The following is a 144,179-nucleotide window of genomic DNA, read 5'->3' on the forward strand; positions in this document are numbered from 1 at the left end:
TGTAGGTCAACGTTTGTTCTGATGAAATGTCTTTACTTGAAAGGCTTTGCTGGGTAAGTGATGTTGAGACAGTTGTAATTCTTCCAAACCAGACTATGAAAAGGTCTAGCAGAAAAGAATATTAACCGCGAGATTACAGTACATGCAGTCCTTACATTTCTCTGCTTTAGCTTTCCCACTATTATTCTTTTGGGCAATGTGGTACTGTGAACTTCCATTGCTGCCATTGATTTCAATAGCATAGTAATGTAGGTGATATGGTTAAAGCAGTTAAACCACTTAATATGAGAGAACAATTGCAATTTCAGAACAAAGCATTTTACAACACATATTTCAAGCATGATTTAGACCTCACCTCCAGCTGCTGTTTAATTACACCAAGATAACAATCAGAATTTCCCAACTTGCAAAGATAATTTGACAAAAATTAAGACATGGAGCGTTAATAGTTGTATTCCATTCTTCATTTTGTTGTGATCAGAGGGGATGCACGTAACAATAGAGAAATACATGGAAAAACGAATCATAATTACATAAAAAGCCAACAGATTTAATCACAATGATTCTTCGCAGTTTTTTTTAACATAACCTACAGACCTGCAAATGCAACATATGTTAAATTGCAGTTACAGAAAAATAATATTAACTACACAAATATTCCAGTATTCTGTACTCTGGCATCTGAAATTATACACATATTAGAAAGAGGGAAACAATATAAAATTACAATCCTGTTTATAATAACAAATGCTAGGTTCATACTGTCCATTAATATAATTGAAGTATTATATGTTTTTGTATTGGAACATTTGAGTGCAAATGCGCTTAAATAAATAAATCCATCAACACCACTTAAAAGCAGAGCTGATGTGGAGCATGCATTATACCTATTTATATTTTGATTTATGCACACTAGAATAATAATTGCAAATACGGTGCTTAAAAGTGAGAAGTGGTTAGCCAATCAGAACTAAATAAGGAACAAGATTAGGCTGGTGTTCTTGTGATCCAATTTAAGAGCAATTATTTTTGTATATTGATTGTGGCACCATGTTATCTGAATCTGAAGACAACATTTCAGAGCAAGTATTACAACCTATTATATATTTAAGCAGAGCATACACATTTATTGGAAATAGGGACTCCTTTCCCCCTTAAATCAAATTAATAAAGTAGCAAAGTTCCTTCTAATCCACATATGAAATCAGCTATTTTATCTCTCCCCCAATTACACCTCCACTGGCAAGATAAGTGCATCTGCTTAGGGAAAAATATACTTTTATATATACAGATAAATAAGGAGTAAGTAGTAAATTATTTTCACCCTCATGGGCTTTTATGTATCATCCAGCTACCAAATGTTCATTAAAAACAATAGAGCTAATCTTTGTTTTAATGCAATTATAATAAACCAGACTTTTGCTAGGGTTTAGTTGTCATTTTAAAATTGTGTTCATGTACCGTAATGTTGTAAAATAAACACTCTATATTTAACTGAATATGTCAGATAGTTTTAATTGCTTTTCAAACACATTTCTGTATTACTAGCCCACCACACTTAAGTTTGCATACCAAATAAAGAATAGATAACATATTTATTCTATATAACAAAGACATTTCAATGTGTAACTGTATAAAACGGGTCAGTATTTAGGGGCCCTATTTTTACTGTGAGGGCAATTAAGAAAGGCATTCTAGTTAGTATATCATGTTCAAGCAGACTATGTTACTGCACCAGAATAGTATAAGTATGGGACCTGTTATCCAGAATGCTTGGGACCTGGGGTATTTCGAATAAGTGATCTTTCTGTATTTTGGATACCTTAAGTCTACTATTATATCATTTAAACTTTATATAAACCCAATAGGATTGTTTTGCCTCCAATAACGATTCATTTTATTTTAGTTGGGATCAAGTACAAGGTACTGTTTTATTATTACAGAGAAAAAAGAAATATTTTTTAAAAATATTATTAAGAATATTTTCTTATAATGGAGTCTATGGCAGATGGCCTTCCTGTAATGTGAAAATTTCTGCATAATGGGTTTCTGAATAACGGATCCAATACCTGTATATTAAGCCTTGACCTGTCAGTTTAGATGTTTAACCATAAGCATTTGGCTAGCTATACATTGAGCATGTGGATCTAAAAAGGACACTGGCTTACAGAAAATACAATGTGGGTTACAGTTCAATTAAAATAGTACAGCTAAAATGTCTCAAAGACACACTGCCTCCAACATAGATTAACCTACTGAGAAATAGTCCTTCCCAGGACTTCTGACTTTCACCAACTAAAACTTACCAAGTCATGTAGAAATCAATGACAGATGTCCCTTCCCTTCCCTTGAGGATTGTTCTTTTGCTTCAAAACTGTAGAGGTTTTAGATTTTTGACGCTGTTTTTTGTGCAAAAATTAGAAAAAGTAGAAGTTTCAAAGCGACAAGTCAAGCAATATGGAGTTTTGCGTCTTTTCTGTGACTTTTTCTCACGCGGACTTTTCAAGTTTCGACTTTCATGGAAGTGGGTTTATTTCAAATAAAAATCTGCCCCTATGTGTGCTTTTTTCATGGACTTTTTCTTGGACATTATTATTCAAATGTTTTTGTGTATTCAATTATTTATGGTAATCCCAGGGGGCTTTAAATGTTCTTGGCGCCACTGATTCTGTATGATTGACAAAGGTTACTTTACCCTGAAACGTTGCACTTCCACATTAAATTAATTAAATTAAAGGGAATACCCTGCTGAAAAACAGCAGCCTGTGTCCATTATTTGACTAAATGGCATCATCATAACCACAGCATCATCATTGTGCAGGGAAGTAGTAACATGATGATGATACATCAGTACTTGACATCATCACATCATAAGTCGGCACCAAATTGGAATTAAAAAGAACCCATGAAACTTTGTTAGTTCACTCCTAGTTTCTGAGTATGCTATGTATTCCTGATTATCCTAAATCTTAGCTTTTTACTTTTCTGTTTGCTGTCTACTCTTACTATTGCTAATATTCTGATTATTGAATTTTTTCGGCAGGCATGGATTTGCAGCGAATTTCCGGATGTCGGCATTGCCAAATTGTGTTGCGAAACTTCCTTGAAAATTTGGTGCGGAAAATGTGTCTCGTGGAATTTTTCTTGTCATGCGTCAAATTGCGTGCGCCCGCATCAAAAAGGGAGCTGTCACGGCAAAAACAGGCGTGGCTGCGTAAAAGAGGGCGTGGCCATTGCAAAAAAAGAGCGGTCGTGGCAAAATTGGGCGCAGTCGCGTCAAAAAGCGCGGACGACAAAAAAATAGATGTAGACGACAAAAAAGATTCGGGTGACAAAAAAAAATTGTGAGGCAAATGCGTTTCGCAAATTTTTCGCCGTTTCACAAATTTTCTTGCCGTTTCGTGAATTTTATGGTGAAACGGGACAGATTCGCTCATCACTGATTCTGATTACAAGATTGGTTAACCCTTCGGATACCTTGGTATTAGACTTTGGCTTGTTCTTCAGTGTCAATCTTCTTACTAATTCCAAACTTCCAACAGCTGTGTGGCCCTGACTCGAATTAAAATTATCGCATAGCATCTGCTTCATAGTTAAATGCAATAGATATTTAAAAAGACACATCGAACAAGTCTAACATTTTTTTCAAATAAATTCGGCCTATGTCCTAGTACTGCTCTGTAGTAAAAACTCCAAGGAATGCTTTAGACAATGAATTTTAAAATTTTCATTCCTAGTCTCTAATTAATGCAGCACTGTTTAAATGCTACTGATTTATAAATATGCTCTGTTAATAAATAATATGTTTATAGTAGGGAATCTGATATTGCATTAATTAACAACTTAATTTCAATGCCATTATTTTTATATATTTGCTCTTCATAATGTTTATCATTTACTGTTATTTGTACAAAGTTGTTCCTGCATCGTTAAAATGTTTTTGCCAGTTTTATAAAGATTTTTTTGTAATGTGTTAAGGTTATTTTCTCATCTCAACCCTTCTGCAGTCAGCACAGTAGGGATACTAAATAAATCAGGTATCTGGCATAAAGCACAGTTTAATGTGAAATATGAAAAAAAAAAAATGAAAAGATTTCTCAGCTACATATAAACATGTTAACATAGATGCAGAAAGGCGCTTTCCTCAGAGAGAAAGAAAAAAAGGTAGACTGTAACAGTTTCAGATTCAGAGATTAAATGAGGTCTCCAAAGACATCTGAATCTTTAAATTGCAGCCTTGAGCATAGCCTGCAAGTCCCCATTGAATTTAATAAATTGTTTGTTTTAAACAGGAAACTAGAATAATGCATGTTCATTCTTAATCTTACTTCAGCTAATGTGACAGTATAAAACACAGAACTATAATTAGTGTTGTTTAAACTTTCAATGATTCTGCATTCATTAGTGCACTCAAACAAGCCGTTTCAAGGAATGGCAATGGCTTAAAATACAAAAAAAAGACAGTTCAGAAGTAACCGTCAAATATTTCTGTTGAATATGTTTTCTTGTTGTTTAACTAAAACTATGGATCTTGAATAATAAAACTGGAGATGTCTAAACTGATTAAATGGTTAGGCACTAGTGATGAGCATTTCGTCATTGGCGAATTGTTTTGCGAAAATTCGCACCGGAAAAATCTGTTGCATGTCAAAAAAAAGTTATGGTCTCGTCAAAATAGTCGCCGTTGTGTTAAAATGGGTGTACCCGCATCAAAGTGGATGAGGTTGCGGCAAAATAGGCACGGGCGCATAAAGAAAAAGACTTGCGTGACAAAAAAGCTGCTCAACAAATGCGTTTCACAGATTTTTCATCATTTCATGAATTTTCCTATGGTTTCATGCATTTTTCAACAAAGCGAAATGGGACAAATTCGCTCATCATTATTAGGCACATTTATGATAATTCATAAGACAGAGTTAAGCCACATAATTTCCAATGATGAAGACTGACTTTACATTTTAAAAAAGATAAAAAAGGATGTAAACGATTACATTTGGCACTGCTGTGCCCAGCTTTCCTTTTCTTGTGAATCACAGTGAAATGTGCATTGCATACAAATATTCGCAAATCGCTCACAAATGGGATTGAGGTCTGTGTGAGCATGGCCACCGTTCGCGAATATTGCATCAATCTTTACAATGCGAATAGAACTTCACAATTTGTAAAATCTGTTTAGCAAATATTTTTTCCACCACCAAAGTTGTGGCATAACTCAGGCACAGAGTGTGCACATAAATATTCACAATTTGCGTTTATGCCATATTTAAAAAGGGCAATTGCACTGAGAATAAAACTTGCAACTAAGTTTGCATTAAACCATTGAACCAATCTTGTCCAGCTTTATAAATATTAACATGGGCAGGGCAAATATGCTCACTGTGTGAATAATTCTGCGATGCACAAAGTTTATAAATGAAATTTTTCCGCACTTAGCATTGATTTAAATAATCTTTTGGCAGCATTGAGAGAAGTTCTTTATGTAGAATTTTGTACTGCATTTTATTGCAGAGCACAATATATGGAGTTATTTAATGGTTAAGGGCATACTATGATGTATAAATATGGCTAGTAAGCACTTTAAACATCAGCATAGCAGCAATTTTTATTTAACAGGCTAATCAAAAGAGATATAGCAGATGCAAATATAAACAATAATAATGAATAATAACAGGCTTTGGGGCTGATTTTTTATCTTACTTGCTTTTTTATCTTTTTTTACATGATAATATTGACCGGGTTTTTTTTTTCTTCCAAAAATTAAGAGCTTGTCGAGCACTGATCTTTTCATTTTTTTATTTCTGTGGAAAAGAGTTTGACTTTGGACAGAAAAGACCAAGGCCTAAATAATACGACAACGCAATGCCAGATCTCATTTGGCCAAACTAAGTTCACAGAGTAACTGGAGGTAATCAAAATTAACCAGATTCTGTTGTGAGTTATATACCGTAGTTTGGCTTGGTGGTCACTCCCTTCTTGTCTATCATGGTGACTGAATGAACTACTCAGACTCCCTATACTGCTAGGTTTGTGTTTTTAGCCTTCCAGATGTGGACTAATCACTATTAAGATATTATACTACAGTGTGAGAAGTACTGTAAATAATTTAATTTTTTGCATTGAATCCATTTGAAATTTCACCTAAATATGATTTAATTCTACTGTGTCTAATTTCTGTGTATTAAGTATACACATCCGTATTGTACTTTTAGCCTTTTACAGCCAAAACACAATTATAAACAGAGCACAATGTTCTTCAAGATACAACGGCAGTCAGTTCCTGTTGACTATTCTGACCTTTATTAATTCAAAGTTGTCCAGTGGTGAACACTGATCTGTCAAAGCTGACACTTTGTCACAGTAGGTATTTTAAGGAAGAATTCTGAAAGAGTCACTAGGAACCACACTGAGTCTGCTTAAGACCAGCAGGGTGCTTAAGAACTTGGAACTTTACTCTGGAAACTGAGTTTTTATCCCACAGTTTGTGTGCAAGTAAAATAACTGTCACCAGATATTCACAGCATGAACAAAAAGTTCTGTCTTTTCATTGTCAAGAAAAACATTGTTTCTTACCAAACATCCTTTTACAATGTACATACATGTAAACAGTATAATTAACAAAAGGGTTTTGTGCTATAAAAATAGATCAGCAGGTATCTAGAAGTGGAAAATATTATGGTATTTTCTTTAAAGACATTATGTTTCCTTGTGATATATATCATGGTGTGTAAGAATTCTAAGAAATGCCTTTAAACTATTTATACAATATTTTGATCTGTGTTCACAACATTTTTTAAAGTTTCTGTTTAATTTCCACCAGAAATGGAAACATGAGCTAGCTAATTTGTATTTTAATATGCTGATGTCTGTAATGACATAGTAAAAAAATAGTTCCTTCTTTTACTGCTAGGAGTAGAGATACCAAAGCTACATATTTGAATTATTTTGAATGTTAGTGGTTGTTTGCTTTTGAAATAGTGAATTTGAGCCACAGAACAATTTTTGGTGCTGATGTTTATTGAGACCTTACTACGAAAGGAGCAAGAGCAGGCTGGGGCAAACCAGGAAATCAGGAGATAAAGGACAAGGCAAGAACTCAGGAGCTAGATCACAGAATAAATGCAAATTGGTCCAGCAATGAGCAGGAGAATGAAGGTGGCTTAAATAGCCACTTGGTGCTGCTGGAGGACATTGATTGGACAATTGCCTTCAGCAGCACCTAATGCGCCTAAAGCTTTATCTTTCTCTATACAGCTTTACTACAAGGCCACAACCCTAATACTACACACTCGCAATCCCTATAATCCCTATCTGCTGTACAAAATGACCACTGGGCTCTACCTCAAATAATGAATCCTCATGGGGACTCAAGCTCTCCTTGCTAAATCCTGTCTAGCTCTCACTCCTAGAGCAAGCTAGTTATCACCTTCTACCTCTCTACTCTAGCAAGGAAGAGGTGCCCACCTGGTTTAACTCAATGGTGTCTGTCTTGCTGCAGATGTTATCAGGCTGAAAGAGGAGGTGCACTTATGCCTTATATAGGCTCTTGCAAGGGACTTTCCTGCTACAAGCCAATCTTATTGGTTAGTGTCATCTAGTGGCCAAGCAAAAAAATAGATTGACATTTTAAATACTCATTAAATGCATTTTAAAAACTAGGGTATATTAAGCTTTTTGATTTTATTTTTAAAAATATTGCAGTTTATGGTATGCTTAGTTTTGTGTAATTCATAAGTAATAACCTTTAGTACCGCTCCACTATGATTGTGGTAAAGAAACATAAGCTCTGACCATGACCAAGAATGGCTTGACCATTTGTAGTTTTTTTTTTCATTCCATAGATAAAGAGCTGCAGGACATCAGTGGTTTTCTACATTTTTGGATGTCTGTCCCCAAATATCTTATGCCCAGGCTATAGAAGGTATTAAATGCATGGAAACATTGCTGCAAAACATGCAAAGTAGTTTGTTTATCTCCCTGTGGTCAACAATGCATCCAAAACTACTATTTTAATAGCACATATACAGCTTAAGATTCAGAGCCATACAGCCAACCAGCCTGTTTTAATCTTGAAATCATAACCACAGTGTCATATGAGAGTGACTTGTATGTCCCCTCCCATGATGCTGTAAGAGTTAAGAGTCTATTTATCATGCTATATAAAAAAGCTGTGATTAAATACATTTCAAATCACCATCAGATCACCAGGTATTCCTACATTAAAAAGAGATGTAAATCAAACTGTTTATTGATTTTAGTAGATTGAGTAAAATTCCAGCTTAAAAAGCAGCAGCTTCTTGAAAATGCTGTATAATAACACCATATTCACACCAGAATTTACTTGGCCACTCATTTATAAGACATTAATGGCTTACAAAAGGTCTGCAGTAGTGTAAAATATGGCACAAGGGTGGCATAAAAAAAATACACAGCTTTACAAATGTATTTTATGCCACTTTTTCCACAGTTTTTTCCACTTAAATCATTTTATACAGTCTCTTACCTTTAAAGGAGAAGGAAAGGTAAAAAACTAGTACAAGTTGATCCAGGGGCTGGTCCGATTGCCATCTTGGAATCAGGAAGGAATTTTTTCCCCTCTGAGGCTTCAGATGGGGTGTTTTGCCTTCCTCTGGATCAACTAGCAGTTAGGCAGCTTATTTACTGTATAGGCATTATGGTTGAACGTGATGGACGTATGTCTTTTTTCAACCTAACTTACTATGTTACTATGTTACTAAGTAAGCTTTATCAGAAAGGTCTATGTAAATATACAAATAAACACTCACAGTAATGATGTTCTAAGTCCTCTGTGAAAAGACCACATTTGTTTCCTTCTATTCTGTACACATGGGTTTCGGTATCAGACATCTTTTTTTCAGTTCAAACCATCAGAGCATGGCACGAGCCTGTGCAGCTCCCTCTCTCCAAATCCATGGAAAAGGCATAGACTCTTCCTAGGACTGACACTGCTTTTGTCCATTTGTCAGGTTCTTCATTGGGAAATTTGGCCAATGGACTGGGGGGGGGGGGGGGATTTTGGTTGTAAATTAAGATTACTGGCCGGCATGTCAGTCTGAGTTATGTTAATTCTTAATAAAAACACATAAAAACCCTTCTCCCATCTCCCTCTCCCCCTCAAAAGTGAGAGAAATAGGCAGCAGGAGAGATTCAAGCAGGGAAGTGATATCAGACCAAGCTAAAATGGCAGCTGAGTGACACAGAGCAAGTTTCAATGGCTTTTTAGTTAAGTATGATAAATATAGCATTCTAGCTCGTACTATTGTGTAATCTATTGACAATAAACTGCCTCAGTAGCTTTCCTTCTCCTTTAAGCCTCGTAATACTGCAGTATATATGTAGCATGGCTATGTGAATATGTTATATATAGTATATTACTATTAGGATTATTATAACCCTTCATAAAGGATTTGGCCGAATACCGAATGAGGTTTTGGAAGGGTTAAATCTGGGAAAAATGGAAAAAAGTCAACTTCCGTGTTTACGTGACAAAAAGTCACATGATTTTTAGGATTCGAATTTGGTTCTGCCAGACGCATGGATTCGGCCAGATCCTGCCGAAAAAGGCCGAATCTTGGCTGAATCCTGAAACGTATGCTGGATTCAGTGCATCCTTATTATTGTTATTATTGGTTTCAGGATGGCTTGTAAAGAGTAAGAACTCATCAAAATTCTCTTTGTTCTAAAGCTAACTAACTAAAAGGTTATAAGCTACCTTAAGTATAGCCTTTTCTCATAGGTGTATCATTTGCTGCAGTACATGAAAGTTGCCCAGCAAACTTGTCACAGTTCTGCCAAAATCCTCTAGATAAATATTTAAAGTGAAAGTGTCACCTTTCAAAGCAGCTCATATCATTAGAGCAATCATCACTGTGTATATATTATGCTGATGAATTTTAGCTGAAAGCAACAGAAATTTTGCTTTTAAGTTAAAGCCTCAGGCAGTCATCACTTATTTCCCTGCTGGTTCAGCCAGCACAGAAGCTTTGATCCACTGTATTTTGTATCTTGGGCAAATTTCAAACCAGACATATATTTCTATTCACAGAGATATGTCACAGAGAAATAATACATGTCTAAGAGTTTTTATGCCTGGGTTTATATACATAGAACGGGATGCATATGGACACCAAACTCATACATTAATGGTTAATGGTACATAGCATGGTTAAAACTCTTGTATTTATACAGTATTTACATTTGCTGATCACTTTTATGGTAATCATGCATGTTGTGGTTCATTATGATATAATGTTATGTTACTACCTCTCTGAAGTAAGAAAACTTATAGGAATGCTAAAAGGTATTGAAGGGTACCTGCGCAAGATTATGAAGAGACTTGATAGTTGCATAATTGTTGTGGTTCTATAACATAGGACAGGGTTGTGGAAATGGAGGTTTGTGGGCTGGATGTTGCCCTCTTATGTGGCCCATCATATAATCTGGCCCTCTAACACAATGTATGAAAAATAATGGGCCCATTACATGTAATAAGTTGGACAGCATTGACATAGAAGGTTGCTGGATCATTATAGAACACAAAGGGTGGGAAGCCTAAATTGGTAAAGTTCATTTGCAAAAATTGTATTTGTTGTCTATGATTTGATTAAACAACTTTTTTGTACTCTGATAAAAAAAAGTTATCTCCTCTTCTATAATGAAACTGTAGGGCAAATAGTGCAGCCTTTGTTTATTTATGTTTAACGTTAGGTGTAGATAGCCTGAATTCCTGTCCTTCCATTCCAATTCCTTCCCTTCCCCTGCTGTAAGGGCAAATAATGCCAAGACCCTTTCTAATCCAATGAACATAGTTTGCCCAAAGTCCCCCTAGATCCTAGATGCAGACTAAACTGGCCATGCTCACCAAATGGCACCCTGTTGCCCCAGCAGTATTAGCTGTGATTGGTGCAATCACAATTTAGGGCCAGATAGGTTCCTATAATGGCCCTCCTGGAAAGGCATGTGATTGGCCCCCTCTGGCTGCTGCCTTTGTGATGCATTTACAACAGGGGCTAATCCCTTTTTCGCTTACACAGGGGGCTGCCAAGAATTCCAGTTTGTCATTCTTTATATACACATGGAAGATCAGAAACTGCCCAGCTGTAACCATCACAGCTGAAGTTACAATAAAGAGCCTTGTTCCCTAAAGGAGTCATTTGTGTGAGTCCTACACTATGGGGCTGATTTACTTACCCACGAACGGGTCGAATGGAGTCCGATTGCGTTTTTTTCGTAATGATCGGTACTTTGCGATTTTTTCGTATGTTTTGCGATTTTTTCGGATTCTTTACGAATTTTTCGGATCCAATACGATTTTTGCGTAAAAACGCGAGTTTTCCTATCCATTACGAAAGTTGCGTAAAAAGTTGCGCATTTTGCGTAGCGTTAAAACTTACGCGAAAAGTTGCGCATTTTTCGTAGCGTTAAGTTTTAACGCTACGAAAAATGCGCAACTTTTCGCGTAAGTTTTAACGCTACGAAAAATGCGCAACTTTTTACGCAACTTTCGTAATGGATACGAAAAACTCGCGTTTTTACGCAAAAATCGTATTGGTAACGAAAAATTCGTACAGAATCCGAAAAAATCGCAAAACATACGAAAAAGTCGCAAAATGTTCGTTTTCAAGTCGGAACTTTTCCAATTCGGGTCGGATTCGTGGGTTAGTAAATCAGCCCCTTAGTCTAATTACTCATGGGGCCTGGCACCTTTACAAATGACATATAAGAAAATCTTGATGAACTAATAAACATTGTGCCCCAGAAGGAACAAATAAAAGCTAGTAATTTTTTGGAACGGCAGAATCCACATACTAAGGTGCCTAAATAAAAAAATAAATAAACTTTTTTACACAGACATTATGGGGCCCATTTACTTACTCACGAACCGGCCGAATGCGTCCGATTGCGTTTTTTTCATAATGATCGGTATTTGGCGATTTTTTCAGAAAATTATCGTGACTTTTTCGTTGCCATCCGAATGTTGCGCAAAATCTGGCGATTTTTTCGTAGCGTTAAAACTTGCGTGAAAAGTCGCGCCTTTTTCATAGCCATTCCGAAAGTTGCGCAAAATGTTGCGATTTTTTTCGTAGCGTTCGGATTCATTCAGTATGGTGACTTTTCTTGGGCCAGGTTGGAGCTGCAGGGTGCCATTGAGTCCTATGGGAGGCTTCCAAAATCATGCTAAGTCTGAAAGTTTCGTCCGCCGCTTACGAGCGCTCAATACGAAAAAGTCGCGACAAGATACGAGCGAATCGTAATGGCTACGAAAAAGTCGCGTTTTTTCGCGAAAATCGTATTGGCAGCGAAAAACTCGCGACAATTTCCGAAAAGTCGTAAAGGCGCCGAAAAAATCGCAAAAAATACGAAAAAGACGCAAAATGTTTGTTTTCCAATCGGAATTTTTCCAATTCGGATTCGAATTCGTGTCTTAGTAAATCAGCCCCTATGTGTCAAAAAAGTAATAACCAAAATAAACTGAAGGTAATTATATCCTATGCAGTACACTGAACAAAATTAGGCTTCTAAATATTATAGCATGCATTTTTAGTTACACAACACCAGTTTTAACGTCAGAAGGGTATAACAAAGCAATAGAAATCAGGCAAACTGTAGCCTGTTCTTCATGTACACAACTTCATTATTATGTATTCTACAGTTATCTCAAGGTTGTAGGATGATAGTTTACCCTTGCTTCAAACAATCTGGAACAGCTCTGCTCTTTTTATTTTTAAAAAATAAAATGCCGTTATTGCACATTCTTAGGGCATTACAGCTGTAATGTTACAATGATAAGGCAAGCCCTAAGTCACCCAAAGATTAGGAAGAATTTAAAAGCATTACAAAATAAAACTGAATAAGAACAAATAGTTTTTCAATGGAGTCAACAGTATACCAGTTGTATGCTTTCGAGACAACATGCCGAGCATTGTGGATAAAAAATGAAAGCTGAAATCTAGAATCTACAAGAGCCAGGTACTTACTTTGAAGATTCTATGATATACAGCCATGCTACTGGAGAGCCCTAATATTTTCACTTTATCAATATCTATTATACTTGAGCTAATTCCCATGGATATTTCTACCTGACTAATTTTTGTTAGTTCTTTCTTCTTGGCAATTATGTTGACATTTATTTTTGAGATTTCTTTCATTTCTGTTATTGTTCTAGAAGGAGCAGTCAACAATCTCACTTCTTTTACTTCTTCTGATTAAATCTTCTGAACATTTCTGATATTTTAATTGCATTAAATATCTCATGATGAATTTTGCATGTCCTACTAATCTTTTCATTTGATATTCTTATACATATTTGTAACACTATATCCATTTATCCATGTTGCCAACTTCCCCTCCTGTTGCACTTGGAAGCTGCTAGTGGCATCCTTCTGATTTGGCCAACAATAGGTTTGTTACATTATCTGTCCACTTATTTGAGTTGGACAATGCCTAATATCATAGACACAACTTGTGACTCTTGGCCAAAAACAAGACACAGGAAATCTATTTCCCTCTCATCTCAGTTGAGATTAATGAGATGAGAGGGATGATGTCAAGTGCAACATGATTTGAAACCTTCCACACCCTGGGTTCAATTTGCAAAGAAACCTATTAACAAATATGTATACACACAAATATACACACCTTCAACCTTTGCTGGCCAGGTAATAACATAACATTACATACTAGCCACTGCTCATTCATGAGCCTAGTTAAATTACTGCAATCTACTCATGTCCAACATGTCATTGTGCTTTTCAAAGTAGTAGATGCAGACATAAAGGGCCTGATTCACTAAAGTTTATCGCACGCTTTTTTGCGGTAAAAAAGATGCGACAATTAGCGCGCGATTCACTACAGCATTACCGCATGCGATAAGTCGCATTTTCGCATGCGGTATTTCTCGCGCTAGTTTTACCGCATACGTTCATTTCCGTGCTGAAAAGAATATGATCGCATGATTCACTATAACTTTTGCGCGCTAAATATCGCATTCGGCTATGCGAAAATTAACACCTACTACAGGCAGGCGAAAAATTATACAAAAGTACAGTAAAAGATTTTTTGCAATAAAATATGGACTTACAGTGTTATTTATTCAAGTATGTGTTTCCCCTAGAGTGACGCAGCCGCCAGTTTGCAGGGAAATGGTCATTTTTAATACAGTAATTTTCTGCAGGTATTGGCGTGTATGGCTAACATGGCGTGCGTTCATTTGCGCGACTATTTATATTTGGCTACAAGTGATGAAATGTTTCGCCAGGCATGGATTCGCAGCGAATTTTTGGACGTGCGTTGAATTTTTTTGCGGCGGATTTTTTCATGTGCTTCGCAAAACAATCCGCCAATGGCAAAACGCCTGAAAAAATTTGCCACGCAAAAATTCACCGCACATACAAAAATTTATACAAGCGTCAAAAAATAATAGTCACAGCAACAATTTTTTTGCCATTTCGTGGATCTTTCGAAAGATTTGCTAATTTTCACTAAAGATAACCAGAACACATTTGCTCATCGCTAGTGGCTACTATTTATAAGCATCTACTATTTATATGATACCATTTATATGTGGCTAATATTTATATACACCGTTTATATGCGGCGACAATTTTTATACACTATTTCTAAGCTACCATTCATATGCGGTGACTATTCGCGGGCGTAATTTAGCACATGTACCAGCAAATACCGCATTGAAATAGTCTTCACGAGTTAAATAACGCATGCAATATCGCGCGTAAAAAAGCGTTAAAAAAACGTTAAATCGCACTTTAGTGAATCAGGCCCAAAGTAATGCTTACCCCAATGTCTGAGCCCATGTAATTAGTCTACAAGACATAACATCTGAAAAGAAATGCTGCACATTAATTCATTGAAAACATGAAACACTTAATGCATCATTCATGCCATAATGAATACATTTTTTCCTCTTCTCAACTTCTTTATAACTTGCCATCTGAGGCTAGCAGGGCCATGTTTTGCTTTACAAAAATGGGAAACTGGGGTTATGCAATAAAAGACACTAAGGGACCCATTCATTAAACCATGATTTTTTATTTTTTAGTTATAGAACTTTTCATAATGTTCCCAATAATTTCCACACCTTTTTCGTGGTTTTCGTTAACTTCCACGAAAAAGTCGTATTTTTCGCAAAGACTACGACCATTTTGGAATTCATTCAAGCTTTGGTATCTTTTCACCAGCTTGGATCTGTAGAGTGCTATTGAGTCCTATGGAAGGCTTCCAAAATCATACATTGAAGGTTTCAAAGCCAGAAAGGTTTTTGTGCCATTTACGAATGTTCGGATTCGAAAATATAGTGAATATAGTGATTTACGTACTACCGATAAAATAATTTTCGTGACATTTTCAAACATCAGAAATTATCGTTGTTACTCCGAATTTTTTCCAATCGTGATTTTAAACACCAAAAAAATTGTGGTTTAATGAATGGGCCCCTAAGTTTGCCCAGGAGCAGTAACCCATAGCAGCCAATCAGTAGAAAGAATTTACTGGTAAACCAAACATCTTATTGGTTGCTATGGGTTACTGCTCCTGAACAAACTTATTGCCTTTTACTACATATGGGGGGAAGTGTATCTTATTTGTGTGGTTAAATGCACTAATGGAGCATTTGTGTTCCCTAATCCTTACCCATAGCAGCATAGGCGGATTTTCAATAAGGCTTGGGGAGGCTAAGCCTCCCCAAACCTGCTCTGGCACCCTAAAAATAAAAAAATAAAATAAAAAAATAAAAAAACCTGGCTCCGTTTCTGTGCTGTCCTGCAAATCTTCTCCTGTCCCTGCAAGCTCCGGGTTCTGCTCTAATCAGCTGTGCTCTGATTGGATCTTTCTTCTTGTATATTCTCCAATCAGAGCACAGCTTTCTTGACAGACAGTAAAATTGACCAATCAAGACACAGATGCAGACAGGAATCGGGAAATTTTGCAAACTGCAGAAATGAAGACTTAAAAAAGAAGAATCTGCAGACTGTAAGTTTACCCATGAACCAGCTTTGAACTTTGCTGCAGTTTTCATCCCACAGGTACTATACACAGGTACTATACTGTATATGTTCTAAAGGCTGACCCACTAGCTGAAATTAAATTGTTTTTTGTCATCTGACATTTATAATATCCCCTACCCTAACAGATGGAGGGTAAGTTAATTTTTCCCCCGTGACAAAGCTCATTGTGTTTTTATATATTTGTTATGGTTTTTTGCACATTCTATTTTTTTTTTTTTTACTTTTGTCATTGTTTTTTTCATTTATAGTAAGTTACAGTGGGGCCAATGCTGTGTATCAGTGCCAGTGTTATAGTGCCAGGGCCTGAATATCTGCCATCTGTACCCACTGCTCCTCATGGCATATAATGTGCTGGTTTTGTATATAAAGACTGTGTCTCGCTGTATATAACATGCCTGGGATGTCAGTACCTGCTGCCTCACTTTCTATAAAGCTAACTTAAACACATCTAATGGGGAGGTTCACTTTTAAGTTAACTTGTAGTATATTATAGAATGGCCTATTCCTAGCAACTTTGCAATTGGTCTTCCTAGTTAATTTTATATAGTTTTTGAATAATTTGCCTTTTGCTTCTGCGTCTTTCCAGCTTTCAAATGAGGGTCACTGACCAAAAAGTATTGCTCTGTGAAGCTAAAGTTTTATTTTTCCATGCAGGCCCCTTAACTATTCATATTCCCATCTCTTGTGTAAACCACTACCTGGTATATAAGACCCTAGCAACCAGATAGCTGCTGAAATACCAAATGGAGAGCTGCTGAACAAAAAGCTAAATAACCGAAAAACCATTAAAAATAAAAGAGGACCAATTGCAAATTGTCTCAGAATATCAGTGTCTACATCATATTAAAAGTTAATTTAAAGGTGAACTACCCCTTTAACCTAACTGAACACAAATGTATAGAGAACCCCTAACAGAAGTGCACGTATGAATGCTTTTACATCCTAAGCATTTTAGGGTTAAAAAAATCCCCCCCACCCGCACTTTTGCACAGTATCCCTGGGAGTCAGTGGGAACTGCCAGAGGTAGTTGGGAGGTTAATTTTTTACACCAGCAGTGAATCCACTAAGTGTCACATTAGGCTGATGCCACATGCGGCGTAGGGCTGATTTTTTCGGCAAGCGGAAAAACGCTTGCTGAAAATTCAGCCCTACGCCTGCTACTTGTGCCTGCACCCGAATGAATGGGATACGCTCGGGTGCAGGCACATGTAGCCGATATACGCACGAAAACGAGAGAGAATGCAAAGTCTTGCGTTTTCATGCGTATATCGGCTACATGTGCCTGCACCCGAGCGTATCCCATTCATTCGGGTGCAGGCACAAGTAGCAGGCGTAGGGCTGAATTTTCGGCAAGCTTTTTTCCGCTTGCCGAAAAAATCAGCCCTACGCTGCATGTGGCATCAGCCTTAGCTGTAGGTCAGTCTGTGTATGGGCCATCTTTAGCCTCCCCAAACAAAAAAGTCATCCTCCGCCTATGCATAGCAGTCCCACATAGCACTTGCCACAGGGCCATTTTATAAGGGAAACAACAGACTTCATATTGCATGTGATGTAACGCTTTCTTTTCACAGCATAATATTTAATTGTCTAGTTCATGTTGAAAAAGAATGTATACTACCCATTTAATATAAATAACACAAGCAGTGACACCTGCCATTGACCAGTTATAAATATCATGACTCACTCCAAAAATTGCACTGGGAGCAATTATCTGGTTATTGGGTTTCCATATAAGAGACTGCATACCTGTGCAACAGCACTGAAAGCATATTGTTAACTTAACTAACCAGTTTACACACCAAGGAATAAATGACATAGGTTTCTAATATAAAGACATCTATAAAGACATTCCTACAGGAGCTTTCGTCTCTAGATAGTGTTATTGTGTAGAAACCTTTTAATGCTAAAAATAACACTTCCTATGAGAACTTAAATCCTAGCACTTATTAAAGTTTACTATGCAGATACTTAGCACTGTGAACAAGAATATTCCCGCTTCTGTCCTGCTAATGACTATCTTTTGCAGAGAAAGTGGAAACAGTTGAGCTTTTGACCTTTCAAGGGTCATTTGTAAATACAACTTACTTGTGGTAAATGGGATTGCCATCTATGGGATAACTTTGATTTGCTGACAGTAATGAGACAACTATTAACTTCATGCCTGAAAAACTGTAATGCCCCTGGTGAATCCCTGACATTCTAAACCTGTTTGCAACAATTTCCCTTGGCACTCAGAGGAGTTAAATTAAAAATAAGTCAGAAAAAGTTTGTAGGAAAGGTAGGAATTCATAAATGTACTGAAATACGATTCTCACAAAACCACTATTTTTACATAGGGGAGAGAGATATAGATAGATGACTTTGTTTTAATAAGACAAATTATTGGGGAGTCTCATTTATAGGTTATCAAATTGGAATCTGTTTCTGAAAAAAATCACAATTTAACAAAATCAAGTTTTTCTATGAAAAATATCACAGTACATTACGGAAAGCTACGATTGCAATAAAAATCACATTATTCCATTAAATATAACCTTACCCTCCAACATTCAGACAGCTTATATGTAAAACCCTGCTTCATCTAAATAAACCATTTTCATAAAAATTTACTTGTTTGGTAGTCACCACTGATCCTGCACACCCCCTCTAACTGTTTCTCTTATCCAATCAGCAATGTCGGGCTTAGTTGTCATAGTAGCCCGCTCCCAGTATGGGCTGCCTGCTCGCTTCTTGCTGGCTTTGTGTGAGTGAGTGGGGAACATTTCATGAGTGATCTCAACGCGAGTGATATGTCTGGGGGTCTGTATTTCTCAAAAATGTATTTTGTAAACATTAAAGAAGAAGGAAAGGTAAAAAGTAAGTAAGCTTTATTAGAAAGGTCTATGTAAATACAGCCATAAGCACTCACAGAAAGCTGCCCAGAGTCCTCTATCAAAAGAAACACAGGATTTCTTGTCTCCTTTTGTGTAAACATGTTCTTCGGTATCTGACTTCCTCTCTCAGAAAAATCCTTTATTCCCGTGGGTTTCACTCTCTATTAAGGGTATCCATAGAACACAGCATCAGGTATTCCAGTTCCATGTCTACATCCGCCTTCTGCCATCTTATATTTAACATTGCTGGCTATAAATATGGGACATACAATTCCTCGTATATAGGATGAGATCCCTTATGCAGAAACACATTATCCAGAAAGCTCCAAATTACATGAAGATCGTCTCCCATAGACTCCCATAGACATTTTGAGAAAATAATTTACATTTTTAAAAATTATTCCCTTTTTATCTTTAATAATTAAACAGTAGCTTGAATATACTGCAATATATGGAAATACAATCCCTGTTTTGTTTAAAGGGAGGGCATTACCTAGTGGCTTAATACACAGAATGTCTTAATATCCTATATATATTGATAATGAAAAGTGGAGAGGGCCTTTTCTCTCTGTCTATATGAATTTTGTGGTCACGGACTCATTGTACCCCCACTTAATGGTTTAAAATGTAGTGGTGACCACAATTTTCCTGTTTTGTTATAGATCCTATACCTGTATATATAAATTTGTCTTGTTTTTTTATACAAACTGACAGTTTTACTCTGCAAAATAACATTAAATTGCCCCCAAATTATAGTCATTAGAGTGACAATTTCATGACATTCTTTGTATTCCATATAACTGTTTTATTCGGCAAAATTTTTACATCTTTCAAATTCCTGCTTCATTTGCAGGAATTCCAGCTTTGCAAGACCTATGGCATTCTAGCTGTCAGTTTCTGAAGATGCCAGAGGTGCAATTGACATTTTTCTCTGACCTTACGTTACAAGATCAACGGGGTTGAGGTCTGAGAATTGTGCCTATCAGTCCGTCAAAGAGAGGGCTCTGGCTTACTTTTTCTTACCAAATATGTTTTGCATAGCATAGAAGTATGCCTAGGAATTATTCTGTGGAATAATGATATTTGCACCATCTGATCTCAGAGGATATCATGTCAAACATAGAGCATTCTCTACCTGGAGAAGGGTCCTTAGTGGGGTGTTGAAGAGTTCTTAATTTTGTCCCCTTTGTGCATTAATAACTTGACAGAAGGTTATTTAAAGTAAGGTATCTGTGGATGCTGATGACACAAAACTATGCAGTCCGTAAATTCCATCCCTAGATGTGGCGTCCATGCAAACTGGTAGACTTGGCAGCAGATGAGATTCAGTGTTGATAAATTTAAGGTTATGCACTTGGGATGTACAAATATACAAGCATTTGAACTCTAAATGAAATTAAGCTAGACACATCCTTCATGGAGACGGACCTGGTAGTTCTTGTGAATAATAAACTTAGCTATAACAGCAATGTTGGTCAGCAGCAAGGTCAGCAAGGTTTTGTTCGGCATTTAAATTGGTATAGATTCACAGAAGCAGAGGTTCCACACCCTATTTACAAAGCATGGGTAAGGCCCCATCTAGAGTATGCACTGCAGTTTTAGTACCCAATCATTGGGATTTTAAAGGAGAAGAAAAGGCTAAGTCACTTGGGGGTGCCAAAATGTTAGGCACCCCCAAGTGACTTTAATCGCTTACCTTGTACCCCAGGCTGGTGCCTCTGTTAAGTGAAAACCGCACCAGCCCGGGGTAGCAACGAGCGCTTCCTCTTCCTGGTTCGCGCACTTGTTTATGCGCAGTAGAGTGAAAAGCGGAACTTTAACAACAAAGTCAGCTTTTCACTCTAATGCACATGCGTCGGCCCAGGGATTTTGCCGGCAGAAGACATACGGAAGAAGGAAGCGCTCGCTACAGCTTCCCCGGGCTGGTGTGGTTTTCTCCTAACAGGGGCACAAAGTAAGAGATTAAAGTCACTTGGGGGTGCCTTTCCTTCTCCTTAAATAAAATAAAGAAAGGCCAAAGAAAACTTATTAAGCTGATAAAGAGAATGGAAGGTCCCCATTATGAGGAGATGTTGAATGATTTGGGGTTATTTATGCCAGAGAACAGAAATTTAAAGGAGAAGAAAAGGCTAATAAAGAGTTAATTTCAAGCTGCAGGCATACCTTCAGTTGTCTCAATAGTGCCCTTAAGTCTCCCCATATTTCACCTGTTCAGAAGATCTGAAGCCAAACAGGAAGAAAAAACGCCAAGCTGTGTAAAGAGGATTCCCATAATGCATTGCTCCTGCTCAGACCCTACGACCAGGACACTATAGGCGGCGCATGCGCATTGCTCATTTTCAGTGACACACTCCCCTCCCCTGGCCCCTGTGAGCGCACACACAGACGCAGAGGCAGAAGCACAGAAGGAGCAGGTAAGCGCTGCGGGAAGTAGGGAGTGAGCAGCGGGGGGTGTTTGATCATCACGGGGGGGGGGGGGGGTGAGCAGGGGAATCCAAGACTGCAAATACAGCTAAGTTAGAAGCCAATTTTTGGGAGAAGTCAGCATTATTTAAAAAAATAATGTTGGCGATTTGCTATAGGCTAGGGGACTCTACACTATATTAAGGGCTATAGTAGTAGCCTTTCCTTGCTCTTTAATAGGGATATTATTACTTTGTATAATATATATACAAGATGACCATATAATAATCTCTATAATACTCTCACTAAGAAAGGACTCTTAATCTTTTAATGCGCAAAGTGAGGACTGTCAAGTTGTGTTCTTTCCAGGAGGGAGTTGTTTTGGCAGATACATTAGATAGTTTCAAGAAAGAGTTGGATGCCTTTTTAGAGGATATACTAAGTTGCTGAAATTAATTCTAGAATAGGGAGTGGTCCAGCTGCCCTCTAGCGAGTCTGGAAGGACTTTTTTTTCCCCCTCTAAAGTAAATTTAAGAGGCTGAAGAGGGGGTTCTAATTGGGAAGTGTAAAGGTGCAGCAGCTCTGAAGAATATTGGAATATTAAAGGCCCACAGCTTTAGCTAAACAGTATAAAAGATCTTTAGTAACTACTGCAAAATTATCATCAACTTTGTAACTTAACATTTTGCTAACACATACTTTTAGAATGCTTTTTAGCCAAAACAGGTAGGCTACCTGCCACCAGGCTATGACATAAACTAAGCAGAAAAGAGGAGAGGAGGGTGGCTATGCATCCCTATATGTCTGCTCCAGGCAACTGGTAACTTCCTGTAAAGATACCCTCTATTTATCCCTTCTGCCCTTTGCCCGCCTGCTCTGTGCCTAATTCTAAGCCCATCTCCCCACCTCCATGAGCCATTAACCCGTCATTTGTTGCCCCGCCCCTTCCTACCTTCCTAACTCAGTCATTATTGCTATAGCTGGAGGCCCATTTTACCATCCTTTAAATCAACTAGAAGTTAGAAAGTTTTTATATATTGGTACTTACAGACAATATTGAACTTGATGGATGCGTCTTTTTTTCAACCTCATCTACTATGTAATTATGTTACATATTCTATATATGTAAATATTAAAACTACTGGAAGTTAACACTGACACATAATAAAATGTAATTTTATTTTACATGGAAATGCCTTATTATTAAATTAATTGATTTGCCTTTTGTTTTGCTAATTACACATTTAATTCTTGTTAGATCATAGCTCCATCAACAAGTTATTTTGTTCCTATAGCAACAGTTTTAAGGCTTTAATATCCTGATTAATTTAGAAAATACACATTTTATAAGAAATTGGGTCTGTCAAACATTTATTCTTAATTATAATCCATGTCACTCAGTCTAATTATTAGAACTGAAAATCAATAGAATATTTATTATTTTCAAATATTCATGATTTATTTAAACACATGAATGGAATTCCTAGTAGGAATATTACCCGAATAATGTAGTGGGCATCCAGCTCAAAATACTGTCAGAAGTGATGAATTTCAAGTGCAAATTTTAAAAAGAGTTATATTCGAGAGTAAATTTGGTATAATATACCTACAACTGGTTGTCTTTCCAGTGTTTTTTTTTTTCAACATTTTTTATAAAAGTAACATACATATTGGAGACATCACTGGTCATGTTGCCTATAACAACCAATCGGCAATAAGATTTGAACGGTCACCTACAAGTTGATGATTTGTCTCCAGTGTTAATAAATACACCCTTGGGGGCATCTTTATTATAGTGCATAAGCTAACATCACCTGTGACATTGCCCATAGCAACTAATCAGATTGGTGCTTCTGTTTTTTATGAATGAAAAACAAGTTGAGTGAATAAAGTTGGATTTTAAATGATTTCTAAGGATGGTCCTGGTGTGTGAATAAAGCAGTCATCTTTCATTTTTTTTTATTATGTCAGATATCAGTTTTTAATCTAATGCTTTTTTTGCACCAATGTTTCCCTTCTGTTGGACAATAACAATTGTATAATTATGCACTGGTCTTGCACAGAGTAAAGAATGAGGCATGTTTTTTAAAATATTTGCTTATTTGTACAAGATTCAAATCTTGTAGAAAGGAACACTTCATGGTGCTCCAGCAAGCACAGTTGAATACAACAAATGCCGACTACTTTCCTTTCATTTTATGGTAACAGTAATCAAAGTAAAATGACTGAAGATAGATAAGACTGATTCTTCTCTCTGCCAGCATACTTTGTACCATGTACATTTTAATGATACTTAAAGCCACTGATATTACATGTAATTTGGGGTAAAATTGTGTTTCATTTTCAAGAAATAGTTATAATTGCTTCAATTAAATGGGGATTTAAACTATTTTGAACTCTTTTATCAGCTGGATATAAAATATTCTATCAGCCGGTATGCAGTACATTTCTTCTTTTATTATTAATAATAAAGTAGAATTGTATTATTTTGTTGCTCCTTATGCATTGTTTATTTTTATATATTATTTTTATTCATTGCAAGACGACAATATTACATTTAATAACATTTAAGTTACAAAAAAAAGTAAGATCATTTTAATAAACATTCATTAAACTGTTATGTAAGAGGACATAAATACATCTGTATTGACAACTCGCTGAGGTTGTACAAGTTTATTGTTTCTTTAACACCTCACTAAAGTAATAACATAAAGTAATATGTCAAATTCAGTTGTGATGGAATATAATTTGAATAATACAATTTTATTTAAATCAAATTCAAATTGAAGATTAAAGCATTGCAGTGTATTGTGGTTAGGAAAAGGGTTGAATTGCAGCTTGTTAATGGGAAGTATTTGGCCGGTCAGCTGTAAAGCAATGATGGGTAAGCATATGTTGTGTGAGATCTTTGCTTGAGAAAAGTTTACCAACAAAGGGTTGTCATTTGACATTAAGTCTGAATTATTGTCTGGTTCGTTCAGGTAAAAAGTCCATGGAGGAAGGGTAAATGTTTGTTACACTTCTTCCTCAACAAATAATTATAGAGATAATTATTGATTTTTTTTATTCATTACTAATTTTAAAGATATTTTGGCAATACATGGTCCTGGGAATAATGCAGAATATTATTTATTATTTGAACTCCAAATTGTCAGTCTGAAAAAAAAACCCATTGTATTCCATTAACAAAGGTTACTAAATATAACTGAAAGGGGCACTAAATAAACATATATAGTAGATATATATTTGTGGTCAGGGCCGGAACTAGGGAAAGGCAGAAGAGGCATGTGTCTAGGACGCAAAAGCTGTGGGATGCCAAGCACGTAACTTTTCTGCCCCAACCCTGAGTTCTGGCTCTACTGTCAGGTCTGTAGCTCCCGCTCCTCCCCTGGCCCCCAATCCCCGCTCGTTACATAGCACTGGTAGGGAGGATATTGCAGTGCTGTTAGAGGGGAGGAGCCGGAGGGAGGGTTACAAGCAAGGGGACGTGGCGATCTAGGTCCTGTTTGGCCCGGCGTAGGATATCACAGCGCTGTTAGAGGGGAGGTGTGGGATGGAGGATGACGGGGGGGGGGGGGGGCATGGCAATTTGGATCCTGCCTTGGGCACTTTAAAGGTTTGGCCTGGCACTGTTTGTGGTTATGACATTTCAGTCCAGCAAGAAGACCTTTTACAAGACAAACCTTGAGAAAGGTCCTCTTGTTGGGACCCATGAGTGCTCTGATTTTTACTATATGGAGATTCATTTCACTAGATGCACCCGGCTATTTATTAAATGTTGTTTTTCTGGAAGTGGGTCTAACTTTCACCCATTTGTAAATATGTTTCTAGAAATCCCATAGGAATGAATAGAAAGTGGGTGAAGTTTTCTTTGGTGAGCGTCTCACATTTGATAAATCTGCCCCTATATATATATATATATATATATATAAATATACACACACACACTTACTTGTGAGAATGCAATGTTTTGTGTTCAGCCTTATAAGCATACAAAGCTCAGGAACATTCTTTATTATAGTAACTAGGAAGCACATAATCACTAAAAGTCTAGGGGGCTGATTTACTAACCCACGAATCCGACCCGAATTGGAAAAGTTCCGACTTGAAAACGAACATTTTGCGACTTTTTCGTATGTTTTGCGATTTTTTCGGATTCTGTACGAATTTTTCGTTACCAATACGATTTTTGCGTAAAAACGCGAGTTTTTCGTATCCATTACGAAAGTTGCGTAAAAAGTTGCGCATTTTGCGTAGCGTTAAAACTTACGCGAAAAATGCGCAACTTTTCGCGTAAGTTTTAACGCTACGCAAAATGCGCAACTTTTTACGCTACTTTCGTAAAGGATAGGAAAACTCGCGTTTTTACGCAAAAATCGTATTGGATCCGAAAAAATCGCAAAACATACGAAAAAATCGCAAAGTACCGATCATTACGAAAAAAACGCAATCGGACTCCATTCGACCCGTTCGTGGGTAAGTAAATCAGCCCCTAGGTGTGTGTATTCAACTCAATGAAGTTAATAGCTGATCAGTAAGAGTGTCTAAATAAGTATTCAGGAGCATTACTTTAATTAAGGATAAACAATCAAATGCGCATTTCTCTTTTTTCATTGGCATAAAACAAAAAATGTGCCTTGGCTATTTATTAATTTGCAAGTATATAGGGGACATTATAGACAGAAAGTGAAAGATCTTGCTTCACACAGAAAAGAGCAAAGAACAACAGGCCACCCCTGTAGACTTGGAGAACAGAACTTGAAGCAGCATAGGTGGTTCTTCACGGTGCCGGGTGATGTTGGCACATTCCATTAATGTCTGTAAGAGTATAGTTTCCAAGGCTATTATGATCTTAAGATCCACAGTTCAGTGGTTTTAAAGTTATTTGTAAATGTAATGGTTGTTTGTAATTGTAAAGAGTTGTTTCTCTTATTCTGAAACAATTCTGCAAGTCAGCTGTTTAAAAAAGTTCTTGAACTTTGCTGGGCCTAGAAAACATAACTATATATACTATATATATATATATTTTTTATCTTCTAATTCATTTTGCAAAAAAAAAAAAAAAGAGTTTTTATGTGAGGGACCTCTTAAAGTAGCAGTTACATGTACCTATGCACCTATAGCACAATGCCTATGATTAAAGGCAGAAGTGCCCAAAACACTTAAGGCCCTGGCAATGTTTAAGCAGAACAAATAAAGATTAACGTTTTTACTGGAAGATCATGCTGCTGCCCGTTATTTCTTTTTTTGTACAGGTATGGGATCTGTTATCCGGAAACCAATTATCCAGAAAGTTCCAAATTATGGAAAGGCCATCTCTCATAGACTCTACTATAAGCAAATAATTCTAATTTTTAAAAATAATTTCCTTTTTCTCTGTAATAATAAAACAGTACATTGTACTTGATCCCAACTAAGATGTAATTAATCCTTATTGGAGGCAAAACAAGCCTATTTGGTTTATTTAATGTTTAAATTATCTTTTAGTAGACTTAAGGTATAGAGACCCATATTATGGAAAGATCCCTTATCCGGAAAACCCCAGGTCCTGAGCATTATAGATAATGGGTCCCATACCTGTACAGTCAGGGCCGGAACTAGGGGTAGGCAGAAGAGGCAGCTGCCTAGGGTGCAACGATTAAGGGGCGCCAGGCAGGAGCCTCTCCTGCCTACCCCTAGTGCTACTTTGTCATTGCCTCCACCACTTGTCATTAGCGGCGGAGGCAATGACCGAATGAATCGCACCGCCCCCCCTGCACCTCCTCCTGTGCTTTGGCGCCCATGCGCCGTTCGGGGGGGGGGGCGGCAGGTGGGCGGAGTTGGCCGACCGGGTTGCCTAGGGTGCCCGTTCGGCTTGGCTCGCCCCTGTGTACAGTATAGCATAAAAACATTTCTTGCATAGTTAAATACACTTCTCTTTTGCTAACCCATTAAAATGTTTCAGGCCAGATTACTAATAAAACATAATTGTGAAACAAAAAGGCAAAAACTCATGCAATGGTTTTTCCTCAATTTAGTTTTTTTCTGGACCACTAAGAAAACAGGTGACAATATTCGCAGTTGCATTTTTTTTGCAGGGTGGGGAACTATAGCACTCCAGCAAAACTCACATTGCTCATTAATTATCAATGAGGCCAAAAAACTTGAATGCTTTAATAAATAAAGTGGTAGCACAATTCCCAATGACTCCCATGCATTGAATATGGGATGTTCTTAATAAATTGCTATGATATTGAATAATAAAATTTATATTTTTTAAATGTTGTATTTATATTACTTTGGAAAGTAAAACCTTGTGGTTTAAAGTTGCAATGTTTGCTTGGTTCTAATTCCTACTGACTTCTATAGAAACTGGCCAGCTTATACTTGCTGAGTTTTTTCTGGTGAATTTTCTGATGTTTTGCATTCATATTTTTCTATGCTGTTTTTTACCAAAATGAGAACCCATGTGATTTTTTGATACAAAAAATGGGCAGCAGTGCTAGCACTCTACAAAATAAGCAGCCATTCTATAAAAAGCCTAAGCATGCCAACATTCATGCTGATAAACAGGTACAGATGGAGCAACCAGTTCTTCCTTGTTTTACATGCAGGGTCTCTATAGAATATCTGATTATGGTATAATATACGCTCATTACCTGTCCATTAGTGCCAATTGAAGTCACCCCAAGTATGCTCTTTCTTCCAGGAACTAACCAGAAGCTTATCATATGTTAATCTTCTTGCTTACTTTATGAGCACACATCTTTCCAGTAGACCATAGACGGAGTGTCAGCAAATGTATTGAAACAAAGTGCCACAATTGGATTTTGCATATTTTAGAAATATGTTACTATGATAAATGACACACATTGTGCTGATTTTGATGCATATAATTATAAATTGCTTAAAAGGAAATTCAGTGATATTTTCCATTAAAACTGGGGACTGGCTTCAGTGAGGCCATCTGAATTTAAGGTATGAATACCCTTGATTAAATCTCGTTTCCATTGGAAACAGAGTCATTTGGCCTGCCAGGATTAAGTATTTTCCTACTGCTAATCATTTTCAAACTGATTTCTTTTATGTCCTTTGTGATAAACTGATATCCATTATTGTCTTGCTATAACTGTTTTTTTGGATTTGAGCTTGTGTAGGTATTCCTGATGGTTACTATATATTCTATTACATTTATTTAAAAAAAAAAAAAGACTTTCTGTACACTAAGGGGCAGATTTACTAATCCACGAATCCCGAAAGGGAAAAAAACTTATAGGAAACGAAAATTTTGCGAATTTTTCGTCGCCGTCACGATTTTTCGTATTTGTCGCGACTTTTTAGTCGCCGTCGAGACTTTATCGTATTTTTCTTGATTTTTTCGTATTGAGCGATAGTAAACGGCGGAAAAACCAATCCAATTTTTTCGCAACGGCGACAAAAAAGTTGCAGAAAATATACGAAAAAGTTGCAACGGGGACAAAAAAATCGTGGAACATACGAAAAAGTCGCAACGGCAACGAAAAAGTTGCAAAAATACCAATCGTTACGAAAAAATGCATTGGACCATTCGTGGATTAGTAAATCTCCCCCTAAGGGGCACATTCAGTACGAGTTTGAATCCCGAAATGGGAAAAATTTGGTCGCAAATATCACGAAAATGCTTACAAAAAAATCAGAATAGTCACGATAATATCGTATTGGCGATCTGAAATTCATGAATTTTTCGTAATTAACGATCGCAAACAATGGGAAAAACCTTTCCAACTTTAATCCTTCAGTGCATGATTTTGGAAGCCTCCCATAGGAATCAATGGCACTCTGCAGCTCCAACCTGGCCAAGGAAAGTCACGATACCGAAACGCGAATGAATGCGAAACTTTCGTACTCGGCGCGACAATACAATTTTGTTGCACAAAAATTCGCACAGTACGACCAAATACAAACGTTTTGTATTTTGTACCGGTTGTACTTTGATAAATGTGCCCCTAAAAGTATGTTTGTCTAAAGTGATGCACCTCCAAAACAGCCCAACATAACAAATTGCTGTGTAGATAGGACTCTAAATTTGGTAGTTACATTCATAAAATCAAGAACGTCTAATGTTGAAAAGCACTAGTAGCTAGTGATGAGCGAATGTTTTCGCCAGGCATGGATTCAGCGCGAATTTCCGCGGTGAAATCAAAATGGGTGTGGTCGCGTCAAAAGATACAGGCAACAAAAAAAGAAGACTTGGGCAACAAAAAATATTAGTATAATTAATCCTTATTGGGTTTATTTATTGTTTTAATGATTTTTAGTAGACATAAAGTATGGAGATCCAAATTACGGAAGGACCCCTTATCTGAAAACCTGTAGGTCCAGAGCATTCTGAAAAGCAGGTCCTATACCTGTACTATAATAAATAGATCACTTGAAATTGCCCTTTTCCTGTGAAGAATTATACTGAAAACTATTATATTATTTGAAATATAATACAGTTTTCTCAGGATTTTTTTTTTTATTGTGGTTAGCTACGCTAGCTGCCAGCCAGTGAATATTCAGGCAAGTGTTCTATTTTAGATGTGAATGGGTTTATAATTGGATATGGTGGTTTAATACACATTTCTAGGATTGATTTTTTTTTCTACTTTGCGCCTGCTGAAATGACCTCGACAACCAAAAAGCAGAATAATCCTAAGGATTATTGATATTAATGTTTTTTCACTTACCTTTCTAATCCGGCCATTTCCTATTCATCTTCCAGGGGCCTATTTACTAACATAAAAGTAAAGGGAATTGAGTTATTTCATATCAAAATGACATTTTTTATCCATTTGAGGACAGTTACTGCCTTTTTTTATTTAATTTTTTTCCAATATTTAGAAATATATCTTCAGGCTTTTCACCCTATTGGTGGTGGCTTTAATTTGAAATGGTAAAATTCTGTCTATTTCAATTGTAACCTCTTTTTGGCTGTAAAACAGACAAAGACCAGCTAGAATGGCTATAGAGCATGGGGTACTCTGGACTCTAACACACAGGATGGGCCTTTTGTGATATGTAAGGATTAAAGGGGAGATAATGCAACTACAACTGACTTATGCTATGTGCAAAAATAAGACATAAAGGACACCAGAAGGTACATGCAGCAAACTCAAACAGAACTGGTTTTATTGCCCAATATAACAGGGATAAGCACAAAATACTCACAATGCAGATAGTGGAGCAAATAGATTGACAGTAGCCCAATGACCCGTAGTAAAATGTAGGGAAGCAGGGGCATGACAGATACGTTGGTCAGACTTAGCCACTCCCAGTTGCAGGTGATTGGTTAATTCGTAAGGGGTATAAAATGCTGGTAACTGTTCCCGCTTCTCAATCCATTTTAGTCAGCATAGTAAAACGCCCACCCTCCCTCCCTATGGAAGTGGAGATAGCGGAGTGTCGTTGGCGGGGTGATTAAGTTGGGGGAAAGCAATGGTTGGGTTAGGAGGGGAGTTTTATAGTTAAGTGGGGCTGGCATGCTTGGAACCTCAGGGGTAAGAAAGTGGATTAGGAGGTGAGTTTTGTTGGGTAGTTGGTTCCGGGCCAGAAGGGCAGCTGGCAGCGCCAGTTGCGCTGCGCAGTTATTGGATTGTTACAGTGTTTGGTTATTTAACCCTTTAAGTGCCATGGGACGTAGATTCTACGTCCAAGGCACTAAAGGACCAAAGTGCCATGGGACGTAGAATCTACGTCCAATGGCACTGTCGGGTTTACAAGCGCTGCGCTCGCTTTTAAAGCAGCGCAGCGCTTGTAAACCCCTCAGATCCCCCTAGGCAACGAGCAGAGGAACACATACTCACCGATCCGGTCCCCCAGCGCCGGCGATCGGGTCCTCCATCCAATGACAGCAGTGGGCACGCGTTGATGACGTGTCCACTGCTGTCCCTTTAAATATCGCCGCCTACTGTCGGCTCCCTCACTCCTGCTGCGCACGTTGGACCGGATGGAGCTCCCCTGCTGCCTTCCTGCTGGATTTATCGCCCCTGATCGCCTCTGATCGCCTGCCTGCCTTGGGTAAGCTGAACTACAACTCTCTACCACTGTTTATTTTGCTTATTTCTATCTCAACTGTCTAAAAAAATTTTTTTTTTTTTCCATTTTTTCTTCTATCTTTGTCATTATTACACTTTTGTACACATACACACTTATTTACAACTTTCCCAAGCACACACACACACTTACACTTACACTTTTTTTTTTTTCTTTCTTTCTTTTCTTTTCTTTCTTTCTTTGCTTTCTTTGGCAGTCTTTTTTTTTTACTAAAACTTTATTTCTGATCTTGCTCTATAATTATCTGATTTATTTGGTTGCATTTGAGTGTTTTTTGGCATTTTCATAATTGATTTCTGTTTTTGAATTATTCTATTGCACTGTAACTTTTTTATTGCTATTGGGTGCTGAATTTGCAGTGACGTTGGTGGATCCAGGGCTCTGACCACCGATTTCATTGCAATTATTGTTCTTCTGCTGGTTTAGGTGGTTTTATTGGATTTTACTGATTTTATGGTGTTTTATCTTTGCATTGTTCTTTATTGTGTATTTAGTGCCCCAAAAAGGTTGCTTTTGCAGTGACATTGGTGGATCCAGGGCTCTTACCGATTTCATTGCAACTATTGTTCTTTGATTGCTTTTAGTGGTTTTATTCCATTTTAACTTCATTTGATTTCAGTTGTTCTAGAAAGGTCCAGAGGTGCTAAGATTGTTCTGGTAGTTTCTATTGCCAAGGGTTAGGCTGATGCCACACATGGCGTAGTGCTGATTTTTTAAGCAAGTGGAAAAACGCTTGCCGAAAATTCAGCCCTACGCCTGCTACTTGTGCCTGCACCCGAATGAATGGGATACGCTCGGGTGCAGACACATGTAGCCGATATACGCATGAAAACGCGAGACTTTGCATTCTCACGCGTTTTCATGCGTATATCGGCTACATGTGCCTGCACCCGAGCGTATCCCATTCATTCGGGTGCAGGCAAAAAAAAAGGGGTGCATAGAGTGCAGCCCCAATATTATGCATTTTCAGGTTTGGTGGCCATGTACTTATGTGCAACCAGACATAGGTATCGTTTTATTCAGGGGAACTTGCAGATTGATGGTTAGTAAGTTTTTGGTAGTTGCCATGGAGATTTTGGGGAGAAATCTAGGTTTTTTTATCTGGTTTTTCCTTGATTTCTGACCAAAATCTAGGGTTGTATCTGGTTTTTCCTTGATTTCTGACCAAAGCGCTGACTTCTGCAAGGGACTGCGGCCACAATTTTCCATGTAGAAAGAGAAGAATGGTGTCTCTGAATAGCTGAAGGTGTGCACTTTTCGTAAATATATAGATTGTGGGGGTTATCTCACAGGTAGGGGGGGTTAACACTGAAAAACTGCAGGTAGTGCACATAGAGCGCAGCCCCCAAAATTTCAACTGAAATTGCCCTTATGCATTGCCCCTGTTTTGGGGCATTTGGTGGCCACGTCTTTACGTGCACCCATACATATGGGGTATTGTTTTATTCAGGGGAACTTGCAAATTGAGGTTTAGTAAGTTTTTGGTAGTTGCCATGGAGATTTTGGGGAGAAATCTAGGTTTTTTATCTGGTTTTTCCTTGATTTCTGACCAAAGCGCTGACTTCTGCAAGGGACTGGGGCCACAATTTTTCATGTAGAAAGAGGAGAGTGGCGTCTCTGAATAGCTGAAGGTGTGCACTTTTCAGAAATATATAGTTTGCGGGGGTTATTTCACAGGTATGGGGGTGTTTAGACTAAATAACTGCAGGTAGAGCACATAGAGCACAGCCCCCCCTTATGCATTGCCCCGGTTTGGGGGCATTTGGTGGCCACGTCTTTATGTGTACCCATACATATGGGGTATCGTTTTATTCAGGGGAACTTGCAGATTGAGGTTTAGTAAGTTTTTGGTAGTTGCCATGGAGATTTTGGGGAGAAATCTAGGTTTGTATCTGGTTTTTCCTTGATTTCTGACCAAAGCGCTGACTTCTGCAAGGGACTGCGGCCACAATTTTCCATGTAGAAAGAGGAGAGTGGCGTCTCTGAATAGCTGAAGGTGTGCACTTTTCAGAAATATATAGTTTGCGGGGGTTATTTCACAGGTATGGGGGTGTTTAGACTAAATAACTGCAGGTAGAGCACATAGAGCACAGCCCCCCCTTATGCATTGCCCCTGTTTGGGGGCATTTGGTGGCCACGTCTTTATGTGTACCCATACATATGGGGTATCGTTTTATTCAGGGGAACTTGCAGATTGAGGTTTAGTAAGTTTTGGGTAGTTGCCATGGAGATTTTGGGGAGAAATCTAGGTTTTTATCTGGTTTTTCCTTGATTTCTGACCAAAGCGCTGACTTCTGCAAGGGACTGCGACCACAATTTTCCATGTAGAAAGAGAAGAATGGTGTCTCTGAATAGCTGAAGGTGTGCACTTTTCGTAAATATATAGATTGTGGGGGTTATCTCACAGGTAGGGGGGGTTATCACTGAAAAACTGCAGGTAGTGCACATAGAGCGCAGCCTCCAAAATTTCAACTGAAATTGCCCTTATGCATTGCCCCTGTTTTGGGGCATTTGGTGGCCACGTCTTTATGTGCACCCATACATATGGGGTATTGTTTTATTCAGGGGAACTTGCAAATTGAGGTTTAGTAAGTTTTTGGTAGTTGCCATGGAGATTTTGGGGAGAAATCTAGGTTTTTATCTGGTTTTTCCTTGATTTCTGACCAAAGCGCTGACTTGTGCAAGGGACTGCGGCCACAATTGTCCATGTAGAAAGAGAAGAGTGGTGTCTCTGAATAGCTGAAGGTGTGCACTTTTCGGAAATATATAGATTGTGGGGGTTATCTCACAGGTAGGGGGGGTTATCAATGAAAAACTGCAGGTAGTGCACATAGAGCGCAGCCCCCAAAATTTCAACTGAAATTGCCCTTATGCATTGCCCCTGTTTTGGGGCATTTGGTGGCCACGTCTTTATGTACACCCATACATATGGGGTATCGTTTTATTCAGGGGAACTTGCAGATTGAGGTTTAGTAAGTTTTTGGTAGTTGCCATGAAGATTTTGGGGGGAAATCTAGGTTTTTATCTGGTTTTTCCTTGATTTCTGACCAAAATCTAGGGTTGTATCTGGTTTTTCCTTGATTTCTGACCAAAGCGCTGATTTCTGCAAGGGACTGCGGCCACAATTTTCCATGTGGAAAGAGAAGAATGGTGTCTCTGAATAGCTGAAGGTGTGCACTTTTCGTAAATATATAGATTGTGGGGGTTATCTCACAGGTAGCGGGGGTTATCACTGAAAAACTGCAGGTAGTGCACATAGAGCGCAGCCTCCAAAATTTCAACTGAAATTGCCCTTATGCATTGCCCCTGTTTTGGGGCATTTGGTGGCCACGTCTTTATTTGCACCAATACATATGGGGTATCGTTTTATTCAGGGGAACTTGCAGATTGATGGATAGTAAGTTTTTGGTAGTTGCCATGGAGATTTTGGGGAGAAATCTAGGTTTGTATCTAGTTTTTCCTTAATTTCTGACCAAAGCGCTAACTTCTGCAAGGGACTGCGGCCACAATTGTCCATGTAGAAAGAGAAGAGTGGTGTCTCTGAATAGCTGAAGGTGTGCACTTTTCGTAAATATATAGATTGTGGGGGTTATCTCACAGGTAGGGGGGGTTAACACTGAAAAACTGCAGGTAGTGCACATAGAGCGCAGCCCCCAAAATTTCAACTGAAATTGCCCTTATGCATTGCCCCTGTTTTGGGGCATTTGGTGGCCACGTCTTTATGTGCACCCATACATATGGGGTATCGTTTTATTCAGGGGAACTTGCAGATTGATGTTTAGTAAGTTTTTGGTAGTTGCCATGGAGATTTTGGGGAGAAATCTAGGTTTTTATCTGGTTTTTCCTTGATTTCTGACCAAAGCGCTGACTTCTGCAAGGGACTGCGGCCACAATTGTCCATGTAGAAAGAGAAGAGTGGTGTCTCTGAATAGCTGAAGGTGTGCACTTTTCGGAAATATATAGATTGTGGGGGTTATCTCACAGGTAGGGGGGGTTATCAATGAAAAACTGCAGGTAGTGCACATAGAGCGCAGCCCCCAAAATTTCAACTGAAATTGCCCTTATGCATTGCCCCTGTTTTGGGGCATTTGGTGGCCACGTCTTTATGTGCACCCATACATATGGGGTATTGTTTTATTCAAGGGAACTTGCAGATTGATGTTTAGTAAGTTTTTGGTAGTTGCCATGGAGATTTTGGGGAGAAATCTAGGTTTTTTATCTGGTTTTTCCTTGATTTCTGACCAAAGCGCTGACTTCTGCAAGGGACTGCGGCCACAATTGTCCATGTAGAAAGAGAAGAATGGTGTCTCTGAATAGCTGAAGGTGTGCACTTTTCGTAAATATATAGATTGTGGGGGTTATCTCACAGGTAGCGGGGGTTATCACTGAAAAACTGCAGGTAGTGCACATAGAGCGCAGCCTCCAAAATTTCAACTGAAATTGCCCTTATGCATTGCCCCTGTTTTGGGGCATTTGGTGGCCACGTCTTTATGTGCACCCATACATATGGGGTATCGTTTTATTCAGGGGAACTTGCAGATTGATGGATAGTAAGTTTTTGGTAGTTGCCATGGAGATTTTGGGGAGAAATCTAGGTTTGTATCTAGTTTTTCCTTAATTTCTGACCAAAGCGCTAATTCTGCAAGGGACTGCGGCCACAATTGTCCATGTAGAAAGAGAAGAGTGGTGTCTCTGAATAGCTGAAGGTGTGCACTTTTCGTTAATATATAGATTGTGGGGGTTATCTCACAGGTAGGGGGGGTTAACACTGAAAAACTGCAGGTAGTGCACATAGAGCGCAGCCCCCAAAATTTCAACTGAAATTGCCCTTATGCATTGCCCCTGTTTTGGGGCATTTGGTGGCCACGTCTTTATGTGCACCCATACATATGGGGTATCGTTTTATTCAGGGGAACTTGCAGATTGATGTTTAGTAAGTTTTTGGTAGTTGCCATGGAGATTTTGGGGAGAAATCTAGGTTTTTATCTGGTTTTTCCTTGATTTCTGACCAAAGCGCTGACTTCTGCAAGGGACTGCGGCCACAATTGTCCATGTAGAAAGAGAAGAGTGGTGTCTCTGAATAGCTGAAGGTGTGCACTTTTCGGAAATATATAGATTGTGGGGGTTATCTCACAGGTAGGGGGGGTTATCAATGAAAAACTGCAGGTAGTGCACATAGAGCGCAGCCCCCAAAATTTCAACTGAAATTGCCCTTATGCATTGCCCCTGTTTTGGGGCATTTGGTGGCCACGTCTTTATGTGCACCCATACATATGGGGTATCGTTTTATTCAGGGGAACTTGCAGATTGATGTTTAGTAAGTTTTTGGTAGTTGCCATGGAGATTTTGGGGAGAAATCTAGGTTTTTTTATCTGGTTTTTCCTTGATTTCTGACCAAAGCGCTGACTTCTGCAAGGAACTGCGGCCACAATTTTCCATGTAGAAAGAGAAGAGTGGTGTCTCTGAATAGCTGAAGGTGTGCACTTTTCAGAAATATATAGTTTGTGGGGGTTATTTCACAGGTAGGGGGGGTTAACACTGAAAAACTGCAGGAAGTGCACATAGAGCGCAGCCCCCACATTTTTAGCTGTAATTGCCCTTGTGCATTGCCCCTGCTTTGGAGTGTTTGGTGCCCATGTCTTTATGTGCACCCATACATATGGGGCATCATTTTATTCAGGAGAAGTTTGTCTTTCAAATATGCCTTTGTTAGAAAATTTTTATGAGAATTTTTTTTTGTCAAATCCACATTTGATCATGCGTCCAAGTTTACGTTTTAGAAAAAAAAAAAATGTCATAAAAAGTTCCAAATTTCACAATGCACTGACAAAAGGTATTTGGCTTTTGAGTGAAAACTACATTGCACCTAGAAACCTGAAGGTCTGTAGTTTCTAAAGATACCAAACATGAGGGGATATTTTAGATTTACATATAAGTTATGCTGCATTAACTGTTACAAGCGCTTTTCTGCTTTGTTCTGGTGTGATATTGTACTAAGTATTGCTTTAGTTTGGGGGTTACTTCTGGACAGGAACTGTGGGGTACCACCACATATTTGGTATCGTTGGAATTGGGAGTATCAGGGCTTTTACAAACAATAAAAAAAGTGAGTAAAATTAACTTTTCTATGGAAAAAAACCTCAAAATATACAGAAATTTTTCATAATTTTTTTTTTTACATATTTCACCCAAAATACACATCATATCTCCAGAAAAGTTATAAAATTTGGTATGTATGTCGAAGCCCAATTAGTGACGAAAAAAACGATATATAATTTCCCTAGTTTCGTGGAGGTTTTCCTACCAAAAAACATTGTTAAAGTGAATGAGTACAAAATGCTTAAAAAACGTCTGGCACTGGGGGGAACCAAAATGACGAATTCGGCTGGCACTTAAAGGGTTAAAAGTTGATTTGTTTGTTATACAAACATTTGTGTTATGTTTGAGATGTTGTTTCACATTTGTTATTTATGTTATGTTTTAAATTAAAACTTTGCTTGTTGTTAATAAATTTTCTGCGGCCATTTTTATCCCAAGAATTGGTGTCTGTGTGTTTATTGGGGATGGTAAGTAAAGAGGTAAAAGGGGGGGTGTTGGTTGGGAGAAGGGCGGGTCAAGATCCAACGTTACTCATGTCAAGGTTCAATGCACAGCAAGCAAAATAAAGATGCACCACTGTGGAGAGTAGCACGGGTAGTAAAGAAGCCATTTATGTTTTGCCACCAATATTGTTTCTAAGAATTGCTCACAGCAGCCTTCTATGTCCATGTACAGCAATTGCCTCGCTTTACCTGTAGCAAACCAAAAGTAATGCCTTTAGCCATTTGGTATGTTTTAAAAAACTGTACATAGTCATATTAGATATTAATAGATATTATAGTGCTTGTGTCGTGGGTGTAGTTTTGTATATCAGAACACACTTGTGACACAAGTGCCGCAAAGTAGCTGTTTCAAAAACTTCTGTAAAAATGCAAACTTTAGAAAACATTATTTTGTGTGAAAAACTATTACCTATTCTGAATTCTGCTGATTGTTTGCATTCTAAGAATATATGATCTTGTAGGGTTTTGCCAAAAGGGGCGTTTGCAACAAAAAAATAACTTGTATGATAATTTGTAAGCACATATTTTGGGGTCAGTACACGCCAAATGTTTTGAGTGGTGATGAGAGAATCTGTTCCTGTTTGTCAAAATTCCCAAAACAGTGAAAAATGTGCGAAATCCAGCAATCGCTGGACATAACTCTTTTGATGTAACCATAACTTTTTTGATGGAACCATGATTTTTTTTCACTCTGAAAGTTTTTTTGCCTTGCCAAATTTTTACCAACAGCGAACAACAGTGAAAAGTTCACAAATCGCAATCGCAAAATGCGGAATTTCGCTGCAAATCTGTGCCTGGCAAAAAAATTCACTCATCACTAAATTAAGTAGTAATATGCCTTTGCTGTATCAAGTTGTTTTTGAGTAGAAACATATTTGCCCATTCTGAATTATGGTGGATCTTTGCAAGTATCTTGTAGGTCTTGTAGGTCTTCGCTAATAAGGGTGTGTACAACATTGGGTTGGTGTAGTAAGACATATTTACCCATTCGGAATTCTTCAGAATCTGTAATTTCTTTATTACATATATACATATATATAAATTATTTTACTCTAGATGCCACATAGTTTTGGCACCCTACAAGAACATGGTATTAGTCAGTTTACTCAGTCTACTTGTACTCAAGGATATGTGAGGGATATAGTTCTGTATATTTAACTTTTTGTTTGTTTGTGTATAAAACAACACTAAGGCAGATTTAAAGAGATCCGTTTACTGAACTGAGCAGTAATAAAGCTAAGTTAAAAACACAGACTGCTCATTTAACAGGCTCATTTGACAATGGAACAAGAGTTTTTCTGACTCACTAAGCTACCCCATTAACTTGTATTGCGTTAGTTTTAGCTCTATGCTCGTTAATTTCCTGGGGCTTAATGATATGGCGGGGTGTTAGATCTCAGTGCCACCACACTCCATAGACCAGAATGGTTATGTATTGCTCAAAGCAATACAATACATTCTAACAAATTTTCTCATTAAACTTCTTTGATAAATGTCAACTTGTTAAATACTTTCCTGATGGTAAATCTGCTGCCAAATCTTGCAAAAAAAAAAAAAAAATGGTCATTAGATAATTATTTGTAATAAACTAAGCACTGATATTCTGAATTACATGGGCTATCAGCTATTAAAAAGTATAATTTATGGGAAATATAACTTTAAATGCTTCCATGTGAAGCAGCATAGGTGGTTTTTCACAGTGAGGACAGTGAGGTTGGGGAATGCACTTCCGAGTGATGTGGTAATGGCAGATTCTGTTAAAGCCTATAAGAGGGGCCTGGATAAGTTCTTAAACAAGCATAGTATCAAGGCTATTGTGATACTAATATCTACAGTTAGTATTAGTGGTTGTATATATAGTTTATGTATGTGAGTGTATAGATTGGTAGGTGTGTGTGTGTGCTGGGTTTACTTGGATGGGTTGAACTTGATGGACTCTGGTCTTTTTTCAACCCTATGTAACTATGTGTTTTATATCTAAAGTACGCTTGTGCTATGCTTGCCTGTTTTTGAACTATAAGTCTGGAATCTCCCTAATCTATGAATTTATACCACTGGTCTTTTAAAAGATGTGTTTTACGCATATAAAGTAATTAAAACACAAAAAAGTTTAAACCAAGAAGTGAAAAACAGCCAGAAGTAAATGGGTTAACTAGCAGCCTTTTTTCTTTATAATGCAGCGGGGTCTAAAGACACAAACTTGCAGATGGAAAATTACAATAGTGCCGAAGTGTTCAAAAATGCATTGAACCTGACATCCAAGAGAAAGGGACAAAAACTACACGTCTTTAGTTAAAAGGTAAGATTTAAAATGGATATTTTGACAGGTATCCTTCTAGGAGAAAAACCCAGTAAAGAACAACATCAATTTAACCTGTTTCATCTTTTCCTAATTTCCCTTAAGGCCCATTAGCTGAAGTAGTGGTACTCATTCTGCTTCCTTCGAGGACACAATGTCACAGAGGTTTATTTACAAGGCATTGCAAAATAGTTTGCTCAGTGTAATCACTGTACAGAAGAATAATGCTGCACCTCTTCATGCATTGCCAGATTTGATATTTGAATCCCTGGGAGCCCTGTGAACACTGAACTACAAAGCCACACAAAACAACACTCCAGTTACAATAAATAAATAAATTAAGACATGAATGTATTTTTGCTTTTAGTGCCTGGTGGCCCTTAATAAAGGCTTCATTTTTGTTTTCCTTTGACATTTATGTACCCCCTATTGAAACAATTAAATATAAGGTCAGTGGAATAACTATAGAGGAAGCCAGACCCTGCAGTCACGGGGGGCCCGGACCCTGGGGCTGTCTGCTTCCTCTATTGCTAATGAAAATGTGTCATTCTAGATGCTCAGTGAGCAGACATACGTGTATATGTGATCATGCGCTGGGGTGGGGGGGGGTGGTTATGGTTTGGTACACACTAGGAACCTCCAAAGATATTCCCCAACGTGTCAATTCACCACTATGAAAGGTGTCGATTTCAGCAAGGATCAGACTTATAAAGATGGACAGAAAAGACTTCCCACGAAGACTCATAAATGCAGAAAGTGCAAACTGATCAACTGGTTCCCTTGCAAAACTCCTTCCACAAATCAATGAATGTTTATAAATAAAATTTGTATTGAAAGAACTGAGATAAATCATAGATCATAGACTTAAACTGGTCATACATGGTTAATGTTGCCTGGTTACAAGGTCACACATGGCCAAATGTTCAGCTTATCTGCCTGTTCATGGGGCCAAAACAGTGTTCACCTTCACTGATATCTAGTGAGTAGCGATGTGCGAGTCAACATTGTTTTTAACCCACACCTAACCCTAATTGGCTCACTTCCCACCTGACCCAGCAAGGCAGCTGTATTTATTGACTAACACCTGACCCACCCATATGTGATATCAAAAAGGGTGCAGGGCAGATGTGCACCTAAAAATACAGGCTGTCAGAGGTGGAAGCCAGGTAGAGTAGGGTTGTGGGCGGAGAAGAGTAAGGGACGACTCAGCCCGAACTGTGCGAAGGTCATCACTACTAGTCAGGCTATCCAGCATGTTGCCTTCTATATATTGTCTATACAGGCCCAGCCATGTTATGAGGTTAATAGCCTGGAAGCTAAAGATTGGATCAGTTCCCACTTGACCTAAATCTGCTCCAAAACAAATGGCTTTTCCCAGAGTAAGTCCAGCTTTAATTGTAGAAAGAAATACAAAATTTAACCATGTGTTTAACGGTGTATAGGCTCAATGATGCAGTAGATTCTCCCTATTTTAAAGCACTAAGCACAAATTATCAATTCACAAACTGACTTTGGAAGGGAGCACCAAGAGAAGGATAAAAAAGACAAGAATGATCAGTAATACCATACCCAGTTACATTACACTTGCATGCTATTTTTTTGCACTTGTGAGGTTTGAGCTTGTAAGAGAGTGACCATCACCAAACTTCCCCCCCAAAAAATAATTGGTTCACAGATGTAGGGTAAGAAATGCTAGGTGAAAGTTACAGTGTACAGAATAAAACATTCTGAATTATATAATTTGTTTGCAATTTGCCTATGTTACCACATATTAGCAAGCAATACACATACTGTACACAGTAGGGCTTATTTGTGAACCTGAGTGCAATATGCAAAGTGCAAAAAGACTGGAATCACCCATTTTTTGCACTTTGCGCACTGTGTTAGGGTCTTGTATGATATTTAGTGCGTGTATGGCAGATCACCGAGAGGACCGTTAACGCAGGAGATATCAGTTGTCTTGTCGATCAGATAGGACAAAAGATTTTGCTTGGGTGCCATTGAAGGCACTCTAGCAAAATCTGTGTTTAGGGCTGAATAGTCAGGTGGAGGTAGAATCACTATTGTTTCTATCTCCATATCTCACAATTCAGCTCTGAACATCAGTGGAGGGAACGAACAATCTTTTCTGAGACCAATGGTCACAGGAAAGGTAGTTATTGTAAGGTGTATGGCCACCTTTAATCATCACTGTATTAGTAAAGGGTGGGTGGGGGAAGCACATAGATGCTCTTGTGCTCCCTAGTGCTCTTGCACTTGTGCTCAGGGCTTTTCTAAATGACCCCTAGTAGCTGTGCTCCAGTACAGTGAAATAAAGATGTATGGAACTTACCCACTGGGAAACATTGTATATTATGGAAGGAAAGCATGGCAATTAGTGCCAGATTTTTCCACTTTGTATAATGTACTATTTAAGTTAATAAGCCCTTAGGTAAAAACAATGAAAATGTACACAGTGGGGCTCATTTAGGAAAAACAGTGCTAATTTGCACCAGTGCTGTTACCCAAAGCAACCAATTAGATATTTGCTGTAATTTTCTAACTTGTAGTTGCCTGTTGTACACCTGCTGGTGTTAATTTTCTATTACTACAACTATCTATACAACTTGCACCAGTTACATTGCACTCATTCAAAACTGAATGCCCATTTTTGCACTCAGAGCTCTCTGACACAACTGTTTACACCTATCATCAATATATATCAGAGGTAAACCTGCACCCACAATGTATGGGGGCTCATCTGAGAGATTTGCTTTATGCCCCTTTCTTGCACTTTACCTAAGAAGGAAAAGAAAGTAGCGCCTGTGGCCCAAGGTGTTTAGCAGCCCTGGGCCTAACATGTGCTTATGGGAGGTTTTAAATACAGGGCAATCATGCAGTGCTTAGAGCTGCCTTTGGCACCCAGTGGTCCCACAAAGGAGGAGGGACACAAGGTTTATAGTGCAATTTGCCCAGGTACTATGCATTTGGGATTCTGAGGAACCCCTTAAGGTTTAAGACCTCCATGCATATTCAAATTATATTTTTTTTAGTTCATCCAAGTAGATCCGTTAATCTTGCTGCAGACCTGAACCAAGATGACCAAAACAATAAATATACATCTATCACATTTTTTATAGTTGATTTTTTACCACTCGGATGCTATAATTGCTTTTAAGATCCCTCTGTATAACATCCGGAAGCCACTAAACAAATGATTCTGAATGGTCACACTGAGACACTGAGTGCACCTCGCATACCTGTGAATTAATGTCCTGTCAAGATAAGGAGCACTGTGATGGATTACTTTAAAAAAAAGGCATTAAGAAGAAGATCACTTGGTGCTGAGTTAGACTTCTTCATCTCATCTTTCTGTTGCTTTTATTGTTCCTTATGTGATGTATCCCTATGCATATATTCCCTTTGCCTAATTCTAGCACAATTTCTCCCCAAGGTTCTATTGCATATTAAAGCTTAACTATAAAGGCCTTTTCATAAATGTGTCCTTTCCTTTTTTGTACTTTTTATACTCTTTTTTTCCCCGAGTTTTAATGGAATTATAGCTGTAATGACACTGATACAAGACTGAAGGGGGTTAACCCTTGTGCGGCTAGGGTACAATGCAAGACCCTCACTTAGGGCAGAGAACTCTGTTTATAGTGAGGAGTTCAAGCCATGCAAATAATTAGGAGCCAGGCATTCTCTAGAATAGGTATATTTATTTAAGCAGCAAATGAAGGGGTACAAGTCAACTATGCTGTTTAAAGAATACAGTATTATTACAATTAAATCAGCAATTAGGCAAAATTATCATAAAACTGGGTCTTAATCAACAAGGCCTGCTGATGGTAAAATGGGGACTCCCTCTATAAATAAAACAACTTCCTTATAATGGAGCCCTCTGTGCTGGGTTGTCAGGTGTTTAGCTGGGTGTTGAACCAGGGCACTAATCCACTAACCTCCTGTTGGAGCTTTCAGCTACCCTGACTGGCATTAAGTAAGTGCTGATTGGTCTCCTATAATGCAAGCTGGCTAATCCTAGCTAAGAGCTAAAAAAAGGATTTTCCTTGGGGGTCTTACCCCTATGCCAGTCAAATACATTCTGTTCAATGGCTGCTCATAGCAGTTCTTGCAAATCCCTGTTGACCTTTCTTATCATGCTTTCTTAATTGCTTAATTATTTTTCCCCTGGAACAGGAGATTAAAACTAAAGACACAATGACATCTTCAGTCACATGGCTGAAAATGTAATTCACTCAGCAGAAATATACATATATTTAATAGCAGGGCAAGCCCATGGGGCATATTTATACATGTGTGAAATTAAAGCTCATCAAAGTAAAATTCCACTGCCCTGAACTCTAACTTTCACCCATACATCAATACACCTCTAAAAATCCCATAGAAATGAATAAGGAGTGGTAGAATGAGTACTTCTTCCCCTGGTTGTGGTAAATGATCCCCATTTTATATCAGATTAGTATCAAATATATAGTATGTGGTAAGTTTTACTGTGGTGATATCATTCTAGTTACAGCCAGGAGCAAAATAAATGAGGGATGTTAAGAATGGATTTTATGACCTAAATAATGAAATGGAAAAGTGCATGCTTTTTCTTCATAATCTGGCGAAAAGATGTTTGCAAATTACAAGTTTAATCCCCAAAACTTCTTGTACTCACCTCATAGTTAATTGTCATGTTACATTTTTCATTTTTGGCATAAATTTCGAGTCCTAATCTTTGGTAACTATGCCCCAAAGGGTCCAGTGTTGAAATGAACTGCCTTAAGATCAAGGTCTTTTTTATTCCAGACAAAGGGCCTCATTTACTAATTGTCACAGGCACAAGATTCCTATGCATATATAATAATATAATACAACTCTTGTTTAAAAGAGTTAAACTTACCAAATCAAAGTAGTCCAATGTGAATTAAACTTGAAAAACATATTTTCCAGTTTACTAGACCAGGCAGCTGTTGAGCTGAATAGAGTACATTCAATAAGAACATTCTAGCATGAAGTTTATATGACTAACAGATGCAGGAAATTACAATTTATACAAAATATACAACATTTTATGATATATCAGTCAGTTTTGACTGTTGGATGAATAACATTTTGAGCATATCTCATCTAACATAAAATGTATCATATCTAAAATTATTTAAAATGTTATTAGAGATGGCACTTCTGATTTCTGAGCATACAAACCAGTCTACCTTAAATGTTATATTTTTGGGGGGGGAAGATGATAAGAATGGATATTTTTAGCAGTCTGCTGGAATCCAATTCATTTTTTCTTCAGCTGATATATGATCTTGCATATACTATTCATTTTACCAGCATACCTTGTGTTCTCTGTTAGGATTTCATTTCCTTCCACCTCAGAATTTGATGAAATCTATTTCCTAGTTCCGCATCTCACAGTAAGAGCTGACAACAAGCATCAAGCAAAATGTTGTTGTCCCAGATGAAATAATTCATTTCTGTCAAAGATTAGACACAAGATGACTGATATTGTTCTATGCAATCCAAAATGGAACAATTTAGCCATGTTTACCCACAGACGATGTTTTGGCATTTATTAATCTGCAACCCACAGAGTCCAAAATCTGTCTATAGACCTAAATAGAAAAATGGTCCTTCAGGAAATATATAGAAAAATAATATCCAGACCTGGAACTTTTACTGAGAATGACAAATATTTGTATTACAAACACACATTTTTAATAACATATACACTACTGGAATTGTACATTATTATGTTTTTTGCTCATTTTCATTATTTGACATTTAATTTTTTGCTCACATTCAATTGCATGCTCAAAAATCAGATGCAGCTAAAATATTCCAATAATATTCCAGTCCAATGCATGGCATTAAAATATATTTAGAATGTGATTCTTTTAGTTCAAGACGGCTGCACCTATTAAAGCAACCCACTATGGCAACCTTTAAATTACCGTCATGTTCATGAGGTATGTAAAGGGTTCCACAGTAGTGATAAGGGAATCAGTCCCGATTTGCTTTGCCACAAAATTAGGGAAACCTAAAAAAAAAATTCAGGAAGTCAATGGGTGTTTTTTGCATTGTTTTTCATTTGCACAAAAGGCATAATTCAATCGGCATATTTTCTCAATGTATTTTACCTAAACAAAATGCATTGAAATCAATGGGCATTATTTTGCTGCATTTTTTCCCACACCAAATACATTGAAGTCAGTGGGCATTGTTTGCTGCTTTTCTGTCCCATGTAAAATGCATTAAAGTCAGTGGGTGATTTTTTGCTCACATTTGTCTTGTAATGTTTTCGGGGTGAGAATTTACTCCAAAAACTTTTGTAGCAGTTTTGTAAAAACGTTCTCAGATAAAAATTTTGCTCCCTACTATTTTCTAGTGTCAGTAGGTGTGCTATTCAGTAGAAGAAGATGCCACCCTCACCCAAAAATGTATAGGGGAGGCTGGCATAGGTGGAGTGAGGTAGCCTTCACTAGTTCCAACACTTGGGTGGGTGAATGAACTGGGTGGCTGTGGGTGGTTCTTGGTTCTCTAGTATAGCTATTCAAAAGGTTGATTGAATTAAATACACTGCCATCAGTAAGCCATTTAATGTTTTACGGCATGACCCTTACCTATAGAAATCTTCTAAACTGGTGGTTATTTTAAAGTGATATGTTATGTGGGTTTTACTATGGGTTTGATTTTAATGATTAAATAGGTCCCATTTTAATTTACCCCAAAAAATGTATCATTTGTGTCAATAAAATGTATTACAACTGTATGCATAAAAATACTTTATCCCTAGCTGTTAGAGTAACACACAATAAATTTATAGAAAAGTATTTTAAAAATGTAAATGTCGAGTAAAGAAATATCTCTTTTTTTTCATGGTTCTGGTTTTTTGTGCTAAAACTCATTAATTTTTTTTTTTTTTTTTGCCATTTATTATGCGTCAAAACCACAAAAGACACTAATACAAAACTTACCCATAAAAAAAGCTGTTGAGGTCATGTAGAAGTCAATGGGAGTTGTCCTTGGCAAATTGTAACAATCTTTATTTCATTTGTGGTTTTTGAGGGTCTTTTTTTGTAAGTTCAATAGGAAATTCATAGGACACATACAGAGCACAGAAAAATGTGTGTTTTTTTTGTGTTCTTTTTTGTTTTGTCCTGCATTTCAATTCGTTTGTGCTTTTTCAGTTTGGATATTTTAATAAATGATTAGACATTCGTGGTTTTAGTGGAAACGTGTTTAGTCGTAGTTTCAAAAACCTCTAAAACCATGAAAAATCAGAATGCTGATAAATGTGCCCTTAAAAGTATATGCCATCTCCATGGGGAATAGCTGTTGTCATTTTCATAGGAGCCCTATACTCATACAAATATATTTTCTAAGTAATAGTAAAGGACAAAATAAGCTGTAGTTAATCTTTGTCTCCAGCTGTTGTGTACTCTGTATAAACAAGGAGAGGGAATGAATTCTCTCTGCATGTAGTTATTTGATTTATTCAAATAATCTGTGTTTAGTGTGTATGCATAGCTTAATCCTAGAAACAGCAAAATACGTTCTGTCCTGATAATGTTTTCATGTTATTTAATTCCATTATTTAGTGACCAACCATTACTCCTAAGAAGAAGTACCGAGTCTATAAAGAGCAATGATATAATTTAGTTCCTAATAGCAGATTAATGATCTTTTTTGGTCCAGGGAATGTGTATTTTTTTCAACTAATACAGAAAAATAGTTGAAAGGCTTTTGATTTAGATGCCAAATATTTTGTTTTTGAACTACTTTTCTGCAATAGCCATGCAACATAAAGATAGTAACTTATTTCAGAGCATTTAGAGAAAAATAACAGTACAAAAATAAATGCATGACCTGAAATGCCTTTTTAGAAGCACAACATACAGCAGGCACACAAAACTGCTCAGAAAAGAAAATGTAAAGCTTTAACATGTGATTTTTTTTTTGTCTTCTATAGAGTAGAAAAATTCTGCTGCACTGCTGCTGCATGACTGATTATATTTTTTCTTACAGCCTGTGGAGACCTTAGGCATAAACATAAGAAAGTAATAAATACAAAAAGATTTGTGGAAAGGCGAAAAATTTGCAAAATGGCGAAAATGTTGCATATAAAAAAAAAATTGTCATGTGCTTCAATTCTTTTGACAGGCAATAAAAAATTTTTGATGAGAGAGACAATTCTTTTGACGCGCTACAATTCTTTTGACACAGGTGGAAAGTTTTGGTCACACGGAAAATTACGCCCGTTTCACAAAAAAAACGTCAATGGTGAAACGTGGAAATTTGCCATGAATCCATGCCTGCCAATTTTTTTATTACACAGCATGATATGAGAGGCTAATACACTTACCCAGAGTTAAACATTCTGCCAATAACAGAATGTTGTCGATCCCAGACCACTGATTTATGCATTGTTGTAGGCTCACATTAGCCCCTTCTTCCTGAAGGTCCCCACTGTGGAAAAAAAATGTTTATTTGTTGCCAATGGTGTCTTTTAGCAATTAAAGATATGTGTCTTATGTAGTTACATACAGATATAAAGTTATATGTAAAATATCACACTTAACATTATATTGGCAAATAATGCTTTATCTGGTATCATATAAATGGCTCTGATCACCAGCACATTCTGAAGCCAGAATGGGAATATACTGAGGGTGCATACTCACATTCCCATGCAAGTTTAACTGATGCTTGAGGCATTATCAGTTCTTTCTTACATGTATGGTACTGTTGAGGAGTTTGAAGAGTCCACTTTGCCAATTACTTCATAAACCTTCAAATGAATAGATTGGATATGTGGCCTCAGGATATTTATATCATTATCATGATTTCCATAAGAATCTTAAGCCAGTGATCAAAGCAAACAAATAAGGAGGGTAACATGTATTACCACTCAGCTGAAACCTAATTACAGGGGCAGTATAAATTTTACAGACCCCTCCCAACAACACCAAGCTCTCCCCAAAGTGTCTTGTAGCTTCCAATAGTCACTGAAAGCTGCAAATAATTATAATCAAGAGTGACAGGCCCGTGTGTTGACACTCCTATGCGGGGCTTTCCTTCATAACTCACGCCCCTTCCATCACTCTGTACTCAGGCCTAACCACTGTTACTCCCAACATGTCATACCCCATCACTGGCTCCCCCCCGGGGAGCCCCACATACTACGACTTTACACTAATACCTCTCCCCTAAGCAGAAAACATCATGTAATCAGGTAATGTTCTTAGTAGTCAAGCCATTAAGTATCTTTGTAAAATATTTTAAATTTTTTAAAACTATGCTTTATGTGCATGTGTATTTATGGATCTGTGTATCATTATGAAAGTGCATGCATCTAAATAAATAGGTATCTCTACTTTACCTCAAGCAAAAGGGTCAATTGGTAGAATTAATATGGCTAAGACTCACTGCTTAAATGTTGCAATTATGGATATTATGGTTCTATAGATAATGCTTGCTGAGTTCAGTTGTAAAGGCAAAGTTTAAGAAAGGATCAGAGAATGCAAGAAAAATTGGTACACCGTATGTGAAGATGAATGCTCCTAAGACACAAGTAAAGCAGCATTTGACCAAAATAGTGGTTTTACAATGTTTTAAGTTTACAAATCAAATGGTACACTGAATTCAAATTGTTTAACAGTAATAATTATTAATGAATTATTGTTACCCAATGGCTAACTTTGGGGACCCTGGAGTAAAAGGTATAAGAGTGGCAGCATTTTAAATTTTAACTAAAAAAATGTAATAGATGAAAGCTGTTGGTGGCTCCACCCACTTTTTCAAACTTAAAAATGCAGCTTGAATTTCCCCTTTGAAAGTCAACAGTAAGGGGCTGATTTACTAAGACACGATTTCGAATCCGAATTGGAAAAATTCCGATTGGAAACGAACATTTTGCGACTTTTTCGTATTTTTTGCGATTTTTTCGGCGTCTTTACGATTTTTGCGTAAAAATGCGAGTTTTTCGTAGCCATTACGAAAGTTGCGCAAAGTCGCGATTTTTTCGTAGCGTTAACACTTGCGCGCAAAGTCGCGCCTTTTTCGTAGCGTTAAAACTTAAAAGGCGCGACGTTTCGCGCAAGTTTTAACGCTACGAAAAAATTGCGACTTTGCGCAACTTTCGTAATGGCTACGAAAACTCGCGTTTTTACGCAAAAATCGTAAAGACACCGAAAAAATCGCAAAAAATACGAAAAAATCGCAAAATTACTGATCATTACGAAAAAAACGCAATCGGACGCATTCGGCCCGTTCGTGGGTTAGTAAATGTGCCCCTAAGTGTGGCAGCAGTTTAAATTTCCCCATGAAAGTCAATTGGTGAAATTTGATTGGCTGTTGTTGGCTAATCCCACTTTGGGTCATCCAACTAATATTGCTGTTTTATTTGGGGTGACCCCATGATTAGGTTATTCAAGTTTAGGGGGTGTAGCTTCAAAGCTGTAAGGTTTCAACGGTTTGAAAATCTCCCCTGTCAAAGTCAAAGGAAAAATTGGGGCATTCGGAGCGGTGCCACAAAAAGACGGGGGGGGGGAATCACTTAGAATAGCACAAGCAAACTGCTCTGCTATAGGGCGAAGACGTGTGGAGAGTTTGGGTGTTGTACCCCTAAAACTGTAGGAGGAGTAGCATTTAGAAAATGGGGGGCGCTAAGAAAAAGACGATTAAGAAGTGGAAGAATAGGGATGTAGCGAACCTCACAAACCCGTTTGCGAACTTCTGCCAAAAAGTGCGAACTTTTGCGAACTTTGCGAACCCCATAGACTTCAATGAGAAGGCGAACTTTGAAACCTAGAAAAGCCATTTATGGCCAGAAAACTGATTTTAAAGTTGTTTAAAGGGTGCCACGACCTGGACAGTGGCATGCAGGAGGGGGATCAAGGGCAAAAATTTCTCTGAAAAATACGTTGTTGTAATCAGTAATCAGAAAATAAAAGCAGTCCTTACAAGGACTATTGGGTTACAGCAGATGAGATCAGAAGGACAGCTGCCCACAGCAGCTACATACAGAGCAGTAGAAAGTAGATTACTAGTCAGCAAAGCTACCTAAACTGTCCCTCAAACCCCTGCACAGCTCTCTCCCTATGCTAACTCATCAAGCACTCACAGGCAGAATGTAAAATGGCTGCTGGGCTTCGGTTTATATATGGAAGGGAGTGGTCTGGGGGTGGTCCAGGAGGGAGAGCTACCTGATTGGCTGCCATGTATCTGCTGGCTCTGGGGTGAGAGGTCAAAATTTGGCTCCAGATAAGGCGAACCCAAAATTGCGAACATCGCTAAAAGTTTGCGAACTTGCGAACACCTGATTTTCGTGCGAATTAGTTCTCCGGCGAACAGTTCGCTACATCTCTACGGAAGAATAAGCTGAAGTGGAAGAACAGTATGTTGGGTTTTTCAAACCAACCTAATTACAGTACAATAACTTAACAGATTTTTTAGCAAGAAAATAATGGGGTCAACATTTGTGCACAGTGCAATAATATATATCATATAAATTAAAAAAAAATTACAATTTCAAAAGTGCATTATGGTTATGCGTTTCTATAAAACATAAGAAAAGCAATGTATGTATCCGAGCAAAAGAAGACTCTTTCCTTCCATAAGTTTTCATCTAAACCAAGTTATTTTGGAACCAGCCTTTCTATAACGCAGGCCAACAATCTTGAATGACACAGACTCTACTCAGAAAAAAATAAAAATCTTTGATGTTTGCTCATCCTTACATCATACAAGGAGCTCAAAGGGTTAATTAAAATTTAATGACTTTGCCTGTACTTTGAAAACGTTATGAACTTAGATGAGATCAATCACTTTCTTGGTCTGCCTGACTTCAAAGAAGACATTATGCAAAAAAAAAAAAATCCTCTTCCATTCTGGACTGAATACATAAGCAAATATTTCCTCATTAGCGCTCAGAACACAGAGTTTTGAAGCCATGGCTAGCGGAGGTGCAATGCCAAAGTGATTAGGATGGTTGCCAAATTTTAAAATAGCTCGAATTCCTAACTTATGAAGTTTCAACTTCTACAGTGCACAGTACTTGAGTGATCCATGTTGTTTGATGCAGGCTGTTGATGCAGACGTAGTCACATTCTGTTTGTAAAACTTAGGGGTATATTTATCATGCTGTGTAAAAAGTGGAGTAAAACATTTCTGGTGATGTTGCTCATAGCAGCCAATCAGATGCTTTGCTTTGGTTTTCTAACGGCTGAAATCTAATTGCTGATTGGTTGCCCTGGGCAACATCACCGGTAATGCTTCACTCCACTTTTTACACAGCATGATGAATATACCCCTAAGGGTGCTGTTATATGTGGTCAGGTACCTGGGTCATGTCAGCCTAAGCATCCAGCCATTATTAGGGGTTCTTACTCTGCCTTAGATTGTTATTGGCTGAAATAAATCTTTAAGGGGCTGCTGCTTTCCCATAGTGCTGATACTACTACTGATTGTACTAACCCTAGTCATTTTGAGGGGATAACTTCTGTAATGGTATATATAGCTAATCCGATTCAGGAATAGGAACAGGAATCCAAGCAGTCAAATTGAGAAGCTGGGATTCATAAGTTAATATTTGAGGTGAAGATTTAAAAAAATCGCTATATATTTTTGTGCATGCGCGTTCTAAAGGACTATTTCAGTTATGTATTGGTAACAGTATAAGTTTCCAGTGGAGCATAGCAAATATAACTGTGAATGTATTCACAAAATATTTTTGTACTATTTAAATGTTATTTTATGAACCAACAAATGTATTTTTTAAGCTTAATATTGGTGTGTAGATGCCATCTCAGTGCATTGTGCCTGAGTCTGAGCTTTCAGAAGAGCCAGCGCTACACATTAGAACTGCTTTCGGATAAGCTATTGGTTTTCCTACTCCCATGTAACCAGAGGAGTCCCAAGCCGGACTCTGATTTTTTCACTATTGAGTGCTATTCTGATATCTACTGGGAGCTGCTATCTTGCTACCTTCCCATTGTTCTGCTGATCGGCTGCTGGGAGTGGGGTTAATATCACTCCAACTTGCAGCTCAGAAGTAAAATGTGACTGAAGTTTATCAGAGCACAGGTCACATGGTTGTGGCACCCTGGGAAATGAAGAATATGGCTAGCCCCATGTGAAATTTCAAAATTAAATATAAAAGGCAGTTTGCACTTTTAAAAATGGATTTCAGTGCAGGATTCTGCAGGAGAATGTCTATTAACTGATGTGTTTTTTTTAAAAAAAAAAGAAAAAACATGTTTTCCCATGACAGTATTCTTTCAACATATGGCAACCAAAAATGCCCCAAGAATATAAAAAAAGCATATATATATATATATATATATATATATATATATATATATATATATATATATCTTACTTGAAATGTTTGGATAGATTGGTAACCAGTGTTTAGTAAAAACTGTGAGAACAATTTTCCTATATTTCATTTCCTGATATTCTTTTTCTTGGTTTATGTTATAATGGTTTTTGCCATTAACTTGTGACTTATCTGGTTTTGTATTATTGACATATGGCAATAAGTACAAGGACACATTTATGTGCAGTAAATGTGATGCTGGCTATTGATACACAGCTATATATACATGAATACACTGAGCTATTAGAGGGCTGATCCTGCTATTTGATAAGATTATGGGGCTGATTTACTAACCCACGAACGGGTCGAAATGAGTCCGATTGCGTTTTTTTCGTAAAGATCGGTATTTTGCGATTTTTTCGTATTTTTTGCGATTTTTTCGGCGTCTTTACGAATTTTTCGTTACCAATACGATTTTTGCGTAAAAATGCGAGTTTTTCGTAGCTATTACGAAAGTTGCGTAAAATCTTGCGATTTTTCGTAGCGTTAAAACTTGCGCAAAAAGTTGCGCTTTTTTCGTAGCGTTAAAACTTACGCGAAACTTCGCACCTTTTAAGTTTTAACGCTACGAAAAAGGCGCAACTTTTCGCGTAAGTTTTAACGCTACGGAAAAATCGCAAGATTTTACGCAACTTTCGTAAAGGCTACGAAAAACTCGCGTTTTTACGCAAAAATCGTATTGGTAACGAAAAATTCATAAAGACGCCGAAAAAATCGCAAAACATACGAAAAAGTCGCAAAATGTTAGTTTTCAAGTCGGGAAACTTTTCCAATTCGGGTCGGATTCGTGGGTTAGTAAATCAGCCCCTTAGTGTTTCTTTAGATTGTTTTAGTGATTTTATGTAACACCTGTGCATATTAACATAGTCTGGTACAAAAGGAAACAATAATACTCTATGTAGATAAGAATAATCAAAATTACAACTACAAACTCCTAAATGGAGACGCATGGGCTGAAGCATGATGAGATTCTGACAAAGGTGAGCAATAAAAGTAATTATTTAAATGATTGCATGGCAAGCAAAGAAGCAAAGCTTCCTTTGTATATGTAAGATATTTACAAATGCAAGTGCACTTGAGCTCAGAGGGCTGCAGAGCTGTGTGAGTATTGACAATATTTATTACAGGTACTTGTGTCCACATTATTGCGCTGAGTGCCCACAAGTGCACCTACTGACACAAAAGAACCTTGGAGCTTTTTTATTTGTATGTCAAGGTAATGTCAATGTTCCTACAGCAGGCTGCAGCAAAGACATGCCCGAAGAATCACACACTGATGCTGTTGAAAAGGCAAATGCAGGAAGTGAAACCTTTCTCACTAGGAAGATCAAGCACAAAATGTAGGCAGTATGCAAGCAGGATTTAGGCCTTCAGGTACAGGTCCTTCAGGTAAATGCAATTCCATTGCTAAAACCTTGAAGGAGCCTATAGAGCATCATTCAGAAGGAGCTCTGTATCTGCTCTCGGGTACATTGCCTATAAATTTGTAATGACTCTTTTCATTCATTGCCAACTGTAAAATTGTTCTGAAATGTTCAATTTACTAATCTACTTATATTATGTACCTTACTAATCCCGTTTGGGTTTTGCTTGTTTCTCAATGGTTGTTGTATTTGTCTAATCTAATAAATAATTAATACAAAAAAAATTGTAATAACTGCCCTGGCCTTGGCTGGTATTTTACTGGCTAGGCCATTGAAACACAGACTGGGTTGGCAACCTTACATCAAAGTATTCTGTGCACCAATGGAGAACAGAGACCCTGATGGGCACTATTTTACTTAAGACTAGCAGTGTTCTTCATAATGGTGGTCTATGTTTATGCACACTACAAATATGAAATCTATTTATTTAGAAACCTGTTATTCAAAAAGTTCCAATACACTACAATGCCAATTACCAATATTTCCTGCTTATACCAAACATGTTGGTTTTTTTTTTTTACTAATTTGCAGTTTATCTTTAAATATGATACAGTACATTGTGCTTAATGCCACCAGCCAAGACTCCACATCCCACAATGCCAAGCATGTTAGGTTTCATTAACAAACCTATAAAGTATAAGAATTACACTACAAAAGCATGGGAGGAATTGTGGGAACTGGACTCTGCATCGTGTAGAGATGAATATTTTGGCATAGTGGTACCGCTTTGTCAGGACTGTAGATTCTATGATCAATGAAATAGAAGTTTGAAGTATTGTTAAGGTGAAATATATAAGAGGGTAGGTTTTGGTTACATTTGCTGCGAGTGTTGGTCTCTAAGAGATGCAGTTAGGTGTTTCTATTTTAATGAGAACTTGGTGTCGATCAATATTGGTTATTTAGTGTTATTTTACTTTGTAATGCCACTTTGCAGCCCCATATTCAGGGTCATAGTGGACCTATGATCCTGGTGGACCACACCATCCCAAGCCCAGGATCTGTGGGGCGGGGGGACTTACAGAGATACTGACACCAAAAATTAAATCTTTTTTTTTACATCTATCATAAAATTGTCTTTGCAAGCTATTTATAATTTTGTCATAAAATATTTGCCCAATGCTTTTATTTTACCAATCTGATCCCTAAGTTCCTCTATGAGGGAGCAGCCATATTTGTGCAGCAGTAGTCAGTTAGCATTAGAAGCTATAATTGACAGACCTCCACAGCTGGCAACACTGCCCATATCACAACATCCATGTGCCTTTCTATGCAGCCTCTGTGAATATTGTTTTTTCCCTTTTTTATGGGTTTTATTTTCTACTGTAATATGAAATGCTTAGTCCATACTAAACCTTTTTAAGAATGGCAAAATTAACATTTACAGACCTAATAAACAACAAACCTATTTTACTAATTCCCTATGGCTACATACAGGTATGTGATCTGTTATCCGGAATCCCGTTATCCAGAAAATTCTGAATTACAGGAAGCTCCCATAGATGCCATTATCAGCAAATAATTCTAATTTTTAAATATTATTTCTCCCAACTAAGATATAATTCATTCTGTTGTAGGCAAAATAATTCTAATTCTATTCTAGTTTATTTCATGTTTAACATGTTTTATTTCTATTATTAACAGACTTAAGGTATGGAGATCCGAATTACGGAAACACCCCTTACCTAGAAAATAGTGATGGGTGAAATGTTTCGGCCGGCATGGATTTGCCGCGAATTTCCGCGTTTCGCCATTGGCGGATTGTTTCACGAAACGGATGAAAAAATTTGCTGCAGAAAAAATTGCCGTGCGTCCAAAAATTGGCAAAAAAAGAATAGTCGCAGGCATCAAAAGAATAGCCGTGGGCAACAAAAGAATAGCCGTGGGCAACAAAAGAATAGCCGTGCGACAAAAGAATAGCCGTGGGCAACAAAAGAATAGCCGTGCGACAAAAGAATAGCCGTGGGCAACAAAAGAATAGCCGTGGGCAACAAAAGAATAGCCGTGGGCAACAAAAGAATAGCCGTGCGACAAAAGAATAGCCACGCAACAAAAGAATAGCCGCGGGCGACAATTTTTGCCGTTTCGCGAATCTTTTGAAAGATTTGCGAATTTTTGGGCGAAGCAAAATGGGACAGATTCGCTCATCTCTACTAAAAAACCTAAAAAAAGGTCCCAAGCATTCAAAATAACAGATCTCATACCTGTACAAACATTATCGTTATAGATTGTAAACAAATCCCTTTCCCCTTTTTTTAAATATGTCATCTGTCTGTCTCTATATGTCTGTCCATTTTAAATATTACCTAAAAATGATTGAGATTTGGTTGGAATAAAAAGCACAATTTATATGCAAATTACAGGTACTTTCATTATAAAATTGGTAACAAGGGAAAAGGATTGATTGTGATTTAGATATTAAATTATAATCAAATTTTTTTCCATTTACACTTTTCTTCAGTGTGGCCATCTGTTCCCTCATTCTCTTTCACTGCTTTCAGATTGAACAATATAATGAGTTTGATGGTCAAATAATGATTTAATTGCTATTTTCATTCAAATGATTTCCTTAATATCATTTTTGCCTTGTAAAAATCAATATCTTTAAGCCAATGTGTCACTTCTATCACAAGGAATATCATTACGCAAAGAATGTTTATGATTGTTATTTTATATTGTATACAACATTTGATAAAAGGCAGGGCACGGCTATTGTATGGGTGAATAGACCCAAAGAGCAGTGAATCACATTCTAGAAGTGACAACAGACATTGTGAATCCTGCCAACAAAAATGCACTATTCCATTAGTCAAACAGCACCGCAGAATGTTCTTTAAGTACAGACTGATATGCAGTTATGAGTTGCTGCCAAATCAAAGTGCATGATTGGATCTATAGATGGATCCAAACATTCCTGCTGTACGAGAGTCAATGATTTATAGATATATAAGCTTCTGTGCTTTTCTTATTATTATGTTAAAGGAGACCTATTGGATAAATGGGAAAACAGCTAATTTTGTAGGCAATTATGAATAATATTTGGTGCTGGTTTCCCTTTGTGCTAAAAATTAATAAAAAAAAAAGCACAGTAGGAGGGGTAGAGCCATTCACAGCCCTGCACTCACACAAGCAAAGGCCGGCTTCAGTTCCCTATCAGGTCAGCCTAGCTGCTGATTGGTTCCTATCCTACAGGGCTGTGTACGGAGGGCCGCCGACTCCCCAGCTCATCCAGAGAATTCAGTCAGCAGGAAGTGGAACAGATGGGCGGGGCTAGTGGGGTTTTTGTGGAATTTCTCAATAAATCAGTCAGAAACACAACTTTTTAAAGCACAATCCTTCTATATCTAGAGGAGTATAATTCACTGGTACATTCATATTTTTCATAGGATAGGTCTCCTTTAAAGGCCACAATAAAAAATTGTTTCTTTCAAGTACGGGTTTGGGACCAGGGGCACTGCTACCATGAGGTGAGTTGAGAAACATGCTTCAGCTGACAGCCCCCCCCAAAGTTACCAGGGGTGGCAAAAAGCCACTCCTGGTAACTTTAAGAGCTGAATTTCCTCCCCCCCAGACCCCCTTCATCCCAGGGGCCAAAACCACCACGGTTGGAACCTGTTATTCAGAATGCTTGGGACCTGAGGTTTTGCAGGAAAGTGGTCTGCCAATAATGTTGATCACCTTACTTTATGGAGGTTTATAAAATTTGTATTTGTGTCATTTTTGTATTTTATTTCCTACAGAAGATTTTAAAAGACATGAATGCTACCTTATTTATTAATAAAATCCAAATAAATGACCTTTCAAGATCTCAGATATTGAAGCTTTACATTCAAGTTTTTGTGCATTTTTTTCCACTTAATAAATATCAAAACTTCAAGATTTTTTAAACCCTAATTCATAATAGCGCATGACTTTTATACTGCGATTGCATTTAATCCATTTGAGCCATCGAGAAATCCAAACATTGAAAAAAACAAATTGCAAACTTTTTTAGAAGCACACTCACTTTAAGATGACCTATGATACATTTTAGATTTTGCTTGGTGTCCCAATGCCAACATCAATTCAAGTGGTATGCAGAAAGAATATGGCAAAAGGTAATTGTTGTAAATAAATGCTGCCTACAGCTTTCCATTTTAGAGGCTTATGCAATGGCAGCACTGAAATGGGTTTTGTAATTATTGCCTGTTTCAGGCAGTTAGCCTATAATTTGTTTGTAGAAGTCAGTATGAATATTCTTTGTAGATGTTGGGGGGCATATTACAAGTACTGGTAATGATAGTTACTAAGCAGAGCTGCACTGCAGGGTGAGTGGCTGTCACATCCTTTCAGAACCGCTACTGCTCTCATTGCCAAGCTGGAGTATGTGCATTAAAAGCCAGGACCTAGTTTGCTTTCAGCACACATTTTACTTGTCAGGTCACTGGAGGCTTGACTGGATGATCAGGTCACTGGAGGCTATGACAGAAACCATTAGGCCAAGCATGATGGCTTCCAATCACTCTGCTCAGCTCTGCAATGGGCCACGAGGTACATAGGAACAGTGACCCACATAGAAGTTTGGGTGATGCAGTTGGGATAACCCAGCTGGGAACCTTTTACAATTTATTTGATTTAGGTTCATTATCCTAATATACTGTAATTGGTTAAGGTTCCTTTCAAGTTCTCTCTATATTTAGAAAGTCATCAGACTTGTTGAAGAATAGATAATATTGCAAAATAACTCTTGAATGGATGCTAAAGGTAAACCCACTACAGTTTAAAGTGATTGTTTCTGTGTGTCAATGAAGCACTTATGATTTTAATTTCTTTAAATTCATCTCGCATAGTATCTATTCTGTGCATTTCTGTAGCACTTGGGAACTAGGCTTATTTGGCCTAATATAGAGCCTATACAATGCATTTTATTGCTTAGGTTAACGTTTGTAGATCCCTGTGGAGTCTCTAATGACTTCTTCACATATTTTTCAGTCTTTTTTATATGCATATGAAAACTAAACATGCAATAAATTATGAGTATAGAGCAAATTAAGCATAAATCCTTGGAAGAATCAGCATTTTCAGCACATTAATTTACCCTGATAAAGTTTCCATGAACAGATTTAATCCATTACCAGATAAATTTTCTTAGCAATTGAGAGTTACTTGCTATGTTAATCCTTGAATAATGTAAATATCTTTCATCTCATTCAGCTGATTATCATGTTTTAAACCAACTCATTTTAGATGGTTAGCCCTACAGTACATAATTCTAGTAACATTTAGTAGAAGCATTAATGAAAGAAGAAAAAAAAAAACTTTGTTTTAGACCAAGAATGATTACCATATACTAGAATTCTTGGCAACAGGAAGATTTTTTTTCCTCTGGCCTTTTATAGAAACATGGGTAAACTGTGGAAATTCTTATTTATAGTTTAAGAAAACACAATGAAATGCAGCTGAACTAAAATGCAAAACTGAATTCATGAGAACACAAGTACAAAAATGTAGAATATAAGGAATTGATTAGTTGATGCATTTAGGTGCACTCAAACCTGAGTTCTTACTGCAAATTGTAATTCCATTCTAAAATATTAGATATCACTGTGGCGTCCACAACATATAAAACAACCTTGATCCTTTAGTTGGCAATGGAACCTTTCTATAAGGAGTTTCCTATATGTCTGTAATAGTGATGAGCGAATCTGTCCCGTTTTGCTTTGTCGAAAATTTTGCAAAATGACAGGAAAGTCCCCAAAAAATCAGCGAAACGCCAATTTTTTGGTTGCAAGCATCTTTTTTTTTTTTCTTTTTTTGCCCTGACTGCAGCTATTTTGCCGTGACTTATTTTGACGTGTGACACATTTTTTTGCTTCAAATTGCTGCGGAATTTTCATGAAACGATTTGTCTATGGTGAAATATGGAAATTTGCCGTGAATCCATGCCTGCTAAAAACATTCGCTCATCACTAGTCTGTAAGCATTTGTAGTATGGGTACTCTGTGCAGCTCTTTCTAAGTTTGCCCAGGAGCAGTAACCCATAGCAACCAATGAGACGCATGCTTTTAAACAGGTGACCAGTAAATTCTACTTGCTGATTGGTTGTTATGGGTTACTACTCCTAGGCAAACTTAATGCTTTTATTACATAACCCTTCTTACTAGAACAGTAGCTCTTCCTGAGCAAACCTATTGCCCAGTGAAGACCTTTATCAGCATTTTCATTTGGCAAGCTTTTAAGTAGGTTTGCAATTCTGCCTCTTTTTCTTAGATAATGGAGTCGCTTCATTGCTTCTTCTACCCTTGCATAACAAAGTTGCTACTGAGAAGAAAAAAATGGTACGGTGCTCCTCAGCATATACCTGGGCCGATGCAGGAGAACACCAGCCCAGGGTCCAAGGTTAGCAATTCAATTCACTGGGGTGGTCTAAAATATTGGCACCTCCAGTGGAAGATACTATTGTGTTTTCATGTGTGTTTGAGGTCACAGTTAGTCCTAAACAACCAGACAGCTATGGATATAGTTTCCTGAAAGATTGTGCATAACAATGTATGTTTGTCAGAGAGTATGCATGTGTGAGTATATGTGTATGTATGTAGGTGTGAGTATATGTGTATGTATGTAGGTGTGAGTGTCTGTGTGATTATTAATACGTGTGTGTGTGTCTGTGTGTTTGTACTGTATGTACGTGCCTAATTTTTTCTCAGTGTTTCAAAACCCTGCAGGAATCATATTTATTTTACTGTATTTATCAGTAAATATATTTTACCAACATTTCATGTCTGAATCCCAAGCAGAATGTCAAATGTGGTTCATTGTCAACATTAAAATGCCAATAAATACAGTACTTAGCTATTTTTGCTAGGTAAACAGTAATGCGTATCATTCCCCAATGATGAATTAAAAGAAAGAAATATATACACACCGAAATACCTTCAAAAAGTGAAGAGATTTGTAAAGTCTTTTCATGCCTAAAAGTAACTGTTCACTGTTTTGAGATTTCACTTTTACTAAGCCTTTCCTAACAGACTTCTGTTTTTTTATTTTATAATTTATTGCGCAAATTTACATCCAATTCCTACTGTGAAATCTCCCAGGTAACTCTTCACAGAAATAAATAAGTGTGCTAGCTGTGGCTGCTATCACAGGACTTCTAATAACTTGGCACAATCAGTTACAAGAGAAGTCTATAACTTATTTTGGCTAATGAATATTAATATCAACTTTCCAACTATACTTTCACTTTAAATTATTTAAGACTTATCGGAAATAGTACATGACCTTAGCCGTTAATATCAGCGAGCTGACTGATATCTGTACGAGGATAAAATTTACATTTTTTACTTTCCAAGTTACCTTTTGTTCTGAGCAGTTAAACATAAATAATTCTTTCAGCTTTCTGAACAGCTTCCAGCGTACATCCCTGTGATGTCTCTTCTTACCTTTCATCTCGGGTCTAGTTTTAGGACTGATCCTTTGGCAGGATATGAAACCTACTGGCATTGATTTGAATTTAGATTTCTTAATAAATATGCATAAACTTATGAATAAACTATCCTTGGTTCATCTGATACCTACAAACTGTACCAGATTTTGATGTACTGGCCATGTAGTAATGATTTGTTTTGAAAGGAAAATACACAATTGAATTGGATAGCATATGCTAATGAAGAGTCATTACAGTCAAGAATTGTGTATGTAGACCCAAACATACAATTAAGGACACAAACATACTCATATAAAGTTACTACTATATATATACCATATAACTGCTAATAACTTGAATTACTAAATGTTTAATTCCTGCTGCATTCATTCATAATAAATTGATTTGTTCATTGTTTTGTTTGTTTTTAATTAATGGTGATCCTTGTCTAGCTGCAATAAATGCTCTGTGATTATGATAACATGATGTCAAAATAAGCCATCTCTTTCTATCTCTGTCCCTGTTTGTGTATCTTTTCATAGAGATTGAAGGGGTTGATGTGACAGAGTTCAAACAAAGAACTACATTTAAGATGCTATGTGTCTGTGATTCAGTTTCTCCTATATTGGGATTTGAACATGATCCATGGGTTGGACAGTTTTGGACTGACAAATTTGCCTCTGTAACGTGTCACAGAAAGGTGGAAGGCCTTGCCCCTTCCTGTCACACCATTGCTAGTCACCCCAGTGTCCCAGTCCCCCTTTGATTGTTTCTCCTGCCTTGCACTGACCCTTCTGGTGTGGTGATGTGGTGATGATGACATCTCCAAAAGGGGAGGATCAGGTTGTCGGAATGAACTAGTCTCCAAGATGGATGCAATCTAGTGATGTCACTTTGCAGGTGAGAACTGTGGATGCCAAAGACCTGAGCTACAATAAATGCTCAATATAAAATCTTTCTTTGAAAGTTCCTGTACTCCAGCCTGTTCCTGATGGCTAGCTGCCTGCCTTGACCAGTTGCCTGTCTATTTACCACCTTACTGGACTTCTGGCCTGGTTTTTCTTTTTCTTATTTTGGCCTGTGGCCCTGACACAAGTGTGGATGAAAAAACATTGGCACTGAATCAGGCCAGGGTGGGACTGGGCAGGTTAGTAAATTAGTTGACAGGCACATAACATCATTATGAATATATATGGAGTTGTGTATCAATATTTTATTTTGTATTTAGCAAACCTTTGTATGTAAAATGATATAATTTTTAAGCAATAAGAAAACAATAATTTCAGCTCTGAAACAGAGGATTTCACTAATATGAACCATTAACAGTTCACTTACTGTATTTCTATTCTTAAAATTAAATCTTACACACATGCTGGAAATTATGCCCCTGATTCTGCGTAGGAACATTTCCTTGTTGAGGGACAGGTGAATCCTGGGATTATAATTGCAAGCAGCACTTAATCACAGGTAAATGAAGGTAAATTGTATTCCCTTACAGTATACGCATTATTCAACATAGGTTCAATAAACAGGGCTTGTGCTGAAATTATTATATTACATTTTATTTTAACATTTTTAAAGATAAATGTAAATAATTTGATTACCAGTGAACAGATAATTCCCATGCATAATGGACTCATGACAAAACAATAAAGGTTGAAGGGATGGAAGTAGTGATGAGCGAATCTGTTCCGTTTCGCTTCTCTGAAAAATTCGCAAATCTTTCAAAAGATCCGTTAAATGGCGAAAAATTTGCAAAACGGCGAAAATGTCGTGCAGCAAAAAAAATTGTCACCCGTGGCTATTACTTTGTCGCCTGCGGCTGTTATTTTGTTGCCCGCGGCTATTATTTTTTCGCACGGCTATTCTTTTGTCAAATTTTTTCATCCTTTTCGTGAAACAATCCGCCAATGGCGAAATGCGGAAATTCACTGCGAATCCATGCCTGGCAAAACTTTTTCGCCCATCACTAGATGGAAGTTGTATAATGGTATTATACATATCTACCTCACAAGGGCCACACATGGAGTAGCTTCATTTTCCCTGTTTGTCCTGTTTATCTAGAGTTTTTGTGATTAGAACAATAGGCAAAAATTATTTTCAGCAAACATCCTATTTATTGAGCACATGTTAAACACTGCCCCTTTTAGATATAAAGGTATTTGGCACTTGTCCAATACTGTATGGAAAACAGGGCACTAGGCATGGAGACCAGACATGTATGCTCAGTAGTGGTTCCCTGTTCCCCCACCTGCATCACAGTACATTGCATATATTTTGGGGCAGATCTGGTTAAAGTGATGTTGCTTAAGCAATTTCCCAGTTCGCAACCTCAGTTTTCTTTCTGTACTTATTACCATTAGTGGTGGGCAAAATAATTTGCCAGCCATGGATTTGCAGTGAATTTGCACATTTTGGGCGAACTGGGCTATAAAATTCGCCATGGAAAAATCCACTGCACATCAAGAAATTGTCTGGCGCACCAAGAAATTGTTGCTAGCATAAAAAAAATTGCAGCGCAACATTTTTACCGTTCTGCAAATTTTTTGGGGTCTCATGAATCTTTTCAAACATTTGCGAATTTTTCAGCGAAGTGAAATGGGACGGGATTCGCTGATCATTAATTACTACCAAAAAACCCATCAAATAAAACTACATTTGTAATTCTACATCATTCATGAAAGTAATGTTTTTGACTAAGATAAGACCTGTAAGTACTTTTTCCCAAAGAAAAATAAATCACAAGTAGCGATTAGCGAATCTGTCCCGTTTCGCTTCCGCAAAAAATTTGCGAATCTTTCGAAAGATTCGTGAAACAGCGAAAAATTTGCGAAAAGGCGAAAATGTTGTGTGTCAAAAAAAAAATTGTTGCCCGTGACAATTCTTTTGATGCGAGCGTCAATTTTTTTTAAGCGGACGACAATTTTTGGATGCGCAGCGGAAAAAAATCTGCCAGTGGTGAAACACGGAATTTCACAGCAAATCTATGCCTGCCAAAACATTTCACCCATCACTAATCATAAGCAGCATTAATGATTTCATTTCTTTAGCATCCAAGCCCTTAAAAAAAGAATATATATTTATGTTACTTTTAAGGTAACGGAATACTCTGGATAGACAGTGGATATGTTAAATGTGTATGAAATGCTTTATATGTGGATGGAAGGTGTATAATTGCGTGTTGGATACCTAATCTTAAAAAAAAAGATGATTTATAGTTTGGAGTGTATTTGCTTTGTGTATTTTTCCCTTCAGTAGAAAGAAATTCTCCTTTTTCCATTTACTTTAGTTTAAATGTTCTAAAAGCAAAGCAAAGGCAGTATCTTCAAGAAAGCATGTGCACATATGCCCCATAAATAATCATCTTTGATGCTGATATTTAGCAGCAGAATCAGAAAGAGATAAGGTGGCAAGCACTCTACCAAATCTTATTTGCAATCTCATCTTATTTTTACAGTACATCTGGCAATGTGTGCACTGTGTGACCTTTTGCTGCATGTTGTAAACTATACTACCAACTTCAATCTTGCAAACCTTTTTAAAAGTTTTTTTAATGTGATGCACATTGTGCTGCTTTCAAGTATAGTAAGAAGAGGCCATTAAAAAGTTTCCTGTGACTTCACAGTTGTTATCTGAAGAATGTTTAAACTATACTAATCTGTAACTGCCATATGTGTCTAGGGGTAAGATAAATAATACATTGCTTTTTTTTTCAGAATTCCTAGGTAGGCTTTTATTTGTTACTTATTTGAAAGTATCGCTTTCAATGAAATATTAACAAAACTCTGCGGAATATTGCAGAGATTCTGTATAATCTGTATAACATTGGATTTGCTTTGAATAATAAATAGTTTTAAATGAAAAAGACCAAGGTATATTAGCTACACAGCACGTGGCTATGGATTAAAGTAATGATGGAATGGGGAACACACGGGGTACTAGACAAGCCCCCCTTAGCTGCATAAGAAGGGTTTAGAATGTGTAGAGGTAATTTCTTCTAAAAATAAACACATTCTAATCTCAAAGCAAGATAGTTCTAAAAGGCTAAAAGGGCAGAACAACGCATGCCGACAAATGCAAAGTGCAATAGGGGGTCATTTATGACCGCAAAGGCACTTGAGTTTGCACACATTTTCTTACAGACAGTTGCATGTAAAACCCCATTTATTAAAGGTGCGAGCATATAGTTGTGCTTGGCAGTCTGTCCAACCTTCCGTTTTAAATTGAGCATTGCTGCACATATTATTGTAAGGGAACCCTGGAGCTACTACCACCTCCAGACCAGGTGGTGGCACCAGGGTTCAGCACCCTGTGTCAATTGGTGCAGTGCACTTGCATCTGAAAAAAACAAGATTTGAATTCCAGGCTCAATCACATTGAACAAGTAAAAATTTCGTCATTGGATGGGAAAAAGACTGCACATTAGAAGAGACTTTATATACAAAGAATGCAAAACAGAGAGGTCATGGTCTATCATACTTTTAGATTGCTCCTGCTCTGCACAAGCATTGCCCACATAAGTAATAGCCAAGGCAAGGAGGAGATGGGATTGGATTCCATCTCTTCCTTGCCCTGGCTGTCTAAAGGAAATAGCAAAAATTGTTTCTATCTATTTTCTCTGAGTTTGCTGAGTAGCAAATCTGCTGAGATTCACTCGTCCCTGTTTGTCACCACAAACATCTAGTATTTCATCTATTAACATCCCAGCGAAAAGTTAACTACTTGCCCAAGTAGATGCAAACATCCTATAAATACAGCAACCAGAGTCAAGAAATCCCCGCCGCCCCACTAGACCACCAGGTACTGTTACAATTACATCCATACAACCTCATCAGCTGACAGCAAGGCTTGAGTCTTCAACCTAAAATTAACCGATTACTATTTATTATGCCCAACACTATAACCTCTACCCTTTCCTTCTAATCCATCCCTACTAATCCCCTCCAGCAGTCCCCTTCAATTACCTTCCATCCCTTCTTTCTCCAGTCTTCACAAACATTTCCAAATTATGTGATAGCCTAAAAATCCTCAGTAATACAAGGATACTTTTGTGTACATTTTTTGTAAGTGTACTGTACAATATTAATGCAATTCATAGAGACAATTGTTACTTTACTTTGTCTTCTTTATATTTAAATAAAGGTATAGAATAGTGATGAGCGAATCTGTCTTGTTTCACTTCTCCAAAACATTACCAAAATGGTGAAACATTTGCAAAATGCATTGAAGTCGATGGGCAACAAACTTTTTTTATGCACAACAATTTCTCTTACATGAGCAACTTTTTTCTCACTCCAAATGCATTAAAGTCAATTGGCGTTTTTTTCTCACTCCTACAGGCTCGACTTTTTTGAAGTCTTTTTCTGGGCAACTCATTTTTCTTTAAATAAACCCAATTGTATTTTTTGGTAGGGTGGGGGAATTATTTGCGTAGACCTTTTACCAATGTAGAAATAATTTGTAGTATTGAACTTACACCTCTACATATTGTATTCTCAACACTAACTATCCAAACTTATGTTTCATACTTCCTATCTTCTTTCTAACTGTAAACTTTATTTTTTTCAAATTATTTAATTTACAACACGGGGGCGATTTATAAACATTCAAATTCGAAATACTGTTATTTGAGTTTTTTTGCACTAAAACTCATGTATAAGGGTTTCAGAAACTCAAATGTTGGACATTTATTCAGTGAAAAATACTTAAAAAACTAGAACATAAAAATGTGGCTAGCAAGTTCATTTAGAAGTCAATAGGAGTTGTCCTAGGCGAAATTTGACCAAATTTTCTATTCTGTTTTTTTTTATTTTGTTGGTAAAGTTGTTAGACACATGGCAAATTATGTTAATAATAATATCTAAACTAATAAGAATACCTAAAACTAAGTAACTGTAATGTAATGAGATTCTTGTAACTTTAGATGGACAGTTGTTTTGGCAACATAATATGATTGGAAGACAAGTGCATTAAACCTCATGGGACTGGTATGAAGAGAAAAATGTAAAGCTAAGCGATATTAATTAATTACAAAGCAATGCTAATTTTGTGCTGACTCCAATAAACAAATGCAACCAAAAAAGGTCTGAAATCCATGATTATTTCCATTGTTAGTACAAAGTGTATAATGACTGTAATGAGAGGCATCCCTCTTTAATGACTCAGCATCTCTCCAGAAAATGGTCTGGCACTTTTAGTTTTATTAACTATAAAAGCATAGAATAATTAATTAGTTATTTATGTCCTATACTTGCTGGTACATACATTTCTCTTGCACAGAGGTGGCTACAATAAAAAAAAAATACCAAGGTAAAAATACCTAATAACGCTTCCAAGAAAATGGATAAATAAAGAAGATTTTTCCAATTGCAATTGAACACTGGGTACATTAAAACAAGCATGGTAATTCTGAAAACATGCATTTATGAATTTAATGAAGAACTTTAAGAACACAAATATCCCCTTCTCATTTGGATAAGACTATTGAATGCTCAGAAAAAGAACTGATTTCATTTGTATGGATATTCACTTTCTGAAAATGTTAAATTTAAGTTTATGTAAAGGGTTTTGTTCTTTCCTTTAACTATAGTAGAGATATACCATATGACATTTTTGGGGGGTGTAGTATGCCATTTCTTGGCCTTTATTATACATTCATTAATGGAGAGATGAAAATATTGTGAGTGGCAAAATATATAAAAAAAAAACTCAGCACCACCAACAAAATATCACTATTCTGAACTGTTGAGGATGTGTATTGGGTGCAGTTATAAATATAAACAGAATTCTTATTCATATGCTTAACAACAGGGTAATGAAAAAACACAGTATGAGAAAGATACCATTAGACAACTCACCAAGGTGTTGGGTATATTGCCCCAAACTCAGCCTGTTCCTGTGCACTAAAATTAGTTGTCATTCATGATCTTTTGTTCCAGCTCATAAGAAGTCATCAGAAGGGTGAAATCCCTATTGAGTATGGTAGTGATAGGGACATGGATGAGCTGCACAAGCTGATCATGAAGAAAAGAAAATATATACAAGGAAATAAATATGGGTATCCTAGTAACCAGAAATTCCTGGTTAGCAAGTTCAGTACCTGTGTAGAATGACTATAAAACACAACAAAGTGGGTTTACTCAGTGGGATGTCCCAGAAAAAAGGTGGTTGGATTGCATCAAGGTGTACCTGTGAAGTGTTGAAATTGGAGGCCACTGGAAATGTCACAAGGCTAAGGGAAAATTTACTTGATGCCAGGGCTCCGTAAGGACTATAATGCCAGGAGATAGATTAGGATCCATGTAAATTGGAAAAATAAGTATGGGAGATCATTTATCCTCAATGGGACAGTGAGCAAAAAGTGAAAAACAGCAAGCTGCACCCTACCCTGTTAATAGCAACCACAGACAACCTGCACTTCATTTATGAATACAACACTTCCTGTGTTTGGTTGGAGTCCCACATCCTTCCCTATACATGTCCCCTAACTTGCACATTATTCAGACATGGAAGTCATGGCATGCCAGTGGGCCCAGGCTGCATACAAACCCTGTACTTATGATCTACTTTAGCAGGTGCTAAAGACAGAGCTGCCTTGTGCACATCAGCGCTGGTGTCTTCACCCATGTGAGAGGTGTAGACCACAGTAAGGCATTGGCTGCAAGTGCTTATTGAATGACCACTACTGGGTGTAATTGTGCTCTATCCCTTGAATCTGGGATCATTTTAAATAACCGCTATAGTCTCTACTTTCTAGTCTCTGGTAGTGGTCCATAGCACATGTAGCTGGGCATTTTGGGTCTGTTGCCAAATGTACCACCAGCGTTGAACTTCTGTGTGTATAGTAATTAGTATCCAAAGCTGTTGAATCAAAATGTAACACAATTTTATGTGTATTGTGAGTCCTGATGAAGAAGAATAGTTTTGGAGTATGAACATTTGCTTTGTAACATAATGATAGTTAAATAATTATAGTTTAGGGCAGTGGTTGTAAGTTTGTTTTAATAAGGGTCTCAGTGCTTTATCAATACCAAGGGTTTATTTATTTGCAACATTATTGGTAAATTTATAATTAGGCTTTCAAGTGTTTGCTAACATTATTATACACACATTTGCAGTGCCTCTGTTGAAAAAGCCCTATACAGAGATAATAGATGTTTATGTTGATAAAGCAACTGTTAATGCATGTATATGGAGCATGAAATTGAAAGCCAGACAACGTTCACTATTTGAGATTTGCAATAGTTTTAAAAAAAGCTTTACCCCCATCCTTAATAAGAAGGTATTAAGTTTGCCCAGGAGCAGTATCCCATAGCATCCAATAAGATGTTCGCTTTCAAACAGGTGACCAGTAAATGCTACTTGCTGATTGGTTGCTATGGGTTACTGCTACGGGTTACATAGAACTTTATATGTACATTAGGACATTATAGCTTGAATGTACATGATCTGAATAGCAAGATTTTTTCTCCAAAATAACTTAGAGAATTTGATATGCTTAATAAAGTTTCACATGAAACATTTCAAAACATTTTTTCCGTGTTTATAATAGTTTTTTTAGTTCCAAAAAATAGAAGATTGCATTTAATTCTGTTTATAGACAGGCTACTACACTTATTTATATCTATTTATAGACAGGCTATTACATTAAATATCATCCATAGGCTCCAATAATATTCAAGATTCAATTTAGCATGAGAAGAAAGATTGTTTTTTAAAAAATGTATGTTCCCTGTATAGAATATTAAGCATTTATTTATGTTCTTTTTTAAAAAAAAAAAGAATTCTATTCTACATTGCGTTAAGTTTGCTTTTTGCTGTCTAAATAATCCCCTCCAAAAGAGGAATTCACTTACTGAAATGATATAAACAATACTATTTTGCAATTTTGTTGAAGCATTTTTAAAAGATAATTGCTTTAAAATGGCAAGCTGGGAAAATCTATATTTTATTATTAATAATAATAATGTATGTTCCCTTAATCCACATATTGAGCCTTTAATTTGCAATTTAAGAGGCAGCTCAAACATAAGGCTGAAACACAAAGCACAATAACAGTTTATCTAAAAGCTTATCTTTTGCATCAGAAAGGCTAGAAGGATTTAATTCCCCGTTTATCCAAAGAGATCACAGAGGTTGTAGCCAAAAAGATACAGAGAAATTCATTTTGAGCAGCCTTAAAGCAAAACTAATTAAATAGATTGAAGTTATAGCAGATCATATTTTTACTTACAAGGTTGATGTTAATTCTCTACCATTTTACTTTTGGGTAGAAATAGCAGAATGATACAGAATGGCCAAGATAACAGTTATATTGCTAATAGATTTTTACACAAATATCTTATTCAAAGACAAACAAAGCCTACTGGTGTGAAAATAGATATGTGACAACTTTAAAGGAGAAGGAAAGCCATTTTGGCATTTTACTGCCAATAGATTTGCCACATTAGTGCCACCTAGAACACTATATTTATTCTGCAGAAAGCATTACCATACATGAGTAAAGAGCCCTAGAAGCTTTCTCTGTTTGTTTAAGATAGCAGTTGCCATTTTAAGTAGCTTCCTGCTTGCAGCTCTAGCCATGGTAGCTCAGATTACACATTCTTAAGGTTTGGGGGAAAGAGTTTTATGAATCCTTATGGGAGGGGGGAGCAGGAGAGAGGAGAGAGCTGCACAGACTCTGGCCCCAGAAATGAAGTCTTTTTATGAGAGAAGAAGTCAGATACTCGAGAACATGTCTACAAAAAAGGAGACAAGAAATCCCGTGTTTCTTTTCATAGAGGACTCAGTGCAACTTTTCTGTGTGTGCTTATGGCTGTATTTACATAGACCTTTCTGATAAAAGAAAGAAAAGGTAAAATATACATAAACATAACATACAAGTAACCGCAGCATAAAAATATATAGTAAGCAGGCTGCATTGCCTCAATAGGTATTCCATAAGTTCATGGATGGAGGGTTGGGTGAATCAGGTTTTGAACTATCTTTAGTTCAAAAGGAAACTATCTATATGGTCATAGTTGTTGTTATGCGGTCTTACTTTAGTGATCATGATAGGGTTTTGTCCAGAGAAGAAAAGCTGAGCAAGTTTCTCTGATTTGAATACATCACTGGGTTGGGTGTCCATCTGATCAGCCATTTTGAACCTGCTAGTTCCCACATGGCCCATGTTTCCAGAAATTGAGTATTTTTATTCTGTATATGGGAAACTCTGGATTCAAAGTCTTTGTTACTGTTTACTCTCCTTGTTACTTTGGCTATTGAGGGTGGAGTTGCTGATCTCAATTTGCTTGTAAGTGCTAGCCTAGCAGCTGTTAATACTTGATTTATCAGAGTTTGAGAAGCCTTATGTGATCCTGGGAATGGCTTTCCCAATAGGAATGTGACTTTCTGGAGGGTTCGGCAGTGGTTAGGGAAGAAGGTATTAAGTCTTTTCAGAGTATTATACCAGTGCATCATAATTTTATATCCAGTATGTTTTCTTTTTCCCTTGTGCATATGATAAAACTTTCTTAGTTTTTACCTTTCCTTCTCGTTTAATGGGATACTTCCCAACAATGAATTTAGATTAGAATGCAATACATATTGTACATATTGTATTTAACTCCTGTGTCTGATACTTTAACAAAATGTGTTTGGCATCTATGGATTAGGTTACTTTACCAGAAAAACACTGCCTGTTTCAATTCATATGAATAAACACAAATATGCAAGAGGCTTCCCGTGCTGAATAAGCTATGCAATATATTTTACTGAAAATTAATAGAACAGTAAATTCATTGCAACTTATGTATATACATTGGGTATATTTGGAATTCAATTATATAAATCAAAGAATTTATTAAAAGCGATGAATAAAAACTAACAAGTGAAAATTATAAATATTACATACCATCATGTATCATTGCTAGAAGATATTAAAAACAATGCACAAATTTGATTTAAATAATTCATATTAGTACTCTTCTACAGTAAAAGGAAAACAGCTGTAAATTCCCAGAATAAGATTTAGAATATTAAAAAAAAAATCAAATTACTTGGGAATATGTCTAACCTCCTTACCCAATTATTTTTTCAAAACTTTCCAATATTTTATCAGAATGAATCCACTTCCTGGAAAATAAAATATTTTTCCCAATTAGTAAGAATAAATGTATTGAAGATGAGAATTTTTCCCAAGATAGTATGTACATTATGTACATATACACGTACAGAGCGTTTCTAATTCACATGCCCTAACAATTTGAAGCTACAAGGTGTCCTAAACAAATGTTTATGGGGTGGTTAAAGACCAAGCACCTCCAAGTTTAATTTCTATGTACCTCAAGAATGCCCAAGAAACTCAAGCGTTCTCTAATACAGAGCTACTGCATTGGAACAAATGAAAGCTTGGTTGACACTTCACTCAGATAAACCGTGGTTAAGGATGGAACATAACTCTGTGACTCCACTAACCATACCACAGATCTTGGGATCTGAAACAACACTAATGTTCAATACATCTATATATTCTTTCCACTACCTATGCTTATAGAATTTGTAATAATTTGGACAGATTGTAGAAATGCCCTTAAGATCTTACATACAATCTTTGCACCTCTACCTGTTAACTTTACATCCAAAAGTTGAATTTATATAATTGGGGCACCATTGTCATCACTGTTATAAAAGTAAAAGTAACCTCTATACAACTCAAATCCTTTAAAGGAGGAGGAAAGGCATTTTAGCATTTAACTGCCAATAGATTTGCCACATTATTGAAAGCTAGAACGCTATATTTATCCTGCAGAAAGTTTTGCCAAGTAAACAGCCCTAGAAGGTTCCTCTGTATGCTTGAGATGGCAGCTGCCATTTTAGCTGAGTCTCAGTAGCTTATGTGCTGTAGCTATAGCCGTGGTAGCTCAGATCTCACATTCTGATGGGAGTGGAAGTGAATTCTTATGAATTCTTATAGGAGGGGAAAGCAGGAAATGGGAGAGAGGAGAGAGCTTCACAGACTCTGGTCCCTGGAATGAAGAATTTTTCAAGTGGGTTTTATTAATTCTTATGGGAGGGGGGAGCAGGAGAGGGAGAGGAGAGAGCGATGCAGACTCTGGCCCCAGGAATGAAGGAATTTTTTAGAAGGGAATAACATGTTTACAAAAAAGGAGACAAGAAATCCTGTGTTTCTTTTGATAGAGGACTCCTTTCTCCTTTAAGAAAATTAAACAAATTTTTTTACCTACCCAAAAGAAAGTCTTATTAATACATCCACATTTGACATTTACTAACTTTGAATCAGACCTGGAACATGTTATTAAGTAAATAGTGATGAGGAAATCTGTCCCATTTTGCCTCAGATAGCTGACTGTCTCTAGATGCTTTTGGAGTATTTTGTTGGTTCTTTAAATTCCTTTATAATGTTTTATGAATTTTATTCTTTTAAAAGGTTTCGAAAGTTTCAAAATTAATTCAAGCTTCGGTATCGTGACTTTCCTTGGGCCATGTTGGAGCTGCAGAGTGCCATTGAGCCCTATGGGAGACTTTCCTTGGGCCGGGTTGGAGCTGCAGAGTGCCATTGAGCCCTATGAGAGACTTTCCTTGGGCCAGGTTGGAGCTGCAGAGTGCCATTGAGCCCTATGAGAGACTTTCCTTGGGCCATGTTGGAGCTGCAGAGTGCCATTGAGCCCTATGGGAGACTTTCCTTGGGCCAGGTTGGAGCTGCAGAGTGCCATTGAGTCCTATGGGAGGCTTTCCTTGGGCCGGGTTGGAGCTGCAGAGTGCCATTGAGCCCTATGGGAGACTTTCCTTGGGCCGGGTTGGAGCTGCAGAGTGCCATTGAGCCCTATGAGAGACTTTCCTTGGGCCAGGTTGGAGCTGCAAAGTGCCATTGAGCCCTATGGGAGACTTTCCTTGGGCCATGTTGGAGCTGCAGAGTGCCATTGAGCCCTATGAGAGACTTTCCTTGGGCCAGGTTGGAGCTGCAAAGTGCCATTGAGCCCTATGAGAGACTTTCCTTGGGCCATGTTGGAGCTGCAGAGTGCCATTGAGCCCTATGGGAGACTTTCCTTGGGCCAGGTTGGAGCTGCAGAGTGCCATTGAGTCCTATGGGAGGCTTTCCTTGGGCCGGGTTGGAGCTGCAGAGTGCCATTGAGCCCTATGGGAGACTTTCCTTGGGCCGGGTTGGAGCTGCAGAGTGCCATTGAGCCCTATGAGAGACTTTCCTTGGGCCAGGTTGGAGCTGCAAAGTGCCATTGAGCCCTATGAGAGACTTTCCTTGGGCCATGTTGGAGCTGCAGAGTGCCATTGAGCCCTATGGGAGACTTTCCTTGGGCCGGGTTGGAGCTGCAGAGTGCCATTGAGTCCTATGGGAGGCTTTCCTTGGGCCGGGTTGGAGCTGCAGAGTGCCATTGAGCCCTATGGGAGACTTTCCTTGGGCCGGGTTGGAGCTGCAGAGTGCCATTGAGCCCTATGAGAGACTTTCCTTGGGCCAGGTTGGAGCTGCAGAGTGCCATTGAGCCCTATGAGAGACTTTCCTTGGGCCATGTTGGAGCTGCAGAGTGCCATTGAGCCCTATGGGAGACTTTCCTTGGGCCGGGTTGGAGCTGCAGAGTGCCATTGAGTCCTATGGGAGGCTTTCCTTGGGCCGGGTTGGAGCTGCAGAGTGCCATTGAGCCCTATGGGAGACTTTCCTTGGGCCGGGTTGGAGCTGCAGAGTGCCATTGAGCCCTATGGGAGACTTTCCTTGGGCCAGGTTGGAGCTGCAGAGTGCCATTGAGCCCTATGGGAGACTTTCCTTGGGCCAGGTTGGAGCTGCAGAGTGCCATTGAGCCCTATGGGAGACTTTCCTTGGGCCGGGTTGGAGCTGCAGAGTGCCATTGAGCCCTATGGGAGACTTTCCTTGGGCCAGGTTGGAGCTGCAGAGTGCCATTGAGCCCTATGGGAGACTTTCCTTGGGCCGGGTTGGAGCTGCAGAGTGCCATTGAGCCCTATGGGAGACTTTCCTTGGGCCAGGTTGGAGCTGCAGAGTGCTATTGAGTCCTATGGGAGGCTTCCAAAATCATGCACTGAAGGTTCAAAGTCAGAAACGTTTTCCTGCATTTTACAATTGTTCAGATACGAAAAAATCTTACTTTTCGGCCATTATATGATAAGATATGATTTTTTCGTATTTTCAAATACAAATTTTTCGTACTTTAAAAAGCAAGATACAAAAAAATTGTATTTGATACAATTTTTTTTGTATTGTGCTTTTTAAAGGTACGAAAATTGTACTTTGATAAATCTGCCCCTGGGTTTAGTTTTTTCTCCTATTGTTGGATTGCTTTGAATTAGATATTATGCAGTTCCACAATATTATCACCATAGGCTGAAACCAGAAAGGACACTAGAGCAGAGAAAGCAACAAGATTATTATTGGCTGCATTTTTCAAATTGAATTCATGGGTGGTGCTTTCAAACACAGACAAACTTTTGCAACAAAAACATGGCATCCCCCTCAGACAGTTACATAAAGGATCGTTCAGGAAATATAAGTGTTCTAGGCAAGTAGTTTTACAATGAAATCAACAGCTGATACAATGATAAAACAATGAGAGGTTTTAAAAATAATAAATAATTTTTGGTGTCGATATCCCTTTAATTGTATTATGGTGCTCTCTCCAGCATACTAACTCATTGATTGGTGTATCACTGCTTGTATTGCTCTGTAGTTTTGTGCACGTTTGTCTTGTTGCTTGTATATCAGTGGAATATTCCATAATGATGATACATGCACCAACACCTCTTGCTAATTGCTAGGTTATCTTAGTCCCTCCTTAATGCTCATTCTGACACCTGCATTTTCTGCCATCCCATATCAATTCAAGAATAGGCTTGTCCACAGGGGCAATTTCAATTTAAAAGTTCCTTTAATTGAGAAATCATAGGAAACAGTGAGGACTAGATACAATACAGGATCACAGACTTTAGATACAGTACAACTGGCTTGTTTCAAGCCTCTGTTTGAATCTTCATCAGAGGTGGAGAATCTTACATTTAATAGCTTTTTGTAGCTCAACAGTAACCCCTTATGATAAAATAACATTAAGCTTTCTTAAAAAAATATTAAAAACATTCACTATGCTCAAATATTGATTGATTACAGCATTGGGTGTGGCTATTCTTTACACAAAATGTACATCCAATATAATCCAGCAATAATAAATAAATAGACACAATATAAATGCATGGATTCAGGATAAATAATCCTTCCAATTCATAGAAAATAAGAATTATTGTTAAGTTCATTTAGAAAATATGTGTTTTCAAATTATAACTGACAAAGTGAAATTTGTATTTATTTTTGAGGAATTTGTAGCATCTGGCTAACAGTACCAGAGTTAGATGCAAATACCAATGTTCCCTCTAATTTTTCATAGGCTGTGTGAGCAAAACAAAAAATCTATTGTACAACTTTTAAGCCCAGAGTTTAAATGTGTGCACAACATGGCAGAAACTTGTGTGATCAAGAATTAAACAAATAACTAGTGATGGGCGAAATGTCAAAAGAATAGTCGTGCGACAAAAGAATAGCTACAGGCGACAAAAGAATAGCCACGGGCGACAAAAGAATAGTCGTGGGTGTCAAAATAATAGTTGCGCGACAAAAGAATAGCCCCGGGCAACAAAAGAATAGCTGCGGGTGACAAAAGAATAGCCACAGGCGACAAAAGAATAGTTGTCGCCATTTCGCGAATTTTTTGGGACAGATTCGCTCATCACTACAAATAACCCTGACCACACACACTATTTGAGTAAATGGCTAAAATATTATTCCTATAACAGCAAAGAAATACATAGATAGAGAAATACATACTTTAAACAGAACATGTTTTTGCTGTAAATTATTACATATTGTTGTATAGCATATGCCATTTATTAGTTTGCCTTTGCTTGTTTTGCCTTCATTACAAACTCATTACTAACTTGACAATTGCATTAACACAGCTTTGAATCAATACATGATATCGTAAGCCCGAGTTTTGGGCAGGGGGGCATTTTATTATATAATTTTAAAAATTTATTAAATGATTTTTGGATGAGCCACATATTTATTTTGTATTGGAACATCGCTTACAGCTATAAATGCATTTTGATAGAATAATTAGAATAAAAAATAGAATAGAACAATTATTCACAAAACACAGATTTATTAAAGTGGTAAAAAGCCCTTCCCCCCCAAAAAATATGAAAAGGATAACAGAGGCATGGACTGCATCTTAAATATTAACTTGTATATTGTCTGGAGAGGCTCAAATGCTTGAATTATTTCTCTGCCATAAATTATTTAATTATTTCACACAAAAACTGCATACTTTGATAACGCATTAAATAAGAGGTGGCTGTTATTTTGTAAATGTGAATCAACACAAGACAGTTGGAGTGTTCCTTGGGGGGATTTACTTCATTAGGAGTTACTGAATTCACTGCATTTACTAAGCTCTTCAAATGATATCTTTATTAAAAATGAATAATATGTATAATAATAGCTGAAGACAGATTTAAAATTTACATTATGTATTTTTAAGAACAATTGGGTGTTTTATTCATGAATTTTAAAGACAGTTATTTATGGAAAACTCTAAAATATACATTATCATATGAAAAATGGATAACACAGTCGACTTACAGAATAAAACAAAGGTATGTTATAGATGGAACTATGGATTGGCAAAGAATTAGGCTGGGCCTTAGGTTGTGAACTTCCACCTTATTTCCTGATGATTTAAATCATGTCTTCTTTGCTGCCGTCAGTTACCTGAGCTTAGGGACCTGCTCAAAATATACTGTATATATAGAATAAATTACTATAAAGGGGGCTTATTAGTAATTAAGATTAATATGACATGGCAGCTTAAAAACAAATGTAAATTGTATATTGCAATTGGCACTCAATAGATGGTCTAAACATATTCAAAATAGTAAGCTGGTGTGGGCAAATAGCACAGCTAATTCAGTATATAAAATACAGTATTTACAACCATATTCATTTTTTATTTATCCAGTAAAAAGGCTTTCCAAGTATAGATCAACTGTAATTATTGACAACGGTTAATGAGCTAAACAATTCAAAAAACTTCAGTAGATATTTAGTATTTCTGTTTCCCAGGGGCTGATTGTGGGGAAGACTAAAATGTGAAAAAGACTCAAATTGCATAGTTGTGCTTTATTTCCCTGGTACTCCTTTCTTGTATGTGTTGGAATCAACTATGGAGGTGCAAGTGGGAGGGACTATATACCTCCAATGTGCTGCCCCTTTTATATGAAAAACAGACATCTCTTAATACACAGATGGCTGCAACTGTTTGCATTAGATTCAGGTAGCACACAAAGGGGCATATTTACTAATCCACAAACGTCCGAAAAGCGTCCGAATGCGTTTTTTTTGTAATGATCGGTATTTTGTGATTTTTTCGGAAATTGTCGCGACTTTTTCGTAGCCGTTACGACTTTTTCGCAAAATGTCGTGACTTTTTTGTAGCGTTACGACTTGCGCGAATTGTCGCAACTTTTTCGTAGCCATTGCGCCGAGTACGAAAGTTTCAGATTCATTCAAGCTTCGGTATCGTGAATTTCCTTGGGCCAGGTTGGAGCTGCAGAGTGCCATTGAGTCCTATGGGAGGCTTCCAAAATCATGCTAAGTCTGAAAGTTTTGCCCGCCAGTTACGAGCGCTCAATACGAAAAAGATACGAGCAAATCGTAACAGCTACGAAAAAGTCGCGACAATTCGCGCAAGTCGTAATGGCTACGAAAAAGTTGCAACAATTTATGAAAAAGTCGTAACGGCGACGAAAAAATTTCAAAAAATACGAGAAAGTCGCAAAATGTTCGTTTTACAATTTTTCCCATTCGGATTCGGATTCGTGGGTTAGTAAATCAGCCCCAAAGAGTATGTGGCCAGTTTCTCTGTGGGTTAAAAACACATCTTTCCACTTTGCACCATATAGGAGGCCTGTTAAGCAATATAAGCTGATAATGGTAACAACTCAAAAAACAAGCCAAAGCTATTAACTGGGTCCTACAATGTAAACAGAATAAATGAGCACATCTACACATTCCCTGGGGATATATCAAGCAGTTGCTCAAGCATTGTTTTTATTCCATGAAGTTAATTATATGGGAAAATAGAGCAGCCTTATGATAATATGTAATTTAGGAAGATAATCATGCTATGATTTGCTAATTACTTTGCAATTAAACAGAACAGTTTAGTTTGTATCCTTTCTAAAAATAACAAGATGACACCACTGTGCTAAGTCAGCACCAGATTTCTTTGTGAAAATTTTTTCGGATCCTGAAACCTTCAATGTATGATTTTGGAAGCCTTCCATAGGACTCAATAGCACTCGAAATATCCAACCTGGTGAAAAGATAGTCACGATACCGAAGCTTGAATGAATTCCAAAATGTTCGTAGTCTTTGTGAAAAGTACGACTTTTTAGTGGAACTTAATCAAAACCATGAAAAAGTTGTGGAATTTTAACGAAATTATCGCGGACATTCCGAAATGTTCGATAAATTAGAAAAAATAAAATTTTATATCATAAATACTTAAAAGAAGTTTGGTAAATGGGCCCCCAAAAGTTCCATGCAGGATGCTGCCACTTTGCAAAGAGAAAAAGAGGGGGGGGATGTTTTCTCTAACAAAAAAGGTGCTTGCGAGGGGACATGATTACTCTGTACAAGTACATTAGAGGGGATTATAGGCAGATAGGGAATGTTCTTTTTTCTCATAAAAATGATCAGCACACCAGAGGCCCCACTTTAGATTAGAGAAACGGAGCTTCCATTTGAAGCAGATTCTGTTAATGCCTTTAAGAGGGGCCTGGATGAGTTCTTGAACAATCAGAATATCCAAGGCTATTGTGATACCAATATCTACAGTTAGTATTAGTGGTTGTATATGTAGGGGTTTACCAAGAATGGGCCCTTAGGACAGGAACCCCTAGGACAGGCCACAGGGTGGTGCTGGGAAACAGGGACACTGGGATGACTGGGTGGTTAAACAGTTAACAGGGTGTATACCTGCAGTTCGGGTTATGGCCACAGGGTGGTGCATAGGCCCATAGAAGGGGATGCAGCCATGTGCTGTGGTCAGACATTTTGGGGACTGCTCCAGTAAGGAGTACCCCAGGTACAGCTTAGTGTTAGAAGTTCTATAATAGATTGCTTTAGGAGTAATATGTAGGACACCAGGAGTTTAGAATGGGCGGACATTGCCCCTCCAGGAGTGGAAGTGAGGTTAAGACCTCCCGGCATTACATCAGCCGGAGTGCAGGGCCATAAGTGGTTAGGTAGGTGGACAAGGTCACCGCTAGCCCAGGAGGCTGGATCTGAGGGGGCTTAGGCGTGAGTACCGGGGTGGGCTGCCTGTGGTGAGGCTGCCTAGCGCGAGTACCGGGAAGGGCCCCAAGAGGGGGTGCCTTTTGGCGTGAGTACTGGGGAGATCACCTAGAAGGAGACACTTGGCGTGAGTACCGTGAGTTGCCCAACAGGAGAAAGCTCTCAATGAGTAGTGAGGAGGTAAAGCCCTGCACGCTGTATGAAATGATATGTGCCACTCCTGGAGAGGTCCTGCCCTAATAAATTGATTCAATCTTCTACATCATATTGAGTGTGTATCTGAGGGGCAAGGTACTGGGGGCTGTGTGTGGATCCAAGGCAGAGGTACTAGAGACTGTAAAGTTCCCAGGGGGTGGATTATAGTTCCACAACACCATCCCTGGGTGGAGGCACGCCTTTAAGGGAGAAATCCCTGTTAACCCCCATAGTAAGCGGGGGCTCAGGACTCCTGTAGCGCCAAGAATAAGTAATCAGCAGGTAGCAGCAAAGAATCAATTCTAAAGTGGGCTACATATATATAGTTTATGTATGTGAGTGTATAGATTGGTAAGTATAGGTTTGTGTGTGCTGGGTTCACTTGGAAGGGAATCTAGACTTTTTTCAACCCAGCTTGACTATGTAAATATGTAAATTACAAAAGTTGTAAATCATTTTCTCAAAATGCATTCTATACAAGATGGTTTTCCTGTAAATTAGAGGATTCTTTTATATCTCAAGGAATATCTAAAATGTGACACTTCTTAAGTGGTGAGAAATGATGAGTGAATCTTTCTGGTTTCACTTTGCTGAAAAATTATAGGAACTGCTGAAAAATTTGTGAAATGCATTGAAATGCATTCCTTGCCATTATCCTCTGCCCTAATTCTGAGCCTTCTGGGATTCCCTAATATCACCTTAACAGAGAATAATTCATTTTGCCTTTTGTTTATATAGTTAATGTGAAAATATAAAACGGTGTCATGTGAGTAACTATATAAACTATATATCTTTCACTGAAAAATTGAAGGGGATATGATATGACGTGCTATTGGGTAAAGAAGAGAAAATATATAGGGGGGTGATGAGGATCCTTTACTTATTATCTTTACCATAAAGTTGGGATTAGGAAATGAGAATCACTACCCTTGACCTAATAAATTTACTGTGTAGGTGGTAACAAGTAAATAATTAACCACCTATTGTAAAATATAAGGATATTACATGACTTCTCATAATTTTCAACTGTGGGACCTAATTTATTATAATACACAATTTTCAGTGAGTCATGTGACATAAATGACATCATAGGGATATTATTTACAGGATATTTATGGCTTTTGTTTATTTCAGGAAAAAAAGCCTTGTGCTTTTATGTGGTCTTGGAGCTCCTTGGTGACTTATAATATCCCTATATTTTACAATATTATTATGTGGTACTTTATTCACTATATATATATATATATATATATATATATATATATATATATATATACACACACACACACATAATACACACATATAATCATAAAGCTTACATATATGCACAATAACTTAATATACCCTTTGTATGAACACTTAAATACTAGAATTAAATGTAAATACAAATGCACAGCTGTGAAAGTTACTGAAATTACTTTGTACCAGGACTCCTCTGACAGAAAGGTTTATGAAGTGTCTGGTTCTCAAACCATGATAAAAAGCAAGAATAATTGACTGAACCATGCAGATTCTTGTAATGCACTCAAGCTTCATGCCAGGTACCAAGAGGAATGCCAAAGAATTAATCACCACCTGTTTTATTGATACCATTGTACAAGACCTTTCTTTCCTTTTGTGTCTATTCATTTAGTCATGATTGATTTAAAAGAAAAATGTGACAATACAATGCCACCTTTTAGATTGCGTTTAAAAGCATCTAAAAGCAGCAAGACTGTTTACTCCTTGAAATTCAGAGGAAGTATTAAAGTTGCATGAGTTTTCAGCAATTCAACAGATGTGCTACGGTGATGGGGGGAAAAAAAATCCAGTTTGCTTTGAACAGACAGAAATAAAATGAAAAGACTGGTATTGTTCTCAATCTGATAATCTGCCCTGACATGCAGAATGGAATCAAGCGAGGGAAACATCAATTAATAAGTGAAAGAAGAATTTGCATTTTACAGCAAACTTGATACTTGATTTGGCGTCTGTTTTGCTATTTTATTATAGATTTATAGGGAGTTAAGTGTGATGCATCATGCATGATAAATATTTTACAATTCAAACTCCTAAGCATATTAAGTCATGTTAATATATGATACCCATATTGAAAAGCTGTACAAAGTAATTCAGTTTCAGGATCTAGAACATAAGAACATAAAATGCATTTGGTAACATAACGATTCATTTAAAGAATAAAGTTCTCCCTTATTATTTTATGCAAGAATAAAAAGGCATCACTGTTATTGCTTTCTGCATACAAACAACACATATCCACAACTCCACTACTGGATATTTATTCAGATACAACATGTCTACTTTTTGGTGTGACTCCTTAAGGAAACTTATGGGAGTTATGTGGCTACAGTTGTGCAGCAGAATATAGACTGCAGCTTGGAGATGTAACTCCAAACAGAGTAAAGCATATTTCATTGTCTTATAAAGTCATGTGATGTCTGTTGAATCTGTGTGCAAATCAAACAATGTTGGTTTCAACATTTCACCTTCTACAAATAGCTCCCAGGCCCAGCATTTTTATCTTTAGGAGCAACAGGAAGAATCTAAGCAATTGAAGGCAAACCTGAGTTATCCAGGAGAGCTAGATTGCTTCTAATTGAACAGAATTAATGTAGGAGAATGTTCCCTATCATGTCAGGTTGTACAGGTAAAAAGAAAATTGTCACCACCGAAGCACAACTAGAATTGAGTCTAATACTAAAAGTGTTTAGAGAATTGTGCACAAGAAAAAGATCTGACATTATATTTTAGCCAACCATTATCTCTTTCATATAACTACTATGAAAAATCAAGATATGAATGTTATTGTGCACATAGGTTTTACCCCTAATGCTAAATAAAAGTGAAAATATTTCACTGTAAATTCAAAGAATTATTACAAAATGGCAAAATCAAAATACTGAAATAAACACAACTACTGTATAGATATGTATGTTTGGAAAAGGTTAAGGCTTTTCTTAAAGGGGAACTAGCAAGTTTTTTTTAAATATAATCAATTTAAAATTCTGAACCTTTTCTGAAATAATCAAGTTACTCTTCACTACCCCCCTCGCTCAATATTTGTGTCTCTCTTTATTCTCTTTTCATACAGGACTGTTGGGAGTCTGATTTTGGGAAGGGCTCCTTGTGTCTAGAAGATATATTAGAGCTCACTATTTTAAAAAGACTAGATATATGGTATCTCTACATGTAGGGTTTGTGGCAAAGTCACATATTGTATTAGATTTATTGATGAGCACATCTTTCTCAATCTGCAAATTTTGTCACCTGTTTCAAGAAATAATCTGCCAAATTATTTCTTTAAACTCTAATACATCTGCTAGAAAAGTGAGCCCCCTAAAAAATGTACTGAATCTAACTGTCAATGGAAATCTGACACCCAGCTTCTACATACAGAGACAAATGCTGAGAGAGATAGTGATGATTTATGATTAATTATTTCAGAAACAGTGCAGAAGTCTTCACAATAAGGAAGCTTATATTAAATAAATCAATTATATATTAATTTCAACTCCCATTGACTTCTACATGACCAGTTCGAGTTTCATAAACTCAAATCTGAATTTGCAATTTTTGCCTCAATAAACTTGAATCATGGGAGGAAGTCTAATTTGAATGTTGACAAATGGGCCCCTTAGTGTAGTCAGGGTATGAAATGCCCTATTTTGAGAAGCAGTGAAAAAGTGATTTCTTGATAAATTAAAAGGACAGGTTAGAAGACTTTTGTCTTGGCATTTGTGTAGTTGTGAGCTGGAGGACTCTCCTAACTTTTCAAGATCAGCATTAGAACATACTGTGTGCCTTATTCTCTTACTTCATACCACACAAAGGGGCACATTTACTAACCCATGAACGAGCCGAATGCGTCCGATTGCGTTTTTTTCGTAATGATCGGTAATTTTGCGATTTTTTTCGGCGTCTTTACGATTTTTGCGTAAAAACGCGAGTTTTTCGGCATCTTTACGATTTTTGCGTAAAAACACGAGTTTTTCGTAGCCATTATGAAAGTTGCGCAAAGTTGCGATTTTTTCGTAGCATTAAAACTTTTAAGTTTTAACGCTACCAAAAAAGCGCGCAAGTGTTAACGCTACGAAAAAATCGCGACTTTGCGCAACTTTCGTAATGGCTACGAAAAACTCGAGTTTTTACGCAAAAATCGTAAAGACGCCGAAAAACTCGCGTTTTTACGCAAAAATCGTAAAGACGCCGAAAAAATCGCAAAAAATACGAAAAAGTCGCAAAATGTTCGTTTCCAATCGAAATTTTTCCAATTCGGATTCGAAATCGTGTCTTAGTAAATCAGCCCCAAAGTGTGGCATGAATAGAGGTGTGGGGTGCAACTTCTATTGTCTGCCATGTACAATGCTGTTTTGACACCTCTCCCTGGAAGGTTTAATAACACCTCAAAGCTCCAATTATGCTAATACAATCAACACCTTACCTTCATGAGATCCCTGATCCCTATGTTGGTTATGATAAACAGATTATGCCGATTGGAGCAGCATTCCAAGGTATTTATTCCACAAAGATCTTTGTAAAAATCATTCTGAATTGAGAAAGCCAGTTGGATGACTGGTAAACCATCTTCAAGAAAAACACAGCAAGTCCAGTTGATTTGGCTTATTACTACAGATATAGCATGGCCTGAATGAATGAGAATCTTCACAAACGTGGTGTTTGTGAAGATTCTCATTCATTCATTCAGAATTTTCAAAAAAACAGAAAAAAAAATAGATGAAAATCAAAGACAGAGTCAGTACTGGAGCATCTGTGTGTTTCATGACTGTAGAGCTGCTTCAGATTCTGATTATTTTACTTTCAACCCTGGAATAATTACTCCTTTCCTAAATTAAGATACTTATACATACATTTTCCTTCCCTTCCTTGTAGAAACTAAGCTTGAATTGGAAGCAATTGGATAGGGTTTCTAATGACTTAATTCAAGAATTGATGTTTAATGAATACATCCATTTTAAGATTAAAACAACTACTTGACGTCTTTGTAGAACCATTTTCTAATGCCATGTTTGCTTAGCCGAAGTCTAAAGGAACAAAGGAAGGCTTCACAATTTGTCAGTTCACAATTAAAACGGATTCATAAACATATTGTAAATGAACAAATTAGCAAAATTGAGATGGAGAGCAGTTATTTTATTAACTGAATTAGAAAAGGAGTGCCTGGTGTTCTCAAAATATGGAAGTCAGGTTAAAATGAAATGTCAAATATAATTTGACTGTAGAAAGCTGAAATATGAAATAGTCCCTAGAGAAAAATCTAAGATCTCTGTGCCAAATTGTTATTTGCATAATAGTGAGGTATAAAGTTATAGATCACAATGTGGCAGTTCTCCAGCACATAAACTTTTTCGGAAACCACTAAAAACTTCAATCTGAACCTCATTCATCTTTGTAAAGATGAGAAACTCATATAAAATATGAAATGTATTGACATCTTTAGTAGTTCTTGAGAAAATAGAGAGGCTGTTAAATCCTATTTATTTGGGCATTGCTCACGTTCAGCATTAGAGGAAGTGAATGCCGAATGAAAGCTGACATACTGTAACTAGTTAATTAAGGCAAATATCTAAAGTAGCACAAAGGCTTAAATGCAACAATGCAGAGAAGAATATGTTATGAACGTTGCACTGATCTAATTTTCTAGTATTACTAATGTGAATGTATAATATGTTAAAGGTTAAAATCACATATTTCATAGTTTACCTGTCCCTGGCAAGTTTTCTTTTGAATGAACTAAGTGCTCTTTCTTGTGTTATTATATATAATTCTCAGGAACCATTTGACCATCTAGATTTCATTATTCCATTGAACAGAAAAAGCTACTCAACAGGAAAAAGTAGAAAACATGAACATAGGGGTTTCAAGAGAGCTACCATCTATGTAAGCCAAAATCACACACCCATCAATATGATTAGATTGCATCCTCCCATATTATTGTAGCACTATTAATCATAACAGTGTGGCAAAACGATCAATATGATCATGCCATTCTATACTCTAAATTCAAATTTGAACTTTAAAGTTTGGATTTTTATTCTACCTAGATCGCAGTGAGATCCGGAGATGGTGGTGCGCATAGTGGTGCAATCTGCAAAGGATGGTACATCTGACTGGTGCACATTTAAGCAAACCTGAGAACTGGCCTGAGCTCTAAGGTAATTGATTATATCCACATAACACGCTGACACCCCTAGTGAATTTGCCTTGACTTGGCTTTAAACTCATATAAGTACCCAAACTCTTAAACCATCTTTAGACCACTGAGAAAGGGGTATATTTTTCATGCTGTGTAAAAAGTGGAATAAAACATTACTGGTGATGTTGCTCATAGCAGCCAATCAGATGTTTTGTTTTGGCTTTCTAACTGTTGAAATCTATTTGTTGATTGCTTGCCCAGGGTAACTTCACTGCTTTACTCCTTTTTTTACACAGCTTGATACTGTAAATATATATAGTGTTGTGGCGCACAGGGTTTGGTCTTTGAAGTTTATTGGCAAAGTATAATCCCAGTTTGACACATTGTACCTCCTGTATGATATTAAAAGTCTATACCTGTCAGTAGTGATGGGCAATTTTTTTTACCAGGCATGGATTTGCAGCGAAATTTCACATTTTGCCACTGTATAGTTTTGCAAAATGTTGCCGCAAAAAAATCACAGTCGCGTCAAAAAGGTGCAGATGTATGAAAAACGGACATGGTTGCATCAAAAAAGTTGAATGTGACCCGCATTTCATGAAAAAGTTGCGTGTGACCCGCATTTCATGAAAACGTTGCATGTGACCCGCATTTCGCATTTTTTTTACGCACTCAACAATTTTTTTTTGACACAGGCGATAATTTTTTGTGTACCGAATTTTCACGTTGCAAATTTTTTTGCCTGTTCCACTAAACAATCTGCCAAGGCGCAATGCCGAAATTCGCTGCAAATGCATGCCTGCCGAATAATTTTGCCCATCACTATTTCTAAAGGTTATCAATTTTGAAAAACATTTTTTATGATTGTTCCCCTTTAAAGATGATATAAATGTGATTGTACAATGCCCTACATTTAAGTGTTGTTGGTTTATGTTGGGCATTATTTACATGTTTAATAAACAATCTGATGTCTTTGACCCTGACCAGGCATTGCTTTAACATTAACCCAAATGTTCATTTGGGGGTCTTGAAAAATTAATAAAATCATTTTTAGCATCACTAAGAATTACTAATAATGAAGAAAGTGATTAGCAAGTCTGAACTGCTTGTTCCTTTTTCATATGTTCGCTTAAATACTATTTGAAAATCTAAATAATTTTATTTTAAAAATGTAGTAAGCATTTAGTATATGTATATATTTATGGTTTCCTCTCTCATTAGACCAAGAAACAACTGAATTTGCATCTGTATTGTGCATGAAACATCTGTTAAAATTTAAGTCCAATCAATAATAAATGCTGGGAAAAAAAACTGGCAAAATCTGGAAAGTGGCCAGATATGCTATTTAGATCTTTATAAAAACACAAAATACTGAGCATACATTACTTTCTGCATGTTTTATTATTAACAATGATAACTGATTTGATTGTAAAAATACAGCACACTATGCATATTCAAGATACAGATGCAGACTTACAGCTACATGTTTTAAGATGTTCATGAATTAATAGAATAATATAGAATAATAGTGAAGTGAAACTAAGGGGCTGATTTACTAACCCACGAATCCGACCCGAATTGGAAAAGTTCCAACTTGAAAACGAATATTTTGCGACTTTTTCGTATGTTTTGCGATTTTTTCGGATTCTGTACGAATTTTTCGGATCCAATACGATTTTTGCGTAAAAACGCGAGTTTTTCGTATCCATTACGAAAGTTGCGTAAAAAGTTGCGCATTTTGCGTAGCGTTAAAACTTACGTGAAAAGTTGCGCATTTTTCGTAGCGTTAAAACTTAACGCAAAACATACGAAAAAATCGCAAAGTACCGATCATTACGAAAAAAACGCAATCGGACTCCATTCGACCCGTTCGTGGGTAAGTAAATCAGCCCCTAAATGTAGTCATATTACTTTAATTACTCTACAGACTCTACAAACAAATGCAGGTTTTGGATCTATGACTATTTTAAGTATAGATTTAAAGCTGGGATTCTATTTTTAAACCCAAACTTTTGGTGATTTAGATGCATAGAGAATAATAGCTAAATAGTCAATTTGGGTTAAAAAAAAAAATATTTAGTTCAATATAACCCTAGTACCAATGGCCAATATCATTAAAAAAATTAGTTTGCATCTAAAGGCATCAAGAGAACATGCCCTTATGGAGCCATTTACGTTCCTTCAGTCTAATGGGATAGACTCCTGTTCTTTTCTGTGTTAAATATTTACTACCCTGCTACTTTATATTGGAAATATGAAGAAAATACATTATTAGCTTTAGCAGAACAAACTGACATAGCCTAGAGTTTCAAAGTATTTTTTCCACAATAACCTCCTCAATCCTTTTCAGTAGTGATGAGTGAAACGCATTTGTTGTGCGTTTTTTTTTGTCACCTGCGTCTATTTATTTTTGTCCCCCGTGCTTTTTATCGTGACCGTGCCCTTTTTGTTGCAAACGTGCCCAATTTGATGCATGCCAAAACAAATTCCGTGCGACTAATTTTTCACGGAAGTTTCGCAAAACAATTAGCCAATGGCGAAATGCGGAAATTCACTGCAAATACATGCCTGGCGAAAAAATTTGCTCATCACTTATTTTCAGTCTAGGAGACGTTCAACACTGGAGTGGTAAACCACTATTCAAGTTATTTTTGCCCAAGTGCACACCCTTGCATTTATCAACCTATTGTTTTGCACAATTAAGTTTAATCAGCAAACACAGAGACAGTACTTTGAATGGTGACCTTAACACAGTGCTGGGCCAAGCTAACTGGGCACCCTAGGCAACCCGGCTTCCTTGCCCCCCTGGTGCACACACACACCCACAGGCGCACACACACACACAGGCGCACACACACACAGGGGAATGGAGAGGAGACCAGTGGGCCAATTTCTTGGTTTCATGGCAAAAATCAGAGTATAATGTGAAGTTGAATACATTGTTCTGTACAAAGAAAAGCTTAATTAGTACCCTGGGGTGAACACCATCAGGTCCTGGACCTTTTATTAATGTTCTAGTATTTTTTAAGTTCTCCTATACTTGTCACCTATACGTAATCTTAGATTTGTTAAATGAAAAACTTAAATGCATTCCTCAGTGGTGTATAGCAGTGCTGTCCAACTGGCGACCCCCCTCTGTGTGGCCCCCCCACCTGTCTAGCTGCTTTGATGGCTTACCTTTGAGTAAGCTTTAAATGGTATCAGTACTGTGATTAACTGGCCCCCTGCATGGTTCTCAGATTCAGGCTGTAATCCCTCTGTATTGTTTAAAAATGTAATCCCCTGTGTTTTTCACACCTTTTAATCTCTGCATTGTTCACCCCCTGCAGTGTTCACACCTCAGGATCAGACTGTAATCACTCCCATTGTTCACTTCTTCACACCTCAGACATAGGTACTGTAGGCAGAGTATGGCACATACAGCCAGCATAGGGCAGGTAGAGTATGGCACTATGCTGCTTGTGGGAGGTGAACCTGGCAGGGGTTTGTTGTGGGAGTTTGTTAGCAGTTGGAAATAGCCATTAAATGGTCCCTAAGGTGTGTAATTATGTACTGGGGGTTGCTCTGCTATCCACAGGGGAGGAGGAGGCATATGGAATTTAAGGGTATATCTTAATATGACATAATTCTTTCACATATGAATGATGGTTGATATCCCCACAGTAAGGACCAATCATTTGGGATTTTGCTGTGCTACCACCATTGTGATAAAATAGGTGTGGTTTGAAGTGGGTGTGGTTTCAAAAAGGGGAGTGGTCAAAACTGGCTTCCATTAGCGGCCCTCCACCATGTATGCTAGAGAAATTCCGGCCCTCGGCACCGTAGAAGTTGGACAGCACTGGTGTATAGGGATGTAGCGAACCTCAAAAAAAAACTTTGTGAACCCCATAGACTTCAATAGGAAGGCGAACTTTAAAACCTAGAAAAGCCATTTCTGGCCAGAAAACTGATTTTAAAGTTGTTTAAAGGGTGCCACGACCTGGACAGTGGCATGCAGGAGGGGGATCAAGGGCAAAAATTTCTCTGAAAAATACTTTGTTGACACAGCATTGTGTAAAAACGCAAAGGCAGCTGGCAGACCTAGCGGAAATACGTGGCATTTTTTGCTATTTCGCACTATTAGCACCATGGAAACGGGATTTGCAATGTTATCTACCTGTCGCACATGGGGTCTATATAGACTAGATGATGCATTTTTTTGACCTTACAGATGCCCTGGCCATAGCGGTAGCATGTAGTTCATACAACAAAGGTACACTCACACAGAGTTCTAATGTATTATCAATAAATCATTCTAACAGGGACACGTATATGAAGCTAGTTCCTCTGCATTACTGCAAGTTCATAATAAGTAAAGTTTTACTACTTCCTTGGTAAAATCAATAGAAGTATAAAACTTGATCTGGTCCCTCTATTCTTAACACATTGCTTTGCATTTAACGTTGTAATATTATGAATGGTGAATTTGTTCTCCTTTGAAATTAAATAATCTTCATGGATAAATAAGATCTCGGTTGGATACAATTCAAGGAGGCGAATGCTGCCAAATTCTGAGCTTCCTTCTGCTGATATTGGCATGCCATTAATATTTATAGCTTAGCAACCAGCATTCAGATAACAATTACTTCTGGTGCAAAGGAAACAGACAATGTAACACACACAATGATAAAAGAATTGCTTTTGATCAACAGTTTCCTACAATTGCATTTCCAACACTAAAAGCCTGACTAGGCGCACAGTCATTATACATTTGTGCATAACTGTTGGCCAAATTGCATTTGTTTATGTCTGATATTTTTACCACAGACATGTGGTTAAGGAAAAAAAATACTATTTTCTAGTTTTGCACAGCATTTTAACAGCAATTTTCTTCTTTTAACAAGGTGCTGACTCAACTATTAAAGAAAAAGCCTTCTTCTTTATAGTTTTTGAGAAACTCATTATAAATTTCCCCTTGACAGTGCAAACAGAATCGTGAGGCAAACAAACAGTAATTATATTTGGCTTTCTTCTATTCTGATTTTACATTGGAACATGCAGCACAAATGAATAATTACCTACAAAATAATTAAATGTTGCAGATATGGCCTGGCCATTCTACTTGTACAGGGTAATAGTAAATTCTGTCTTCCTAGAAATCTATCTCCGTCATGTTAAATAAGCTTACTGTCTATCAAAAAGCTGGCATCGATCCTCACTTAATTATAAACGAACATAACTCCTTATTAAAATACAAATAGACTTTAATTTTAATCAGGTTGCTCACTAGTCAGTGTTCTGCAATATAATAAAGAGAAAATTACATCTAAAAAGAAAGTGGTAACGTATTGCTTGATTAAAATAACCCCATTGTAGGATTTACCAATTCATTATCCTGTTATATGGTAGTGGATATTATATGAATTGAGAACATTAAGAGTAAAACATGTAAAACATGCCAAATTACAACTTACCACAATAAAACTTGGTTATTTACTATTATTATTATTATTATTATTATATACAGTTAGGGGTATATTTATTAACAGTAGAGACAAACAGCATGTATGGTTTTGTTACCATTCAAAAGCAAAGTAAAAGCAAAGGTCTGATTGGCTATATATACGGTAATTCACATTTGTTATTGTTTGTGTAAATATTTGAAAAACTGTTGTTTTGTATTTGTCATTATTTTTTATGTTTTTGATTATTGTAGATTTGTGTGAATATTTTTTGTGGAATAAAAGTATATTTTGATCAAACTGTTTCTCTGGTTATAGATCTTCATAACCCGGGGCACTTACTGTGTATACATAGGTACAGTATATGAGATTAAATATGGGTATAGGATTGATTTTTCAGAAGGCTTGAGACCTGGACCTTTCTGGATAAGGGATCTTTATGTAACTTGGATTACTATATTTTTTTAAAGCAAGTAGGATTGTTTTGACACCAGTATAGATTCATACAGCTTAATAACATTCAAGTACAAGCTACTTTTTATTATTAGAGAGAAAAAGGAAATATTTTTTGAAATTATTTGCTTAACATGGACTCTATAGCAGATGGGCTTCCCAAAATATGGAGCTTTCTGAATAACGTGTTTCCGTATAAGGGATGCATACATATTTACCTACATATATATAAATACCTTTTTTTTTTTGTTTGTCTAAAAGTAAATACTACCAGAAGGATTTCGTCCAATCCTTCTGAAATACCTTTAACATTATCGATGATAATTTTGCAGAATCTTTTATTTGCTGCTGCTATCGATTTATTTTTCCAAAACCATTCCTCATGTGCTCCCAGTTGGTGTGTCAATCTCATAATTATATAATTTCCTTAATATGGAGCACTAGCTAAGTCTCCTGGGTTTACAGATTAAAACCCCCAAATGGAATGGATGTTCGCTAAAATGGATTTATGAAGGTTTGCTTAAATGGGACTGTATGGTAAATGGTGTTACTGTGTTTAGCAGCATGGTCTACCAGGAATATACATTTGGTGTGATGAATGAAATGTAGACATTTTAAAATGGCAACTGATGGCAAAGCAAATATTTTTACATCTACTAAACAAAACTAAGCATTAACGGGGGGGGGGGGGGGGGGGTTGCATCAACATATAAAATCTTTTACTACCAGCTATCTTATACTTTAGTGATAGACATAGTCACAAAATACTATTTTTGAGATGTTCACCCCAAATCTCACCTTTACTGATCTGTTAGCTGGGCATTCAGAATACATATTCTAGAGATCTATTTCCCCAAATATCACTCTTCCTGGTCTGCTTTTTTTAACAAGAGTTTAATAAATAGGCGTTACTTTTTAACTATTGTTTTAGAAGAAATTATTGTTTTTTTGTTTTTAGAGAAAATGATGTACTTCACAGGAGCCAAACATGGAGTCAATTCAATTTCCCTGTTTGCCCTGTATAATGTAAATATAAAAAAAATAAAACATACATTTTTCACAATTAAACAACAGGCAAAAGGTATGTTCAGCTCTATTCATTTAACTCATGCTGAAAAGGGTGTATACTTCCCCCTTAAAGTGGCAGTTAACTGCTTAGAAGAAAGCCAAAAAGAAAACACAGAAAATCAACCAGATATTTATGCCATTAACATTTTATAAATAATGATATGCATCACAATCCTTTTTATGAAAAGCTGTTTGTGGATCAGCACCAAAACTGAAGCCCCATGAAGATTCACATTGTAATTAATCTTATGAAGATGGAGATTTTATAGGAAAGCTAAAAGGCATAAATAAAAAATACTTAGGGGAATAGGACCAAGAACCATTTAAGACACTGGAATTGTTGACATTGCTACATAAATATGTAACATTTTCAAACTATATCACCCAACACATATTTGGAAATACACATGAAATGACGCTCTGTTTTATTGCATTATCAATTCTTAATACCAAAATCTAATCTAACCAAATCAGTTGTTGAGCAATAATAGATACGTTATGGAGATCCAAATTACGGAAAGATCTTTATCTGGAAAACCCCAGGGCATTCTGGATAACAGGGCCCATACCTGTACCTCTGGGACAAACCTCGATAAAGAAAAACATTATGAAAGTTAAGGCAATGTTATAACTGCAACTCTGGGGCAAATTTCATGTAATTTTTTCTGATTCCTTGTAACTCTAGTATAATTAAACACTTTTAGATACATAGATAGATAGATAGATGATAGATTGATAGATAGATAGATAGATAGATAGATGATAGATAGTCTATTCATAAATCTCCTGCATATTCCATAGTACTGTACAATAACTGTAGGACAGACAAAAACAAAATAGTTATAAAAATGTAATGTATAAATTGAGAAACGAGGTCAGAGGGCCTTGCTGTTAGAGCCACCAAACTAGTTTTAGTAATAAATAGATTAACAATCTTTTTTTGAACAATCAGTTTTTGAAAGTTCATAAGCTCTAAAGTAAGGAAAAATAGAGCAATTTTTAAAAGAATTCAGCTTCAAAAGTAGCTTTCTGCAATTCATATTCTTCAGGCTTTGGTTCGTAAGTAAACAAAAATGATGAAAGTTACCTTAAAGAGGAGAAAATCGTCCCATTATGCTAATGGATACTTTATAAAGATCAACCTATTTATGACTTCCATATTTCCAACAAAATCATTTCCTTTATCAAAGGATCGGTTGTTTGCCAAAAATTCAGAAATATAATTTTGAAGTAAAAAAGTCACTTTCTTACAAAACTCATTAAAAGCATTTGAAGTACAGTATGTTACCATTAGTACTATTAGTGCTATCCAATTGTGATATAAATACAACCATCTCCTTAGAAGACTAGATTTTGCCGGAAAGAAAGTTTCAGATGACCTGATCTGCCTAGAAGACGACCTTTGGATAATTAACCAATGGCAAATAATGTCAATATTTATATCAAAATTCATTATTTGCTCTGAATTCAAAAGAAAGGAGTGTATTCTCTAGCTAATGAGGAAAAACATTTCATTTTGTAACTAATTCTGAAGATCAAAAGTGTAACTACGCCCCTTTAACTCAGTTAAGACTCAGTGAGACATGATGCTTGCCTGGTCTGATAGGAAACCAAATATATAAAATGAAAAAAATAGGATAATGTAGAATATCTAAGATATATTTAAGTATATAATAAAAATTAACATCTAAAAATAGGTTATGTAAGCATTGTGCTGCTACTTGTATATGACAATAAAAAAATGACATAAATTCAGTGAATATGCCACAATTTAAAAAAATGTCCAAGACCTCAGTTACTTTGATAGTATAATGCTAATCCAAAAGACAACACATCAATATTTTGCTTTGCACTTTTCATTTGCAACAAAACCCCAGGGATGTTATACCGGTATGGGATCCCTTATCCGGAAACCTGTTATCCAGAAAGCTCTGAATTACGGAAAGCCTGTCTCCCATTGACTCCATTTTAGTCAGAATTCTAAAACTGATTTCCTTTTTCTTTGTAGAAATAAAACAGTGCCTTGTAATTGATGCCAACTAAGCTATAAATAACCCTTATTTGATGCAAAACAATCCTATTGGGTTTAATTAATGTTTTATTGGTTTCTTAGTAGACCTAAGGTATGGAGATCCAAATTATGGAAATCTGGAATACCCTTGGTCCCGAGCATTCTGGATAACGGGTCCTATACCTGTACTTTACATGAGCTATTGACCAAGCATAAAGTACAGGGTCAAGGTTCCTCTTGGGTGGCGTTCCAGCACTTTTTTTTATTATTAGGACCAACCAAAGGGTGTAAATTGAGGATTTGTAAGAGAAAATCCCAAGTTCCATCAGGGACCCATTTCTGCCTGGCTTCAGTCAAGCTGTTGCCAGAAAAGGTATGTGCTTCATGAACAGGAAGACAGGGGATTGTACTTGTAGTCTTCTGTCTATCTGGATTCACGTTAGTTGGGTGCCAGACTGTGAGAGCAATAATACTGTTGAAAGAAATAGTCTCTGTTTTCAGTTGACACCTTTAAAATTGATACTAATTTCCATTAAAAGATTTAATTTTTTTTACTAGCTGCTCCAAACTGTGGACCAAGTCCGAACAAGAATTTATTAAACACTTTACTATGCATAAAGTGTACATATTAAAAGTTACCAGATCAGTCAGAGAAAAATATGCATTTTGTCCAAAGTAGGGTTGCATATATTTCAACATTACCAACACAATCAGCTTTTTATGAAAGGGCATGTTGGCAGGTATGCATATACATCATGGGAAATGCCAGACCTCAGAGATGTGTAAGCAACCATCTTGCATATTTACATATCTACAGTACATGTGTGTTTCATCCTTGTAAAACCACGTTGGGGGTGAATGCTTTTATTAACAATGAAATCAACATCCTGTATGGATCATTATGTTAACCACATCCATGCTATTTCATAAACTATGTATATATATATATATATATGTATATATATAGTCTCGCGTTATCAGCACTCACCAAACACAAAAAGCATTGGCTGGGTGCTGATCCATAGAACACATACTTGAAAAGCACTCATGGCATACGATTCAATAGAATCAATTTTTTATTTAAACAAAATATCTACGCGTTTCAATCCATAGAGGATCATCATCAGGATATATATATACAGGTATGGGATCCCTTATCTGGAAACCCGTTATCCAGAAAGCTCCGAATTACGAAAAGCCTGTCTCTCATAGACTCCATATTAATCAAATAATTGAGACTTTTAAAACTGATTTCCTTTTTCTCTGTAGAAATAAAACAGTACCTTGTACTTGATCCCAACTAAGATTAAATAATCCTTATTGGAGGCAAAACTATCCTATTTGGTTTAATTAATGTTTTATTGATTTTTTAGTAGACTTAAGGTATGGAGTTCCAAATTACGGAAAGACCCCTTATCCGGAATACCCTTGGTCCCGAGCATTCTGGATAACGGGTCCTATGCCTGTGTATATATATATATATATATATATATATATATAAAATTAAGATTTCACTGGTCAAATAGGTCACAATGAGGAATCCAGAGTGATGAAAGAATCTTCCTTCTAGTTTGAAAGGCTTCATTTTTCATAAGTTAATCAGAAACTGCCTGGAGTTCATACTACTGTAGGTTTCCATTAAAATAAGAAATACCAATTACCAAACTTCAAACACGTGAAAAATATATTTTTTCTTCAAGGGATATTTAAAAGATATTTGAGTTGATAGATCTACCTGTTGTGCGTAAAAGCTTTCCTGTGGAAAACAGCAGCTAGCAATGAGGGTCTCCTGCCAACAAAACTATTTTGAAAGTACTTTAATACTGACTGTTATTTTCATATCTCGTTCCCTTGGAGTTTAATTATGGGGTTATAAAGGCTTATATTTAACTACTGAATGGGTGTAGAACAGTTAAAATGCTTCACAAGAAATAAAAGAAAAATAAATGTGCTGTAATGGAAATAACATAATGCACATAAGATTATTATTTCATACACGTTTTTACACTTTCGTTGTAGAAAAAAATATATATCAAAAATGTGTGTTCCCAGTTATAACTGAATTTCCAGTTACAGAGCTTTAAGTGATTTAAAGCACCTGTAATTGGTGCAGATATGAGATCCCTTATCCAGAAACCTGTTATCCAGAAACCTACAAATTACTGGAGGGCCATCTCCCATAGAGTCAATTACAATTAAATATTTTTTTTTTAATGATTTCCTTTTTCTGTGTACCTTGTACTGGATCCTGTCAAGTCTGTCAAGTCTTGGCCACTTTCTTCCCTCAACCATTATCACCCTCTGTACGAAAACACTTCAGCTAAATTAAGTTAACCATTAACATTTAGCCAACGTATTTATAATAACAGTAAAACTGTCTAGCTGGATTAGTTGGACCTATTAACAGTTAAACCTATTGACATATTGACAGCTTCGGAAGATGATAAAATAATCTTATATGCCCCTTATTTGAAGCCAGCTATGGAAAACTTCTATATCTATATATATATAAATATAATATATAAAGTGCCTTTTCTCCAAAGAAAATAACACCAACTTGCACACTCTATCCTCATAGTTTAAATCTTCCATCCCTTTAGCCAGTTTAGTTGTATGTCTGTGCACTCTGTGAACTTCATTAATATAAGTATTAGCTGTTCCAACAGGCAGTTTTTTTCTTACCAACCTCAACACCAACAATATTCCTTCTCAACAAAGTTCCTTGGTTATGGGGGAGGGAATATATTGACACGTATATTTATTAAGCAGCATTTTCCTTCTGTATTTAACCCTGTGAAAAGCCTTTCCCAGTAAATATATTGCAAAGATGCCTTATACTGTTTAATTTGCACATCTAAAATTACTGTTTTAGTTAATCCCTTATAGAGTTGTCTCTGAAACATTATCTCACATTATGATCACTATTGCTCACCCACACAAATGCTGGAGATGAGTTTAGTATTATTACATATCACCAGGTCCGATAGAGAATCATTTCTAGTAAGTTCTTGAGCTATCTGAAATACAAAGTTGTCATTTAGCATATTTATATACTTGCTAGCTTTTACTGACATGGTCACTCCAATACTGCAGCCAATGTCTGGATAATCAAAGTCCCCTAAAATAACAACTTGATCTAGTTGTAGAGCCCATTACATTTGTAATAGTAGCTACGCTTCCTTATCCTCGTGTATACAGGGTGGTGTGTAGCATGTACCAATGATAATTTTCTTTGTAACCTTTAGCCCTCTACCCAAAGGGATTCCATACTCTCCCCAGTGCTAACCCTGATTATTTCTTTAGAGCATGGCTATAATTCTGGCTTTAGATAAAGACAAACTCCTCCACCCCTTTTAACCACTCTGTCCCTCCTAAAAAGCATGTGATCATATAAGTTCACAGCCCAGTCATGTGTTTCATCCAACCAGGTCTCGGTGATACCAATTATATCATAATTTTTAGTACATGCCATCAACTCCAACTCTCCCATTCTACCTAACAAGCTCATCTGTCAGCAGACAGTAGAGGTTACTACTTTTCCCTTTGTTTACAGTACATTATTCAGTGGAGACTTAGATCTAAGGTTACCATTGTATTGTAATCTAAATATACAGAGGAAAAACATCATACTATATATACAGATGAGTAGTGATGGGCGAAATATTTCGCCAGGCATGGTTTCACCATTGGCAGATTATTCGCAAAACGGATGAAAAAATTTGCAGCGGAAAAATTTGCCGCACGTCCAAAAATTGTCGCGGTGCGACAAAATAATAGCTGCGGGCGACAAAAGAATAGCGGCGACACAAAATAATAGCCACGCAACAAAATAATAGCCGCGGGCGACAATTTTTTTTGGCTCATGACATTTTTGCCATTTCGCGGATCTTTTGAAAGATTCGCAAATTTTTTGTCAAAGCAAAACGGAACAGATTCGCTCATCACTACAGATGAGGGTTCTGTAAAAATAACATAGAGGCTAGATCCTATTCTAAAATATTTGTTTAAGAGAATTAAACACTTCAAGGCAACCCGTTATATATTGTAATTCCCACCATACCAGATATACAAGTAAATTACAGGAAATTAACCTGCCCCCTCAAAGAGGTGTACAGGTACAGTAGCACCAAGCTGAAAATTCATTGCAGCAATATGCATTACAATTATATATCAAAGTCTCCAAACAAATCACAGGTTCAGATCTTTAGATAGTCAGGGGCCAGGCTCTTATTGCATTAATTGATGTAGAAGGCAAGGGACACAATTACGTGTTTCTTTCTGGCACAACAGAAGCACAAGCATGGCAAAAGTCTAGCACAGATTGACGTACATTTTTTGCTGCTGGTGAAACTGCAAATTTGAATGCAAAACTGTACCAGGTTAAAAAGTTTGCTCATCTGCTGGGGACTCATTACTGCTGCTGAGCAATATTACCCATATGGCAGAAAGATGTTTTGACAACACTTGAAATAGAGCCAACTGTTGGGTCTTGTTTTATCTATTTGGCTTATCAATCCAGGAGTTACAGGTAGCCCCGTGATTCTCTTGTATTTCCAGGTAGTTTCGTTGGTTGAATTGGAATGACATTTTACAAACCATTCATTACTGGAAACAAGCAGCTTTCCATTAAATCATTAGGTAAAAGAGAACATTCCCAATACTGTTGTGAATTAATATTTAAGTGCACAACATATCTGTTATTTATTGAAAAATTGATCAAACAGGAAATATCCTTTATAACTATGGCAAAAAAGCAAGCCTCAAAGGGAAAAAAGATGACTGATTTTACTGTAAAACTTTAAGAAGAGCTGTACAGATTTTGCATGCGTAATTCAGCACCTTAACAGAAAATATCATGTCGGTGCTAAGGCTAATTATTCAGCTTGTAAAATTTTCCTGGTAAATGTCATACAAAGAATATGAAAGCAGACTGCATTGAATATTTGATGGTGCATAATTAGAAATGTTTTACTCTGTAACATCAGTCTTCACAGAGCTACTCCTACAGTAATGTATAAAATTATGAATTAAACAAACTGAAAGAATAGTATCTAATAAGCTAGATTAGTAACACAAGCAACAAAGTCATATCAATATAAATGTGTAGCTTTGAACAGATAAAAATAACCTTTATTAAGTGTCATTTAAACTGGAATGAGAGTGGATAGGGATGCTAAAAACAAAGATAAGAGGTTGCTGGGAAGAAATTCATCAGATGCTCTTTAATGAGCACAAACATTCTTGTTACTGTAATTCTAACAAGTTTCTCTATTAGTTGATGTGTACTTGCCAGGTAAGGAAGGCAGTGTTCACACAGGGGCAAATAAACCAGGCAGTGGACACTGAATGGAACAATAATATATGAAGGAGCCAAAACTTTATAATATAGTCCCCTAGAAAGATGGACGGCTGGGAAAGCAGTGTCTGACTGAGCCAAGCAGAGCTATCACAGGGGTCAGTGATTAAATGACAGATCAGATCAGGCATGACAAGGGGGGGGCACGTGTATAAGAATATAGTAGACTGTGGCAGATACACTAACTAGACTTGTGAATCATGGAAAGGACATACAACATAAACCAAGAGAGGGGGAGAATGCAAAAATAGAAAGGTAAACACTATAAAGACTATAGAGACAGCAGTGAGCACTTCTTTAAGGTATTTGGAAAATGCCCATTAAAAGGAAATCTTAGCTAAGTTTGTGAGAAATTGGAATCATTGTACGTTAAAACCCCATATGTAATAAAAGGCTCTAAGTTTGTGCAGGAGCAGTAACCCATAGCAACCAATAAGATGTTTGCTTTTAACAGATGACCGGTAAATGCTTCCTGCTGATTGGTTGTTTATAAACCATTTTTTCTCAAGGTATAGGGGCACATTTACTAACCCACGAACGGGCCGAATGCGTCCGATTGCGTTTTTTTCGTAATTATCGGTAATTTTGCGTAAAAACGCGAGTTTTTCGGCGTCTTTACGATTTTTGTGTAAAAACGCGAGTTTTTCGTAGCCATTACGAAAGTTGCGCAAAATCGCGATTTTTTCGTAGCGTTAAAACTTGCGCGAAACGTCGCGCCTTTTAAGTTTTAACGCTATGAAAAAGGCGCGACTTTGCGCGCAAGTGTTAACCCTACGAAAAAATCGCGACTTTGCGCAACTTTCGTAATGGCTACGAAAAACTCGCGTTTTTACGCAAAAATCGTAAAGACGCTGAAAAACTCGCAAAAAATACAAAAAAGTCGCAAAATGTTCGTTTCCAATCGGAATTTTTCCAATTCGGATTCGAAATCGTGTCTTAGTAAATCAGCCCCTAAGCATTGCTTGCCAATTTTTATTTTAACATTAAACATGAATTTATTTCTATCTTCTTTCCTTACCTCAAATGCAAGAGTGATTCTAGATTACCCATTATATAGAAATATATATACTATGGGACTGATTTATTAACATTTGAATTCAATTTTTTATTTAGAGTTTATTTTTTTTCAAATTATAGTTTCCAAAACTCTAATGTTCAATAAATTCAAGCTAAATGTAAAATCACTGCATCTAAAAGCTTGTGAGCTTTTGTAGAAATCTATCAGAGTTATCCTAGGCAAAATGTAAGCGTTTTTAAAGGAGAAGGAAAGGGTTAAAAGAGCGACCCCCATAACTGGAGAGGCCTCATGTCCCTGTAGCTGACCTGCACTATTTGATTTTCATAAACGCTGTATTTGTTCTATTGTGGCCGCCATGTTGGATATTTAAATTAATCCAACAGATCCAATGGCGCCGCGTAAGGAAACACCCATGCGCGACCTTCTCCCTCCCCTAGACGCGAGCGCAACCTACTCTGCCCAAGCCGCTCCTGCTTGTGAGATGGAAAGTACACTCACAGGGTATGTTAAAGGCGCATGCGCTTACTCAGTAACCGGTCTTAGTCTCCATGCAGGAGCGATGCATTCTGGGAATCTTCTTTACACAGCTCAGCGTTTTTTCTTCCTGTTTGGCTTCTGATCATCTGAACAGGTGAAATATGGGGAGACTTAAGGGCACTATTGAGAGAACTGAAGGTATGCCTGCAGCTTGAGATTAACTCTTTATTAGCCTTTCCTTCTCCTTTAAGTGTTTTTTTGTTTTAGACCTATTGAAAATGATGATTAGTGGATGGGCCCAACCCCACCAACACTCGGCAAATGGAATGCCCTGGTCAACTTGCAATTACAGTTATACAAACTTACCTACTTAAGTTGCTGTATAAGCAAGTTCGAAGGTGTCTGGTCCCCATGGCTCGAATCTCCAGCAACGACCACTGAATGAAGAATGAGACCGTCCAGCTCCCCTCCCCTATTCCCTCTTTCCTACTTTCCTCTAACCTCTCCAGTTAAAATCAATAAAAAAAAAGAAGAAAATGATGATTAGAATGTGAATTCAATGCATGCAAGTTCTTCTTTTTCTCACAATTAATTATTTTTTTACATTAGTTTTTTATTTACAAGCAAACTATTATTATTTTACAAATTCAAGTCAGTAAGTTTGCCCTAACAAGTAAGACTTTACATAATGTTTGTGTGTGTGTTTGTGTTTTTTTAACATGCTTGTTGTTATCAACTGCAATATTTCACACAGCCACCATTTAAAAGCTGCCATTTAGAATCAGAAAAGTAAATTTGTTGACATAAACTGAGCTTAAAATGCAGATAAACAGCACTCTTATATATCATTTGCCAGTTTTCCTTTTATTAAGCAACTGACTGTCGTGCAGTGAACTTAATGTTTGGGAAGAAAACCATCACTTCATCAGGATTTATACTATGAGCTTCTCTCTCCATATTCTCATGCATATTCTATATAATGTTACTTATAGGTAGTACAGGTACAAAATGGATTGATACATACTGAGAATAATAAACCTTCCTATACTGTAGTTCTATATGTGTTCATTTGAATTCAAATTGCCATAATAGTATTTTAGCTCGCTTGAATGTTATAAATTTCCAAGTATTAATGGCCATTATATGTTTGCTAGTGTCTTATAAGGCTGAATTTTTCATCATTTTGACAAATGACATATATTAATTTGCTTTGCTATGACATCTCAGAGAGCAATATTTACTCTATTTTCTAATAGTCAACCATCGCTTTATGAAATAATCACTTCCTGAGAGTCAGCGAAACATAAGTCACATATGAGGATAGAGATAATTATTTGCTGACTGAATCCCCAAATAATTATCTTTGTAATCTCTCTTTCTATTATAGCAAATTACTTTGTGACTATAAACATTCCTAGGAGAGAAATGTTTGATTAGACATATTTTATTTATGAGCACTTTTTATGGTTAAACTAAACAGGTTACATTAACGTAGTTTATCTAAGAATACAAAGCAATGTGATTGGAAAACAAAATCAAACCTTTGTTTTACATTAAATGTCTTTAGACATTAAATTGTCTATAGACAATGGGATTAACGAATCTAAAGCCTTACCAATCAAGGGACGTTCAGTATACAAAAAGATGGCAGGTTTCCTGGTAAGTAGTTTGGTTACTTTAGTGCACATAGGGGTTGTTTGCGTTTTTTCTCTATTTGAGAAAAAACTCGAGAATATTGTTAAGAACCTTGAATAGTCTGTATTTATAAAGGCAATAGTCGACGAAAAATCTGCCCCATAATGTGGTGGCTATAGTAGCTCTACCTTTTAGATACCCATAGGTAGCACATTCTTATCTAGCTGTGTAGTACAGCTTAAAGAAAATGATATAGGCATACTAGTAGCAACTTTTTTGAACAATAAAAATCAGCTTTATTAATATCTAATGAAAAGAACAAAGATGATGGTATATGTATTGAGGGAGCAATTAAAACAACTAACTATATCACCCTTTGTAATGCGAGAATTATGGGTAAAAATTCAGAATTCTTTTAATATTATTGTGACTTCTCAGTAGACAAAGTAGTAAGTCTAAAATAACCTCCTTTTATTCCCGTTGTTGTTCTTTAAAAAAGGATGGGTTCTACAGTTTCCTTATATACTGTACATTAAAGGAACTGTAACACAATTTTTTAACATTCAAAATATCCCTTCTATACAATTTGATTATAAAATATATCATACAGAAATTTCAATAGCAGCAGTGTTTTTTTTAAAAATCTTACTTTAGCATTGATTTATAGAGAACAGGCAGCCGTTTACTCCCAAGTCTCGCACCATGCTTCCGTTCAACTTCCCCCTCCACCCCCCCCCTCTCCTAATGCAGGCACACACAGCGCTACTTCAAACAGCGATGCAGACTTAGCTGGACAGAAGGAACGGTACAGTCTCTGATCCCTCTTCTCTCCCTCTCCATGCCCCAACTGCTAACAGCCCATAAATCACTCACAACAGACTCTGAAGAATGCGGCATTTAACTTCCGGATTAAACCGGAAGTCGCCGTATCGCCTTTCAAGCTCTGCACAGTAAAGCACTGGTAATGTGATTTATTTTAAAACCCTGTAGAATATTGCATTTTTTTAAACGCTACATATCTTAATAAAATATTTAGAATGGATATGTTGAAAGTTATTTTTTTGTGTTACTGTTCCTTTAAATCCAAATGCTAGTACATGCACAGTAATAATCTATGGAGGTTCCTGAGCAGCACTGTTAAATTCATGTTAATGCTTATGTGTACTGTGAGCTCTGACATGGACACACATGTTCATGGGAGGGGATTTAAGAGATGGAGGTGCCTTGGTATGCCCAAGAGATCTCTGCCATGTATTTCTGAATAATTCCAAACCCACTTATAATAAAGTTATACATCCAATTCCATAAGAAGTTCTTCACTGATATTTTGAATTCAAGTATATATTATTATTTTATTAGTATCCTTATTTCTATAGCATTCACATATTCTACAGAGCTTTACAGAGATTATATATCATTCACACCAGTCCCTGCCTCAGGGTGGGATTATAATCAAAGGTTCCTATAGCATTTATCAACTCACTGGCCAGTTTTTATAAGGAACCAATTCATCTGGTTGTATGTTTTTGGATCATGGGAGAAAACCAGAGTTCCTGGAGGAAATCCCCACAAGAATGTGGAGAATGTGCTTAAGTTAAGTGAAAATTGTTTTACAAATAATAAATATTGTGGTATAATTGTTATGTTATGACTGTAGGAGAACCACTTTATCTGAATTTTTTCACATTTTATGATAATTTCCTATTGCCATGAACCTTATAAATGAATTATTCTCAGGATCTCCTGTGCTGCTTAATAGGCTGACTGCCAATATGAACAGAAATAGCAGACCCAGCAGCTGTTGGATAGCACAGGAGAATACAGGTTTACTGGAGTTCCTTAGTGACATTTATTTGCATTTTGAATAGATTTTTGTTATTATTTTTTCCAAGGTTGGGCAATTTAGACCTAAAAACAGATTATTTTTTGTTGTTGTTGTTGTTTTTGGGGGGGTTGTGGGACTTCTAATTATAGCAGTCCTGAGGGCCACTGGAATGTAGATTCTAAGGGGAAACATAGGAGAAGTTTAGATCTGTGGTATCAGCAAAAGTTAATCTGTTGTGTTTTATTATTTTCTTTCTTCAACCCAAATCATTTTAATTTCCCTAATGAATCCAACAATTAAAAAAGGTATTTATACCCTTTGTATATAATCTATATCAGCAACAACATGCAGGGAGTTAAAACTGGACACCTGAGAGAGTTGTCTGGACAATAGACAAATCCGTTAGCGTCACAAGAGAATGTCATTTATTTCAAGATTTGACATTTTTGTCAGCACTGCTTAAATGTTTCAACTGCAATGTGCATATTCATGAAATCTGCTAAAAGGAGATATGAGATTCAAACAGGATGAGAAGAATTAAAAGTGCCTGGATGGTTCTGAATTGATTGAGAATTTCTAAGAACGACATTATAATGGGCAAACTATATGACATAAATGTCAGCTATGTCATGTTTCCAGTCTGTGAACAAATGCATTGCATTCTGGACCTGATCATTTGTTTTTATACATTTTTATTTCTAGAGAATATATAACCTTGATAGGTACCAGAACAATTGTATACATATAGCAGTACAAAACCTCCTACTTATAGTAGGAGTTAGTGATGGGCGAAATTATTCGCCAGGCATGGATTTGTGTAAAAATTCGCTGCACAACAAAGAATTGATGCCCGCGTCTCCTGTGTCAAAAAATTGGCGCCCATGTCAAAATTGGCACCATTTGGGTGAAGCAAAACAGGACAAATTCGCTCATCACTAGTAGGAGTCCTTTATTTGTGTAGCAGTAGTCTGTCTCTCAGAGATTAAACATAGAGTAGCTATAGCTAATCCATTTGCCCTGTTTAGCTCAAGAAAATTTTTGTAAATACATTTATTGAACTCAAGTTAACAGGTAAACTGCCATTTTAACTGAACCCATATATATGGTTGTGCATGGTCTTTCGGGTATCTGGTAAGACTTCACCTTGAGTAGACTATGCAGTAGGTAAAATATTAATGATCAGCAAAATTTACAGCCAAATAACAATAACAGGTTATGAGCAAAGTTTTTGCTGCAGGTATGGATTGGTGGCACATTTTAAGACAGGCAAATATTTTCTCCAAACTGCTGCAAAATGCTTATTGATTAGTGATGAGTGAATCTGTCCCATTTAGCTTCGCTGAAAAATGAGTGAAATGGCGAAAAATCTGCAAAACCCATTTGACGAACAACTTTTTTTGTCTCCTGCGTAATTTTTTGTCGCCCATGTCTTTGATGAGACCGCACCCATTTTGACACGACCTTGACTTTCTTTTGATGCACAAAGATTTTTTCGCATTTAATTTTTTTTAGAAGTTTAGCTAAACAATTTGCTGTGAATCCATACCTGGTGAAAAAATCTGCTCATCACTACTATTGATCTTAATGTATTATGTGTGCAATAATCCACAAAAAACGCCCATAGATTCTAAAATATTCTGTGTGGAAAAAGCTATGCAAAAAAAGTCAATGCGTTTTGCAAATTTACTCATCACTAACAATAATGGGCTGATTTATCAATGTTTGAATTATAATTTTTTCCTGTGTTTTGAATTATTTTTTGCATAAAAACTTCTAAATTCAAATTATGGTTCCCCAAAACTTGTTTTAAAATTATATATTTATTCAGAGCAAAAACCTCAATGCAAAACGTTGGCATCTAAAAGCTTGCAAGTTTATGTAGAAGTCAATGAGAGTTGTCCTAGGCAAAATTTAAGAGATTTTTTCAATTTGATTTTTTTTAAAGAGTTTGTAGACCCAATGAAAATCATCAGTAGAATACAAATGTGATGCATTCATGGTTTTTCCCCTTAGTTTAATTTGATTGGTCTCCTCCTTCCTAAAATCTTAATGACTGTAGTTTTTTTGTAAGGCCTTGGGCAATAGGCCCTTGCCCAATGATAGACAGAGAAGCCACCTGCGTATTAGGTAGAAACAGACACGTTTAGAATTTTATTTTCTGTATAGTGTTTTGGTTTTTCATCTTTGAAGAAGCTTTAATTAAACTGGGTAAGGGCCAGTTATACTGCATTGAATAGTTTGTACTTCTGTTTTGGATGTCTGGAAGTATTTGCAAAGGTCTAGTCCCTAGTGAGATCAAGATCCAACTACCTGAAATCACCCTCATTTGTAATCTGCTTTCCACTCCTTTACCCTCACAGAACAGAGGGATGGAAGCTTTGGAAGTGTATTTCTTAGGAACATCAATATCCAAAGATACACATATATTCTTTAGGAAAATTTTTTTTAAATATACTCCATGTATGTCTACCTAACACTTGATTTCTTTGAAATACCTTTACGGAGAGAAATTAAAAACTTGAAATTGTAGAGTAAAATGATGTGCCATATCCCTCTGCTAACCTTGTCAGCCATTTCCTCCAACAGAAGTGTTTATTGCTTTTTCTAATGTAGAGAAAGGTATATTATATTATCTGCAGCAGGTGCATCAAACTGGAGACATTATAATTACAGGCAATCATAAATTTCAGTGAATAATGGACATTCTGCAGAAAATGCAACACAAAAATAAAGGGAAGTAAACTAAGTGACATTTTACACATTCTCGACAATCGCTAAAGCAATTAAATGAATCAATGTTAGGACAGTCCAGCATACATTATGTTTGTATTTAAAAAGTGCACAATAAAAAGCACATTCATCATAATAAATCCATGTAAGCCACTTGTAAACAGTAATCTGTGCTTGTTATGAAAACACTTCTGTTTAAAACACTGCATAAAGGTTTGTTCCCACTATAAATATAAAGTTTAATGCAATATTAATTTGGATTGCAGAAAGTGATATTGCTTCATAATCCGCAACATTATTGATCTGATTTATTAAATATCAGTATTAGTGGTTTTCTCTCCTGTCATATTTAAGAAATTCTTTTCTGCACTAGAATGTAAGTAACCACCTCCCATATAACATAAAAGGAGAACTTAAGTGAAAATTACAAACTTTATCTTACTAATATAAGACACTTTCTAAATAGAGTTAGATTTTAATCTAATGAATCTAATACATTTGGTCTAATACATCCTTTGCTTACTTCTTTAAAATAACTGAATCTTGTCTTTTTACATGAAGGATTTGTGCCAGAGTCAGTTATTTTGTAGTTGTTTTTACATTTGATTATTTGACTTATTTGACCCCGACTACTGCATAAAGAGAGAATGAAAAGAGGCAGATTGTTGAGAGTGAAGATACAGGATAGAATAGAGATAGAAGGGACAATGAAAAGTAACTTTATTTAACTACAGTATATTATTTCAGAAACAGTAGACAATTGATAATTGATTATATCTAGAACCTTTTTCCATGAAATGAAGATTACAGTAAATTTTTATTTTTGTGATGGTCTAGTGAACTAGTTAATTTTAAGAGATCCATTAGAAGAAGGTGTTAGACCTCAGTTCTGCTGCAACGATGCACTGAGCTCTGAGCTTTAACACTATATAAAAAAGAATGGTTATTTAACACAATAAATGACACATTCATCTGCTTTGGGCAGTGTGGTGGCACATTTGCACTTCTACCGGGGGGTTCCTGAGTTCACTTCCAGCTTGGGCACTATCAGAAAGGAGTTTGCATGTTCTACTTGTGTGGCCATAGTTTGTCTTCCTAATCCCAAAAAACATACAGGCAGGTTAGTTGGCTCCCAATAATAAAATGACTATAGTGTAGGTGTTAATGACTGTAATCCTCACTAGAGTAGGGACTTATGTGACTGATGAACGATCTCTGCAAATGTGACAGAACTGTATAAAAAGAGATAGAACTGGACTGTTTATTTTTTCATGACTTGGTTTTATACAATCTAGTTTAATAAACTGGTGTGGGCATAAATAAATATGGTATAAAAGGTTTCAGTGTTTGACAAATGGCTGGTGTCTCATTTCTAACCAGGCCTTAGGGTGATTTCAGTGGCAAATGTTTGTATCTAGTTTAAACAAATTACATCATGGGCATGTACCAAAGCAGAAACCTGGCAACTCTTGTAAAGTAGAATTTCATCTACTTTGTAATGCGTTTCTCCTCACTATTCGTGCCCATAAGGAGCACGTTTACTTAATGTTCTGTGTATTGTCTGGCTTTCAATGTGATTATCCATTCTGCATGTGTTTGTGTTCAAGATGTCCCATGCAGCTATTCATTACACACTTTATGAATGGGAAACCGCATAAGCTCTTCCAGATGGATCTCTGAACTTGGCATATCTCTTATGGTACAGCTTTGTCAGTGCACTCCGTGCCCTGGGAAATGAAATAAGGCAGCCTAATAAAACACAAGTCTGTCATTCAGTGTCTTATAACTGCTTGATTAGGGAAATGCACAGCAGCACTGACTGATATATGTAATGGTTTATTTTCCTAATACAATTCATAAGGAAAGCAGTTATTTTTTTAGTTGATAATTTATTTCAGCAGTTTATATCAGTAACTGAGTTAAGTACACACACTCTCAAACGCATGCCTTTTGGGTATCCATTGCAATACAACATACAGTCCCTGATTATAATATATAATACATACAATATAACAGTATAACACATATATAATATGTATAATAATACACATAATTACATTTGTTTTACTCTTTGGTTTTGGAAGTCATTGAATTCTGAAAAACATTTACATTATGGAAACCCCCAAAATAAATGAGTGACGTTTATAGATTTCTACTATAGATCTAGGAATGCACAATGCAATAGCAGCAAAAATACATTTTGATTACCATGTTTTTTACCCACAGTGCCGTGTTTTCCCCATATTTCTAGGCTAAAAGGGTAGTTAACCATTGACTTAACTATGGCCTTTTCTTAGTACCTTTTCAATTGGTCTTCATTTTTAATTTTTTCATAGATTTTGAATTGTTCAAATTGAGGTCACTAACCCAGCAGCCAAAAATGTCTGCTCTATTTTTCTGCGAGGATACAAATTTATTGTTATTTTTTTATTACTTCTCTTCCTATTCAGGTCCTCTCTTATTCATCTTCCAAGATCTTATTCAAACAACTGTCTGGTTGCTAAGGTAAACTGGACTCTAGCAACTAGATAGCTGCTAACATTTTGAACTGCTGAACTGAATAAAAACTTGTTTTTTTTTTATGAAGATCGATTGCAAATTGTCTCATTTCACTTTCTACATCAGACTAAAAGTTAACTCGAAAGTGTACTACTGCTTTAATAATGCTCACAAAACACCTCCCACATTGGTGAATTGTACTCAAGGGGAAAGCAAGTTCTTCTAAGTCAATTTATGCGCAAATGACATCCATTCAGTTGAAAACCATTAAAGTAACATCCATAACATGCAAGGTATCCATAGGCCCCGTGCTCTGTATCTCTGAATAAAAAGCTTAATAAGTAAAACATTACAAGTAATAAAAAAAATTTAAAAAACAAATACAAATTGTCACAGAAAATCGCTGTCTGCATCATGCCAAAAGTTAATTTAAACGGGAACAACCCTATAACCCAGTGGTTCTCAACCTTCCTAATGCCGCGACCCATAAATACAGTTCTTCATGTTGTGGTGACCCCCAACCATAAAATTATTCCTAAGACCATCGGAAATATGTGTTTTCCAATGGTCTTAGGAGACCCCTGTTAAAGGGTCGTTCGACCCCCAAAGGGGTCCCGACCCACAGGTTGAGAACCGCTGCTATAACCAGTGCATTAGTGCTGGGCACCAGGCATAGGGGAGGCTAAGCCTCCCCAAACCTGTGTGGCACCTACAAAACAAAAAAAATCACTTCTGCACTGTTCTGGAACCTTTAACATCGAGAAATCTGCTTCCATTCCTCAAAGCTCCGGTTCTGTTGTAATCAGCTGTGTTCTGATTGAATATTTCTTCTTGTGGCTTCTCCAATCAGAGCACAGCTATCTTGGCAGACAGTAAAAGTGACCATTCAAGGTAGTGACGTAGACAAGGCTGGGGGGATATTACAAACTGAAGGCTCTGCAGAAATGAAGATTGATAATTTTACCTAAGAACCAACTCTGAACTTTTGCTGTAGATTTCATCCCACTTTCACAGGTACTATACACAGGTACTATACACGGGTACTATACACGGGTGCTATACACGGGTGCTATACACGGGTGCTATACACGGGTGCTATACACGGGTGCTATACACGGGTGCTATACACGGGTACTATACACGGGTACTATACACGGGTACTATACACGGGTACTATACACGGGTACTATACACGGGTACTATACACAGGCACTATACACAGGCACTATACACGGGTACTATACACGGGTACTATACACGGGTACTATACACGGATACTATACACAGGCACTATACACGGGTACTATACACAGGCACTTTACACAGGCACTATACACGGGTACTATACACAGGCACTATACACAGGCACTATACACAGGTACTATACACGGGTACTATACACGGGTACTATACACGGGTACTATACACAGGTACTATACACAGGCACTATACACAGGCACTATACACAGGCACTATACACGGGTACTATACACAGGCACTATACACAGGCACTATACACGGGTACTATACACGGGTACTATACACGGGTACTATACACAGGCACTATACACATGTACTAAACACAGACACTATACACGGGTACTATACACAGGCACTATACACAGGCACTATACACAGGTACTATACACAGGTACTATACACGGGTACTATACACGGGTACTATACACAGGCACTATACACGGGTACTATACACGGGTACTATACACGGGTACTATACACGGGTACTATACACGGGTACTATACACGGGTACTATACACGGGTACTATACACAGGCACTATACACAGGTACTATACAGGGGTACTATACACAGGTACTATACACAGGTACTATACACAGGCACTATACACAGGCACTATACACGGGTACTATACACAGGCACTATACACAGGCACTATACACGGGTACTATACACGGGTACTATACACGGGTACTATACACGGGTACTATACACAGGCACTATACACGGGCACTATACACGGGTACTATACACGGGCACTATACACAGGTACTATACACGGGTACTATACACGGGTACTATACAGGGGTACTATACAGGGGTACTATACACGGGTACTATACACGGGTACTATACACAGGTACTATACACAGGCACTATACACAGGCACTATACACGGGCACTATACACAGGCACTATACACAGGCACTATACACGGGTACTATACACGGGTACTATACACGGGTACTATACACGGGTACTATACACAGGCACTATACACAGGTACTAAACACAGGCACTATACACAGGCACTATACACAGGCACTATACACAGGCACTATACACGGGTACTCTACATGGGTACTTTACACCGGTACTATACACGGGTACTATACACGGGTACTATACACAGGCACTATACACAGGCACTATACACGGGTACTATACACGGGTACTATACACGGGTACTATACACGGGTACTATACACGGGTACTATACACAGGCACAATACACAGGTACTATACACGGGTACTATACACGGGTACTATACACGGGTACCATACACAGGTACTATACACAGGTACCATACACAGGTACTATACACGGGTCCTATACACGGGTACTATAAACAGGTGCTATAAACAGGTGCTATACACAGGTACTATACTGTATGTTCTAAAGGCTGAATCACCAACCGAAATGAAATAGTTTTTTGTCATCTGGTATCTATAATATCCCTATTACCCTTGCTCCAGTCCTAAATTAACTCTTTTCCCCTGAAAAAGCTAATTGTGCTTTTATATATTTTTTGTTATTGTTTGCACTTACTTTTTCCTTACTTTTGTCACTGTTTTGTTCATTTCTAGTTAGTTACAGTGGAGCCAATGTTGTGTATCAGTACCAGTGTTATAGTGCCTGGGCCTGAATATCTGCCATCTGTACCCACTGCTCTTCATGGTATATAATGTGCTGGTTTTGTAAATACAGACTGCGTCTCACTGTATATAATGTGCCTGGGATGTCAGTACCCACTGCATCTCACTGCATATAATGTGCTGGTTTTGTACATATAAACTGTATATATAAGCTGTAAGTGAACTTTTCATGAAATTGATCTACATTTGTGTGTTTATGATGCTAAGCTTCTGTGTAAATGTACTGATATACATCATAGATAATATTCTGTAACGTTCTGGAAACATGATGAAATAGTATCAATAGATAATTAATAATATTCAAATAAATGTAAAAAAAGTTGCAAACTATGTCAAAATGATGACTGAGCAGCACCATTATACATCTGATTAATTCAGGATTCCAACACAATTTCCAGACAGTCTGCCTGTGTAATACTCAAAGGGGCTGTAAACTCAAAAATAAAATATTGCCTAATAAAGGAAACAACTTTCAAACAACTTTATTGGGGTACTAGTTATTGTTTAAGCCAGGACACTATCTGCAAGTAAGTTGTATGCTTGCATGGGTGTTCTCCCTCACTCCAAAAACAAACAAGCAGGTTAATTAGTTCCCAATACAATTAACCATAGTGTGTGATTTTTAGTGGATTATGTGAAAATGTTATTACTATAGAAAGGGTATCTATCTGTCCTTTGCCTTTCTCTACATTGATGGATATCACTACTGAATCAATATACTGTAGTAGCAGAAGTTGCTTCATTTTTTTGTCAAATATATCTTTATAAAGAAAACATTGGGTTTACCTTGCACTGTCTAATCTCCCAAAAATAAATAAATACTTTTTAAACAGTTATTACTGATTCCCAAAGATTAAGAGGAAACCAAATCTGTCTCTGCTTGCTTTGTTTATTTTTTTTTCTATTCCCCTTAGGCTCACAGCGTGATTCAATTCCACCATCACATGTTCCATTGTAAAAAAAATAAAATGGATTCTGGGACTTACAGTTCTTCAGCTTTGCAGATAATCTGTATACCACCCTCTATGGAAAGCAGAGTCCCAGTATCCTTCACTTCACAATAAAACAAGATGAGGAGAAAGGTTCATAACACTGTGAACATAAGGCAGGCTGGAAATGTTTCACAATTACAGTTATAGGACCCGTTATCCAGAATGCTCAGGACAAGGATATTCCGGATAAGGGGTCTTTCCGTAATTTGGATCTCCATACCTTAAGTCTACTAAAACATCAATAAAACATTAATTAAACGCAACAGGATTATTTTGCATCCAATAATGATTTTTTATATCTTAGCTGGGATCAATTACAAGATACTGGTTTATTATTACAGAGAAAAAGGGAATCAGTTTTAAAATTCTGAATTATTTGATTAAAATGGAGTCCATGGGAGACGGGCTTTCCATAATTTGGAGCTTTCTGGATAACATGTTTCCGGATAAGGGATCCCATACCTGTATTATATGAATCTGTGAAATCAGGTCTTTTTGTGTAAAAAAAATACATTTATATTTATTGCTGAAAGTTCAGATAATGTTTGTTGCGCATCACACTCAAGCTGGAGTAGGCACAACTTAGCAAACAATAAGATAGAGTTCTGGGGAAACGGTTGCATCATGGGAAACAAAATAGCGAATTTGTACATCGTAAATTTGTGATTTAGCCTTAATTTAATAACTTATGCTCTGTTATAGAATTCTTCCATTTTTCTCCTTCACACATTTGACATTATCCATATATGAATTTGTTTGATTATTAATGAATAGCATATGATTATATAAAAGCATACAAGCATATCATTCTATTTTTCCATGTTATGTAACAGACTTAACTATAAATCAGTAACTAATAAATAAATGAAAAGCAGCTAAAATGTTTATTGTTGGCTTTGTTATAAATCAAGCAATACACTTTTTTCCCTTAAATAATAAATACATGAATGAAAGGCAATTTATATGTTTGCCATTTGCTTTGCATTAAGTGCTTGTCGCTGCTGAATTACCCCATAAATGACAAAGGAGTATAAAGAAACAAATAAGAACAGAGACAAATTCCAAGAGTTTCCATGATTACAAAAAGTATATATGGATAAATGAATGTGGACAGAGACCTATAAATCAGCACTATAACAAGATTTCAATTCAATTTGTTAACTTCAGAGTCAAGATTCAACTCATCACCCAACAATTTTCTCTCAATTTTCTCAAGCAGGTCCTCAGCTGGCTTAGAGACTCCAAATAAATACATTTTCTCTGTCTGTCAATTCCCAATTTTATAGGATAGAGTACTGCAGTATCAATATTTCTCTTTTAGTATGTTGGTCTAATAGGCATTTGGGCCACCTCATACTATGGATAGTCACTTGAACAAGTGCAAATATATTGTCTCCCATGAGACTCCGAGATTTTCTATTTTCAAAGAAGATGGTCCAGCTGCATCTATACTGAAACCTAGCTATTTTTTTTTTTTAAATGCTTATAACTCACATATTTTATTCAGGTGGAAAAACACACTAGTAGTTCCATTTCCCCTTTTCTGATGTTGTCATAGATACAATACCAACAAAGAGATATCTATCTATCTATCTATCTATCTATCTATCTATCTATCTATCTATCTATATATATATATATATATACATTGCTAAACAATTTTAAATTATGGGGGGCAATTAGAATTCATACAGATCAAGACAAGACATCCTCTGCACTCTCCCATATCAATATATTTAGGACATTAACACATTTTGTGGGAAGAGTCACCAAAAATGCCTTCTCTTTAACAGGCATTATATGTCCATATACTGCAATATATGGCCGACAGCATATTTTTGTTGCCAAGAAACAACATAGTGGTGCTTTAAAGGTTAAACTTACTTCAATATAATGACACAGTAATCATTTTAGATAGGATAATGGGGGTAATTTTAAGTTTGAATTGACGCAGGTCTCTGCATTCTATTTCAGCGTGAAGAGATTTACAGATGTTCCTATGCATACAGCAGTGCCTGTGTTTGGCAGAGCTGTTTTCATGAGGGGCAAGACATGTAGGTAGCCTTATTCCAAGGCAAAAGGGCTCCTTGCATGATAATTAAAGAGTATACTCTTGAACATTGTGTTGCTCTTTTGCCTGAGGTCATAGTAAATTACTGCTAATGCCTTTCCAAATCATTCCAGCATGGAAAAGTATTGTATTAATCGATTCTTTTTGCATGCAATTAGTATTAAATGGGGATGCTTTGGGTTGGTAATAATCAGCATGACCCAACCATTGAACAGTAGTGATAAATAAAACTGTCCAGTTTCGCTTCACCAAAAAATTCAAAAAACTATTGAAAAATTTGTGAAATGCCAAAATGTCAACAAATGCATTGGGTTAAATGGGTGTATTTTTAGCACTTTTTTTATTTTTTTTTCTCCAGCCAAAAAAAAAGAAAATGTCAAAATTCTAGTATGGATTTATGAACATTTTCAAACTCATCCCTATTGAATAGATCGTAAAGTAGAAGGAAAGGTTAAAACTAAGTAAGCTTTATCAGAAAGGTCTATGTAAATACAGCCATAAACACTCACCGTATTGCTGGTTTGAGTTCTCTGTGAAAAGAAACACCACATTTCTTACTTCTATTCTTTACATATGGGTTACAGTAGCAGACTTCCTTCTCTCAGCTCAAACCTTTCATGGCATGACATGAGCCTGCACAGCTTGCTCTTCTCCCCCTCCCTTCTCCCTCCTCCCCTCTTTCCTCAGCAATGAGAGTCAAGGAAGCAGGTGAAATTCAGGCAGGAAAGTGACATCAGACCAAGCTAAAATGGCAGCTGCTAACTTAAACAAACAGAGAGCTTCTAGGGCTGTTTACTCAATTATGGTAAAGCATTCTAGAGAATAAATATAGTGTTCCAGCTTGCACTAATGAAGCTAATCTATTGTCAATAAACTGCATTGACAGCTTTTCTTCTTTAACTGTCAAAAAATATTCTTGACAGTAGTAAAGCTTTTAATACAAGAGGAAAATACTACTACTTCAGCATTCTTCCCATCTGATAGTTGATAAATCCATTCTTTATTCTTTGCATTGTTCTTAAGCCTTTCTTTCTGATTTAAAACTGAAAGTGTTGTCTGGGTGTCGGGCACAGCATAGTAGTTTTGGTAATTAAGCCCTAGCAACCATACAACAGGTGAAATTCCAAGCCAGTGAGGCACAGATCAAAAAACACAAGTAAATCAAAACATCACAAAAACATTTGAAAGATGTTTATTGCAGATTATAAAATCTAAACCACAATTTTTTTTTTTTACCTTTGGTCACAGGTGTGATTGGATTACAATTTCCAGCTTCCTTTAACTTAAACCTCAGGATATTCAGTGAATTGTAGATCTCCAACATCTTGGAAGCCACAGGTCTTCCTCATATTAAAACAGTCGAATGAAATAAGTTCAGCTTTGATATTTTGTTTCTTCCTTGACTCATGCCACCTACCTTGGCAAACAATGGGTGTAAAACAGTTTGGCTTTATTATCATTATCACCGGCTATTTCTATTTGTTGGATATGTATTAATACATTGTGATATTTAATACATCATTTTGTTGCACCACTGATTATTGTTATGTTGAGGGAGCACAGTACTAAAACCATTTAATAATTAAAAAGCTGCAACAGTAAGACTACTTGTCAAGTGTATTTATACAACAGCCACTGTAATGCAATAAAGCACATATAGGATTAGTATGAGCTTTGAACAACATGTTGGAGAACTCTGTTTATAAACATAGTCATTGGTATCTGTGCATTGTGAAATATTATTCAGGGTTTTATAACTGGATCATGACTTAAGCAATAGGACTAACATAAAAAAAAACAGATTAAAAAAAAGAAGCTCCTTCTTCATTGTTAGTGAGGTATCTGATGGATTAGTTTAGTAAACTGTGTTCCCAAAATAAACAATATCAGCCCTCTCAGTAGTTTACATAATCTCCTTACTCATAGCTATACAAGACTCCTCAGGCAAATTCCGAAAGCTGCTTTCAGATCTTGTACAAATAGTAAAGCCTGCAAGATTTAATAGCGTTTTTCTCTGGAAGGAATGATCCAGCTGTCTCGGATAAATCCCTGCTGGGTTCAGTGGATATACGTGAACAAAAAACACAGAAGGTGCAGGACAAAGCAAATTTGCTTTCCAAACACTAGGCTCTATTGTTCGGCTTCAGCTAACAAAAGGAGACAGAAATGATACAGTTGTTTTATTATTCCAATCTCATGTTGTTTTTACAACTCGAAAAAATCTGCTGCTGAATATTATGAAATAAAATATCATGCATTCTTTATATCCTATTGTATTTTATTTATTCTGTTGTTGTTATTATTATGATATTATATATACATATATATAACATAGTAGCCCAAATATATAAAAATATATAACACTGATAAGTCTAATTGTCAATGTGGGGGGAAGTTCCATGGGCTTGTATGCTATTCCTAGATATCTTGTATTCACAGTGTAACTTTAATTCATGTGGGTGATTCAGTGCCATGTGTTACAGAATATAAAGGGTTAACTTAGTTACTAGTAAAGTGGGTATTGTTATCGTGTTACAGCCCTTAGAGGCACTGTCTAATGAAGGTGACACCTTTTAGTATGGAAGTTCCATCCCCGACTGTGAATATTTCCTGTCATTGGGGATAAGCAACTTTTTTCGGTAGACATGGATTTGCAACGAAATTCCCCATTTCAGAATTTTTCCACAAAACTGACAAAAAAAGTCGTAAAGGCAAAAATGTTGCAAAAACAAAAAAGTTGCTGCAAATAAAAAAAACAAATGCCTGTTGACTTTAACACTTTCACTGCCAGCCGTTTTGGTTAAAGCGGAACTTCTACTGCCAGACAGTTTTTGAACATTTTGCACTTTTGCACTTTTGGGGCCTTTCCTCAGGTAGACTTTTAGTTTACCCAGGAGAACAATATTCCGTTTTTCAGGACAACCTAAGCTTTTAAAATATGGTAAAAATAATATTAAATAATATTAAATAATAATATTTTCCATAATATAAACACATACACCAGAAACAAAAATTATTTTATGCATGAAAATACAACTGATTTTGAAAGTCCCATGTCTCCTGAATGTGCCAATACCAAATATATAAAGTTTTATGGAGATTTCTCACTTGTATAGGTCAAAAACACCCAGCAGTACAAAATTCCAAAGCACTGCTCCAGAAAGCTGCATACTTTAGACTTCAAGGCCAAAAATTCCACTAACAAAAGGTTTATATTTTTAGAAAGAACAGACAGGACTGTCTGTCTAGTCCAAACTACCAAATTGTAATGCTTTTCTAAATGTATTGTTTTTTTTCAAAATTTGTGAAATTTTTTAAAAATTGTTTCAAAGATTCCAGTCTATAGTTTCTTTTCTCCTACAGGTCATAAAGTAACCAGATAAAACACCCTAAATATGAATGCCAGGGGTCCACTGAACAGTTTGATGCCCAATATGTACAGGTTTACCTAAGTATGTGGCATGTAGGAGCCCCAATGGGAACATACCCCAATATGATATATCATTTCTGTCATTTTAGCTTTTGAAAATCAACACATTTACATCATTATATGTGGGATAAAGCTAGTAAAAAGTACATTCACCCCAGAAAATCATATATTTCTGAAAAGTACGCATTCTCCGGAATCTAAAATGGGTACCCATATTTTCCTACTCCAAAATACCAAGCCGCAAAGCTTTCCTAAAGTTGGCAGTTTTGATAACATTTCCAAAAATCCCCTCTATTCTTCCACTTTGCAGTATCTTATGTCCCACATATCATTAGGTACCAAGATAAAACACCCTGAATTTGAATGCCAGGGGTCCACTGAACAGTTTGATGCCCAATATGTATAGGTTTACCTAAGTATGTGGCTTGTAGGGGCCCAAATGTGAACATACAATTTATCATTTCTGTCATTTTAGCTTCTGCAAAATCAACACATTTACATCATTTTATGCAGGATAAAGCTAGTAAAAAGTACATTCACCCCAGAAATTCATATAGTTTTGGAAAGTAAACATTCCCTGAAATCTAAAATAGGTACCCATGTCTTCCTACAAGCCACAAATGTTTCTTAAGTTTGCTGATTTTTATGACATTTCCAAAAATCACATCAAAACTTCCAATATGCGGCATCTTATTTTCTACAGGTTATTAGGTAGCTATATAAAATACCCTAAATATGAACCCCAGAGGTCTACTGAACAGTTTGATGCCCACTGTACATAGGTTTATCACATGGCACTTAGAGAAATATACCTTGTGCACACTAATTTAATGGCTTACCTTTACCTAATTCATAAACTCATGGCAGTTTTATGTGGGGTAAAAGCTGCAGAAATGTAAGGTGACCCCTGAAAACCAAATATTTTTGGAAAGTATACATTCGGACAAATCCAACATGGGAAAAGAGTCCTTTCTACACCAAAGTACCAATCTGCAAAGCTTTCCTAAAGTTAGTGGTTTCTATGACATTTCAGAAAATGTTGCAATTTGCCGCATTTATCTCACACAATTTCTTGCATACAAAGGCAAATCACCTCAAATATGAACAACAGAGGTCTACTAAACAGTTTGATGCCCACTATGCGAAGATATACCAAAGTCTGTGGTGTGTACTGACTCCAAAATGAAAATAGCGCATATGGATTCCTTGCCTGCCAACTCAGCTTTTCTATACAGAGCCCCATGACAGCGCATTATGTGCTGTAAGACCCCCTAACTATACAGAGACCCCCAGAAAACCATATATTATTGGAAAGTACACATTTTGACAAATCCAACATGGGTAAAGAGTCCTTTCAACACCAAAGTACCAATCAGCAAAGCTTTCCTGAAGTTAGTGGTTTCTATGACATTTCAGAAAATAGCTAAAAAAAAATTGCAATTTGCCACAATTATCTCACACAATTTCTTGCATACAAAGGCAAATCATCCCAAATAGGAACACCAGAGGTCTACTGAACAGTTTAATGACCTATATGCATAGATTTACCAAACTATGTGGCGTACAGGTGCACCCAAATAAAAATAGTGCACATGAATTTTCACTTATGACGCTCCAGCTCATGCAATTATTGCGCCCGGTATGTGTATTATGTGACATAAGACCCCCTAACAGTACGGAGACCCTAAAAAAAACATATATTTTCCGAAAATACACATTCTGACAAAATAAAAATGCATGTTTCTACTGCAAACTACCAAACTACAAAGCTATGCTAACCTAACAATTTTTATGACATTTCTGAAAATCGTCACAAATCTTGCATTTTGCCCCATTATGTACCCCACATTTAGTAAGGTACCAACATAAAACACTCCAAATATGAATGCCAGGGGTCTACTGAACAGTTTAATGCCAAATATGCATAGATTTACCATACAGAGGAAGCCAAATTGAAATACAGCAGACAAAATGTCCATGTGCAAAGACAAGTAACAAAGAACAATGTGTAATGCAATAAAATGGCTAAAATCCCCCAAAAATCACTAAAATCAATGTTTTGTTTGTTTTCCTAGTGATATCTGCAGTCCAAATCACAGTTTCAGTATTTTGGCTTGAACAAATTAGTTTTACAGACAAAGTCAAGCGAACAACAACTATGCATAACTGAAAATGCAATAAAATGGCTAAAAATGCAATAAAATGACTCCAAATACACCAAAATCACAGAAAATGTAATAAAAACACCAAAATAATACATAAAAGGTATTGCGCACTGTGGTTAGTGAATACGCTATCCGCAATGGCAATAAAACATTAGTTTCAGGAAAGAAAAAAAACGATGCGGGTAAAAAAAAAAATGGGTGTGCAGGAGGAGAGGGGGGAGACCAGGAAAAGACAGGCATGTAGAATCTACATGTCTGGCTTTTCCTATGGACCCCTGGGCGATTGCGCCCCAGGGGCCATTCGTTCCCCACCTGTACTCATTCTTTAGGGGGTTCTTTATCTTGCGCTCATTCTCTGTACTCGCTGCTTAATCAAAGTGCAGAGAACAAGGGCAAGATAAAGAAAACGTAGCTCCTAAGTGCTTGGCGCCTAATGACTTTTTATGCCAGCACATAGGAGCTACGACATTGGCAAGGAAAAGGGTTAATGCATATGGAGTGAGAAAAAAACGTGACAGATTCACTCATCACTAACTTTCATATTTTATCTGTAACCTTAGGGGACAGGGGCTCCATCCATGCACAGTGATGAGGTATTGCCAAATAACTATATATTTTTAGGTTGGCCTCACAGGTTGCAACCCAATGGGCTTGCAGGATGGTCTGTTAAAACTTACACCACAGGTGTCCATAAACGCACAGATGGTTAAACCATAAGGCTTCCTAGAAAATGAAACAGGTGCAATTCAACACATTTAAAAACCTTTAGACTACAATAAAAACGTATTGGTATAATTAATTTTTATTATGATTTTTGCAAATGTATACGTTCAGATGGTGCTGTTAGCTCCTTTTTAACTCCCATGTTTATTTTTACATCCACCTTACTATTAATTATTAAAACCTTGGATCGGTTATGTGGAAGCTAATTGACTTTTGAAAACGAGCATTTTAATGAGGCTTCCATAGCCAAGGTAGGAAAATTAGAGTGTTTAGCTATGGGACTGAAGGATGAAAACAGTGTCTGCATCTAATATACCTAATGTAAAACACTTCATTTGAAATGTGTCAGCTCCCTTCAATGTGTTAGATATTTTGAAATACATCTTTATCCTTTAGTAAAAAAAAAAATATGATTGAAATTATATTCAACTCAGGGTACCATGGTGAAAAGTGCAAAAGACTTCTCCTTTCCAAAGTATTCCCTGTGTTTGACAATTCTGCTTACCCGACATAAAACTGTATAACGTATACTGTATACTGGGTAGAACACGTCTGATATTTAAAAGGATAGTGACACCTCTTAGGTCTTACCCGTATTGTATTCTTTCTATTGTATTTCCTTAATGCTAACTCATTCCATTTAAATTGGACAAATGTCGTTTCTTCGTTAAGAATGTGCCAGAGTCCAACATGGTCGTATGATTCAGTGGGGTTTGAGGCCGCAGGTCTCCCTCCCGCCTCCCCCGACACACCAACCATAAGTTTAATTTAGGCATGCTTGGGGGAGGGGCTTGAGTGGGTGGGATTGTGCCTGGCTGGGGGTGGAGGTTTGAAAGACTGCGGCGGTGCCATTGGGGGGTGCAGGGAACTCTGAGGCAGAAGCTCTTGGGGGCCCTGCACCCCCCAGTCTGACCCTGTTTACATTGTAGGATGTTAATCATTCTAGAGGACAGGCAGTTAGCAGTTAGCAATTCCTATTTCTTTGGATGGAGGCAGACATGAAGCTGGCTACCCCCATCCTACTGAGCCTCTAATGAACAGCTATTAGGTTATGCCCAGCACTCATTTGCAACACAGCTCAGAGGGAATTTATCGAAAGCAATAATAAAGGTGTCATTTTTTTAAAGGTAACTATCTTTTTAGTGTTCTAGTGTTATTTTTCATGGCTATATTCCAAATATTATGATATATTGTTTTAGAAAATAAAGCACATTGCAAAAATTAAAAAAAATAAAAATGAAATTCTGAAATTAAATATACAAACCATTTCGAATAGTGGTATTCTTTATAGTAGCTTACCCTTGTCTTACTATCATTAATAGTATTATTAGATGGTGAGGGTAACCAATGTGATTGTAGATTTTCTGTTGGTTAAGATAGTGCAGGTATAGCACCTGTTATCCAGAATGCTTGAGACTAGGGCCTTTCTGTAATTTGTATCCTTATACCATAAGTTTACATTAAACAAACTCAATAGGATTGTTTTAACCCCAAAAGGATTCATTCTATCCAGTTTGGGATCAAGTACAAGGTACTATTTTATTATTACATAGAAAACAAAAATATTTATTAGATTTAAATGGAGTCTATGGGAGATGGCCTTCCTGTAATTTGGCTCTTTTTAGATAACGGATCCAATACCTGTAATGGTAAATGCATAGTGAAACATGGGAACCAGTAGTTTGTGAGTGTGTTATGTGGCTGATCAAGTTGCTGTGGTCTTATGTTAAAGGCATAAAGGAGAAGGAAATGTACAATTCCTTGGGCTAGTGCTCCTGTTAGGAGAAAACTGCACCAGCAAGAGAGTGATCCTCTTCCATCTTCACGCCACTTGTGCATTCACTGGCCCCAGGATTCCTCAGATACTGTAGACGAGACAATGAAGAGGATCGCTCATCGGCAGCTACCCAGACTGGTGTGTTTTTCTCCAAATAGGAGGCACCAACCTGGGGTATAATGCAAGTGATTACAATCATTGGGGGTGCCTAACATTTTGGTACCCCCCAGTTATTTTACCTTTCATTCTCCTTTAAATGAAAAAGTCAGTCTTAATTGATCAATTGAAAGACTGGAGACTCTGGAACTGTCTGATGGGACAGGTAGAACGTGAAAATTCCTGGATGTGGGAGTAAGAAGAAATAATGAATGAAGAGAAGGAAGTCATGTGCAGACCTAAGGTTACATCTGGGTGTGTACTGGGTAATCAAAGAGGTGATTTATATTGGTGTGACATTGTACAAGTACAAAATTCCTGAATTTAATTTTATAAATGGCTGGAAGCCAGTGCAGGGACTAACAGAAAGGGGCAGTGCCTGTGAGGGGGAGGAGTCTGGAAGCAATATTCCTGATGGATAGGTTTGAGATCAGTTTAGACAGGAGAATTCTGCAAAACACTGAATTGCAGTAGTCTTAATGGAATATGACTAGGCAAGAGATGAGAATTTTGTCTATCTCTTGTATGACGTAGGATTGAATGCAAGATATGTTTCTAGGGTAAAAGTAGCATGGTTTAGTAAGAATTTGTGGGGAACGAATGAGAGGGCAGAGTCAAAGGTGACTACTAAGCATTTACAGTATGTTATTTCATAACATTATTATGAAAAAAATAATATGCTTTAGTTTAAATCTCTAAATGAAATCAGAATAACGTTGTCTCCCATTCAGGTTTTGATTCTGGCACAAGTAAATTCAAGAAGACAAGAACAGAGAACAGGGTGTTAAAGTAAAAATGTCATTAAATCACCCTCTATAGTTTGAAAGCAGGCACTTAATTGTGATGTATCTAATATATCTTTTCAATCCCTTGTTAAACATCACAGGGAAGATGGAGCCAGATATTCTGCAATTTGACTTAAATTAAACTAGGAACAAAGCCAGTCCTTTTAATTAAAATAGGTTTGGAGCCTTGCAGAGACAAACAGCTTGCACAGGTGGTTGATTGACTTGAATGACAACATTCAGCACAACTGTCTGATGTTTTTCGAGGTTATTGTTATACAGAAAGATTCACTGTCACTGTTTGTCCACCAGTCAGCTCATCTGTATAATCAAACAGAACAGAAAGGATGGCATGTCTTTCACATCAGCTGTCTAATGAATTATTATGTTCCTCTCCTCTGTGTGATTTGAAATTTTAAACAAAATCATCATTTTAAATGTATGAGAAAGATTTCTACTCCATCACAGTTTAAGTATTTTAAGCATGACTGTCCTTGTAGTTGGCATAGCTAAATGAGCTTATGAACTGCAGTACAAATATGTATTTAATGTCTGTTATTGTCAGGGTTGGAAATAGGGGTTGGCAAAAGAGGCACCTGCCTATGGCACAACGATGAGGAGGCTTCAGGTCAGTACCTCTCTTGCCTACCCCTAGTCTGGGGTCACTTACCCCTGGTGTTACTTGTAACTACGGTCCCCCCTCTCCGTTCATGGTGCCACTCCGTATGTGCATGCCTGCATGTGGGGAGGTGGATGACCAGGTTGCCTATGGCGCCCAGCCAACTTGGCCCACCTCTGGTTATTGTGCACTCGACATTTGCTTTTGGGAAAAAACTGTATTTTATGTACAATACATACAAAAGAAAACATACCGGTATGTATCAGATTTGTATTACATATTTAAAGATGTAAAAAACTTCTTAAAAAAATGTTTTCTAAACATTTCTGTAGCCATAAAATAATGTATTCAAAGTTGTAAGAAATTTTACACAAAAGCAATTCATTATGAAGCTGAGTGTTTGTTCAGCATGTTTTATAATAATGTGCTCTTACAAATATCTGGACCCATCTGTGTACTACAAAGCCCCTGGTAGACAGTAAGGCTCAGTTATTTTGTGCAGGGCAGAGTGCAAAAAAGTAGTGTAATTCTCAATGTTTTTTACACTTTGTGCCCTACCCTAGAGTAAAGAAGAATATGCTGTTGGTCTCTGCTCTAAAAAACAAAGCTTAAAGACATGTTTGCCCCTTGAATACAGTGCCCTTTACATTCAGAAGTGATGTTTTCATAAGATACCCACCCCCAACTTCAGATACATCAGTTAGGGAGTGCCAGCATGCACAGGTTGCAAAGAAGCAATGTACTTATCACCTATAGCTAGTGACAAGGAGGGAGTTGCCTTGTGCCCACTGGAGCTACCCTCTGCCCCTTGCATTATCCAAATGCCCCTTATTTATCCAAATAAATAAAATCCTTACCACATGGTATAACACCCCTAATAAATTAAACAAAATATTCCCCGGCACAAATGCACAATTCTGGAGATGTGTGGGTACCCTACTTCATACTGTATATGATGGGGCTGTGATATGATTAATACTTTGAAAATCTCTGCAACAATCACTCTGCATCATAAAACCATCCCACTGAGCTACTTGGCAACCATGGAATATACTGTATATCTTGACCATAAAGAATGTACTACTTCCACATCTTAAAATGAACTGATTCTTACATTTAATGTTATCTTTAATTTGGAGCATATCTACAGCTTCAGATTTCACACATATAAGATGCAATGGACTTATGACTATGCACAAGGTTATCTAAATAAATAGTTTGCTTATCATTATACTGGGTTAGCTTAGACCATGGTTTTCTCTACTCTTTCTTTTTAACATAGGATACTTTCCCCTTTTTCCTCTTCCTTTACTATTGTGCTGCATGTTACTTTGATGTTGGTTTATACATTGTTTGTCACTTAAAAAAAGAGATTATTAAAAGTATATCATAAAAATATACCAAAGTTTCTTTGTGACAAATTAATTTTGCTTAATAAACTTTTTTCCTAGGCTTTCTGGGGTAGTTTCAGGGTAGTTAGCTAACCTTCCCAACTAAGCCTGATTACTTTCTCCAAGTACAGTGTTGGTTGTATAATCTGTACATTTGTATGGACTGATACTGATTTTAATTAAATGCGTTATTATTTAATATTGATTATAAAGTAATATGTCATACACCTAAGTTTATCCCTTAACATTAACTGGATTAATGTCTTACTTTGCTAAAATAATTGTGTTTTTGTAATGAATACAGAGATAGCAGAGTCACTGAAATGTAATAACAACCGATCCATTCTCTAAACACTTCTAACAATATAAAGCATGACTACATGTTACCCACTAATGTAAACTGCATAATAATATTGCCTGTGATACTAAACTAACATTAAACCACATATTTTCTCACTTCACAGCAGTCTTCCTTACTTTTCCATAAATGCATGTTTCTTGATTGCTTAAATTGTTTTTGAAAAGCTTTTTAGTTGGCAGTCCCCTGAGGATTGCAGGCAATATTTCATCAGTGTGAAGCACTGGTTGACATTCTCACAGTGTGCATTCAAAATCTCAATAAGAAATTGAAAATAAAGTAAAATGTGTACTACATTGTATTTGTATCTAATCCCAGGAGCCCTTGTCTATAAAAAAAATTGAAAATAAACAAAAGTACAAATGGCTGTTTCGCAAAAATGGAGTGAGTTAAAATTGTTAAATACATTATTGAAAGCTGGAGATAAATTTGTTTCTACTGACAATTAAAATAAAGAAATATCTCTCCATAGACCATGGCTATCAAACCTGAGCACTGCAGGCCGTATGTAGCCCTCCAAAGGACTTTTATCCCCCCCGCCCTGCTCAGAGGTTCCATAACATAATCATTTTTGCTTCCAACATGCTGTATGAGATATAACTGGCTCTCTACATCATACCTCCCAACATTTGAAAAATGTAAAGAGGGACAAAAAAGAAATGCTGCGCGTAGTGCAGTGAAATGTTATGACCATGCCCATTTATTGTGACCACCGCTCCTAAATACCACTCCCGTTTTTACAAAATTTGTCAGGTTATTTAAAGTGTGAACACAATTCTGGGGTTTTTGGGGTCTTGTGTTGTTACAGTACTGCTAAAAAAGGTGAAATTGCCCTTTAATATGCAAGTCTCAGTGTCCCCAAGAGACCTGTTTAGCTTATTAGTTACAATTGTATCTAAGTGCAGGTGCTGCTTGTTAACTTTTCTGAGCTCGCTGCTAAAAAACCTACTTATTTAATTAAGTTTGAGAAACATTGTATCTTTTTTAGTGTTCAGTGCAGGAGATCAAAGGGAAATGAGGGACTTGTCAGTAAAAATTTGGGACTGCGGGCTGAGCTGTTAAAATCGGGATTGTCCTGTGAAAATCGGGACAGGTTACAAGCTATTACATGCATAGACTATACAAAGGCAGATAAACATAGGCTATCTTGAGTGTCATGACTTCTGATTGGCCTGCTTATGATCCAAAGCATACTTCTTCTGGAATAATATCTGATAGAGATTTGTACAGGTATGGATTGGATAGGATGGAAAATCCTAAATCATAGTTGCAGTCTTCAGCCTAAGCCTTTGCAAAAAATTTTGTAAATTTATATGCTAGAATGTACTACCCTTTTACAAATAAATACCCTTAGCCAACTTTTGTCCAAAATGAAATTTTTCATTCTCAAAAACCCAAACATTACTACCAATGTCATACACACATCACTATATATCAAATATGCACAAGAATGAAAAACTTTTGAGTAAATTGATCCGACATATTCATGGGGTATTGGACTATTTAACGAATAGAGATTCCATAAATTTCATGGCTGAAATGTAGTCTTTAGCTGTTTATGGGGCCGATTCACCAAAGGTTGATAAAATGAACGCTATTTAAAGCATGCGTATTTTGCGCATGCGATATTCGGATTAATGCATTTGAAATGACTTTGATGAATCGGTACTTACTTATCGCATGCTTTTAACGCAAAAAAGCATGCAATAAGCGTTACTGACTGTCATAAATAGTGATGGGTGAAATAATTTGTTAGGCATGAATTTGCAGTGGATTATTTCACCATTGGCAGATTATTTTCCAAAATGGGCAACAAAATTTGCTGTGGGAAAATTCACTGTACGTCGAAAAAATGGCACCTGCGCAAAATCGAACGTGACAATTTCTTTTGACCTGCAGAATTTGTCGTTTCACAAATTTTTCGCCATTTCGCAAATCTTTTGAAAGATTCACAAATTTTTGGGCAAACCGAAATAGAAGAGATTCGTTCATCGCTAGTCATAAAAGCCTAAAAATAAAATGATCCTGCAATAAATACCTTTTAGAAAATACAGATTCCAGAAATTTACAATAGGGAAATATGTTTTTCTACTTCAATCTGCAAATATTTTATAAAATTATGGGTTTAGTTGCATTTTGCAGGATGTTATATATAACATATTCTAGGCGAGAAAGAAAAAAAAAACATCATGAATATTTATTGTCATTGGAGGAGCATAAGGAGAAAGAGCTGTGAATCAAACTGAAAAATATCATAAGCAGTGTTTTATTTATTGCTAATAATATACCGGGTTATCACTACTTTTTTTTTTTCTACGTTTGTGAGTATTTTTTTTAAGAATTTTTCAAGAATTTTGATTTCAACTAGAAATTAATGAATCTGATCCATTTCTCTTCGCAAAAAATTCACAAAGTGGCAGCAAATTTGCAAAACACATTGAAGTTAATAGGCGACTTTTTTTTTACACAAGAAACATTTTTACACGCTACTTTTACGCATTTTACTGGGCGATTGCTTTGCAGTGACTTTTTTGCCTCAGGAACTTTTTTGGGGGCAACTTTTTTGACATGGCAAACTTTTTTGTATCTCCTACATTTTTGTCTTGGTGACAAAAGGGATTTTTTTTAATTATTATTTGCGCAAAAAAATCTGCCAATGGCAAAATGTGGAATATCGCTGCAAATCCATGCTTGCCGAAAAAATTTGCTTATTGTTAATTGTTAATTAACCCTGAATGGGTACTGCTAACTCATTGGACTTTACTGAAGGGCTACAAACCCCTTATTTATGTTTCTAATTATGATTTAAAATAAACGCTCATTAATTATGAATCTCAAGCTAAAATCAGTTTCAAGGAAGCCATAAACGTTTGCCATGGCCATTATTATTTAATTGGAAACTGTATATTTTTAGTGACAGTGTTATTGAAACAAAGCGATCAGCTTGCTGGAAACGGTTTGCATTATTTATGCAAAGGTTACTTTTGAGCAATAAAAGTATATACAGGGTGCAAGTATTCTAAAAACTAAGGAAGCACATTAATGGAAAAAGTTTAAAAAGAACTGTTTGGCACGTTCACATTTTAATTTAGACTAACAATCACAGTTTACCCTTTGTATTTCTGTCCACTAACTTTAGGTTCCACTACACAGCAGCTACTTTAAATTACCATTTGATTCATCAATGACACAATCAGTCAAAGTAGTACGTACCGGAATGCCCCATGCAATGAAGTGAATACAATGTGTGCTAAGGATGAAAGCATTCATAATGATGGCAAATTGTTTATTGTACGGAGTTTAATATGCAGCCTAGTATGCAAGAGCAGTGTTATATACATAAGAATATACATAAAGAGTTTGTCGGCACTTTTCAGAACTTTGTTACTCATTTGTTGTGTTTTTATCCATCCAGGCTCCAAAATATAATTTTTACTACCATGGTCAATCATCTTTTGCTGGATGGTCTGTTACTTTGAAACACCATTAACTTAATACAAGCAGTTTTGTTTTAGTTATTGTACATATTTTATTTGTTTCTGATAGATAGGCATGCCCGGTGTTATGGGCAGACCACAAAAACCTGTGCCTAAATTGGCATATTTGTGTGGATGGCAATGGCCCCAAACCGCATAGTATTTCAGGCTGGGGAGGAGATTACTGTCAAATAGTGATGAGCAAATTTTTGTCGCCAGGCATGGATTTGCCGTGAATTTCCGCATTTTGCCATTGGTTTGCAAAACTTCTGCGAAAATTTGCTGTGGAAAAATTCTTCTGCTGGAATTGACGTCACTTCCCCCACCCGTGATCACCCTCAGCACCCTCCCCCCCAGCTCCAGCTCCACTGCCAGATTTTTCTTTATTATATAGGCATCCAAGGGACACCCCCCTAAAGCTGCTGCCCAGGGCACGGGGTGCCTATATAGAGATACGGCCCTGCTTGATTTACTTATTCAACAAATTAATTGGCCACTAATATTAACCTATCATGCATCTCCTCAGTGGTACAAGGGTTAAGCTCTGATGATATGACTACATATATCTACCTCTGACAATCTGTGATTATAACCTTGTTGTTTTTTTGACAGTAAACCTTCCTCCTCTACTTAGCAGGGGCCCAGCTGGGAAGAGGAGTCCAAAGTAAATGTCATAAGCTAGGCAATTACATTTTTACATTTTGGGCCAAGATAGGGTTACACACCAATGTCCAAATCTCACCCTAACTGACAGTCAGGCTAGGGACCTATCCACTGCAGGAAAGCACCATAGAGGGACCAAACACACTCTTTTGGGAACAAATTCAGCCTAGGGGGAAAACCACAAAATATTACACTTTTGATTATCCCACTGAACACTAGTGGTTTTCTTTGAAAGTTCTAATGTGTCAGCAATGTAATCTTATTATAGTTTAAATTTAAAGCTATACCCTTAGTTTTGTGAGTAAATCTGGCATAAACTCACCAGACTAATAAAATATATTACTGTAAAAAAACACTTCCTCATATGGGGAAGGATACTGCTTTCTGTAGGGGGTGACTACTACTGTTTGATTCTTGCTGGCTTTCTCCTTTTTGCCTTTCTTATCCCATTCACTCTCCTGCCAAAAAAAAAGTCACCTAAGAAAGTGCCAGCATAGGCGTAAGCAAGCTGTGAACTCTGACCCTGTGTGGTCACCCTGGTATAAGCCAATAACACTGAACTGTGCTATCTGTCAAGCATTTAAGTTCTGCCTTACAAGCCCTGATTGACAAGCCCTTAGTGACCAGAATAAATGAGAAGGCCTATGTCTTGGAAAGTGTCTATGGCACTGCACATGCTCAGTGTGCTCTGAGCAGCTGTTAAGAAGCTAAACTTAGGGGTTGTAGCAAATTATCAAGCAGTAAATGAGGTTGACTTGTCACATAAACTAATGCCACAAGGCTGATTATTAATTTATCTATGTATATTGTGCATCAGTCCCTAAGCTCAGGTAAGTGACAGCAGCACAGAGCATGTGCAGGGAATCAGCTGAAAGGAAGATGGGGGGCTACTGGGGCATCTTTGGAGGCACAGACCGTCCCTGCTTAAGGGCTGGGCTGCCTTGGGCTGGTACAGAAGCCCAAAACATAATTTAGAACATTTCTAGCCTACTTCTATAGTTAGTTCTCCTTTAACTTTTGTATAATAACATAAATAGAATCCGATATGATGGATTTCCCTTTTGGGTAATGCAATAATCTTGCATAATTCTTATGTATTAGCTCTACTCTGTCATTCCAATCTTGGTACCTGGCATGTCTTATTAATAAAAATATAAGTGCTCACTGATAAACAATAGGCTGTGAATTAGATTTATTTTCTGCAAACCAGCGAATATATTTACATTTATTTTGCACTGATGCTCCCAATCTGCTTAACTATACTTTTGGGCTGATGGCAAATATATATATTTATAAAAGTGATTCACATACCAATTTCTTTGTAGAAAGAAAAACCCTAATTGTTTTACTTCCTAGACATAAATGGGTACATTGTGTCAGCAGAATTATTTACTGTCTATTTAGAATCAGCATTTGCCCTGATGGTAATATGCAAGTGGTTTACAATAATGGAAAATCTATTTGGCTTTATTGCAGAGCAAGGTACTCAAATGATATAAAATATAATGTCATTGGAGTGTCGGCTTGTTGTGCAGGGAAGTTAACTCTTTCTTTAAGTAGGTTTAAATGGATTTTCCTATCAAACAAAAACCAAGCAGTGCAATCATTAATGCTTTATAATTCAGAGCAAGCTAGCTAATACCCCATTAGCAAAATGGCTGCTATTTAATTCCATTAACAGTGCTAGTAGAAATTAAATATTGTTTGCTCATGCGTTGCACATTACAAAGCCTCACTAACAGCAGTAATCTTTTACATTGTTGCAGACTACAAAAAAGTGATGTTTTGTTATCACCACCCACATGTTAATATTAGCCGGGTTAATGTGCCATTTGAATACTTTACTACAATTTATCGTTTGTTAATTGAAAGTGAGATTAAAAGGGGTTTTTATAACTTTGTATGTTGTTATATACATGGATAGGATAACAAATTGTAACTCTGGCAGGTTTTCCACTAACGTAAGTGCAATAAAACTGCCAAGCTACTTTGTGCTCTTTAATTTGGGGGGCTTTTCCTGGAAGCAAGTTTGAGCTTGACTATAATAACAATTAGTGATTAGTAAATCTGCCCCGTTTTGCTTTGCCGAAAACGATATCGAAACGGCAAAAATGTCACGCGGCAAAAAAATTGTCGCCGGCGACAATTCTTTTGACATCCGTGACTATTCTTGAGACAATTTTTGGACGCACAGTGAATTTTTTCATCCGTTTCGCAAAACAATCCGCCAATGGCGAAACGCAGAAATTCACAGCGAATCCATGCCTAGCGAAATATTTTGCCCATCGCTAATAACAATTGTTTTCTCTCAAGACCACGTCAGCTTTCTGAATATGCCTACATTATTGTTTTATAATATATACATTGCTCTAAATGAATAAAAATAAAACTTTTCATAAGATTTGGACATATGTAAACACAAGGGTCATATACAACCTGCAAGCACAGCTGCAGTTACACAAAATGCTGCATGCAAAAATGGCATTTATTAAAGTTACTTACATCTAGATGTTGCATACGCTTCCATATACTTGCACTTTGAACTTCTGGAACTTCTGGCTAAAGAATCAAGGAAAAACATCATTTCAGGTTGTATGTGAGATCTAAGGGGATTGAAAAAGGCTGTCTGCAAAGCTGGATAGATGACCCTGAATTATTAGTCTCTGTGTTACTAAACCAGCAGTTTTGGTTTAGTACCCCAGGGACATTACGGAATCATTTGCCTGTCTCTACCCATAATTCTTTATGTGAGAGTTAAAACAGAAGGCTTTGCACTGCATGCTATGTATTGTGATGAGTTTGGTTGGTTTCTCTGCTTCACCAAAGAGATTAAGGATCTTTTGGAAATGTGGACTAATAAAGGTGGGCACCAAACACAACGCAATTTAAAGAAGGGTGATCTGAAGGTCTATCTGATTTCTCCTAATAATATTGCCACATACTGAAAGGGTAAAAAAAAATGTATGGCTTCTACAGACACTGAAAAACAAGTGATTGTGTGGAAGCAGCCTATGTCTTAGAAAGTGTCTATGGCACTGCACATGCTCAGTGTGTTCTGAGCAGCTGTTAAGAAGCATTACTTGTATATGCAGCACTTTATATCAAAACATACAATATATGTGAAAAGTGCTAAGATCTACAAAGACCCTGTGATTCACCTAGTACAGGTATTGGACCCCTTATCTGGAAACCCATTATCCAGAAAGTTCCAAATTACGGAAAGGCCATCTCCCATAGACTCCATTTTAATTAAATAATTCCCATTTTTAAAAATGATTTCCTTTTGTCTCTGTAATAATAAAACTGTACCTTGTACTTCATCCCAATTTAAGGCAGGAGATCTGAATTACAGAAAGATCCCTTATCCGGAAAACCCCAGGTTCCGAGCATTCTGAATCATTCTGGATCATTCTGGATCATCTGGATCACATACCTGTAGAGCTATAGTATACACTGCAGGGTCAGTATTTCAGGTTTTGATAAGATTTTTTATAAATACCTGTGGTGGCGGTGAAATTTGTTTGCGTATGTGCATTATATGCCTAGAACAGATGCAATGGGGTAAATACTGTAACTTAAAGTTTGAAGGGGGAGAGATTTTATGTTTCATGAAAGGGAATTAGGATTTACTTGAATAGATATCCTTACAAAACCAAGTGACCCCATGCATTGTTGCCCTGTAGCATGGCTTACCACTGCTAAACCTCTAGTTTTATCAAGGTACAGGTATCGGACCCCTTATCCGGAAACCCATTATCCAGAAAGCTCCGAATTACGGAAAGCCTGTCTCCCATAGACTCCATTTTAATCAAATAATTCAAAATTTTAAAACTGATTTCCTTTTTCTCTGTAATAATAAAACAGTAGCTTGTAATGGATCCCAACTAAGATATAATTAATCCTTATTGGATGCAAAACAATCCTATTGGGTTTAATTAATGTTTTATTGATTTTTAGTAGACTTAAGGTATTGAGCTCCAAATTACGGAAAGACCCCTTATCTGGAATACCCTTGGTCACGAGCATTCTGGATAATGGGTCCTATACCTGTATTACTGAAATTTGGCCCTATAAGTGAGAGTAGAGCAAACTATGGTGTTATATACCCAGTTTGAAGCTGTTACTATAAAAACAAGCAATAAAAACAGTGTTAAATGAAAAAAAAAAAAAAAAAAAGGACCCAATACACTCTCAAGCACAGATCCTTAAACCAGTTCTGAAATATGATATTGCATCTAAACTGCTGTTTACTTCCCCTGCTGCATTGCTAAAGAAGGAATTGTACTATACAAGTCTTTTATTGGCTTCAGATAGCCATCTTCTATCTGAAATTACTTCTATTTTCACATCCATTATTGGAAAACGATGTGAAAACGGTAGTTTCAGGTTTCTTGTATTATCAGCACACTAATGTGGAAAGTGTGGACCCAACACTCATTGCAAATAATGGCAAGAGATCACTCACACCATTATGTTTGATGCATTAGATCTATTATCTTCACACGGTGATCTTCATGCTCAGCTCTTTTAGCCTTTTTTCTTAATACTGCTAGGTTCACCTTTACTTAATCATAATAAATGTGATATCCTAGCCTTCCCTTGAGTAAAGGGAGAAACAACATTTTTTTTCACAAAACATTTGCTGATTCCATCTAAACAAACCAGACAGTTTCTAAGCTCGCAGTCACCGCTGAAACGTGTTCATTGATACACTTTGCGAACACACACTGAAGCAAACATACACAATACCCAAACAACCACACTAACATAATGAACACTGATTTCTAAAGGAGACGGTGCAAGTACAAAAGAAGTGCAAGTCCAAATATTTGCCCTTGGTTTTGGAGCCACAAGGCATTGCGCCTGATAGTGAACAGCATGCAAGCTGGCATAACTTGTACTCTCTAGGTGAGGGGTGACATACGAGATGCCCTTTCCTAGTACAGGTATGGGATCCCTTATCCGGAAATCCATTATCCAGAAAGCTCCGAATTATGGAAAGCCCATCTCCCATACACTCCATTTTAATCAAATAATTCTGAATTTTAAAACTGATTTTCTTTTTCTCTGTAATAATAAAACAGTACCTTGTAATTAATCCCAACTAAGATATAAATAATCATTATTGGATGCAAAACAATCCTATTGGGTTTAATTAATGTTTTATTGATGTTTTAGTAGACTTAAGGTATGGAGATCTAAATTACGGAAAGACCCCTTATCCGGAATACCCTTGGTCCCGAGCATTCTGGATTATGGTTCCTATACCTGTATACAATTTCAAAGGAGCGAGAAGGGGCACCTGTGGGCAGTGTCGGACTGGACCACCAGGATACCAGGAAAACTCCCGGTGGGCCCAGGGGTCAGTGCGCCCTTATTCTCCTGACCATTTGGCCTTCAAGGTCATTTGCTATTTCCGAATGGGAAGAAAGAGAAGAAACAGATGGAAGAATAGATACTAGCATGTAAATAAAAGAGACTAGGAGAATAAAGAGGTTGTGCGAGGAAAGGGGAAAATATATAGTTTGGAGAATGGGCCTAGGGTCCAAGGTTTTCTTGTGGGCCCCTGGGGTCCCAGTCCGACACTGCCTGTGGGTGTAGGACACATTAGGATCCCTGCACTTAATACCTGCCTACCGCAGTGATTCATTGTGAACAGACTCTTTTGGGCAGGGCCCTCTTTACCTCTTGTATCGGTTATTGATTGCTTTATATGTTACTCTGTATGTCCAATGTATGAAACCCACTTATTGTACAGCGCTGCAGAATATGTTGGCGCTTTATAAATAAATGTTAATAATAATAATAATAACAGACATTTAATTTTCCTTCTGTTTAACCTTTGTGAAAAGATTGCCCCAGTTAATGTGCTGCAGAGCTGTCCATATCCTGCTAATGTTTATATGTCTAAAATGTAAGGTTTTATTACTTTCAGTCTCTGCAACTTAATATCATAAGATCCCAATTGCCTAAATGTTAATCCAGACAAGCGTTGGAAATAAATGTGGTACTCTTTTTTTTTTTATTACAAGAGAACATTGGAAATCACAAGCTTGTTCTTTAGTTAAATGATGCATTATAATAAATATATATTTTAAAGGGGAACCCAGACAGAGGGGCACAGTTACTAAAATCCGTTTTTTTTTCTGGGCTTAAAACACAATATGGTATAAATTCGGAGTAACCACTATAATTTCTGATGTTCTAAAATGTCTCGACAATGCTTTTATTATTTGTATGAAAATATTGCAATTGCATTCTGAAAGTCACAAAATTTTCATGCCAAAAAGTTTGTTAACACCACAAAAACCTTTCTGGGGTTGAAGGCTTCCATGTCTGGCTTTGTAAGCCTTCCATAGGACTCAATGGCACGTAACAAATCAAACCGGGCGGAAAGAAAGTCCCAAGGAAAGTGTAACCAAAGTGTTTTTGTGGACATTAAGTGGAAGCCACAAAAAACTAACTTTTCACATACATTCTGAAATATTCTATAAGTTATAAAAAATATGAAATTATCTTAAAATTGTTTAGTAAATGGGCCCCAGAGTGTTTATTTAAAAATTAAACATGAAACCCACATTCTTTCTATATTAAAACATCCATATAAATTTAAAAATTGTATTTTTAAAAATGTATTTAAAAATCTGAGCTGTCAATCATTTATTGGCTGCCCACCCCTATGCCAGAGAGATGGGGCAGTCAGTTACTTGGTTGAGACAAGACAACTAAAAATCCTTATCTGACAATTTGCCAGTTAAAACTTGCTGAGATCATGTAGAAGTCAAAGGCAGATGTCTCTTCCCTTCCCTAGATGATTGTTTTTTGCTTCAAATCTTTTAAAAAAAAATTTTTAAATTTGTGGTGCTGGTATTTTGTGTGATAATTTGAAAAAGTGGAGAGGTTTCAGTGCGTAAATTCAAAACGTCACCCTAGCACATTGATCCCCAACCAGTGGCTCACAAGTAATACACTATGTAGCTCACCACCCCCTTTGATGTCGCTCCCAGTGGCCTCAATGTAGGTGTTTTTTTGTTTTTTTTAATCTCTGGCTTGGAGGCAAGTTTTGGAAGCACAGAGACACAGTTTTACTCCTCCTGCAGGCTAACAGTCCACATGGGGCTACCAAATAGCCAAGCACAGTCTTTATTTGACACCCCCAGGAACCTTTTGCATGATTGTGTTGCTCTCCAATTCTTTTATATTTGAATGTGGCTCATTGGTCAAAAAAGGTTGGAGACCCCTGTCCTAACATCACCAGGAAGTGCATTTCACAATCTCATCGCCCTCACCATGAAGAACCATCTACACTGCTTCAAATGGAAGTTCTGATCTTTTTTTAGGGAATAAATACCCCCACTAGCTGCCTATAATCCCCTCTAATGTACTTGTACAGAGTAATCATGTCCCCCTGCAAGCACCTTTTTTCCAGAGAAAACAACCCCAACCTCCACAGTCTAACCTCATAGCTTAAATCTTCCATCCCCTTTACCAGTTTAGTTGCAGTCTCTGCACTCTCTCCAGCTCATTAATATCCTTCTTAAGGACTGGAGCCCAAAACTGCACTGCATACTCAAGGTGAGGCCTTACCAGGGACCTATAAAGGGGCAAAATTAGGTTTACATCCCTCAGATTAATGCCATTTCTAATGACCATAAATTAAGTCCTGGTTGTGTCTGAAGGCAAATTGAGGCTCAGTACAGAGTGAATGATCATGCCAAGAGGAAAAAAGAAGGGATGCTAAACAACTATCCCTTGCTTCTGCAAGTGATACTGACACTAAAAAACTTCTCTTCAAAATATGAATGTATGTAAAAAGTTACCTATAGGTCATGTTGATCATTTTTCGCTGCTTTTATAAGTAATTGTTACTTGAAGTTCCTAACCCTGACAGTTTTGCCAACCTGACTGTCCCTTCTCAGCCTGTCAGTTACAGCTTTTAATTCTAATGGACTCCTGTTGCACAAATATGGCCGCCCCCTAATAGAGAAACTTGGGGGATCAGATAGGAAATGTAAAAGCATTTGGCAAATACTTTTGAGGCAAAATTATAAGAAGCGTGCAAAGACAATGTTATGATAGATGTAAAAAATGGTTTAATTTTTGGTGTCAGTGTCTCTTTAACTTTTCTTTTATTCCTCATTGACTCCAATGACTTTCCTTGCTTGATAGTGTGGGTAGTTATATCTGCATATGCTACGTGTGTTATAATGCCAAGCCTAAATTTCTTCAGAAACCGAAAATGCTAGGTGATTCCAAAATTAGGCAAGAGATAACATCAACGAGATGAACCTATGCTCTTCAAGAGTATTTTAAAGTGTTTTTCATGAGGAAGAACTTAACATTTTGATTTGTGCTGAATGAATCCTCGCTAATGCCTGTCAGGTTTTTGCTTTGTTTAATGGAAAACATGATTCGTGGTTGAAAGAGAATTTTAAATTCTGTTGTATCATTAAATGCTTCAAATGTTGATTAGGCATGCACTCCTCTGCAATAACAGAGTTGACATTTTTATCACACAAAGAAAATGCAATGCGTCTGGCTCAAGCCCTGTTGAGAATTCATCTCTGAATAATTTAGAACATTAGTAGAAGTTTTCTTATTTATAAAGACTTGCCAAATAATAATGTCTAACTATTCTTTTTTGTGTGAAAGTAGCAGGAAAAAGAAGGAATACTCGTGGAAGCACGTCCACACTTGACACCTATTGAACTCTGTTTTTACTTCTTTTTATTGTGTATCAGAAACCACCAATGTTTTCAAGAACAAAAGAAGAAGTTTTTAACATATTGTAATCTCTGCAGGGCAGGGTTCCCCATTCCCCCTGAGTGTGTTAACATATTTGCTCCCTCTAGCTGTATTATAAACTTTTTCAATGGTCAGTAACGTTGGGGGTTTAACCTTAAAAGCAAGACAGTTGCAAGTAAAACTCAGTCCCTTTGTTAAATGTATATTGAAGCAGTAGAATTCTTAATAAATCAGACAGGGAATGACTTTGACATAGTTGGCCAGCTTAAAGTATATTGCAATATATGGACAATAAAAACCCCTGTTTTGCTTAAAGGGGAGGGTGTTTCTTGGCTTAATTTACAGAATATCTTAAAGGAGAAGAAAAGGCAAAGTCACTTGGGGGTGCGAAAATGTTAGGCACCCCCAACTGACTTAAATCGCTTACCTTTTACCCCGGTTGGTGCCCCTGTTCGGAGAGAACACGCCCGGGGTAGCTACAGCGCTTTCTCCTTCCTGTTTCGCTCATGCGCATGTGCAGTAGAGTGAAAAAGATTTAACAGAGAAGTCGGCTTTTCACTCTAATGTGCATGCGCCGGTCCCGGGAATTTGCCGGCAAAACGAAGCAGGAAGGAGGAGGCGCTCTCAGGTACCCCGGGCTGGTGCTGTTTTCTCCTAACAGGGGCACCAGCACGGGGTACAAGGTAAGCGATTAAAGTCACTTGGGGGTGCCTAACATTTTGGCACCCCCAAGTGACTTAGCCTTTCCTTCTCCTTTAATGTTCTATATATACATATATATATATTGATGATGGGTGAGTGCAGAGGATCTCTTGTTGTTACCTTTATACATTTTGTGGTCACAACCTTATTGCACCCCCACATAATGGTTTAAAGTTTAGTGATTGAGCACAACTACCCCTTTTTTTTGCTGGTTTATACATGAGCAGTGACCAGCTCCATGTTGTAGCTCCCACCCTTTCCAGCTACAGTCAGGTGATCCCAGTGGGCCAATAAAAAGGAGTTTTAACTAGTGATGAGCACATTTTTCTGCCAGGCATGGATTTGCAGCTTATTTCCACATTTCGCCATTGGCAAATTGTTTCACAAAACTTCTGCGAAAATTAGCCACGGAAAAATTTGTGGTCGCATCAAATTGGGCACAGTCCCATATATATAGGCGCGGCTGCGAAAAAATGGGCACGGTTGCAACAAAATAGGTACAGGTGCGGCAAAAAAAAAA

Source organism: Xenopus tropicalis, chromosome 3, assembly GCF_000004195.4.
Source record: "Xenopus tropicalis strain Nigerian chromosome 3, UCB_Xtro_10.0, whole genome shotgun sequence".
Classification (NCBI taxonomy): Eukaryota; Metazoa; Chordata; class Amphibia; order Anura; family Pipidae; genus Xenopus; species Xenopus tropicalis.